Source organism: Heterodontus francisci, chromosome 2 (assembly GCF_036365525.1).
Source record: "Heterodontus francisci isolate sHetFra1 chromosome 2, sHetFra1.hap1, whole genome shotgun sequence".
Lineage (NCBI taxonomy): Eukaryota > Metazoa > Chordata > Chondrichthyes > Heterodontiformes > Heterodontidae > Heterodontus > Heterodontus francisci.
Genome location: NC_090372.1, coordinates 97708873 through 97826969, shown reverse-complemented (window position 1 = coordinate 97826969; position 118097 = coordinate 97708873). Strand labels below are relative to the sequence as shown.

Below are 118097 nucleotides of genomic sequence, written 5' to 3'. Positions count from 1 at the left end.
TCATGAGTGTTAAAATTTTAATCCCCCTTGACCTGCAGCATGACAGGAAGAATGAAGAGAAAGGAAAAGTTGTCCAAATAGGGAGGAGGAGGTGGGGAGAAGGGCTCTTATCAGGAGGCCATATCCGCCCAGGGTCTTCAGGGAGCATTTCACTTATCTCATACTCAAAGAGGAACAGTGTGTGCATCGACTTCATTTCACTATGGAGACTGCTCATTGAAATCTGCCACCTTTTGCAGCAGATCTACAGCCTAAGAGCAGTGCAGGGATGACATTGCCAGTGGCTGTAAAGTGACCATTGCCTTCAACTTCTTTGTGTTGGCATGCTTCCAGGCTGGAGCAGGCGACATCTGCAACATCTCGCAGTTCACCATTCAATGTTGTGTAAGGGTGGTCCCCAGCAGGCTGTGCAAAGAGAGGGAACTATATTGCATTCTCTTTTTCCAGAGAGAAGCAAGTGGAGCAAGCATGTGGCTTCGCCAGGATAGCAGGTTTCCCAATGGTGCAGGGTGCCACTGACTGCAAGCACGTTGCTTCACAGGCAGCACATGTAATTTCAGAGATGTACCACAACCAGACAGGGTTCTGCTCCCTCAATGTCCAGCTGATGTGCGACCACATTCAGAGCATCATGCAGGTCAATGCCCTTTATTCTGGCAGCAGTCATGATACCTTAATTCTTCGCCAGTCCATTGTATTATCAACATTTGAACCACCACAAGAAACCAAAAAGCGGTACCGGGTGACAAGGGCTATCTGCTGCCCACACAGTTCATGACTCTGGTGTGCAACCCATGCAAACATGGGCTGCAATCATATAAAGAGAGCCAAGTTGCCACACAAAGTGTTATCGAGCAGACCATTGGGATGCTTAAGTAACACTTCAGCAGCCTGGATCACTCTGGAGGAGCCCTACAGCACTCTCCAGAGCACATCTCACAATTCAATGTGGTCTACTGCATAATGACAGCCCTTGTCGCCAGCAAGCAGCTGAGGAGGAGGAAGCAGAGGAAGAGGAGGAGGACGAGAAGGGAGGGAGGAGGCAACCAACACATCCCCTTTGCTGCCTGGATTTCCATGATCGGCTCATCCAACTGTGGTTCTAGTGAACAAAACCCTAATTCCCCATTCACCAACCATTTTGCATCTTACCTTCCATCTTTTCCTGACCATTACAAAGTCCTCTTGGCCTCAATGCTGAAGTAAAAGCTGCCACAAAGCAAGCATTCCAAACCAACTTTATCAATCAAACCATCCAATATTCCAAACAAAAGACAATTAATCAATCTTGTGCATTCCCTTAGTGCCCATCTTCCGTGTGCCTTTACCTGTCCTAGTGCTCCTATGCAGTGCTACCCCAGTGTCTGCAGCATGCCGAGAGAAAGACTGCTGATTTTCAGTGGGGGAGAGAGCAGATGGCCTTGCAGGATGACTTCATGCAGCTCTGGGCCTAGAACACCTGGGGTTTGGACTACACCACCTTGGCATGTGTGGCACCAGTCTAGGCTGGCTAGCTGATAAGCAACAGCAAGGACATGGGCAGAGTGGCAGCAGTTGGAGTATGAATGCTGTCATCTTGAGAGAGTGCAGCAGGTTTGTGCTCTACAGAGCTACAGTCACTCTCTTGGAGCTGGGCCTCAGCAATCCTAATAATGTGTTGGAGGAAAGGTTGCTGGACTGCTGTGAGGCCCTGCAAGTCCCTCTGATGACAACATGCTGAGCTTGCATGACTTGAGTCTGAGCTTCCACTGCAGCATTCAGCCATTGGATAACTTCTGTTTGTGTTACAATGGAAGTTGAGCTACTGGCCATCAGACACTGCATCATGGTTGAGTCCACAACTCAATTCTACGCTGAAAATGATGGGCTCCAAGCTCTGTGCAAAGATATGGGCAAGGTTGGTGCTGGAGTCCTCCATGCTCCTAGACAGTAACTGTAGGATTGCCAATGCGCCAAACATTTCTGTGTGCATACCCAACTGTCTTTTTCTGTACACCACCCTATCGAAGTCCTCATCTGAGTCCTCTGCAGCAGAACATATGTGCGCCTTCGTCCTCCGGCGAACTGGCACCTGTGCTATCCCTTCCCCCTGCCCTGGCTGCAGGTCACTTGTGCCCCGTGTCGCACACAAGCACAGATCCCACCTCTAAGCTACCCTCTAAAGTACGCACCGTGTCAATATCTTAGCTGGTGGCTGTGAGCGTGAGAGTGACTGACAGTGTTTCTTCATCATCAGCCTCTTCTTCCTCTTCCACATCTTGCTCCTGCAACAGGTTGCAGTTCTTGGGTATCTGAAAGGAGAAAGGTACAAGGCTAGGGTTGCAGTGAGGGGATATGGACAGCCAAGAATTGCGAGCTTCGACTGTCTACAGCTTGTATATCAGTAGAAATTGTAAGATGAGGGTGAGGTAGAATGTGAGAAGGAGGATTAGGTATGAGAACCAAGAAAGTCTTGTATTTATATAGTGCCTTTCACGTGTCAGGTCACCAAATTTCTTGCAGTGCTACATCCAGGTTTTGGGGTTAGACTTCTGGCATCGATAGAATGTCTATCTGCTCCCACTGCCTTCGCAGTGTCTGTCTGAAGGCCGTCCTGATCCCTTGCGGATTGAGCACCTCTCTCCTTCTGTTCACCTCCTGCACCAAGGCTTCCAGTGCTGTGTCAGAGAACGTTGGAGCACGGTCTCTGCACTGTTGTGCCATTCTGTATCTTTCTCAGGGAAAAATCATTGCTAGATTGACTTCCAACACCTACTAAGATGCTCCTATTATCATGCTAGCAAGTCACCATCTTGCAACCCCTGATTAGAACTAGTTGCATGCTATAATCATTTAAATGAGCAGGCAGCATGGAGCTTGCATTCCACCAGCATCAGAAGGAACAGGCACAGGTTAATCGCGCATTGCATACTCCATGCCGGTTTTTGGGAGCTATCACACTTTGCTCCCAATGCCTATGGTATGCGTTGATACCTCTCATATCTCTTATATTTCTGTTGTCCCCGATGGTTTTGAGCTGCCTCTGCAGCTTACTCCATATGTGACCTGAACAATCCCTTTGCCTGATTTTGTGGGGATTTCTTCTCACCTGATGTGAACTTGAGGTGTTTACCACACCATTTCATTTGTCTCTATAAAACTGTGACTTCTATCATTCTTGCAGCAAAAAATATAATTAGGAAATGCTATTAATGATCAGGGCCTCTGCAAGACTTTGCTTATTATCCTTATAATATAAGATACTTTTAATCAATTTTATTAATTCTCTTTACATGAAACATTAATTTGCAAAATTAAGTCCAATCAAATCAGTTAAGAAAAATAAAGAATTTAACATTTTAAATGCACTTTTCTGCATACCATCAGATTAAGCATTAACTAAAAGGAAATCATTTCATATAAAGCCCCATTTTCTCTTTTTTATAGATATTACAGTAATATTGGTTCACATATATTGAAGGCTGATAAAAAAATCAAATTTTTATTAGTCAATTTTAAATCATCTTATTAGAGCTATCATAATATTTTCTTTTGAGATTAATATTTTCTTCAGTAATATGGAGTTGATAATTTCATTGCCTGTTGATAATTCCATGCCTGACATAGGAACATAGGACAGGAGTAGGCCATTCAGCCCATCGAGACTGCCCCACCATTCAATATGATCATGGATGATCTTCCACTTCAATGCCTTTTTCCCATACTATCCTCATACCCCCTTATGCCATTTGTATTTAGAAATCTGTAAATATCTGCTTTAAACATACTCAATGACTGATCTTCCACAGCCCTGTGAGGTAGAGAATTCAAAAGATTCACGACCCTCTGAGTAAAGAAATTACTCCTCATCTCTGTCCTAAGTGGCTTCTCCCTTATTTTGAAATTGTGTCCCCTGGTTCTAGACTCCCCAAACAGGGGAAACATTTTAGCTGCATCTACCCTGTCTATCCCTTTAAGTATTTTGTAGGTTTCAATGAGATCACCCCAGCTTCCCCAATCTCTCTTCATAGGACAGTCCCACCATCCCAGGAACAAGTCTGGTGACCCTTCTTTGCACTCCCTTTATGGCAATAATATCCTTCCTAAGGTAAGGGGACCAAAACTGATCACAGTACTCCAGGTGCAGTCTAACCAAGGTTCTATACAATTGAAGCAAAACATGAGTTTCTGGTATGATATTATAGCACTACAGTGCCACTTTAGGAACATAGAAGCAGGAGTAGGCCATTCAGACCTTCGAGCCTGCTCTGCCATTCTAGATAATGGCTGATTGTCTACCTCAACACCATATTCCTGCACTATCCCCATATCTTTTGATGTCATTAGCAACTAGAAATCTATCAATCTCAGTCTTGAACTTACTCCATGACTGAGTTTCCACCATCCTCCGGGGCAGAGAACTCCAAAGATTCACCACCCTCTGACGGAAGAAGTTCCAACTCATCTCAGTCCTCAATGGCTTGCCCTTTATTCTGAGATTGTGTCCCCTGGTTCTAGACCCCACAGCCAGGGGAAACATCCTTTCTGCATCTAACCTGTCTATCCCTTTAAGAATTTTGTAAGTTTCTATGAGATTGCCTCTCATTCTTCTAAACTCCAGAGAACACAGGCCCAGTCTCCTCAATCCTTCCTCATAGGACAATCCCACCTTCCCAGGAATCAGTCTGGTGAACCTCCGCTGTACTCCCTCGATGACAAGTATATCCTTCTTCAGGCAAGGGGACCAGAACTGCACACAATATTCCAGGTGCGGCCTCACCAATGCTCTACACAATTGAAGCAGGTCTTCTTTGCTGCTGTACTCAAATCCTCTTGCAATAAAGGCTAACATACCATTTGCCTTCCTAATTGCTTGCTGCACCTACATGCTAGCTTTCAGTGACTTATGAACAAGGACACGTAGGTCTGTTTGGACATCAACACTTTCCAATCTCTCACCATTTAAGAAATACTCTGCACCTCCGTTCCTCCTACCAAAATGTATAACCTCACACTCATCTACATTATTTATTTTTTTTATTTTTATTTAGAGATACAGCACTGAAACAGGCCCTTCGGCCCACCGAGTCTGTGCCGACCAACAACCACCCATTTATAGCAACCCAACAGTAATCCCATATTCCCTATCACCTACCTACACTAAGGGCAATTTAAAACGGCCAATTTACCTATCACCTGCAAGTCTTTGGCTGTGGGAGGAAACCGGAGCACCCGGCAAAAACCCACGCAGACACAGGGAGAACTTGCAAACTCCACACAGGCAGTACCCAGAATCGAACCCGGGTCCCTGGAGCTGTGAGGCTGCGGTGCTAACCACTGCGCCACTGTGCCACCCTATATATATTCTATATTCTATCTGCCATGTTCTTGCCCACTCACTCAGCCTGTACAAATCCCCTTGAAACCTCTTTGCATCCTCCTCACAACTCACATTCCCACCAAGTTTTCTGTCATCCGCAAACTTGGAAATATTACAATTGGTCCCCACATCCAAATCATTGATATAGATTGTGAACAGCTGGGGTCCAAGCACTGATCCTTGTGGTACCCCACTGGTCACACAGTGCCAATCTGAGAATGACCCATTTATTCCGACTATTTTCTGCCTGTTACCCAATCCTCAATCCATGCTAATATAATACCCCCAATCCCATGCACTTTAATTTTGCTTAGTAACCTCCTATGTGGGACTTTATCAAAAGCCTTCTGAAAGTCCAATACACCACATCCACTTGTTCACCCTTATCCACTCTGCTGGTAACATCCTCAAAAAACTCTAACAATGTTGTCAAACATGATTGCCCCTTCATAAATCCATGTTGACTCTGCTCAATCAGACCATTATTTTCTAAGTGCCCAGTAATCACATCCCTTATAACAGATTCTAGCATTTTCCCACTACTGTTGTCAGGGTAACAGGTCTGTATTTCCCCATTTTCTCTCTCCCTCCTTTCTTAAACAGTGGGGTTACATTTGCAACCTTTCAATCTGCAGGAACCATTGCAGAATTTATAGAATTTTGAGAAATAATCACCAATCATCCACTATCTCTGTAGCCATCTCTTTCAGCACTCTAGGGTGAAGATCATCAGATCCAGGGGATTTGTCATTGTTCAATCCCATTAATTTCTCCAATACTACATTTGTACTAATCCTAATTTCTTTCAGTTCCTCATTCTCGCTAGACCCTTGGATCTCAATTATTTCAGGGAGACTTCTTGTATCTTCCTCCGTGAAGACAGACACAAAGTAGTTATTTAACTTCTATGCCATTTCTCTATTTCCCATTATACATTCTCCTGTCTTTGCCTGTGATGAACCTACATTTGTCTGCTAAGTTTTTCCTCTTTACATATCTATAGAAGCTTTGACAATCCGTATTCATATTTCTTGCTAGTTTGCATTCATATTCTATTCTCTCTTCCATTATCAGTTTCTTGGTCCTCCTTTTCTGGATTCTAAAATTCTCCCAATCCTCTGATTTACGACTTTTTTTGACAACTTTATAAGCCTCCCCCTTTGATCTAGTACTATCTTTAACATCCTTTGTTATCCACAGCTGACTCATTTTCCCTATTGGGTTCTTTTGTCTTAAAGGAATGCATGTTTTTTTGAAAACAATGCATTAATTCATTAAATACTAGCCATTGCCTATCTACCGTCAAACCATTTAATGTGTTTTTGCAAAGCACCACGGCCAACTTTCTCCTCATTCCTTCATAATTGCTCTTGTTTACATTTAAGACCATAGTTTTGGATTGAACTACATCTTTTTCAAACTTAATGGAAAATTCTATTGTACTATGGTCACTTTTCCCTAAAGGTTCTTTTACCACCAGATTATTAATTAGCCCTTTCTCATTGCATAATACTGGATCCAAAAATAGCCTGCTCCCTAGTTGGTTCCTCAACATATTGTTCCAGAAAAACATCTCAGACACATTCCAGGAATTCTTCTTCCACAGCATTGGTGCTCATTAGATTTACCCAGTCTACATGTAGATTGAAATCACCCATGATTCCATTGCTCTTTCTACATGCACTTCTAATTTCCTGATGAATACCATGCCCTACATTACCACTACTGTTTGATGGCCTGTATCCACTCCTACCAATAATTGTCACCCCTTGCTGTTTCTTAGCTCCACACAAACAGATTCTACATCCTGTTCTTCCAAATCAAAGATCCTCTCTCACTCATGCACTGATCCTATCCCTTATTATCAGAACTACCCCACCTTCTTTTCCTTTTTGCCTGTCTTTCCTAAATGTCAAATTTCCTTTAATATTCAGTTCCCAGTCTTGGTCACCCTGCAGCCACATCTCCTTAATGGCAATTAAATCATAACCATTTACTTCTACTGGCACCATCGACTCACCGAGCTTGCTAATGCTACGTGCATTCAGATAGAGTTCCTTTAGTTCTGCCTTTTTAACACTATTCTGTATTTTGACCTTGGTTGTTTCTAGCATTTGTTTCTGCTGCTTTCCACTTTCATTCACAGCTTTTCTACTTCCCATAACCAGCTTTGTTTTTCTCCCATTTGAATTCGCAAACCCCTGACAAGCTAGTTTAAACCCTCCCCAACAACACTCGCAAATCTCCCCATGAGGATATTAGTCCCGGTCCTGTTAAGGTGTAACTCGTTCATATTGTACAGGTCCCACCTGTCCCAGAACCGGTCCCAATGCCCCAGAAATCTAATGCCCTCCCTCCTACACCATTTTTCCAGTTGTGTGTTCATTTTCTGAATCTTCCTCTTTCTATAATCACTAGCACATGGTACTGGGAGTAACCCTGAGATTATTGCCTTCGATGTCCTGCTTTTCAATCTCCTTCCTAGCTCCATAAATTTTACTTTCAAAGTCTCATCTCTCTTTCTACCTATGTCATTGGTGCTAATGTGGACCATGACTTCTGACTGTTCACCCTCCCCTGAAGGAATGTTCTGCAGACTTTCGTGACATCCTTGAACCTGGCACCAGGGAGGCAACATACCATCCTGGAGTCACATCCATGGCCACAGAAACACCTGTCTGTTCCCCTAACTATTGAATTGCCTACCACTATTGCCCCTCCACTCTTTATTCCTCTCCACCTGTGCAGCTGAGCTACTTGGAATGCCACAAACTTGGTTCTTGCTACGTTCCTCTGACAAACCATTGCCCTCACCAGTATCCAAAACGGAAAACTGGTTAGTGAGTGAGATAGACTCAGAGTACTCCTGCACTACCTGCCTGGTCTTTCTAGACTGCCTAGTGGTCACCCATTCCCTCTCTGCCTGCACGCTCTTAATCTGTGGTGTGACCACTTTGTTAAATGTACCATCCATGTAGTTTCCAACTCCGCGGATGCATCACAGTGACACCAACCTCCACTCGAGTTCCAAAACGCGGAGCTCAAGCTTTTGTAGCTGGAGACACTTACTGCACATGTGATCGTCTAGGCCATGTGAAGCGTCCACAACTCCCCACATGTCACAGGATGGGCATTCCACGCAGCCGAGCTGCCCTGCCAAGCCTTAAGCTTGCTCTCAAATTATTTACTTTAAACTTTTTATCTCTATTCTCAGTTTACCGGTTGTGATGTTGAAACCCAATTTCGATGAAGTCTAGATTTTCTGCGAGGTTCTCCTAATTTTCCACCAAAGTTGCGGTGTTAGCATTGGAAGAACCCCTGTGGAAATTCCAGGTGTTTGAGTATAAAATTAGTACATTGCAACTAAGCCTTGAAATTTGAATAGTTTGTTTTCCCTACAGAGTTGTGGTATGTGGAATCAACACTGCCTTTATATTGGGATTGAGAGTTATAAAGATAAGTGCATATCACTGAATTGTTACAGCACAGAAGGAAACCATTCAGCCTGTCATGTCTGCGCCGGCTCACTGAAAGAGCAGTTTACCTGGTGCCACTCCCTGGCTTTTTCAGATAACAATCCAATTCCCTCTTGAATGCCTTGATTGAACCTACCTCCACCACACTGTCAGACAGCGCATTCCAGATCCTAACCATTTGCTGTGTGAAGAAGGTTTTCCTCATGCCACTATTGCTTCTTTTGCCAATTACCTTAGACCTGTACCTTCTTGTTCTCAATCCCTCCACCAATGGGAACAGGTTTTTCCCTATCTGGCCTGTCCAGATCCAAATGATTTTGAATACCTCTATCAAATCTCCTCTCAACCTTACCTTACCTTACCTTACCTTCTCTTCTAAGTGGCACAGTGGTGCAGTGGTTAGCACTGCAGCCTCACAGCTCCAGCAACCTGAGTTCAGCTCTGGGTACTTCCTGTGTGGAGTTCTCCCTGTGACTGCGTGGGTTTCTGCTGGGTGCCCTGGTTTTCTCCCACAGCCAAAGACTTACAGGTTGATAGATAAATTGACAATTGTAAATTGCCCCTAGTATAGGTAGGTGGTAGGAGAATGGTGGGCATGTAGTAGGGAATATGGGATTAATGTAGGATTAGTATAAATGGGTGGTTGTTGGTCAGAACAGACTCGGTGGGTCAAAGGGCCTCTTTCAGTGCTGTATCTCTAAATAAAATGAAATAAAAAACAGTTCCAATCTATCCATTTAACTGAAGTTCCTGGTTGGACCCCACTTGGAGTTTCTTTTTCTTTCTTTTGGGCCTCCTTATCTCGAGAGACAATGGATACGCGCCTGGAGGTGGTCAGTGGTTTGTGAAGCAGCGCCTGGAGTGGCTATAAAGGCCAATAAAATGAAATAAAAAACAGTTCCAATCTATCCATTTAACTGAAGTTCCTGGTTGGACCCCACTTGGAGTACTGTGAGCAATTCTGGGCACCACACCTTAGGAAGGATATATTGGCTTTGGAGGGAGTGCAACATAGGTTTACAAGAATGATACCTGGACTACAGGGGTTAAGTTACAAGGAGAGATTACACAAATTAGGCCTGTTTTCGCTAGAATTTAGAAGGTTAAGGGGTGATCTGATTGAAGTCTTCAAGATATTGATTGGAAAAGACAGGCTAGATAAAGATAAACTATTTCCAGTGGTTGGAGATTCAAAAACTAGGGGGCATAGTCTAAAAATTAGGACCAGACCGTTCAGGAGAGATGTTAGGAAGCACTTCTTCACGCAAAGGGTGGTGGGGGTTTGGAACTCTCTCCCACAAACAGCAGTTGAAGCTAGAACAGTTGTTAATTTTAAATCTGAGATAGATAGATTTTTGTTCAGCAAAGATATTAGGGGATATGGATTAAAGGCAGGTGTATAGAGTTAGGCCGTGGATCAGCCATGATCTCATTGAATGGCGGGACAGGCTCGAGGGGCTGAATAGCCTACCCCTGTTCCTATCTTCCTATGTTCCTATGTTCCTCATCCCTGGACACATTCTCATGAACCTTTTCTGCACTCTCTCCAATGCCATCATATCTTTCCTAAAGTGTGGTGCCCAGAACTGGACACAATATCCCAGTTGAGGCCAGACCAGTGTTCTATACAAGTTTAACATAACTTCCTTGCTTTTATACTCTAAGCCCCTATTAATGAAGCCTAGGATGCTCTATTAATTGCTCTCTCAACTGTCCTGCCACCTTCAATGATTTATGCACATATACACCGTGGTCCCTCTGCTCCTGCCCTTTTAGAATTGCATCCTTTATTTTATATTACCTCTCTGCATTGTTTCTACCAAAATGAATCACTTCACATTTCTCTGCATTAAATTTCATCTGCAGCTTGTCCGCCCATTCCACCAACACATATTCTTTTCAAGTTCTACACTATCCTCCTCACAGTTCACAATGTTTTCAAGTTTCGTACCATCTGCAAATTTTGAAAATGTGCCCTGTACACCAAGGTCTAGGTCATTAATATATATCAGGAAAAGCAAGGGTCCCAACACCGACCCTTGGGGAACTCCACTACATCCAAATTCGTATCCATGTAGCTACTGTCCCTTTTATTCCATAATACAATTTTGCTGTTATGTAGGAATGCATTTACTTACAAAGTAGCTGCATGCATCATTCAGTGCATCCTGACTTAGCACTACTGCTTGAGAATACCTGCTAACAGCTATGCGCAATATGACCACATGGAGTGGTACAGACTGACACCTGGCTTGGTGATCTGTATCCCAGAAAGGAGAAAATAATCTTCAGGAGAGGAGAAAATTAGCTAAGAAAATTATTTTCTATTAGGTTGTCCAAAACTTCCACCAGATGGCATAATTGAGGCACTTACACAGTAAAATCAGTGTCCAATTGGATAGAAAATTGGCTGGACAGAAAACAACAAGTAGCAAATGGTTGCTTTTTAGACAGGAGGATGGTAGACAGTGGTGTTCCCCAACGGTCAGTACTGAGAACACTTTTTAATTTGCTATATACAGTGGTGCAATGGTTAGCACCGCAGCCTCACAGCTCCAATGACCCGGGTTCAATTCTGGGTACTGCCTGTGCAGAGTTTGCAAGTTCTCCCTGTGACTGCATGGGTTTCTGCCAGGTGCTCTGGTTTCCTCCCACAGCCAGAGACTTACAGCTTGATAGGTAAATTGGCCATTGTAAATTGCTCCTAGTGTAAGTAGGTGGTAGGAGAATTGTGGGGATGTGGCAGGGAATATGGGATTAATGTAGGATTAGTATAAATGGGTGGTTGATGGTTGGCACAGACTCAGTGAGCCGAAGGGCCTGTTTCAGAGCTGTTTCTCTCTCTATGACTCTATAAATATTCCCAAATAATGTTGAAGGCATGTTACATTAATTGTCATCCTTTGTTACATTTAACAATGAATTCTACTCTCATGAAGCCTTCCAACTATTTGCTCTCAACAAAACAAAATGCTGGTATACATCTCATTGCTGTGAGATATATAAAGTGATGATGTAAATATACTTCACTATCAGTGTTAATATCAAATAAATGGACAAGGGATCCTTTTGTTCTTCATATGATTACATAATATTTACAGGACCGAAACAGGCCTTTCGATCCAACAGGTCTATGCTAATGTTTATGCCCCACATGAGCCTCCTCCATTGCTCTTCATTTAAGCCTATCAGCATAACCTTCTTTTCCTTTACCCCTTACATGTTTTCTCAAGTGTCTCAAAGACACTTCATGTATGGAGGATAAGAAAATTGACCAAAAGTGTGATTCAAAAGTAGAGGGGTTTTCTTCTCTTATGATCTCACATGTGTGACAAGATATGTGCTAGATTTTTTACAGGGTTGATATTTACCAAAATGACAACAACCAATGGGATACTTTTGAAATGTAGTCACTGTTCAAATGTAGGAAAAGCATCAGCCAATTTGTGCACAGCAAGCTTCCATAAACATTAATATGATAGAGGCCAGATATCTATTTTAGTGATGTTGGTTGAGGGATAAATATTGGCTAGATCACAGGGGAGAACTCAAATAAAAACAGAAAATGCTGGAAATACTCAGCAGGTCTAGCAGCATCTGTGGAGAGAGAAACAGAGTTAACATTTCAGTCTGTAACCTTTCATCAGAACTCCCCTACTCTTCTTCATTTAGTATCATGGATTTTTGATGTTCACCTGAGAGACCAGACACGGCCTCGGTGTAACATCTCATCCAAAAGCTGGATGTTAAAGGTAATCTTAATTCTTTATGACTTCATCATTGAAAGATGTATTCATTGCCAGATTCTCTCTTTTACCAGCAACATTGGTCACCTATCTATTGCCCTTTGTGATGATTTGGTTTGACTTACAGATAGCCTTGGAGAGTCAGAAGCCACCAAATTTACTGATAAAGAAGAATAAGTGACTATGGACTGAAATTATTTTTTAAGTTATACATTTGTATAAGCTTTGAGAAAATATGAGGCCCTTGGGTAGACTTGGCAGAGCTATTTACACAAGGGTCCCAATGAGCTAGTCAATTGTTACAGTCTATTCTTCATATTCTTCATTTGGCCTAACCATCAGCCTCAAGAAAACGAACATCATGGGGCAGGACGTTAGAAATGCTCCATCCATCAATATTGGCGACCACGCTCTGGAAGTGGTTCAAGAGTTCACCTACCTAGGCTCAACTATCACCAGTAACCTGTCTCTAGATGCAGAAATCAACAAGCGCATGGGTAAGGCTTCCACTGCTATGTCCAGACTGGCCAAGAGAGTGTGGGAAAATGGCGCACTGACACGGAACACAAAAGTCCGAGTGTATCAGGCCTGTGTCCTCAGTACCTTGCTCTATGGCAGCGAGGCCTGGACAACGTATGCCAGCCAAGAGCGACGTCTCAATTCATTCCATCTTCGCTGCCTCCGGAGAATACTTGGCATCAGGTGGCAGGACCGTATCTCCAACACAGAAGTCCTCGAGGCGGCCAACATCCCCAGCTTGTACACACTACTGAGTCAGCGGCGCTTGAGATGGCTTGGCCAATTGAGCCGCATGGAAGATGGCAGGATCCCCAAAGACAAATTGTACAGCGAGCTCGCCACTGGTATCAGACCCACCGGCCGTCCATGTCTCCGCTATAAAGACGTCTGCAAACGTGACATGAAATCCTGTGACATTGATCACAAGTCGTGGGAGTCAGTTGCCAGCGTTCGCCAGAGCTGGCGGGCAGCCATAAAGACAGGGCTAAAATGTGGCGAGTCGAACAGACTTAGTAGTTGGCAGGAAAAAAGACAGAGGCGCAAGGGGAGAGCCAACTGTGCAACAGCCCCGACAAACAAATTTCTCTGCAGCACCTGTGGAAGAGCCTGTCACTCCAGAATTGGCCTTTATAGCCACTCCAGGCGCTGCTTCACAAACCACTGACCACCTCCAGGCGCGTATCCATTGTCTCTCGAGATAAGGAGGCCCAAAAGAAAAAGAAAGAAAGAACACATTTATTATACAGAACAACACTTAACAAGTGTGAAAGTGTGCAGAATTCACAATATGTTCTCCTTCTACACAAAGTAATAGCCATCTGGACCTCCACTGGAATAGAAACAACAGAAAGTTGTATGTGCATAAGGTACAGGGGTACATAGTTCATTCTCAAAGAAGATTGTCACCTTAACCATGCAGAAATTCTGCATCTGTTTCATAGGTGCAAATCCCTTGATAATGCTTTCCTATTGAAATACGTTTTATGTGCGCTGTTCTAATTTGAACTGTATCACAAAAGTAGCAAGGTAATAACATATTGCGTTACCATGGTGGCTTTCCACTCTGGTTCCCAGATATGAATGAAGAGTATTTAGATGACAAACTTTTTGACATGCTGCCTTAAAAGCTTATCATCGGCCCACCAGTTATGTCAGTACTGCTCTTGATCATTGAACAGAATGTACAACTTAATTATCATACTTCACCTTCATTTGCTGACGAAGGACAGAAATTAAATATGAAGGCCTTTGACAGTCTCTATTTAAAATGGATCAATGCTGCTGGCATGAAAAAAGAATTAGGAAAGCTGCTTACAAGCTGCAACAAATTTAGGTCTGCTATAAATACCTCCTCAGGTTCATTGGTGTCAGTTACCTCATAAATACTGCCCAATATCAACTTATATGATAACATAACCTAGGGGTGTTAGAACAGTACCCTGTTTTGATCTGGAGCAGATATTCATGCTTTTTACAAGTGCCCAATGTGCCTTTCAAATCTTTTAAAAGACAGAATAAAAAAAATTAAGACAAGGGTAAATGAAACTAAAAACAGATGCTTTATTACACAGCAAGTAAACATACGGAGCAAAGGTTATGATCAAATTTACTTATTTCAATCAATACAACTTATCTTTGAATAATAATACAAAAATAATGAACATGTTGTGCTTTCTCAAATAATTGGGTCACTTTGTTTGACTTAAATAGAGGACAAAAATAGCTTGCATTTATATAGAGCCTTTTCACAACTGCAAAATGCCCCAAACAGCTTCAGAGCGAATCCAGAATTGTTTTCAAATGCAGTCTCTGTTTTAGTGCAGGGAAACACAGCAGCCAACTTGTGCACAACAAGATCCCACAACTAGCAATCTGATAAATGATTGGATATTCTGGGAGTACTTTTAAACCACTCTGGGCAGCCACAGAGGCTTGGACTTTAACGGGCAGGGGGGTGGGGAGGGAGGGGGAGCAGGGCTGGCTCTGTTGCGAGGTCATGAAAACAGGAAGAACTGGTTTCCTGAATGTCCTACAGAATTTAACTGCAGAGGTCTTTTAAGTTGAGTTCTCGTCCACAAGCAGCCTGATTGACAGGCTGAGGCCTCTTGGGCTGGAAGCCTGCTTCACAGGTAGGTTGTAGTGGGAGTGAGAGAGATTGTGGGTTGGGGTGGGGGGGGGGGTTCCTGATCATTGGGAGGGGGGGGTGTCCAGATCAGGGGCATCCTCTGGATTGCAAGGGGTGTGGTCTGCAATGCAGGGAGGTTGTCCAATGGCAGGCCAGAGGGTCTCAGTCATTGGGGAGGCTGATGTTCGATGGTGGGCCGATGGCTCTGATTGTGGGGGAAGGCGGTTCAATGGCAGTCAGGAGAGAAAAATTGGTGGTCAGGTGGGGGGAGCTGTTAGTTGTTGAGGCGGGAGTGGTTGGTGGTCGGGGGTGGGGGAAAGCAGACAGATCACAGAATGGGGGAGTTGGTGGTTACTGGTAAACTTGTCGGATTGGAAGGAAACATTCCTTCTGGCCCACAAGCAGTGCTGTAAAGGTACTCACTTCATGGATTCAGCGCCTCTCTTCCTTTAAGCTGCTGAGTTTCCCGAGACCTGAGAATCTTGGCCACTTGTGGTTAAGAATAGAATGACTGTTAAGGCACGCAGCCTCATTATGATATGTCAATGGCCAACCCACTTCCCACAAGTGGATTGATTGTCTGCCCCTCGTCCTGCCTCCGATAAAACTGAAAGTGGGCAAGTTTAAGGCATACCAAAAACAGGAACCACAGCAAATCTCATCTACGTCCCATGTTGCCGACCACAGATCGTGGACCAGGACTTTTAGAGAGCCCAACGATATTTAATTTTGCTACTGGGTTTCTGTTTCAGATTTCTTGCATTTTTAACTCTGACATGACCCCAACTCACCCATTTTTGGGAGTTATATTTCAGCCCATAGTTAAAATTGCCTCTGAAAACTAACTGCCATGCTCCCACATTCACTCCAGCCCTTTTTTTGACAGTCAGGGTACCTACCTGAACCAGAAAAGAGCCTGATTAAGACTTACAAATTAGGGTCCTATGATCTAATTTAGATCCTGATGGCATTTTACACCACCACAATAAAACTTTTGTCAGACCAGGAGGAGCAGGAGTGCTCCTCTGAGCTGTACAGAGAAATCTGAGCCTTTGCCACTCTGGCTCATACCTTTTCCATCCCCAACCTTTTTCAAACTTCCCCCCGTGCCTTATCTTCACTTGCTGGCTGCTGCACCTTTTCATTGGTTTCGGGTGGGCTGCTTGATGCAAACAAGGCCCTTAAATTTAATACCTTAAATTTATGATTCCAAGGAAATTGGATATTGCCCCACCTCCCAAATCTCTGTCCCATGTTATCTTTTATATCCACCTGGGAGGGCAAACAGAGACTCAGTTTAGCATCTTATCTGAAAGAGGATACTAATATAGGGCTGGATTTTATGGAGGAGGAGGGGCTCCCGTCGCTGGGCTGAAAATGTGGGGGGATCCCCGCCTTGACCTTCTTGCGAACCCCCCTGGCACTAAGCACTGTTGTTTCAGAGGCGAAGTCTCCGGCACTGGGATCTCCATCCCTTTAAAGACAAGGATCCTGCCTCCAAGAGCTGCCGGCCAATCAGAGGGCAGCTCAGCAATATCGGCAGCACCACCGGGAGCAGTGGCCACTGCTTGTACTGCAGATGGCTTGGACCCAGGCCCAGTGCTGGAACCCCGGACCTCAGGTAAGTGAGGCGGGGTTGCTGGGGCCAGGTCGGAAGGGCCCGGCGAGGGGGGTTGGGGTTGGGGGTGGGGGGTGGTCGTAAAGTCTAGGGGGAGGGGTGTCAGGAGAGGTGCATTGTTTCCCAGCCGGGGTCCTCCATGGGCCACAGATTTCCCATAGAAGAGGGGCCCCACCACCCAAGCCCGCAGGGAGGGTGCCTCGCTTTACAAGGTGCCCTGCCCACATGGTAGAGGCACCCCTTACCACTGGTTCAATCCCAGCAGTTGGGGGAAGAGACCTTAAGTGGCCATTAATAGGCCACTTAAGGGCCTCAATTGGCTTCTGGGCGGGAAGGTCGTTGTTGGCCTACCCCACCCCTGGGAAAATAGCTTGGCAACAAAGCGGCAAAGGGCTCTCCACGCCCCCGTCACCTGTCGCGATTCTATGGGCCTCCTGCCTCAGGGGGGGGGCCATAAAATCCAGCCCATACTTTCTCCCTGCTGTTCTGGCGACAGTCTAGATTAGGTGCTCAAGTGTTCGCAGTGAGACTTAAACCCACAGCCCACTGACTTAAAGGGAATAGTGCGACCACTGAGCCAAGGCTGTACCCTAACTGACTCCCCACATTCTCCGTTTAAGGCTGCTGACCCTCACAACTTCCTATCTAAAAATCTGACTGACTCGAGTGGAGGGCCTGTGCCAGTCACTTCTGCTGACTGACACCCTGAGATTAGAGACCACCCAACACAATGTTCTTTTTTGATTACTGAGACAGACAAATGAGTTGCATTTTTTTAATAGTCTTTAGAGAAAATTAACAATTTAATTGCTTTTCATTTCACTGCCTTTTTTTAACTTATATGAATATATTTTGCTTTAAAACACAATCCTGAATATGAATTATTTTTGCCCATACTATTTCTGTGGGAAAATGGTTCAAAAATCCTAAAGTCAGCCACAATTAGATCCATCACTAAATTGGTGGTGCACCTTTAAATTATAGGATTTCACATAAAGTTCCTCAGAATTGAAACATGCAGAACAGCATGGAAAACCATTATAATTGTTGCTCTAAAGCCATGGTGCACTCAAGAGCAATTCACTCTCAGTTTGCTTTTGCAGTATAACTTCATGCTATGAGAGTCAACATTAAAATTGAATCAGCAAAAAATTTCATGTTCCTTTAAAAAAAAACTGCTGACATCAGACAAATAATCAGCAAGCTAACTAGAACTGATCTGGCAGATATTAACATCAGATCTTGAATAAAACCACAACATTAAATATATTATGCTTACTTTTAATAAAATTCAATCAGTAAGATTAGATATAGTAATTGTGGGCTGATTTTTTAATGGCTATTATGGTAAAATAAACCTAATAATATTGTAGTTTTGACAGCTTTTAAAAAATGTATGTATTAAATTTCCCTGATTTGTGATGCATGAACACTAAGATAATAGTTCAAAGAAGGTCCTCTCTATTGATTTCACAACCATGAGATTATTCAATTCAATTATCTTCAACTTAATTTACTGACCTATGAAATGCAGATATACCATTCTGCTGAATAAGCCGCAAAAATGTTGATCATTGGTGTTATACTTTTCTAATATATTCCTTATTTTCCTCCTGCCTCAGTGCCATCCTCCATTAGTTTAGAGCTCTTCATGGTATATACTATAGATTTTTTCAGGCCCATCAGTCCCTATCTTTCTTTAAATTAATTGCTGACATACTTTGTAAGAGACAAGAGTATAGATTTACTGATTGTTATTATTTTAACTCTAATTGTAGCCTATTTATCTTAAATATATTACTGCAGGGGCTAAATTAGCATGATCAGAAGAATCTAGGCTAAATGGTTTCCCAGTTGATTTTTTCCCCCTTATAGATGATATGTTCTTCCACAATGAAGTTTCCCATGTTTTAGTCTGGCTAATAACTGGTGGAGCTTTCCCTGAGTTAAGGCAATCAACTTATCATATTATTACAATGAGTTCCTACTTAACATGATGTTTTTACTTGTATTGAAATGACAAGCAATTTGATACAGAGTAGTTGGTAAACTGGTTGAAAGGGCAACAACTGATAAACATAGGAATGCTGAAGGCCATTCAGGGACACTGATAGACAGCGTGAGCAGACTTTTCCCTGTCTACTAAAGGCAGGTTTGGAAGTGTGCACAGTAGGAAATTCCTGGAACATGGCATTAGGTTGGGTTCCTGGTGTGATCCTGTCCACTTCCTGCTTTTTCTGGGGCGGCATTGAAGGTGAATGAGGAATCCCTTTGATCAGTCGGGTAAGTAATTAACAAGTTGTTGAGGTTGCCAAGAAGCCAATTATGAGCTGCTTTAGCCCTAAATCCTGGATTTCCCAGACAGGGCACCTGTTTCCTGACCTGTCAGCAAGTTGCTAAGTTCACCGAGGCGAGTGCACAGTGGGAAGAGCTTCTTCAGTGAAACTGACAAGCTGGGCAGGTTTTGATCAGGTTACACTGAAGGTTCCAGCCATGGCCAGGTGAGAGACTACTGTTCAAAGCACTTCTTCCCTCAGAGAGTACTATCATTGATTGACAGGTGATCACCAACTGCTTGAGAGGCACTTTACCTGTCTAGCACTTCACTCAGCTTCAGCTGCACTTCCCTGCTGCCGACCACAGCATAGTAGCAGTTTATGCAGCTCCATCTTCCACCTTTGCTTAGGGTCAAGAGCAGAGGCCACGCCACCATCAAAGTACTAGTAGCAGCAGGAGCAACAGCAGCAGCAGTGCTCGCTGCCTTCTCCACAGGGCAGATAGAATGGACACCAAGATCCAGCTGGAAGGAGGTGAGACCACCAGAGGCAGAGGATCAGCTGGCTTGACATCTCTGAGCACCAGTACCTGAAGAGGCTACGGCTCTCATAGCAGGCCAGTGCTGACATCTGCAGCCTCCTGGAATAAGGTCTTTCCAGTGGAGCAGATGGCATTGCGAGGGGGCAAAGCAGAGAGGTGTGAGTGCTCATAATGGCTTGTATGCAGTGGATGAAAAGACACCATTTGTGGAGGGTGATTATGAGGCATGGAGTCGAGAGAGAAATAGACTGAGGGGATGAGTGTGAGTTTTGGCTGTTCGATGGGATGTGAAGTGCCTGCAGAGAGAAGTATGAGTGAAGCTGCAAAGTGTGATGTCCTGAGGAGTGCTGTGCAGGAGAATGCTAAGAAAGTCGGAGTGTGGGGATTGGCACCTGAAAGTGTTATGCCACTCACCTCTCATGCCCTCTTGAGGTCCTAGATCCTCCTGGTACATTGTCTCCAGGTTCGAGGGACCACATTTCTGATTTCCTCGGCCACTTCCATCCATGCATGTTTGGTTTGAGAGATTGTCCTCTTGCTCCCATCCTTGGGAGAGCTCACCTCACTGTAGCCCCTCTGATCCCAGTGCAGGACCTTCAGGTAAGAGTCAGAGACCGTGCGAGCAACGTTTCAGGTCTCCTCTCCATTCCTGTGGTTGCTGCAGCCTCAAAAATCCAGATGCTAGTGAGCTATTGCAAACCCCACCATGGTCCATTTAATTAGGAATCCTTCCTTTGACAGGACGGACATGACATCCTACCAGTCCGCCCTAATTGGTCAGGGAACCCAGAGGTGGGATGACAATTGCTTTGCTCTGGTAAAGAGCAACAGTTGGGTGCACTGTTCAGAGAGTCAATTCCAGACCCAAAAATAATCCCCCCGTTCTGTCAGGGACTAAGGTGATAAGATTCAGCCTTGTGGGTCTGTGGACATTGGGTGAGGATAGGATCAAGCATGCTTTTTTGCCCTCTATGACTGACCAATCTGCCAATATTCAATGTCACAGATGAAGAATAGCCTCCCAAATTGATGTTTTTACATCTATGCTCATTTGGTTTGTTACGACCAGCTGAGGAAGGGGTCTAGGGCTCCTCTCTTGAACTTTTCCTGGTTTGCCATAACAGGGTTCAACTTTTGAAGCACAGCGTTTTTAGCTTCCCCGCAGTGAATCCTTGCTCACTGCTCTCTGATTGTAATTGTAAAGGAATCAACCAGACAGATTTAAACAAGAACGGTGTAAGCTTATGAAACTTAAAACTCTAACTCAGTTAAAACTACTAAAAATACGCAACGCAACCATGCTAGCATGCATACACGATAAACACACACAAATAGATACAGAGGAGGAGAAAGAATTAAAGGGGGAAGGTTTGAAGTAGTAGAAGGAATTCAGTTACAGGTTTTGGGTTGGATGTAAAGTCTTTGATTGAAGTTAAGTCTTGCAGTTCTCGTTGGGGCCCAGTGCACACTTTCAAACTTGTTTAGCTGGTACCAGAAGGTTGCAGGGGTCTTCTGTCTTGAGGCTTAAGTTACTTCCTTGGGTTCCTGGAACTTTGTGTGAGAGAGACAGCGAGAGAGAGAGACTTTGCTTCTCTTTTGGTCTTCTAAAGAAGTCTGCCTCAAAACTTTGCTGTGAGCACAATTCAATTAATTCCCAGGTTGGCCAGCAGGTTATTCATGTGAGTAGCTCTTTGTTTGAGACAGCATCACCTGCGAGGTTTGTTGATGCTTCAAAGCTTACCAGACACACTCGGTAGGGGGAGGGGTGGGGGGATTGCGGTGTGGAATGCTGGCTCTTACTCAATGACTCTCAATGCCTTTTGAGCATCACTATTGACAAAATCCATTGATTGGCTAATTTAATCAGGGAGTACTTCCATTGTCTCTCTGTGCAACTGTCTCTCAGAATGCAAATGTGCAGCCATGTTTTCAGTCACTGTTCTGTGGTCTTTTTAAACAGGTTATTTTCAATGTTCAGTAAATGTTCAAATAGTGTTCCATATGACAAAATTAATATGTTTCCATTTGGCAGGTGTGGTTTCTGTCACAAGTTGGATCCCAGGTGACTGATATTGGTGAGCCAGTTCCCCGAGTTTACACTACCTAAACTGGGGCAGAATCATAAGCAGATTGGAAACCAGTGAACAATGACAATAACAACAACAACTTGCATTATTTAACACAATTATATATGGAAATAAAGTTCCAAAGCATTTTAATGAGGCATCATCAGACAAAAATGAACAGGTCCAACCAAAATCAAGAGCTTGATTAGAGAGAGACTTACAGGAGGGGAAGGAGATAGGAAAAGCCTAGATGTTTGAAGACACAGCCACTGATAATGAGGGGGAAGGAAAGGGGATGCTGAGAGACCAGTGCTGAGAAATCCGGTTCTAGCATCACTGGTGCTGGTGCTATGGAAGCCAAAACTCAAAAAATGCCAGCCGCAAAACTTCTGGCCACATCTAGCATGGGCAGCGTGGCATGGCCCGCACGATGCACATGACTGACAGGGTGCTCGCATGGGCATGTCATGCATGCACCGGAAGCATGTAGAGTGGGCAGATTGTGACATCAAACAGCCTCTAATGCTGATGTGGGGCACAATCTGCCATTTTGGACCACATAGGAACACCTTCTCCTAATCACTTCCAGCTGAACATACATTCAGCTGCATAACTGACACTGCCCTCCCCTTCCCAACTCACCTTATTTAAAAGGCTAATCATGCAACCTTCAGATAAGGTGCTTTTCACTTACTTTTGCTGGTGCAGAGTTAGTGGAAGTACTGTGTGTTGTGCCTAATACGCACTTACTCTTAAAGAATCCACGGAATCCAATTGGTGAAAGGTATATCAATATTTTATTCACACACTAAGTCATCAAAGTACAAGCTCTCACTACTTGCACAGTCTACTACCCGCCAAGGCACAAGGTGATCAGTCTCGGACTTGCGGCTGCTCTCCTGTTCTCTGAACCCTTGGCTCAGGGGTATCTTCTCGAATGTTCTTCCCCAGGGTTCTCGTGCCTTTCCCAGTTTCAGTCAGGGGGTAAATCTTGTTTCCAAAACCTTCCCCTCTTACTTACTCATAGGGATCTGGTATAATGATAATTCCTTATTTGGCTCAGTGAGAACCTATTCAACATTTTACAGTTTCCCATTGTCTACTATGAGTCTAATCATATCTGGTGTCCATTATGACTCCTTTATCTGCTATGTGCATGGACAGTGTCTGGGAAAAGACAATATGTCTTTTCTATACTGTCTACAATTCCTCGGCCATTCATATGCTGTGGCCCCTTTCTACCCAGCCCCCCTATGCTTTAACGTGCTGTTCATTGTTGTGTGACTATCCCCTTTGTTTCAACTAAGTTCTTATGTGTTTTTACTAAATGTGTTTTTACTGGGTCTACAGTCCCCCCTTTGATCCTGCAGGGCTATGCCCAAGGGATCAGACTTTCATGTCTCTTAGGTGGTACACTTGTGCAATTACAATTTCATTTTTAAAGCAAAAGCATAAGCAGTGTAATGTTAATGAAAGCACAATTTAAGCATCACTATTACACAATCAATCACTTGTGCAAACATAATACAGTTGCAATTTCTTTTTTGAAGTACATTGATCATTCATTAATTCATTTTAAGTATATACAAATAGGTTATACAATTATCTTCGTGTTGCATAACTAATTGTTTATCTTTTTATAGAGCAAGTTCGAATACTGATTGCCTTCAAGGTAGCTGTCCAACCTGCTTTCATACATCCTCTCACATTGCTTAATTAATTTCTTAAGTTTCCAAATTAAGTATGTCACATATATCACCATGATACCCAAAACCACCATCAGGACATGGGAGATAATTCTAAACCAGGGGTGTATCTGCACATTTGACCCCCAGTTCCATAAATCCTCCCACCAGGTAGAATCGTTTATCTCGTCAATCTCATCTTGTAGCATCTTCGACTGTTGTTCCAGATTGTAGTACACTAAAGCAATGGCTTCTAGCTGCTGTCTCTCTTTTCCGTAGCATGTGGGCAATGGCTGAATAGTATATTCATATTCCCAGGTCCTCCTCAATACTTTCTGTCACAGTTATCGTTTCTGTCTTTCGTTTATGTATGAATACCAACTCCATCTTTCCTACTCTGGTTGGTATTTGTGGGTTGAAACAAAACGTACTGTTGCTCACCGGACAAGTCCGGTTATGTCCATACTGGTATTCCTTCACCGTGGTGGTTAAGCAATATCTCCCCTTTCCCATATAGGCGACATGGGTTAGCTCTGACAATGCTTTCCTAGTTCCACTGCAATTTACAGTGGCATTAAATCCACACTTTGACTCTGCTGTTTTATATATAGGATGAGGACATAGGACACCTGGTTTTCTAGACTACACTCAATGTTGTTCCAACTATCTCTTTCCAATTTCCACAACATAGGGTAATATATCATAGTATTTTACATAATCTTTTCCCCTTATCACCCCTATATTTTCTACTTCATATAATTGCATCCCTAACTTATCTCTCAGAATTACAGGTATTCCCAACACTACTCCAATACTCATAGATCTTGTATTTACACACTCCTGACCTTTCCATACTTTAAGTTTTCTGAGTTGGCATCTGGTAATTTTATCATTTGTGTGACTAGCTAAGTACTCCAACTGGGTGTCATTTATCCAAACTGGCACATGTCCATCAATTTGCCTCAAATTTTCCTTTGTTTGTTCTAACATCCATGAACTGTATTCACTACAAACACTTTCATTATCTGAAATGTCATGGACCTCCTTTATCTTTTCTATTCATCATTAATAGTGTGAGCATGACTTTTCAGTACTCTCACCAGTCCTGTCACTGTGTTCGTCAAATCCTGTCTTACTTTAGCTACACCACTCTGTGCCTTTTGTTCCTTTTTCAAAATATCCTTTACTAGCTAGCTGAGAGTTCTAACCTTCTGGTCCATGTTTTCCAAATCTATAGTATTGACAATTGAAGTTCCCGTATTAAAGACTGTGGCTGTGTCATTCACTAAACTACATTTATGTCTCTTTCCCTTTATTATTTCTTCATCACTGAATTCTTGTCCCAGCAATTGTTGTAGTAATACCTTGGACAACCCTCGGGTCTTCTCAGGGCATCAGTCAGGTCACTGGATATCTGAGATATTCAATATTACCGGTACCAACTCATGCTGTATATTATTATATACAATTTTATTAGTTTTTATTATCGCAAGTCCATTTTCTGGTCCTGCAGTTAAGGCAGGGCCTGGGAGATCAGTCACCTGTGGCTGCTGGGTCGTAACCCTACTCATTGGTAATTCAGATGTGTGGGTAACCATGGGGGTTGGTGCTTGTTGTCCGTATAATCTCACAACCTGGAACAGGAACTGTCCTTTTTTTATTTTCCCAACACAATAGAGCCTATAGCCCCTATCATTGTGTGGTTTCATACATATTGATCGATTTCTACAGTCTTTATCATCGCACTGCCATACAGGGAACTTGGGGCTCCCGGTGGGTCCCTTAAGGTGGTCCCTTTTGGGCATTTGACACATACCCACTGTCCGATAGTAAAGTTTACAAGAAAGACCCACCGCAATTCGTCCCTGAGTCTGGGACTTCCATCCTCCTGTACATGTAATCCACATCCTGTCTGCCTAATCCCGTCCTCCACTGTAGAGGAACCGTCAACAAAAATTTTGATTGCTGGTTTGATTGCTGGCTCCTTCCCTTGTACACCCCCCAATGATTTTGACATAAAAGGTCCCTTGAGGACCTTTGCTGTCAAAAACTGACACTCATGGGATTCGCCCTGGTAGGTTAAATTGTCGACAGACACGTAGTAGTTCTTTTTCAGGAAATTAAATAAACGGGCTGCCTTTAAGGCAAATCCATCATTATGGTTCCTGCAATACCCAACAAGGCCCAAAAATGATCTCAGAACCTTAATATTTTGTGGTAGGGGTAGTTTAAGGATTGTCTGTACTCACATCTGCTCTATCTCATATTTTCCCTGTGTTATTACTATTCCCAAATAGGAAACCTTTTCCTTCATTATCTGTGCCTTTTTAGGCTTAACTTTCACTCCGACCTTCTAGAGGAGTCAAAGGAGTTCCTCCAATGGCTCTAAATGCTCTTCCTTATTCTCCGTTTGGAGCAGTAGGTCATCCACATATTGGATCAAACATTCTGATCGGGAGAAAGGACTTAACCCCTGTGCCAACCACTGGTGGAATATCGACGGACTATTATGAAATCCCTGGGAGAGACACGTCCAGGTGTACTGTTGTCCCTGGGGAGTTGGATGGCGTACAGTGTGTGTGTGAGAGGGTGGGGAGTTGGATGGGGTATAGTGTGTGTGTGAGGGTGGGGTGTTGGATGGGGTACAGTGTGTGAGAGGGTGGAGTTAGATGGTGTACAATGTGTAAGAGAGGGTGGGGAGTTGGATGGTGTACAGTGTGTGTGTCGTAGCATGGGCAGTTGGATGGGGTTCAGTGCGTGTGTGAGAGGGTGGAATTGGAATGTGAACAGTGTGTGTGTGGGACCCTGGGGAGTTGGATGGGCTACAGTATGTGAGTGTGTGTGTGAGGGTGGAGTTGGAATGGGTACAGTGTGTGTGTGGGAGGGTGGGGTGTTGCATGGGGTGCAGTGTGTGTGAGTTTGGGGAGTTGAATGGGGTACAGTGTTTGTGAGTGTGTCAGGCTGGAGTTGGATGGGGTACAGTGTGTGTGTGAGAGGTTAGGGAGTTGAATGGGGTACAGTGTGTGTGTGTGAGGGTGGGGTATTGGATGGGGTACAGTGTATGTGTGAGAGGTTGGGGAGTTGCATGGGATACAGTGTGTGTGTGAGGGTGGGGAGTTGGATGGGGTACAGTTTGTGTGCGAGAGGGTGGGGAGTTGGATGGGGTACAGTGTGTGTGAGGGTGGAGTTGGGTGGGGTATTCTCCAGTCCTCTGGGACCTCACCTGTAGCCAATGAGGATGCAAAGATTTCTGTCAAGGCACCAGCAATTTCTTCCCTTGCCTCCCTCAGTATTCTAGGGTAGATCCCATCAGGCCCTGGGGATGTATCTACCTTAATGCTTTGCAAGACACCCAACACCTCCTCCTTTTTGATAATGAGATGACTGAGACTATCTGCACTCCCTTCCCTAGGCTCATCATCCACCAAGTCCTTCTCTTTGGTGAATACTGATGCAAAGTACTCATTTAACACCTCGCCCAATTCCTCTGGCTCCACGCATAGATTCCCATCTCTGTCCTTGAGTGGGCCAACCCTTTCCCTGGTTACCCTCTTGCTCTTTATATATGTATAAAAAGCCTTGGGATTTTCCTTAATCCTGTTTGCCAATGACTTTTCATGACTCCTTTTTGCCCTCCTAACTCCTTGCTTAAGTTCCTTCCTACAGTCTTTATATTCCTCAAGTGCTTCGTCTGTTCCTAGACTTCCAACCCTTACAAATGCTTCCTTTTTCTTTTTGACTAGGCTCACAATATCCCGTGTTATCTAAGCTTCCCGAAACTTGCCAAACTTGTCTTTCTTCCTCACAGGAACATGCTGGTCCTGGATTCTAATCAGCTGACATTTGAAAGACTCCCACATGTCAGATGTTGATTTACCCTCAAACAGTCGCCCCCAATCTAAATTCTTCAGTTCCTGCCTAATATTGTTATAATTAGCCTTCCCCCAATTTAGCACCTTCACCCGAGGACTACTCTTATCCTTATCCACAAGTACCTTTAAACTTATGGAATTATGGTCACTGCTCCCGAAATGCTCCCCCACTGAAACTTCGACCACCTGGCCGGGCTCATTCCCCAATACCAGGTCCAGAATGGCCCCATCCCTAGTTGGACTATCTACATACTGTTTCAGGAAGCCCTCCTGGATGCTCCTCACAAATTCTGCCCCATCCAAGCCCCTAGCACTAAGTGAGTCCCAGTCAATATTGGGGAAGTTAAAATCACCCACCACTGCAACCCTGTTACCTTTACATCTTTCCAAAATCTGTCTACATATCTACTCCTCTACCTCCCACTGGCTGTTGGGAGGCCTGTAGTAAACCCCCAACATCGTGACTGCACCCTTCCTATTCCTGAGCTCCACCCATATTGCCTTGCTGCATGACCCCTCTGAGGTGTCCTCCCGAAGTACAGCTGTGATATTCTCCTTAACAAGTAATGCAACTCCCCCACCCCTTTTACATCCCCCTCTATCCCGCCTGAAGCTTCTAAAGCCTGGAACATTTAGCTGCCAATCCTGCCCTTCCCTCAACCAAGTCTCTGTAATAGCAACAACATCATATTTCCAAGTTCTAATCCAAGCTCTAAGTTCATCTGCCTTCCCTGTTATACTTCTCGCATTGAAACAAATGCACTTCAGACCATCAGTCCCGCTGTGCTCAGCAACATCTCCCTGCCCGCTCTTCCTCTTCGTCCTACTGGCCTTATTTACTGCGTCCTCCTCATTTATTTCACTAGCTGTCCTACTGCTCTGGTTCCCACCCCCCTGCCACACTAGTTTAAACCCTCCCAAGTGATGCTAGCAAACCTTGCAGCCAGGATATTAGTGCCCCTCCAGTTTAGATGCAACCCGTCCTTCTTGTATTGGTCCCATCTGTCCCTGAAGAGAGCCCAATGGTCCAGATATCTGAAACCCTCCCTTCTACACCAGCTGCTCAGCCACGTGTTTAGCTGCACTATCTTCCTATTTCTAGCCTCACTGGCACGTGGCACAGGGAGTAATACAGAGATTACAACCCTGGAGGTCTTGTTTTTTAGCTTACTACCTAACTCCCTAAACTCCCCCTGCAGGACCTAATCACTCTTCCTGCCTCTGTCGTTGGTACCGATGTCTACCACAACCTCTGGCTGTTCACCCTCCCCTTCAGAATGCCCCCTGTCCGTTCAGAGACATCCTTGACCAGGGAGGCAACATACCATCCTGGAGCCCCCTGGCTCGCACTCTCCCTGCTACCACTGTTCAAAAAGAAGCTGCCGAATCGCTAGGTAAGTATTTTATACTGAAACGTACCTTCCCAGCTGCCCCCTGGCTCGCACTCTCACTGCTACCGCTGTTCAAAAAGAAGCTGCCCAATCGCCAGGTAAGTACTTTATAGTGAAACTTACCTTCCCAGCTGCCCCCTGGCTCGCACTCTCACTGCTACTGCTGTTCAAAAAAGAAAAGGTTGAGGCAGGCCTCTCCCCGCAACATTTTACCCGCCCCCGCGCTGCGATCTGCGGCATCGTGGGGCCGAGAAAATTCAGCCCATAGTCTTTTCATACTCACTTTTTGTAGAGTGTACATTGTCCCACAAAGAACGATTATCCACACAACATTCAGTTGGTATCCTGTTTTCAGAATTTCACCCAAAATATTTGACAAATAGAACCCCACATCCACTCACTCCACAAAACGCAGTGTTTCCGCAGCTAAAGTGCTTTTAAAGACCCATTTTATATTTTTAGTCTCCCAAGCTAAATAACATTTCCCATTTCCACGCATCAGAAATATTATGAAACCAGCTGCACTTGAATATCCATCAGCAATATTAGCATGTGAAGCATCACTAAAAATTGGCAGCTTCATGCTCTTTGGGGCACCTAAGGATGGGAACTCCAGTACACATTTCTCCAGATTTAGTTTTTAAAAATGTTTTATTTGCCCTTAAAACATTCTCAATGTTCAGATGTTTCATCATCGTGCTTAACTCCAACACATCAAAACTAGAAAAATGCTTGGTCTGAGAGCACAACTAGTTTAATTGACCAATCAAGCTTCACAATTGCTCAGTCTCTGCTTTAGATTTATCATCATCTTTTTGTGATGACGTAGCACGATTAACTTGGAATGGGAGTAGCACTCTCTAAATAGGATTGTTGATTTAAAGTTATTCCAGACTTAGTCTGCTTAATATCTAAACCAATATATTTGAAGTCCCCACAAGCCTGACTCACAATCTTAAATTTTGCTCTAATCTTATTCATAACATATTTCTGTAAATCCGCAGTACCACCCCATAAAAAAATCATCAACGTGCATCATGAAGATGCCTGAAAGTTTCCCTTTATGATACCAATAAAACATTGCAGGATCTGCTTTTAGTCGAACACAACCAATTTTCAACAAAACAGATCTCACTGAGAAATATCACACTCTGGAAGCATCATTAAGCCATAGACGCATTTGTTCAGTTTCCATAGTTTTCTGTCTGTATCTGCTGCCTGTTTGGGTGGTTTCAGAAACATTTCTTACTGTAAAGTATCACCCTGCAAAAATGCAGCTTTTATGTCAATGGATCTACACTCCCATATGTGGCCAAAAGAGCTAAAAAGATTTTCAGGATTACTTTTCCAGCTGTGAGAGAGTCCACTCTAACATCGGTATCAGCCAGTTGCTCTTCAAAACCCTTTGCAACTAGCCTTGCTTTAGCTTAATAAATTCCAAGAGGAAGGAAATTTTCAAAACAAACCCATCTATGTGACAAGGCTGGCTGTCCCCTATTTGGTACCTCAGAATAAACTCCAAACTCTCTCCAACTCTCTAATTCCTTAAGTTTTGCTTCTGTTATTAGGTTATCCTCAAGTTTATTGGTGGCCACTAAACCTTCACGGTCATGAGGGCTTCTGCTTCTATTCCGGGACTGCTTTCTAGCCTTCATTTCATTGTGGAATCTGCACAAACTATGGCCTCTATTAGCACTTTGATGTCTTTTGGGACCTCTACTAGAAGATCTCCTTTGCACATTGGAGGCTCTTTCTCCAGTGCGTGATCACTTCATTATGCAAGAGTCACTTCCAGATGCACTATTAAAACTTGCACTGTGCTTTCTTACCCTCCATTCTCCACTCTTTCACCCAATTCTGCAAGTCCATGGACCTTGCTTCTTGGCCATCATCTTGAACATTTAACCAATATTTAAACTTGGCTGTAGATTTTCCTGCATGTCCCACAATTGTTGCAACCCTCCATCTATTAGACCCCTCTGGGATATATGTTACCCAAGTACCTACTTGCAGCAATTGTCCTTTGGATGTGATAGCTCTTTCTTGAGTGTCATGATCCCTCACATTACTATACAACCCTTAATCTACCTCATTCTGTTCCTCAGGACCTTCATCACAAAACACATGAGTATTTGAGGTACAAACTGCATCGTTTCCCTCTATCAACTGTTCATATTCTGAGCTTTTGTAATTAACCCTGATCAATCACGAGGAATGAACCTTAACAATTTGATTTCCATGCTTGATAACTACTGGCTTGCTATCACGACTGATTACCTTACCAGGGCCCTTCCATTCCCTATGTCCCTCTCTTTTATAATACACCAAATCTCCTGAATTAAATTCCATCTCAGCTGGCCTTATACACAGCCTCAGAGCTCTCCGACTTTTCTCAGAGACCTCAGCCTTGATGAAAGACCATCTCCCTGACTGTAAAGGATTCATATGTGCAGAAAAAATGGAAATAATTGTTGTACCTTCTAGAGCAGGAGGGCTGTCGCACAATACAGAAGGCAATTTGGCATTCCATCCATAGACCAATTGATAGAGACTATATCCTCCAAGCATCTAAAGTGAATTCTTCACATGAAGAATTCTGGCCCATGCCAGACCAGTTGTTAACTTGCAATTTGGCTGGTCAGCTAAGACGTTATGCAGCATTTCATCAACTAATATATGATTCCTTTCACTGAGCCCATTGCTGAAAGGACTTTCAGCTGCAGTATTCATAACCATAATGTTCATGTTTTCACACATGTCCCTGAACTTGTCATTGGCAAATTCCCCTCCATTATCAGTCAGAAACTTAGCTGGCACTCCAAGTCCAGTCCCTATCCATTTCTCCATAATGTTGTCTATAATCACCCTTTTGTCCTTGCTATTTATTATTGTAGAAAGGCTAAATATAGTTGGTAGGTCTATAAAATACAGAATGAAAATTTGTCCCATACCTTTAAATCCATGGAATCTGCCTTGTTAAAGTCATGTGCCAATGGAAAGCTGAGAATAGGACGTGATGGTGTACTCTGATACTTTTTACAAATTTCACTCTTTTCACTAATCTCTTCTATTATCCTCTTTAGCAGTGTTTTTAATCTGACAAGAAGGGTGAGCAAATTGTCTGTATAACTTTAAAACAATTTTCTTTTTATCTCTCTGATTCTTAGCACCTGATGCCATTAATACTTCTCTAACACTGACTAGAAACATCAGGTTTTGTTAATGGGATGCAATAATGCCCAAAATGGGTAAACTGCAACTTCACTGACTTTCCAAAAACAATTGCCTTATCATGCTCCCTATTAAGTATCATTTGTGCCTTTTTCATTGAAGGTTTACTCAACAGTAAAGATATCTGACCAGAGACTACATCAGTACTGATAAAGTCGTTTACTCCAGCTATTTTACAGGGAATTACTACTATCTTCAGTGACTTCAATGCGTTGTCATCACCAAACCTAAAGCTGCTAGTCCTTTTATACTCCTTAATCTTGCATCGATCCACACTACTAAGTGAATCCAGATAACATTGTAATTAATCAATTCCACATACTTACGATGTGCAAGCACTATCCAATACAGCACAGTTGAACAAATCTGCAACTAACACATTCATCACAGGACTAAAACCCCTTGTGGCTAGTGCAAGTCATTCAGATTCATCAGTATCTTCCTCTTCTTCCTCAGAATTCTGTGTCGTGTGTTATTTTGAGGACTCTACCCCTTCGCTTGGGGCAGTTCATTGCATAATGATACTTTGAGTCGCATCTGAAGCACCTGTTAACTGTCCCTTGAGCATTCCTGGGATTCATTCACCTATGATTGCAGTTCCATTTCTGCCTTCCACCATAATAGACCTTTCATCCTCATTCCTCCTGTCTTTAACTCTTCCATTGTACTTATGCCTGCTTCCAGTACCTGAACCATTTTGAAATCTAGTAAACTTTGAGTCCTCTATTCTTTGTGTTACCACAGAATTCCCTATTGGTTCTACCAGGGCTGCTGGAAATGACTGTTTCCCCAGGAATTTCTTTAAGGCAGCAGACATTTGATCCGATAGGGAGTCTTTGTCCAAGAACCCCAGTCAGAACCAGGAGCCTGTCCAAATGCATAACCCTAGCACAATCTAGCAATTTAAATGCTATCATTGAATCAGAGATTTCCAAATTGAATTTCCTCAATCTTCTATAGTCCATGATATATTCCTCCATTTAATAACCACCTGTCTTCAGAAATCTATCAAAGTCTGACCAGGTCTTATAAGGATCCAATAGTTCATCTTTCTTGTAAATTTTATCCAAGAATGCTAACAGAAGATCCAACCCTTCATCAGTATCCAACTGATAAGCATCCAGTTCAGAAAACACTTTACTTCTGATTTTACTTTTGGTAGGAAGTGACAATGCCAAGGCCATACCTTGTTTTCTCTTTGGTGTCCACATATCCACTTAATTCTTCCACTGGTCATATGGTTCAGTCTCAGCAAACATTGAAAGGTAATCATACCCAGACAATTTACACTTGCTTTCTGCCATATTTTCCAAAAGAGCCTGTGAGATTTTAGTTATCGATGTAAAAAAAAATCGTGGTTTCCAAGCTTCAGCTTTAGGCAACCATTCTCTGCCACCATGTTCAATTCCAGAAAGCTTGTAATGGAAGGATAATGCTGGAGACTATCTTCACTCAGTTTCACATTTATTGTAGAGAGTAAAACATGTAGCTCCTCACCCAAACCCTCCACCAATCTCAGTAAGTGTCTGCTTATAAATGCTCATCGAAGACCCCAATTAACACCCTCCTGCATATAATCAAGCAATTGATACACAACAGATTAACAAGGTGAACTCTATAAATGTTAGGCATGAATCCTGATTACTGATAGGTGAGGGTTGGGGCTGTTGTGTATTGAGCAGTGTAAAAGGTTGATGGTATGGTGGATAGGAGATATCCTTTGAAGATGCATTCACTGACCTTAACCGCCTGTGTGAGGTCATTGAACTTTTTCTGCTCAGAACCAGACTCCAGGAACTGAACTCCTTGGCCACCAACTCCCATTCCCTTCTCAGAGTGTGCTTTGAGGGCCTTCTATGGCACCTATCTTCGTTACAACCTCTATCACTAAGGCTTTCAGTGCTGCAATAAAAATACTGGGAGCCCTCTCTCTTGCCTGTTGCTCCATTTGCTCTCCTATATCTTCCAATAAACATACCTGAGACTGTTCAAGCAGTCCCTGCAGCATGAGTGCAGTTCCACTTTAAGAGGGAAGGCTGCCTTTAAGAGCTGCAAGTTCGCTGTGTGTCATGCTAGCCACCTATGCATCTGGGTCATCTGCTGAGCTTGCAACCTGTCATCAGCATGTTTTACACTGGGCTGCATGATAATATCATTGAGATGAGTTGGCAGCCTGAAGTCTGCAGGCTGCCAGCCTCAACAGGAACAGTTGCAGAATAATTGTGATCCCTGCACCCAATATTGGGCCCGATCCAATTTTTACCCTGAGGAGGAGCAGTGCATCTCAGACAGCAACGTCTGGATTTCCATGTTTAACTGCACATGCATGGTCACCAGAAGTCTGATCTGCACATAATCCCGGTGAACACTTTTAGCCTCACCATTATTTTCACAGCAAAATACAACCCATTTACTTAGCAGATTCACAGTCACTGGCAGCCCTTGAGTAATTTGACCAAGTGACTGCTCGTCTATGTTTGAGTATAGACAGTGAGTGTTAACAGACTATTGTAGACCATTTGTCCAGAGGTAGGACATTACTGCCCAGCTTGATCTTGTCCTTACCCTGCATCAAGAAATGGAGAGGCGGTGGCGTAGTGGTAATGTCACTAGACTAGTAACCCAGAGCCCCAGCCTAATGCTGTGGGGACATGGGTTCGAATCCACCATGGCAGATGGTGGAATTTGAATTCAATTCATAAAAATCTGGAATTAAAAACTAGTCTAGTGGTGACCATGAATCCATTGTCAACTGTTGTAAAAACCCATCTGGCTCGCTAATGTCCTTTAGGGAAGGAAATTTGCCGTCCTCACCTGGTCTGGCCTACATGTGACTCTAGATCCACATCATTGTGGTTGACTCTTAAATGCCCTCTGAAGTGGCCTAGCAAGCCATTCAGTTCAAGGGCTACTAGGGATGGGCAATAAATGCTGGCCTAGCCAGTGACGCCCACATCCCACGAATGAATAATAAAAAAAAACTCAGAGGAACTGAGAGCTCTAGGCAAGACGGGGTTGTAGGCTGGAGGTGGTTCAGAGATGGAGACGGGCAAGGTCAAACATAAGAATGTTAAGTTTGAGGCAATGTAGGAGTGGATCCAATGTAGCCAGCAAGGATAGGAGCAATAGGTGTTGCCAAAGAACAGCATGTAGTTGAGAAAGAGGAGAGGATCAAGCATAGATCTTTGAGGTATTCCAGAACTAATGGTGTAAGGGAGAAATACCATTGCTGGAGATGCAATGGCTATGATTATAGAATCATAGAATGGTTGCAGCACAGAAGGATGCCATTCGGCTCGTCGTGTCTGCAAGAGCAATCAGCTAGTCCCATTTCCCTGCCTTTTCCCCATATATGTGTGGAACCAAGCAAGGGCAGTCCCACTGAACTGAACATTGGAGGAGAGACTTTGCAGGAAGATAGTGTGCTTGAGTATGCTAAAGGCTGCAGGGAGGTTCAGAAGGGATAGTGCACCACTCTCATTGGCTATTTATTCAGAAGTCTTCTATCTGATAGCTTTTTCACTGTAAGCTTATGAAAAGTTCAGCTGTATCTACGTTGAGATTGTAAAATTAATTTTCGTTACAATTTATAAACAGAGATTAAACAATGTTTTTAAAGGCATCTCCTATTATAAAAAGTTTATGATAAGTTTTAATGCCCTTTCTTTGTACCTTCTGTTTATTTCTACTACAGATTTTCATTTAAACACTCAATCCTGATGATATGGGGATGGGGTGTTTGAGGGGGGAGAAGGAAAAATTAGTTCAAAGGAGTTACTGAGGGAGGGAGCTGAATTAATACATGTTTTCCCAGGTTACTTTAAATGTTTGATCACTTCAATTGTTAATCAGCTTTCTTGCAATCACACTTCTTGGTAATTCCACCAGATCAGACTATCACACTGATTTTTAAAGATGGTAGTTGTGGTGCAGCTTGTTGCTAAACAACTCAAATCTAGAATTTTGTTTACTCTTAAAAGGTATGTATTTGTTTACATTTTTTTGGATGGAAGGATTGAATTGTACGCATTAAAGCAAGGAATGCCAGCATAAGGAAACTGATTTCTTTTTCCATCTTTGTCACCCAGTGGTAGCATCAACGCTTTGGAAAACTAGCATGTTTTAACATGTTTTAATATTGGGCCAGATTTTTCTGTGACCAGTGAACAAAAGGATCAATCATTTGTTAGACTTGCACTTGCGCAAAGACTTTTTATGTGTGTTTGTACACAAAGTTGCTGTCAGCCAAATATCCAAAAGTACAGCAATTTCTACAGGACATCTGGGACCTGTATAAACAGGGCAAGCAATTGGGTATTTCCTTAGCCAATAAGATTGAAGAATTGCTAATGAGCAATGCAGCTTCTGAACCAGGAAGTGTCAGTTAGAAAATTAAATTCAAAGTCATATTAAGTACAGAAAGCAAATAAAGAGTAGGGAAAGTGGATGATGAGAGAAAAAAATACAGTAAGAAAAAGTAAAAACAAAATTATTTAAATAATTTTTACATTTGATGTGGTCCCTAACAGACAGAGAAATCACACTTCCTTTTCATTGATTGTTGTAGGAGCAAAGAACTTCATTCTCAGACTAGCCCTGCTAGTTCACAATTACTTATTTTCCAATAGTAAATATTTAATTCAACAAGTTGTGTGAAACAACATTCTTGGTCTGATTTTGTTGTAATTTGAAATCATTTTTCAGTATCATCTGCATCAATATTTAAATATGTTTTAAATCTTGAACAATCATTAAAAAACTGAAGGAATGAGACTCCACACTTGTGAAAGTTAATTTTGGTTCCAAAGAGGTTGTTTGGCAGTAATTCAGACATACCCTGCTGTTGAAAGGGTATTTATACCAAAATGGACACTTTTTAATGATGAGTTTACTCCATATCCATGAGATAAATACAGTAACTTCACAACATTCACTATGTTTGTATGGGGAACCAAATAGCAAGGTGTCTTTTTCGGGAAGGTTATGGAGAAGCAGTGCATCTCGGACAGCAACTTCTGGATTTCCACATTTAACTGCACATGCATGGTCACCAGAAGTCTGATTTCTGCATAATCACAGTGAACACTTTTAACTTCACTGTTATTTTCACAGCAAAATACATTTACTTAGCAGATTCACAGTCCCTGGCAACTCTTGAGTAATTTGACCAAGTGACTATTTTTCTATGTTTGATTGTAGTCAGTGAATGTTAACAGACTATTGCAGACCATTTGTCCAGAAGTAGGTCATTAGTGCCCCTGCTTGATCCTGTCCTCATCCTGCATTAAGAAATGCCCACTATCCAGTTGTAGTCACTGGATGATACAGTTGTGACTGATTTTCATTCTGTCCTAGTACGGGGTCTCAGAGGTCAATTGAGGGCCACCCCTGCCTCCCAACCCAACGACCCAAGACGCCCCCTCCCCCCAAACGACCACCCTAGCCTCACCAGGGCACAACCAATCCCCCTGGTGAGGCATGCCCAACTTACCCACTCTCTAGGGTCCATGGCGTCAGCTGGGCTGCAGTCCCAGCAGTGGCCACTGCTGATTGGCCGGCAGCTCACTGAGGCGGGACCTCCTCCCTCAAGCGGGTGTAAGTCCCGCCTTGGGCCAATTAAAGCTCGTGGATCCGTAAAATACAGGACGGATCCCCGGGCTAGGCGGAAGCGGGTTCACCACCGACTTTTGTGTCGGTGGCGAATTCCCATCTGCCTAGGGTAAAATCCAGCCCAATATGGCAGAACAAATCCTTACTCTAATTAGTATATGACAAAATCTTATTAATTTTCCACAAACAAGGCAAGACTAATTTTACATTCAAAAAGAGAGAAAAATAAGGTTAAGAAACCCAAGTGTAGACTGATGACAATATTTATTTACCACGTTATTTGTTTTGAAGACATAATAACATTCATAGAAAAATAGTAATTCATAAGTTTTAAATATAGAATTAAACAACAAATAGTTGTTATATTGTCCATCTCTTACTCATTGTGTACATATTTTAGTGCATTCAGAATAGATAAAGTAACTTGGAGATTGTTTCGTTTTAGTATTGTTAGCATTCCATAAAAATTATGTTTGAATATCAATGATCTTTCAAGTTAAGTGCTTTCTTTGAAAGCTAAGGATAATATTTTCTTGCATGCTTCTTGAAAAGTCTGTTGAGTGATGTTTCTTAAAGATTTAGTCTTTGATTTCTCACAAAAAAACCTTCTTAACAGAGACACACCTGGCTTTTTTAAATCTCCTAAACATCTTCCTGAAAACTCAGTGCTTAGTTTTCATTTGTAGCTTCCTTAAGAATGTGGTGGCACTCTGCCAGTTCCAGCAACAGGTAGTGGTCAGTTTTGTAAAAACCTGAACTCCAGACTTTGGTATCAATAATTATAAGATATGTAAAAATAACACATTCGTCATGCAGAGTAAAATTGCTGTAAAAGTCTTTTTCTGTGGAGTATTCTTTTCATCATGTTGGTCTTCCATTCTGCATAATTTGTGGTAATCCATTGCTTCGGTTATCTGGGATGTCCTGTATATGAAAATAATAAAACACAGAGTTAGTTTGGTGTTACTGCACCATTAGAATGCATTATTTTATACATACAAGAATTTAGTGAATAAAAAATATAAATACATGTGATTGGATTTGACTCAGCTGCAAGAGGAACATGAAGGTGCATGTTAGGTAAGTGATATAATGGAGAATCAGGTTGGTAGAGTAGGCAGCGATTGGGTTACAGTACAAAGAGGAAATAAGACAACATCACTAGAGTAGCAGAAGAAATAATGGCAACAAACAAATTCAGGCACTGCAAGACACTAATAGTATTACTGAAGACAAGGAAGTGGAAAATTGTATTGATGATACAGACGTTTATAGTAAGATTTTCTATGGGACAATTTGTGAATGGTAACTTTAAAATAAAGTTAGTGGGGTGGTAATTTGTCTACTAGGAGCTAAGCTTAAAAATACTGAGGAGAGAATAGTTGTATTAGTGCAGACAGTGGAAGCAGTTTCTTTTTGAAGTGGGGAATAACTACTTTGATGCACAATGTTCTGATGAAAGAAAGTGGATTCTTTGTGATTCTCACAGAAAAAGTAGTCATTGTTAATAGATTGCCACAGAATCATTCACAAGGGGTACTATGCCCAGTCGAATGCTGTTGGTATATCAATATAGTAGGATCTGAACAATTTATTATTAAGAACATAAGGAATAGGAGCTGCAGGAGGCCATTTGGCCTTTGAGTCTGCTCTGCCATGCAACAAGATCATGAATGATCTTCTATATCAATTCCTGCAATATCCCCATATCCCTTAATTCCCTTAGTACCCAAAAATCTATCGATCTCTGTCTTGATAATACTCATCCACTGAGCATCAATATCTCTCGGGGTAGAGAATTCCAAAGATTCACAACCCTTTGAGTGAAGAAATTTCTTCTCATCTCAGTCTTAAATGGCCGACTCCTTATTCTGAGACTGTGACCCTGTGTTCTAGATTCCTCAACCAGAGGAAACATTTTCATAGTATCTACCCTATCAAGACCCTTAAGAATTTTATATGTTTCAATTAGATCACCTCTCATTCTTCTAAACCCCAGGGAATATAGGCCTAGGCTATCTCTCCTCAGAGGACAATCCCCTCGTCCCAGAAACCAGTCTAGTGAACCATTGTTCCATTCCCTCCAGGGAAAGTATGTCCTTCCTTAGGTAAGGAGACCAAAACTCAGTACTCCAGGTATTGCCTCACTAATGCCCTGCATAACTGTAGTAAGATTTTATTCTTACACTCCTTTGGAACAAAAGCTAACATACCATTTGTTTTCCTAATTGCTTGCCGCACCTGAATGTTAACTTTCTGTGATTCATGTACAAGGACACCCAGGTGGCTCTGAATGCAAACATTTCCCAGTCTCTCACCATTCAAAAAATATTCTGCTTTATTTTCCTACAAAGGTGGATAACTTCACCCTTTGTCACATTGTATTCCATCTGCCTTGTTCTTACCCACTTATCTGACCTGTCTACATCCCCCTGCAGCCTCTATGTGTCCTCTTCACCGCTTAATTTCCAGACTAATTTTGTATTGTCAGCAAACTTGGATACATTACACTCAGTCCCGTCATTTAAGTCATTAATATAGATTGTAAACAGCTGAGGCCCAATTACTGATCCTTACATTACCTTGCTAGTTAAAGCCTGCCAACCTGAAAATGTCCTGTTGATTCCAACTCTCTTTTTTCTGTCCATTAACTAATACTCAATCCATGCTAATATATCACCTCCAATCCCATGAGTCCTAATTTTGTGCAATAACCTCTTGAGTGGCACCCTATCAAATGCTTTTTGAAAATCCAAACAGACTACATCCACTTGTTCCCCTTATCAATTTTACTAGTTACTTCTTAAAAATACTCTAATTGATTTGTCAAACATGATTTCCCTTTCATAAATCCATGTTAACACTTCTTAATCATATTATGATTTTCTAAATGTCCTGTTACCACATCCCTAATAATAGATTCTATCATTGGTCTACTTCTGAGCTTAGGTTAACTGGCCCATAGGTCCCCATTTTCTCTCTTCCTCCTTTCTTAAAAAGCAGGATTATTTTTGCTACCTTCCAATCCTGGGGAATTGTTCTAGAATCTAAGGAATTCTGGAAGATCAAAACCAATACATCCATTCTCCCTGCTGCTACCTCTTTTAAAACCCTAGCGTGCAGGTTGTCAGGTCCAGGAGATCTGTCGCCACTTAATCCCATTAATTTCTCTAGTACTATTTCTTTACTTACATTGATTTCTTTAAGTTCCTCATTCTCAGTAGACCCTTGATTCCCCAACATTTCCAGAATGTTTTTGTGTCTTCTATCATGAAGGCAGATACAAAGTATTTGTTTAATTCTCTGCCATTTCCTTATTCCCCATTATAATTTCACCTGCCTCTACCTCTAATGGGCCCATGTTTATTTTCACTAATCTCTTCCTATTTACATACCTACTGAAATGCTTACAATCTATTTTTATGTCTTTTGCTAGTGTACTGTCATATTCTCTTTTCTGTTTCCTTATCGATTTCTTGATCATCCTTTGCTGAATTCAAAAACCTTCCTAATCCTCAGGCTTACTGTTTTTGACAACATTATAAGCCTGTTCCTCTGATCTTAACGCTATCTTTAACTCCTCTTATTAGCCACAGTTAAACCACTTTTTTCTGGGGTTTTTGTGCCTTAAGGGAATGTATATTTGTTGCAAATTATGTATTAATTCTTTAAATGCTAGCCATTGCTTGTCTACCATCATATCTTTTAATGTGGTTTCCCAATCCACTTAGCTAACTCACCACTTTGTTTAGGGTTAAGACCCTAGTTTTGGACTTAACTAAAATCACATTCAAACTCAATATAAAATTCTATCACATTATGGTCACTATTTCCTACAGGCCCCTTTACTACATGGTTATTAATTAACCCCTTCTCATTGTTGATCCAAAATAGCCTGTTCCCTAGTTGGTTCTTTGGTACATTGATCTCGAAAACTATCCTGTATAAATTCCATGAACTTGTCGTCCACTATATCACTGCAAATTTGGTCTGCCCAGTCTATATGAAAATTAACATCCCCCATGATTACTGTATTACTCTTATTACATGCACCTCTAATTTCCTGATTTATCTCTGCCCTACACTACAATTACTGTTAGGGGGTCTATAAGCAACTCCTACCTATGTTTTCTGTCCCTTGCTGTTCTTAGCTCCAGCCAAACTGATGTATTTCTTGATTTCTTGAGCTAATATATTTTTTCTCTGCTGGTTATGTCATCTTTTATTATTGCCCCTCTACCATTTCCATTTATTAATGTAGAAGGAATTAAAATTGATTTAAAATAGTTATGAAGGGGAGAGGACCCAATGCCTGTTTTAGGAGGTCACCAGGGTCATCTGAAAATGACTGACCCGTTTTCAAATTGGATGTTTTCAGGCATCCTTGGGCACAGGACATTGATCTTCATACTTGGGCCTCATTGTACCTGTTGTATGCTGGTTAAACTAGCACAACAAGATCAATTTCTACCTTGTAATCCTTTGAATGGATGAATAGGGTAATTAAAATAGGAACAAGAAAGAAAAGCAAACTATACAAAGATTATAAAGAAAAACAAAATTTAACATTTGAGAAGAATTACAGGGACGTGAAATTAATATGAGAGATGCAAAAAATTTTTAAATTAAGCAGAACACCAAAACACGTTTTCAGTATTATAAATAAAAGTAGTTAAGCAGGATGTTCATATTCTAAAAGATAAAAATTGCAATGAAACTGTAAATATAAAACAGAATATATGAAATGAATATTTAGTAGAAGTATTCACCAAAGAAGGCAACACTATCTTATCATCTTACATGCAATTTCTCAGATTTTCAAGAAATAGACAGTCATAGAGTCAAAGAGTTTTACAGCAGAGAAACAGGCCCTTCGGCCCAACGTGCCTGTGCCGACCATCAAGCACCCTTTCAATCTAATCCCATTTTCCCGCACTTGGCCCGTAGCCTTGTATGCTATGGTGTTTCAAGTACTCATCTAAATACTTCTTAAATGTTGTGAGGGTTCCTGCCTCTACCACCCCTGCAGGCAGTGTGTTCCAGATTCCAACCACCCTCTGGGTGAAAAACCTTTTCCTCAACTCCCCTCTAAACCTCCTGCCCCTTACCTTAAATCTATGCCGCCTGGTTATTGACCCCTCCGCTAAAGGAAAAAGTTCCTTCCTATCTATCCTATCAATGTCCCTCATAATTTTGTGTATCTCTATCAGGTCCCCTCTCAGCCTTCTCTGCTCCAAGGAAAACAACCCCAACCTATCCAGTCTCTCTTCATAACTGAAATGCATCCTAGTTAATCTCCTCTGCACCCTCTCCAGTGCAATCACATCCTTCCTATAGTGTGGTGACCAGAACTGTGCACAGTACTCCAGCTGTGGCCTAACCAGCATTTTATACAGCTCTAACATAACCTCCCTGCTCTTATATTCTATGCCTCAGCTAATAAAGGCAAGTATCCCGTATGCCTAATTACTATTTTAAGTACTCCCCTACACTTACTATACTCCTCTAGGGCCTCCATTGTTTTCAGCGCTCTGAATCTGCCATCAGCCTCCTTTTTTTTCCTGATCCAATCCTCTATATCCCTTGACATCCAGGGTTCCCTGGACTTGTTGGTCCTACCCTTCACCTTTACGGGAACATGTTGGACCTGAACCCTCACTATTTCCTTTCTGAATGACTCCCACTGGTCTGATGTAGACTTTCCCACGAGAAGCTGCTCCCAGTCCACTTTGGTCAGATCCTGTTTTATCACATTGAAATCTGCTTTCCCCCAATTCAGTACTTTTATTTCTGTTCCCTCTTTGTCCTTTTCCATAACTACCTTAAATCTTACAGAGTTATGGTCACTATCCCCAAAATACTCCCCCACTGCCACTTCTACCACTTGTCCGGCTTCATTCCCTCGGATTAAGTCTAGTACCGCTCCTCTTCTTGTAGGATTCTCTACGTGCTGGCTCAAGAAGCTCTCCTGAATGCACTTGAAGAATTCTGCCCCCTTTAAGTTTTTTGCACTAATACTATCCCCTCTAATATAGGGGAAGTTGAAATCCCCTACTCTTATTACCCTATTATTTTTACACCTCTCTGAGATTTGCCTACATATCTGCTCCTCTATCTCTCCCTGACTGTTTGGAGGCCTGTAGTACACTCCCAGCCAAGTGATTGCCCCCTTTTTGTTTTTAAGTTCTACCCATATGGCCTCATTAGAGGAACCTTCTACGTGGGTTTCCTCCGGGTGCTCCGGTTTCCTCCCACATGCCAAAGACTTGCAGGTTGTTAGGTAAATTGGCCATTATAAATTGCCCCTAGTATAGGTAGGTGGTAGGGAAATATAGGGAAAGATGGGGATGTGGTAGGAATATGGAATTAGTATAGGATTAGTATAAATGGGTGGTTGATGGTCGGCACAGACTCGGTGGGCCGAAGGGCCTGTTTCAGTGCTGTATCTCTAAATATCATCCCTCCTTACTGCAGTAATTGACTCCTTAATCAACAGCGTAATGCACCTCCCCTTTTACCCCCTTCCCTATCATGTCTGAAGATTCTATACCCTGGGATATTAAGCTGCCAGTCCTGCGCTTCCCTCAACCATGTCTCAGTGGTAGCAATAATATCATAATCCCATCTGTTAATCAATGCCCTCAACAGTGACTCCAGCCGCCACTCGAGCTCCAAAACCCGAAGGTCAAGCTTCTGCAACCGGAGACATTTTCTGCAGACATGTTCACCAAGGTCACATGACACGTCCACAACTTCCCACATTGCACAGGAGGCACATTCCACTTGGCCGAGCTGCCCTGCCATTACTTAACTTTATAATGAAAACTTGCTAGATAAAATAACTTACCAGCTATTTACAATCAGCTTTTATCCCTTGTACCTTTGAGGCTGAGAAAGAAAAAGACCAAACAGCACATTCCACCACCCCCAGCCAATGAAAATACCCACACTCAACTTACAGCCTCACTTCACGCAAACAGCACCAGTATAGCTAGTAAATACTGATAATTTACAGGTAGCTATCCCCAGGCAATAACAGCTGCCGCCCACCGACCAATCAGTGCACAGAATTTCAGTAATGTCACTATTCATTTTTTTTCACTAAGTCCAAACAGAGTGCGCGCAGAAACAGTCAGAGAGCCTGAACACTGCCCCGGCCTTCATGTTAGTGAAGGGCGTCGAGCCCCGCTCTTTCTTTTATAGGTCTTTTATAGCCCTGTTCCTTCCAGGTCCACCACTGCCTGCCCTGCCCCGGCCTTCAGGTTAGTGAAGAGCCTCGAGCCCCGCTCTTTCCTTTATAGGTCTACAGCCCTGTTCCTTCCAGGTCTGCCGCTGCCTGGTAAGTTAAAAGAGTTTATGGCGAACATATTCCTTGGGCCAGATAATATGTGTCCTAGGGTGCTGAAGGAGATTAGAGAGGAAGTCAGTGACTATTGTCCTGATTGTCTCAGCTGTTATTCTGAAGGAATTGATATGGGGCACTAGAAATCCTTCTGATAGTATCATTGGGTGCTGGTAAAATTCCACAGTATCAGAAACAAAAAAATTACCTGTATACTTAAAAAGGTGAGAAATCTGACCCATGCAACTATAGTTCAATAGCGTAACATCAATAATAAGTAAAATAATGAGGTAAGCCAGAGGAATTCCTTCATAACAACAACTTAATAAGTAACAGCCGATGTGACTTTAAAAGGGGAAGATGCTGCCTCGCTTTTTGAGGAAGTTACAGACAAAATAGATGTGAAAATTCCTACAATAGACCAGTCTGTCTGGTCATTCAGAAAGATCTTACAAGACTCAACATAAATCACTCTTACTGAAAGCCACAGGAATTCAGAATAGCACACTGAAATAGATTAGAAATTGATAAAAAGAAAGAAATGCAGCAAATGTGCATGAGCTGCATTAGGAATGTGCTGAATGGAGTCCCACTGGGCTAATTCGTGGGTAACTGTTGTTTCTGACCTACATTAATGACCTTGGTACAGAAACCAAGGCCTCAATATTAACAACCCCCACCACCCATGATGAAAAAAAGGTCGGAGTGGGGAGAGGGTTAAACTCTAAAAACCAGAGAATGTGTCCACAAACCACCATATATGCAACCGTTGCCATTTTTACAATGGCAGGTAGTATCCCGTATGAGTATCCTGTCTTAGAGAGGTGGGATATTTCATTAACATATTTAAGTCAGACTCCAATAATGCAATTGAAGCCTGAAATAAATTTAACTGATGCCGCCGGGTTTCCCCAGGCTTGGAAAACCTGGAAGTGATCAGGAGGTGGGAGCTGCCAGGTCAAGATAGTCCTTTTTACAGCACTTTTAAAGGGCCAGGAGGAGCAGGAGCGCTCTCCCCAGTACCTGAAGGAAACCATCAGCCTCCCTTCCTCACCTCAAGCCCTGACCTGCAGCCTTTCTCGTGATCTGATTGTCAGGAACCTTTCCCAAGAGTCCCAGGCTGCAGCCTCCTGTCACTGTGTTGCACATTGGTTCAAAAAAAGTTTGTCATTTATACAACAGAGTTTAATAAACAATGAGACCAACAGAGGAACTAGAAGTAATAACAAAATCTAGACTCTGGGCAGGGTTTGGGTGCGGGCAGGGGATTTAAGATCTGAAAAGTAGCATCAGGTCATAAATCCAACATGATTCCGCCCATTTCCAGGTTTAACTGGGGTGAGTTGGGAGGCCAGTAGTTAAACCTTGTGGAGCTGTCTGGTAAATAATTTCAATATTTAAAAAGGCAATTAATTGCAGATTTAACGCAGTATACTGGCTGTACCATCCCGCGAATGAGTTTCCCGAGTTACGTGTGAACCCACCAGAGTTAACAAGCTGAGAGCACAATGGGGACTCATTGTTCAATGAAACTGACAGGCTAGAAAGCCTTTAAAGAATGAAATTGTACAGTTACTGCCCTGCCTATATGAAAGACTTGTACTCACAGCACTTGTTCTGAGATAAAAATAGAAAATGCTGGGAATACTCAGCAGGCCTGACAGCAACTGTGGAGAGAGAAACAGATTTCTTGCAGAGAGAACCTTGTTCTGGGAGCCTGGTTTCACTGCTCCACAAGTGATTTCCAACTTTTTGGAAGTAATTTTACCTACCTTGAATTTTACTCCCCTTGATCTGATCTCCCCTGCTGTCAGCCTTCACAGCAGCCTAGGAGCAATTTATACAGATATAGCTTGGAACTCTGATGAGGAACAACAGGAGAAGCTGCATCAAAACCAACAGCACCAGGAGTCACACCAACAGCTACAGCAGCAGCAGGAACAGCAACAACTCCAAAAGCAGTTGCCTTCTTCACAGCCACATGCTGATCACAGGGCGGCACAGTGGTGTAGTGGTTAGCCTCACAGCTCCAGTGACCCAGGTTCAGTTCTGGGTACTGCCTGTGTGGAGTTTGCAAGTTCTCCCTGTGACCGTGTGGGTTTATGCCGGGTGCTCTGGTTTCCTCCCATAGCCAAAGACTTGCAGGTTGATAGGTAAATTGGCCATTGTAAATTGCCGCTAGTGTAGGTAGATGGTGGGGATGTGGTAGGGAATATGGGATTACTGTAGGATTAGTATAAATGGGTGGTTGTTGGTCAGCACAGACTCAATGGGCTGAAGGGCCTGTTTCAGTGCTGTATCTCTCTATGACTCTATGAGGACAGAGGGGATGGACACAGCAATCCAGCTCAAAGGAGGCGATTACCCAGTACAGGGTACACAGACAGAGGATCAGCTTCCTGGATATAACGGAGCAACAGTGCCTCAGGAAACTCAAGATTTTCATGGCAGGTCATTGCTGACATCTGCAGGCTCCTGGAACAAGATCTCCTTCAAAGAGGGCCTGATGGACACGCATTGCAAGTGGCCATCGAGGTCACCACAGCCCTGAATTCCTTTGCCTCTGGCTCCTTCCAGGGATCAGCTGGTGACATCTTCATGATCTTACAATCTGCTGCCCATAAGTGCATCTTCCAGGTGCCCGAAGCTATGTTTTCCAAGGCCACCACTTATGTTTACTTTGATATTGATGAGACCATTCAGACACAGAGGACTGTCAGATTTGCTGCCACATTTGTTGGAATCCCCCAGACTGCACACATGCGACAATCAAGGTACCCTCAGATCAGCCTGGAGAATTTATCAATCAGACGGGATTCCACACCCTCAATGTTCAGCTGATATGTAACCATTGGAAGGTTGTCCTTAGTGCCCGATTAAATGCATGGCCGTGAAAAATGCGACACGGACCATGAAATCTCAGGTCCCCCATGAAATCAGCTATTATGCAAACTTGGTGCATTTTACTCATTGACACAAGGCTGAACTTGCTGATTGCTGGGCATGTTATGAACATCATGCGTTTTACTGATTGGCAGATGAGGGAGGGCTTCCAGTGTAGTTTTGAAAGAAGCAGTCTCAAGTATCAGCAGACAAGAATGCCAGAATCAGCAAATCAAAAACGGCCACAACCATTACTGTAGCGTTTCGAGTGAAAGAATTTGGAAACCAAATTCTGCGACCCGATGGAGGAATACTGTTTTGTACAAGCTGCAATATTTCATTGGCTCACACACCATGGGCAACGGTTCAGTACCACTTAGAGTCTGAAAGCCATCGCAGCGGAAAGACAGCACCAGACACTACACTGTTGGAAAACGAACACACACAAAAAAAATGTCATCTCTTTTTAAGAAGTCGACAGAGAGCTCAGAAAATCGTCAGTTGGTTACAATGGAACTTGTGGATGATTTTGCAAGTGCCAACATACCATTGGAAAAACTAGATCACACAAAGCTGTGGGTGTTCATTCAACATAGTGTGCAAAATGGTGGTGGCTTGCCAAGTGCAAATAAACTACGACAGGACTAGCTACCAAAGGTTTTTGCTACACGTTGTGCGGAGATGAACTCTGTGGAATGCAGAATCCCACACCTTGTAAGGCTAGCACGGTGCTGTCTAATAATTAGAACAAATTCTGTGGACACGAGAGAGCTGTGTCTAAACACGGACAGGTATTCACAGTGCAGAGACAGGGAATGAAGAAAGAGACAATTGCAGTTTGTTCCATGCTCACATTCAACCACTGGCTTCAGTGAGTACAGTGTGACCTGTTTATAGTCAGCTTTTTACAATAGTTTTTGAGCATATAATAAATATCATTTGACACCAGAAACCTTTATTTTGTTTTATTTTAGAAAGTTTGTTGTGACACTGTGAAATTCATGATTCTTAAAATAATGTGACTGTGACATTTGTAAAATTTGTCTGTGAATTGTTCTTCTTTTCTTTGGCCTCCTTGTCTCGAGAAACAATGGGTAAGCACCTAGAGGTGGTCAGTGATTTGTGGAGCAGCACCTGGAGTGGCTATAAAGCCCAATTCTAGAGTGATAGACTCTTCCAAAGGCTCTGCAGATAAAATTGTTGTCAGGCTGTTACACAGTTGGTTCTCTCCTTGCACTGCTGCCTTTTTTCATGCCAATTGCTAAGTCTCTTCGACTCGCCACTCTTTAGCCCCGCCTTTATAGCTGTCCGCCAGCTCTGGCGATCACTGGCAACTGACTCCCACAACTTGTGGTCAATGTCACAGGACTGCATGTCACGTTTGCAGACGTCTTTAAAGCGGAGACATGGACGGCTGGTGGGTCTGATACCAGTGATGAGCTCGCTGTTCAATGCATCCTTGGGGATCCTGCCATCTTCCATGTGGCTCACATGGCCAAGCCATCTCAAGCACCGCTGGCTCAGTAGGATGTATATGCTGGGGATGTTGGCCGTCTCGAGGACTTCTGCATTGGAGATAAGGTCCTGCTACCTGATGCCAATGATTCTCCGGAGGCAGTGAAGATGGAATGAGTTGAGACGTCGCTCTTGGCTGAAATACGTTGTCCAGGCCTCGCTGCCGTACAGCAAGGCACTGAGGACACAGGCTTGAAACACTCGGAGATCTGTGTTCCAGGTCAGTGCGCCATTTTCCCACACCCTCTGGGCCAGTCTGGACAAAGCAGCGGACGCCTTTACCATGTGCTTGTTGATTTCTGCATCGAGAGACAGCTTACTGGTGATAGTTGAACTTAGGTAGGGGAACCCTTGAACCACTTCCAGAGCGTGGACGCAGATATTGATGGATGGAGCATTTCTGACGTCCTGTCCCCAAGATGTTCATTTTCTTGAAGCTGGTGTTTAGGCCAAATTCGTTGTAGGCAGCCGCAATTCTGTCGATGAGTCTCTGCAGACACTCTTCTGTGTGGGATATTAATGCAGCATTGTCAGCAAAGAGGAGTTCCCTGGTGAGGACTTTCCGTACGTTGGTCTTCGCTCTTAGACGGGCAAGGTTGAACAACCTGCCATCTGATTTTGTGTGGAGGAAAATTCCTTCTTCTGAAGACTTGAACGCATGTGAGAGCAGCAGTGAGAAGAAGATCCCAAACAGTGTAGTTGCGAGAACACAGCCCTGTTTCACGCCACTCAGGATAGGAAAGGGGTCTGATGAGGTGTCGCTATGCTGAATTGTGCCTTTCATATTGTCATAGAATGAGGTGATGATACTTAGTAGCTTTGGTGGACATCCGATCTTTTCTAGTAGTCTGAAGAGACCACGTCTGCTGATGAGGGCAAAGGCTTTGGTGAGATTTATGAAAGCAATGTAGAGGGGCATTTGTTGTTCGCGGCATTTCTCCTGTAGCTGGTGAAGGGAGAACAGCATGCCAATGGTGGATCTCTCTGCTCGAAAGCCACACTGTGCCTCAGGGTAGACACGCTCAGTCAGCTTCTGGAGCCTGTTTAAAACGACGCGAGCGAATACTTTTCCCACTATGCTGAGCAGGGAGATGCCACAGTAGTTCTTGCAGTCACCGTGGTCACCCTTGTTCTTATAGAGGGTGATGATATTGGCATTGCGCATGTCCTGTGGTACTGCTCCCTTATCCCAGCACAGGAAAAGCAGTTCATGGAGTGCTGAGAGTATAGCAGGCTTGGCACTCTTGATTATTTCAGGGGTAATGCCGTCCTTTCGAGGGGCTTTTCCACTGGCTAGAGAATCAATGGCATCACTGAGTTCTGATTTTGTTGGCTGTTCATCCAGCTCATCCATGACTGGCAGGACTGCGCTGCATTGAGGGCGGTCTCAGTGACAACATTTTCCCTGGAGTACAGTTCTAGGTAGTGCTCCACCCAGCGGTCCATTTGCTTGTGTTGGTCAGTGATCGTTTCTCCTGATTTAGACTTGAGGGGGGCAATCTTCTTGATGGTTGGCCCAAAATCTTTCTTAATGCCATTATACATTCCTCTAATGTTTCCGGTGTGGGAGACCAGCTGAATCCGACTGCATAGGTGTTGCCAGTAGTCATTTGCACAGCGCCTGGCTGTTCTTTGTGCAGTGCTTCTGGCTACTTTAAGTGCTACGGATGTTAACTCGCTGGGGGCGTTCTTGTAGTTCAACAGTGCAGTGCGCTTAGCGGCTATGACAGGTTCCAGCTCTTCAAAGTGAGATTGAAACCAGTCTGCATTCTGCTTCTCACTTTTGCCAAAGGTGGTCATTGCTGAGTCATAGATGGCGTCTCTGATGTGGGCCCACTTCGTCTCTGCATCCCCTGCAAGAGTGTTTTGAAGGGCTTTTTCAAGTGAATTTAGAAACTTATGTAACAGCTGTGGATAAGAAATTTTGTTAGTGTTGATGCGCGGGCGGCCCTTCTGCTTGGAGTGATGTAGCTTCTTTGGTTTGAGTCTAACTTTGCTGCACACCAGGGAATGGTCGGTGTCGCAGTCCGCACTGTGGAAGCTGCGTGTGATTTGGACACTGTTAAGCCTTGTAACGATGAGGTCCAGCTGGTGCCATCGACGTGATCTTGCGTGTCTCCATGAAACCTGTTGACAGGGTTTAGTATGAAAGAACGAGTTGGTGATGCAGAGGTTGTGATAGGTACACAACTCCAGCAGTCTCTGTCCGTTCTCATTCATCCTTCCAATGCCATAGTGCCCAAGGCAGGAGGGCCATGAGTCATGGTCAGCCCCAACCCTGGCTTTAAAGTCCCCCAGCAGGAACAAATGTTCAGTATTGGGAATGCTACTAATGATATTATGGAGTTCCACGTAGAACTGGTCTTTCACTTCAGGTGGGGAGCACAGTGCTGGAGTATAGATGCTGAGTAAATGTACTGGACCGGAAGCAGTGAGCAGTCGGATGGACAGTATGCATTCCGAGCCATTTGAAGGTGGCTCTATCATGCTGAGCAAAGAGTTTCTGATGGCAAAGCCCATTCCATGCTGTTATGGTTCTTCAGGATCCCTACCCTGCCAGTAGAAGGTGTAATCTTGCTCTCTTAGAGATCCGCTCGCAAGGAGGCGTGACTCCTGAAGTGCTGCAATGTCCACATTGAGTCTACTGAGCTCGTTGTTAATGATGGCGGTCTTCGGAGAGTCGTTGATTTGTGTAAGGTCTTCCGACAGGTCAGGATACATAGTTCTAACGTTTCAGCTTGCAAAACGAAGGGCTGGTACCTTCTTTCCTTTTTTTGTCGTGCTGTTTGATGCGGTGTTACAGTCCACTTGTCAGGCAATGACCCTGAGTTCCAAGCACCCATTGAAGCAGGTGGACTGTGGCGGGACAGAACCTTTCAGACCAGGGGCTGCCCGGTTTGAGGAGGGCGGTAGCTGTCCAGTGAGATGCGATGACCTCTCCCACCGACAAAGGCAACCCATGGCGCCCAATCTCTACGCCAATTGAGCTGAACTTTTAACCCATACTGCTGCCTTCTGTGTTGTTTTGGTCGCTGTGAGGCAACTATGAAGTGACCTCTCCATGGCGCATGCCTGGACGGAATGTATGGAGGTTGTGAGTTGCCCAAGCGTCGAAACCCCCCTCTCGGCCTTCCTAGTGAGGTCCAAAGGAGTGCAGAGCACGATGATTGGCACCGGTATGGCTGCAGGAACTGCCAGAAACATGCCAAAAGTGACACATGACCACCTTAGGGGTTCCTCTCCGGATTTTCTGTTAGGGTTTACTCCCTTAGCCTTGATCTCTCCCGAGACACCCACAAGGTAGTGGGGTTGTTAGTTCCTATCCCTGAGCAGGGGCCCTAACAAGTAAACTGTGCAAATTCATGGAGGGAGAGGAAGAGGGGAAGGAGTGCGAGGAGGGAGGGGGCGAGGGGAAGGGGGGGCAGGGGGGAAAGGGGAGTGGGGGGTGCGAGGGGGGAGGGGGTGCAGGGAAAGGGGTTTGGGGGGAAGGGGGTGCGGAGGGGTGCAAGGGGGGAAGGGGGTGCTGGGGGAAGGGGGAGCGGAGGGCAGGGAGTGCAAGGGGGAAGGGGTGCGGTGGGGAAGGGGGTTCAAGGGGGGAAGGAGATGGGGCATCAGTGATATGGTCGGCCGTGATGTGGAGCTTCTTCTCTCAGGATCCGATCAAGGATTTTCCATACGAGACCAGCGGGGCGGGGCGGGGGGGTGTGCCAAGGCCTTGAAGGGCCTTTGGCATGCCTTCATCATCACCCCAGTCCGGTCACTGCAGCTCCGGTTCCGACGTGATCCTGTAGCGGCTCTGACATTAAACGAGCAGCAGAAGTTAGAGCTCTCTGCGCACATCCCCTTTGTTAGGCCGGCCATCTTCGAGTATATGTCAATTATAAGAGCCGTGTTGTAAATGTGCAGCTCGTCGACGATGCCCTTATTGCCGCCACTGAACACCACCATCAGCTCCATCAGAAACCATCAGAAACTAGCAGCCATGGTTCAGATTACACTGGGAGTGGAGCGGCAACTGGCGGACCTGCGAGGAAGCTGATCCGGAGCGGCTCCTGTAATTCAATTGCTGTGAATTGTTAGGGCCTGAATTATAATGTAAACATAAAATGGCATAAACCCCTGCTTAAATCATTTTTTCTGAGTCATGAACATGATGTAGACATGTAAGTGACAAAGTCCGCTTTGTCATTGAGTTGGTCCTATTTGTTGAAAGGTAGATCCAACAAGGGTTTGTTATATCTGCTCAGTATCAGTAATGATGGTTTTTATATCATGGATATTTTGGAGTGGCTTATTGTGAAAAGCCACCCTCTTCTCTTCAACCGTTTCCAAAATGTAACTACTGTGACTAGTGCTTTTCTTAAATCACAATTCAAAATAGCAATAAGCCACTACACAAATAGAATCATGACAAATTACTATTATTAACTGTGTATACACATTTACAGTCTCATGGTTGAATTTATAGGCTATTGGGAAAAGGCCGTTTATCCCTCTCATGTTAAACTCTTCAGTACCTAGCTCTCCCACTTCAGCAGTGGCGCAGTGATTAGCACCGCAGCCTCACAGCTCCAGGAACCCGGGTTCGATTCCGGGTACTGCCTGTGTGGAGTTTGCAAGTTCTCCCTGTGTCTGCGTGGGTTTTCTCCGGGTGCTCCGGTTTCCTCCCACAAGCCAAAAGACTTGCAGGTTGATAGGTAAATTGGCCATTATAAATTGTCACTAGTATAGGTAGGTGGTAGGGAAATATAGGGACAGGTGGGGATGTTTGGTAGGAATATGGGATTAGTGTCGGATTAGTATAAATGGGTGGTTGATGTTCGGCACAGACTCGGTGGGCCGAAGGGCCTGTTTCAGTGCTGTATCTCTAATCTAATCTAAAGCAGCGAGCTGCATTTTGATTTTTTCTTGAATGATTTTTGTCTCTACCATCTGACCCAGCAGCTTATTCCAATTAAAACGGCTAATAAAATTCTAATATATGGGGGATAATAACAGAGGTTATGCTAATAGCTTGTACGCACCTGAACACAAGTTCTTCCCCAATATTTGCTTTAAGTGCCCTTTTTGTTCACTTAACATTTATATCCTTTGGTTCTTCTTACCTGTTTTACTGAAGAGTTATGTTCTGGGTTTACCTAATCAAAATCACTTAATCTTTTATGAACTTCAGAAAGGTGCACCCTCCCTCCCAAAACCCACTAGCCCCCCCCACCCCAGCCATCCCCACACAGCACTTTGCTTCTAGACTACAGAACTGGAATTTTTCTCACCTACCCCTTGTATATTTGGGGTAAGTCTTGTTACTCCTCTTTACACAGATATACAATGTGTGAGTGTTTTTTTGTAGCATGCAATAATGAAGTAGCTGTTGCAGGAAGAAGCTGGGACCTCAGAGGAGGCTGAGCATTCTGAGGATTCACTGTCACATGAATTGTGCGCACACTCCATCAGCACAGATACAGACACCATAGTGAGTACTGCAGTAGAGATAGCTAGGTTGTCACATCATATGTGAGCAGGAGCAAGTGCTGAAGACATGGTCAGCAGTACATAGTCCCTGTTGGAGGGCACGTGACACTCCAAGCTCAGTTCAGCTAGAAATAGGTGCTGAGTCTCGAAGGCCATTCATGAAAAGAAAACTTGTGAAGCAGTAACAGGAGATGTCTGGTTCTGTCATCATTTCCCAAGGCAGTGTGCACTCTTGGAGAGAGATTGGAGGAGTCCATCTATAGCATAAGTGCCATGATGTCTCAGGCATTTGTGCTGATGTCCACCTCAATGGAACCAGTGCCCTATGGCAGAGCCCTCAGGGGCTCTGAAAGCCCGAAGGCACCTGCCACAGGCATCTCACCTGACAGAGCAGGGAACAAGAAGCCTGTTTCTAGCTCTGCTGAAGCCACAGGGGTTACACCACGGAGGAGTGATAGGAAGTGGATGAGAAAGATCTATTAGTTGCACTAGGGGATTCACTTGGGTGTGCATAGCAATTTTTATGTTGTTATATTTATGTTTATTTCAATGACTGAAACACTTTATTTAAACTCCTCATTCTCCTGGCATCTACTTTGTTGCATTTCCCCATTTACCCTGGACAGTAGCCTTCAGGTGAATGGTATGACCAGGTTGGAAGATGAGGAAAGGGACTGAATTTAACAGTTGAATTTTGGACTGTGGGGAGGATTCGTTTTGGGGGTGAAAAAAGGTTTATGATTGCACTATCGTACAGCCTGATGCACTCAGGTTCACCAAAGTGTGCCTGTATGAAGCCAAATCTAGTGCTCTTCCTCTTCCTTGGAGGATGCTGATCAGTCAGCATCTTCCTCTTCCTGCAGCTCCACTCTTCTCTACAGCACTATGTTTTGAAGGGGGCAGCAGACCACAACCATTCTGGACACCCTTGCTGGTATATAGTGAAGGGCACCCCCAGGTCTGTCGATGCATCTGAATCGTATCTTCAGAAACCTAATGGCTTGCTCAATAATCACCCTTGTGGTCAGTGGCTGTTGTTGTGCCTCTCCTCTGTATTAGGGGTAGGGATCCTCACTGGAGTCATCAGCCAGGTGCTCAGAGGGTAGCCCTTATCTCCAAGGAGCCACACGCTCACTCTATGTGGAGGAGCGAAAACCTGTGGTAGATGTCACTGTTGCAGAATGAATGAATCGTGGCAGCTTCCAGGATATCTTGCACAGACATGCATGATAACTAGGGCCCTACCAAATTCATGGTCAAGTTTTACAAATTTCACAGTCACAGCATTTTAAGAATTGTGACTTTGACGATTTCACATACTTAAATCATAAATTACACAGTATCACAATAAACTATGAAAATTATCTATTTGAAACAAAAAAAAGATAAAGGAGGTTTCTGGTTTCAAATGGTATTTATTATATGCTCAAAAACTATTTTAAAAAGCTGACTATAAACAGGTCACACTCTAATTACTGAAGCCAGTGGTTGAATGTGAGCATGGAGCAACCTGTAACTGTTTCTTTCTTCATTCCCTGTCTCTGCACTGTGAACACCTGTCCGTGTTTAGACACAGCTCTCTCGTGTCCACAGAATTTGTTGGAATTATCAGACAGCGCTGTGCTAGCCTTACAAGGTGTGGAATTCTGCATCCCACGGAGTTCATCTCCTCACAATGTGTAGCAAAATCCTTTAGTAGGTAGTCCTGTTGAAGTTTATTTACACTTGGCAAGCCACCACCATTTTGCACATTACATTGAATGAATACCTGCAGCTTTGGGTGATCTAGTTTTTCCAATGGTATGTTGGCGCTTGCAAAATCATCCACAAGTTCCATTGTAACCAACTGACGATTTTCTGAGCTCTCTGTTGACTTCTTAAAAAGCGATAAAATCGTTGCTCTTTTTTGCATGTTCATTTTCTAGCAGTGGGGTGCCAGATGCTCTCTTTCTGCTGCAATGGCTTTCAGACTCTAAGTGGCGCTGAACCGTTGCCCGCCGTCTGTGAACCAATGAAATATTTCAGCTTGTACAAAATAGCATTCCACCATCGGCATGCAGAATTTGGCTTCCAAATTCTTTTACTGGAAGCGCTGCAGTAATGGTTGTGGCCGATTTTGATTTGCTCATCTAGCATTCTCATTTGTCTGTTAATACTTGAGACCACGGCCAGAAGTTCACATCACCCTAGCCATCTGGATGGTGGCGGGGGGGGGGGGGGGGTAACGGAGCTGGAGGCTCCGGGTGGCCTTCCCGACCCACTCTCACCTCTGCCTCACTTTAGAGGGGGGGGTGGGGGCCATTTACCGGCCACTTAAGGGCCTTCGCCCACCTTCGCGGGGATTTTATCCATGGCAAGCAGGCGTCCTGGGGACGCGAAAGGCCGTCCAGTGAAACCTGGTGGCTTCTTAGAGCACTGGTGGGTTGCCCTGACAATCAGGCACAGGGTTCCCGATTGAGGGCCGCCCCCGCTTCCCAACCACCCCCGGGACCCAAGATTCCCCCCCACCCCCTTCCCCCCAAACGACCACCCTTGCGTCGCCGGGGCCCAACCGATTACCCCGGCGAGGCAACCCAAACTTACCTGCAGTCCTGGCTCCATGTCCTCGGCTGGGCTGCAGTCCCAGCAGTGACCACCGCTCCCGCAGCTCAAAGCAGTGGGACCTCCTCCCTCAAGCGGGTGGAAGTCCTGCCTTGGAACATTTAAAGCCTGGGGACCCGTAAAATGCAGGACAGATCCCCGGGCTAGGCGAAGCAGGTTCACCATCGACTTTTACGTCTGTGCCCGACGTAAAATCCAGCCCCACTTCTCTCAAAACTGTACTGCAAGCCCTCTTTCATCTACCAATCAGTGAGTTGAGCCTTGTGTCAATCAGTAAAATGGGCGACTTTCACAAAATAGCTGATTTCACAGAGGGCATGAGATTTCGTGAATTTGATAGGGTGTTAATTATAATTCTTGTTGTGTTTCATTTATGTATTTATTTTTGTCACTTTTTATATAATTGTAAAACCCACTGGAACCCACTTAAGGACTAGTATGAGCACGATCTTGATAATAATAGCACAGATTTGGTTCTTAGTTTATCTTATATTTCTGTCTGTTTGGCAATAAATATGATCTGCAGCAATAAAGTACAGTGAGGGCGGCACAATGGTGCAGTGGTTAGCACCGCAACCTCACAGCTCCAGCGACCCAGGTTCGATTCTGGGTACTGCCTGTGTGGAGTTTGCAAGTTGTCCCTGTGACTGCGTGGGTTTTCGCTGGGTGCTCCGGTTTCCTCCCACAGCCAAAGACTTGCAGGTTGATAGGTAAATTGGCCATTATAAATTGCCCCCAGTATAGGTAGGTGGTAGGGGAATTGAGGGAAGGTGGGGATGTGGTAGGAATATGGGATTAATGTAGGATTAGTATAAATGGGTGGTTGATGGTCGGCACAGACTCGGTGGGCTGAAGGGCCTGTTTCAGTGCTGTATCTCTAAATAAATATAGCTAAAATAAGTTCCCTTATTCAATACCATTTCCCTGCCACATGACTTTTGCAGTGCTTCTCTGACACACAGATAGGAGACAAGCAACAAAAAACTACAGAGGCTGGAAATCTGAAATAAAAACAGAAAATGCTAGAAACTCTTTACAGGGCAGGCAGCATTTACAGAGCAAATTTATGCAGAAGCGTTAATGTTTCAGGTTTAACCTGAACTTTCTCTCTCTCTCCAAAGGCCGGCTAAGTGCTTCCTGTATTTTCCAATATTATTTTGCAGCTAAGTAAATCTGTCTGCTGAGCTCAATTCTTTTCTGATAGATTTTGGATCTGCGAAATGGAGAAATTCAGGTGCCAATAACAGAGATCATCAGTATAAGTAAACAAGCCATGCTATTTTGAAAGGACCTGTGCTATAAAAGTTGTACTCTCATCACTTTACTCTCTTCATAATGGATGATACTTTGAAACCTCTCTTTAACAAAACTGGATTAATTTAATTCTTGTTTGTAATAAGGCACAAAAGATGGCATATGTGGTCCACTGCAACTTTAAAATCAATTTGAGAACAATAAATCCAATTTGATGTAAATCTGCAGAATATATGTTTAGCCCACTGGTTTTTACATTAAGCACATTCCCTGGCTTTGTATAATTAAAATCCTCTGTTAATAAAATTATTGCTACAAAGTAGCTTTTCATGGGTATTGATCACGTTTTTAATCAGCTGAACACGTATTTTGTGAATGATTATGGCCAGAATTTTACGCCCCCCCCAAAGAGCGGGATGGTGGCTGGGGGAGAGGTGGGGGATGCATAAAATGGAGTGGAAGGCTCGGGGCGCCCTTCCTGACCCGCTCCCGGCGAGAAATGGCCTGCCACTTAAGGGCCTTCACCAGCCGCCATGGGGATTTTACCCTTGGCAAGTTGGGCGGCCCTGGCCTGAGAAAAACGGCTTGACAAAAGTAGGCGGCTCTCTGACAGCCTGGATGGGTGGGGCCCTCCTGGTCAGGCCTCCTGTGCCCGACGGAGGGCCACTCCCGATGTCCCAACCACCCCCAACGTCCAGCATGCCCCTCCCCACCCCCATCCCCCCAATCGAACACCCTTGCCTCACGATGCCCGACCGATCACCCCCAGCGAGGTCCCTAAAACTTACTTTTTCCCAGAGCCGTCTTTCTACTCCTTCCTAAAGCTGGGCTGCAGTCCCAGCAGTGGCCACCGTTCCCGGTGGCGCTGCTGGGCCTAAGAGCTGCCGGCCCACTGATTGGCTGGCAGCTCCATTAGGCGGGACTTCCTAGCTCAATGAGGTGGAAGTCGCTCCTGAGACCTATTAAAGGCCTGGAGATTGTAAAATCTGGACTGGATCTGCATTCAGTTTTCAGCCCCCATCCGACGAGGGTATAATTCAGTCCTATGTCACTGAAGCTTTTCAAGGCCCATTTCCGAATTTTAAAGTCGACAACACCCTATGAAGGAATGGTGGCAGAGAAAATCAGAGCAATTGGAAACAGCAAGTACAGAAGGTAGAAATAGATGACGTTAATGTACAAATAAAAGACTTCAGCATGTAGAAGGGATAAAGGAAGTATATGAGTAAAATCTAATTGACCAGTTATAAACAACAAAAAGGCTGAGTTGACACAATGGGGAGGCTAGCTCAGATGAAAAAAATCATGAGATAAGGAGTAATGTTAAATATATGAACAAGAAAGCAGTAAAGTGCATGCGTGCAATGCTCAGATTTTGGCTAATAAAGAAGCAATTATGTCATAAGAAGATACAGATTTAATAGCAATAAGTGAAACTGGCTGCTAACTGGGCAGGAGTGGATAAAAAAACATTGCGCCAGACTTTGCTCTCAGCAGCAAATGAACAGCACCAGCTGTTCTATATACTTGTACTTGCCCATGGACTTTCTAGGGGACTTTGCACTGGAATTTACTAATTAGACAGCCAAAAAAATAGCACCCGCTACAAAGCATCTGGGACCTGTGTAAACAGGACAGCAACTGTGTATCTCCTTAACCAATCAGATTGAAGAATTGTTAATGAACAACGCAGAATCTGAACCAAGGAGTGTCAATTAGAATATCGAATTCAATGTCAGAGCAGGTGCAGAAAGCGAAATAATGAGACAGAAAGAAAGATTGGATTAAGAGAGAGATAAATGAGACAGAAAGAAATTTCTTTTAAAATTACTTAAATTTTTAATTTATTTTTTAAATCTCCAACTATAATTAAAATCTGAAAGAATGAGACTCCACATTTGTAAAAGTTAATTTTCAGTACCAGAGAGGCTGCTTGGCAGTAATTAAGACTTGCCACGCCATTAAAAAGGTACTTACATTGGAATGAACAAGCCCTAGCTTTCTCTGGCCAGTTTCATTCTTATCACAGAGGTAAGTACAGCAACTTCATATATTTGAACAGCGAGTCTGTCGCCGAGATACCATTTAGCTTTTGGAGAGGCAGGGCATCCTGGACAATAACTTCCGGGTTTCCCCATTTGCACATGTGGTCGGCAGAATTTGCTGTCCAATTTCCATGAAAATAACCATGAGCACTGTTAGCCTCACCATTATTTCCATCACAAAATTTGTCATTGTCTTCGGTCTCCATCACAAACTCCACTTCCTAGCCACTGATTCCATCCCTCTCCCTGGCAGCAGTCAAAGGCTGAGCCAGACTGTTTGCAACCTTGGTGTCATATTTGACCCCAGAATGAGTTTCCGACAACATATTCATGCCATCACTAAGATCGCCTATTTCCACCTCCATAACATTGCCCAACTACGCTCCGTCTCAGCTCATTTACTGAAACCCTCTTCCATGCCTTTATTACCTCTTGACTTGACTATTCTAATACAGTCCTGAATGACCTCCTACATTCTACTCACCATAACCTCAACATCATCCAAAACTCTGCTGCCTGTGTCCTAACTCACACCAAGTCCCATTCACCCATCACCTCTATGCTCGCTGACCTTCATTGGCTCCCAGTTAAACAACATATCGATTTTAAAATTCTCGGCCTTGTTCTCAAATTCCTCATGGCCTCATCCCTCTCTATCTCTGTAATCTCCTCCAGCCATACAAACCTCCAGAATATCTGCACTCCTTCAATTTTCGCCTCTTGAGCATCCCTGATTTTAATTGCTCCATGACTGGTGGCTGTGTCTTCAGTTGCCTAGGCTCTAAGCTCTGGAATTCCCTCCCTAAACCTCTCCACCTTGCTTTCCTCCTTTAAGATGCTCCTTTAAACCTACCTCTTTGACTAAGCCTTTGGTTATCTGTCATAATATCGCCTTATATGGCTTGATGTCAAATTTCATTTGATTACGCTCCTGTGAAGTGTCTTGGAATGTTTTATTACATTAAAAGTTCTATATAAAAGAAGTTGTTGCTGTAGGATGCTTGGGGCAGGAGGTAAATGAGAGTAAAGGGAGTGGAATTACTGAAATATGCACATGGGTCTTTCCACAAGCATTATGTTTATATACTGATAACGGGGGTAATGTTGCTAGGTCCTGTTTGAGTAACACAGTAGATCAGGTAGCTGATGATTTAAATATGGGTGAGGACTTTGAGTATAGGAACAGCAAGATAATAAGGGTCAAGTAGAAAGGGTTAGGATTGGAATAGGGAAAATTTTAGAAAGGTTAATGATCGAGCTGAGGTGAGGTTTCTCTGTGGCGGGAATGGCAGCGGCTTGGCTGCCTGCCGACTGGAGGCGGGCAGCCAATTTGAATGATTAATTTCCCAATTAAGAGCAATTTTCCTGGGCCACTTGCATTTTGTCAGTGACAGAACGGCAGCCCCGCCATATGGGGAGGTCACCAGCTGCATGGAGGCGGCATCCCAGCAGCATCCCAGGAGAGCCATCAGAGCCAGAGATTGCATGGAGCAAGGAAGGGGGCTGCCGGAAGTAAACAACACTCCCATGGCCCCAATTTGCCACTGGGGGATGTTTCTCCTCTCTGTTCTCCGGGCCCTGCTTGCTTGGCACACGTAAGAATTTATTTAATGCTCACCCTTCCAAAGATGCCTCAAAATAGACGCGTCCTCATGTTCTCCTTGCTTCCTCAGCAGCAGCCACATCTCTCACTCCCTCTGATTGTGCTGGCAGTATTGAAGACCCACCCGCCATCCTTAATTGACCACCTCCCCCACCTGTCGGCTCTTACTTGCCCGCTTCTGGTAATATCGCGATGGATGTGCTGCCTCCCACAGGAGCATGCCAGCCACTCGAAAACCACCCAACAATGGGACCTCCACTTGGGAGTGGGAAACAGGAGCCAGGTTCCCTGTCCAATTAAGGGCAGTGGATGGGCTCTTGAAGCTGGAGGGCCAAGCACAGCCCTTCCAGCTTCAGAGGAGCACCCAGCTGCAGTAAAAGGTAACAAGAAGGTGCCCTCTCAACCAATTTCTAAAAAAAAAAATTAAAATAGAGAAAGCTGGTGGGGCTGCGAAGCCTGCGCACTGGCCGGTTTCAGGATTTTTGGGCCTCGTCCTCTGTTCCCAACCTTGGCGGGGCCCGAAAATCCTGCCCATTATAACAAATAAAAGGATAGAATGAGAATAGTTAGTTAAGTTAAGGGAGGACAGAATGTTGGGATTTGATTCACTAGGATGTTGCCTGGTAACAGGTAAAGGCAAAGAAAGACTTGAAAGATTGGGATAGTTTCCATTAGGAAGTACATTTTGGATGATTGGATAGATTTGTTTAAAATTATGAAGGGCTAGATAAAAGCGAGCTATTTCCAGCGATTGTGGGGTGTCGAGTGAGAGGACAAAGATGTAAGAGTAAACGTAAAAGATTTCGGACAGAGAGCAGGAGAAACATTTTTACACAGGGGCTTGAGGTGATGGAATATATTGTTGGAGATCGTGGGCAGAATTTTCAAGTCTTAGTCCCTGACAAAATATTTGAACCTGAAGCAGGTCAGGATCCCCATTGCTGCTGGACCAGGCTGTTTAAAATGAGCCATGGCATCAGCATCCCGCTTCCAGATCTCCTAGCTAGTCAGAGAGTGAAGCTGTGGAATTCTCTACCACAGAAAGCAGCTGAGGCCAAATCATTAGATATATTCAGGAACGAGTCAGATATAGTTCTTAGGGCTAATGGGATCAAGGGATATGGGAAGAAAACCGGAACAGGTTACTGAGTTTCGATGATCAGCCATGATCGTATTGAATAACAGAGCAGGCTCGAAGGGCCGAATGGGCTACTCCTGCTCCTATTTTTCTATGGTTCTATGTGTCAGGGTCTCGGAAAGGCTGAGGCAGGGTCCCTCCCGTCTTTTTAGCCTTGTGCTGGGAGCCCCGCCAGTACCACAAAATCCAGCCCTAGGTATGTCTCCCTTGAATATGGAATGTTAAGGGGTGATCTATTTGAGGTGTTTAAGATGATTAATTGAGTTGATATGGTACATAGAAAGAAATTAGTTCCTCGTCAGGGTGTCCAGAACGTCCAGAACAAGGGGACATAAATTTAAAATCAGAGTAAGTCTATTCACGAGCAATGTTGGGAAGCACAGTGGCGCAGTGGTTAGCACCGCAGCCTCACAGCTCCGGCGACCAGGGTTCAATTCTGGGTACTGCCTGTGTGGAGTTTGCAAGTTCTCCCTGTGTCTGCGTGGGTTTCCTCCGGGTGCTCCGGTTTCCTCCCACATGCCAAAGACTTGCAGGTTGATAGGTAAATTGGCCATTAGAAATTGCCCCTAGTATAGGTAGGCGGTAGGGAAAATATAGGAACAGGTGGGGATGTGGTAGGAATATGGGATTAGTGTAGGATTAGTATAAGTGGGTGGTTGATGGTCGGCACAGACTCAGTGGGCCGAAGGGCCTGTTTCAGTGCTGTATCTCTAAACTAAACTAAACACTTCATCATACAAAGCGTAATGGAAATCTAGAACTCTTTCCCTAAAAGAGCTGGTGCGGTCAATTGAAAATTTCAAAACTGATATTGATAGATTTTTGTTAAGCAAGGGTATTAAAGGTTACTGAATCAAGGCAGATCGTTGGAGTTAAGATTCAGATCAGCTATGATCTAATTATGTGGTGGAACAGGCTGAAGGGGCTGAATGGCCTTTTCCTGTTCGTATATTTTTAATTCCTCAATTCTAGCTTAAATTTCATAGCAATTGTAACAGCTACATAGCTACAATAGGAAAAGCTTCAGTAAAGTGATTTTCAGTAATATAGATAGGTCATATCCATATTGAACCCTTTTTGTGGTAGCATTAAAAACGCATGATGAATGCAGCAGGAGTACAGACACAGAATTATGACCTACATTAATCATCAATGCTACACAACATTTCAATTATCCCAAACACAAAATACAGATAACTAATGCTCATCCTCCAATGGAACCTTAGATGAATGCTTTTTTACAGAATGTCTATTTATGCTTTTACACAGGAAAATCTGTTAAGTAGTCAGAACAGATCAGTTGAATGCTTTAAAATCTGACTGAACTACAAACCACAAACTTTGCACTCACGCTCCCTGTTTGTAAAAATCCATATTAAATACGCAAATCAATTGTGAAAACGACCATGGGTAGTACCTTTTACATGTCTAAAATGCATATTAGGATTTGTTTCAATAGGCAGCTCACCATCACATTCTCAAGGCAGTTAGAGATGGGTGATAAGTGCTGGCCTTGCAAGTTATGCTCACATCCCACAAATGAATACAAAAATGTCAGTACTACTATCACTCCAGTCCAAGCCCATTAACTGATTTGATACGCTTCAAACTAAGAAGCCACTAAAAATCAAAATCACGTCAAAGGTGATGGACCGCCCTAACCTCCCTCCATTGACATTTAAGTAAAATTATATAGAAACCCCCTACAATAATCAAAAGCTTCCCTTCAATATTGCTACTTCAATCACTTTTTCCAATTAATTCTTGTCTAACACTATTTCATTTAGATCCAGTAAGCTGCATCAGGATGAGGCTTCTAGTTTTGACCAGTTGTCTCTCACTCTTGCTTTTTAACCTAAATCTGCTTCAATACATTTTTTTGAGAATTTCACTTTTTCCCATGAACCCTTGAGCTCATGAATGTTAATGCTCAAAAATGGAACACTTTTCTACTTTTAGCATTCAGTGTCAACACTAAGTGGTCAGATGTTGAATTAAACTCCCTGCACTTTCTGAGATGCCTTAAACCCTACCCCAGAAGAATTGTCTTAACACAACACAGTGCTATTACCATTACAGTCCGGATCCACGATCGATTACCATCTATTGCACCAGTGTAATTTTTTCCATCGCCACACCAGTCATCCTGTAAGTAAGATTTGCAATTTAGTGCCAATTTACACTGAATTACGAGCAGAATGTGCTCTTGACAACAATGAGCATGAATTTTGTTAAGTCTGTCCAAACCCATTTCATATAAAATCTTTACATTATTGCCAGCAGAGAGAATTCTATTTCATCATTCTGGATGAGTTGAAACCCAAGTACTAGAAGTTAGAGAGCAGTCTGCTAACTCACTGTAACAAACTCCCTTTATGTACATTTTTAATGTTCACTTGGTTTAGCTCATTTTCCAGCCTTGATCTTCCTTTACCATCTGCACATTTGTCACAAATGGAAAAATATGGTTTTACATTCCGATTTCATAACAACATAAGAACATAAGAAACAGATGTAGGAGTAGACCATTCAGTTTTTTGAGCCTGCTCTGCCATTCAACAAGATCATCAATCTCTGTATTGCGTATACTCAATATCTGGCCATCCACAGCTCTCTGGGGTCGAGAATTCCAAAGATTCACAGCCCTTTCAGTAAAAAAAATTCTCCTAATCTCAGTCCTAAATGGCTAACCCCTTATTCTGAGACTTACACCTAGTTCTAGACTCAACCAGGAGAAACAACCTCCCAGTCTTTACCCTATCAAAATCAAGCCCCTTAAGAATTGTATATATTTCAATGAGATCACCTTTCGTTCTTCTAAGTTCTAGGGAACATAGACCTAGTCTACTCAATCTCTCCTCATAGAACAATCCCCTCATCCCCAGGAATCAATCACGTGAATCTTTGTTGCACTCCCTCTAAGGCAGGTATATCCTTCCTTAGGTAAGCAGACCAAAACTGTTTACAGTACTGTAGATGCAATCTCATCAAGGTCCTATATAATTGTAGTAAGGATTCTTTACTCTTATACCCTAATCCCTTGGTAACATACCATTTACTTTCCTAATTCCTTGTTGTACCTGCATGTTAACTTTCTGTGATTCGTGTATAAGGACACTCAGGTCCCTCTGAATGCAAACATTTCCCAATTTCTCACCATTAAAAAATATTTTGCTTTTCGATTTTGAAAATACAAACACACCACATCCTTCCTCACCCCCCTGCTCATTACAACCACCAAAATTCTATCAGATTTTCTCAAACTCGATTTCCCTTTCTGTGTTAACTCTGTCTAATCGATTTTATAGGTGCCCTGTTACCAAGTCCCTAATACCAGATTCTATCATTTTTCCTACTCCTGATGTCAGGCTAACTGGCCTATAGTTCCCTATTTGCTCTCTCCCTCCTTTCCAAAATAGCAATATTACGTTTGCTACCTTTCAATCCATGGGGACGGCCCTAGAATCTAGGGAATTCTGGAAGATCAAAACCAATGCATCCACTATTTCTGTAGCTATCTTTTTTAAAGACCTAGGATCCATGACATCAGATTCAATTCATCTGTTCACCTTTAGTCCCGTTAATTTCTCGAGAACTATTATTAACACTAATTTTCTTAAGTTTTTCATACTAGCCAGACATGGACTCGATGGGCCAAATGACCTTCTTCAATGCTATAAATGACTCTTTGACTCCATGACCCTTAGCTCCCCCACCCCCCACCATTTCCAGAATCTTCAAGACAGATACAAAGACTGAGATTTTAACCCATTCAATACCCACCCACTTGCTAGGAGTTATAATTAGGCTCAAAGTATTTGTTTAATGTGTCTGCCATTTCCTTATTCTCCATTATAATTACCTGTTTCTGCCTCTAAGGGGCCCACATTTACTTACACTAATCTCTTTCTTTTTACATATATATAGCTTTTACAATCTGTTTTTATGTCTCTTGTTAGTTTGCTCTCATATTCTCTTTTCTCTTACTTTATCAATTTTGTGGTTATTCTTTGCTGAATTCTTAAATCCTCTCAATCCTCAGGCTTATGACTCATTTTTGGCAACATTATAAGCCTCCTCATTTAATCTAATATTTTTTTAAATGCTCTTGTTAGCCGTGGTTGGACCACATTTTCTGTGAGGTTTTTATTCCTTAAGGGAATGTATGCACATTATGAATTAATTCTTTAAGTGTTTGCCATTTCTTGTCTCCCATCATATCTTTTAACATTTTAACATATCTTTTAATGTTGTTTCCCAATCTACCTTAGCCAACTCGCCCCTCATACCCAAGTAGTTTGCTTTGTTCAGATTTAAGACCCTAGTTTTGGCATTAACTAAATCACTTTCAAACTCAATATAAAATTATAGCTTATTATGATCACGCTTCCCTAGATTCCCCTTTACTACAAAGTTATTAATTAATTCTTTCTAATTGCACAATATTAGATCTAACATGGCCTGTTCCCTAGTTGGTTCCTTAATATACTGATCTAGAAAATTGCCTGTATATATTCCATGAACATGTTCTCCACACTATTACTGCAAATTTGGTTTGCCCAGTCTGTATGAAGATTAAAATCCCCCATGATTATTGCATTACCCTTGTTATATGCATGTCTAATTTTGTGATTTATATTCTGCCTGACACTAAAACTGTTAGAAGCTTATAAACTAATCCCACCTAAGTTTTCTGCCCATTGTTGTTTCTTAGCTCCACGCAAACAGATTCTACATTTCGATTTTGCAAGCTAAGATCCTTTCTTGCTGCTGTCTTTATCCTGTACTTTATTATCAGGGCTACCCCTTCCTTTTCCATTTTGACTATCTCTTCTAAAAATCAAGTATCTTGGAATATTTATTTCCCAACCTTGGTCACTCTGCAACCATGTCTCCGTAATGGCTATTAGATCACACCCATTAATTTCTAACTTTGCTTTTAATTCATTTAATTTGTTGCAAATGCTTCTGACATTCAGGTATAGTGCCCTTAGCTTTAACTTTTTTCTATTTTCCCTAATGCCATCTTATTCACAAATGCCCTATTACCTTTGTTAAGCTCTCTGTCCCTTCTTGACACACGCTTTTTTTTTAAACCTATATTGCTACCCTGTTCTACAGCCTTAGCATTTCTCTTATTGCTTTTGAATTTATGCTTTCCTGAATCCAGAGCAATCCAGAGATTATTACCTGTGAGATTCTGCATTTTAATTTTATCCTAGCTCCTCAAGCTCTTGATGCAGAACCACATTCCTAGTTCTATCTATATTGTTGGTTCCTATGTGGACCACAACAACTGGGTCTTCAAGTTCTTCTCCAGCCGTGTGGAGATTTCCTTAACTTTGGCACCTGGCAGGCAACACATTCTTCAAAATTCCTGGTCATGTGTGCACAGAACAGTATCTATCCCAGAGCCATTTTTATTACAGCTCATTCCTTGGACTCTAGAAATGTAGAATTCTTTTTATCCCCAAATCAATTAAGAAGAACGTCAGAGCCCTTTATATTACTAACATGTCCTGACTCTGGAACAGGAGTTGGGAGTTGGGTAGCCTATTCTTGCCTTCAATTTAAGATGCAAAGACCACTTGGCAGCTCAAAGTCGACTTCAATACATTCATTTTCAGCCTCAAATTTTAATATGATTTTGGCTCTGTCCTCAACTAGAAACTGCTTGATAAATGTCTTCTTGTACCAAGTTCAAGACAATTGATGCAATTATGTTCAGAGGGAACTATTGGCTTAAAATGCAATGAATCAGTGTTGTAATTTACCAGCCGAGTAGACATTTGTGGGCTTCTTTTGTAGATACTATATCTTACACTGGAACATTATGATTGTTGTTCTCACAAGCATTCAAATAATTTAACCATGGTCTTCTTATATTCTATGCTGTCACTTCTTACCAAGCAACTATTTCTGCTGACCTTCTCAGTCCTCAAATAGCAATGAGTTACTACCTCCAATCAGTACTGGATTCTTGATCAATAAAAATAAATCAGTCATTACCTTGATTTAATCTCTGGAGTTCTTTGACATCCTGACAAACCTAGGTGACTGATCAGGTTTCCCATGATCAAAGTGGGAGTTTTAATCTTCATCTTCTACACTTGATGATGGAAATGCCTTTGCCATGTACATTCCATTGGCTCCATTCTTCTACAGGGTACGTTTTTATTGTATCAGCTCAAAATCATGGCCCATCCTAGTCACATGGAGCAGATTTTTAACTTGTTGCCCATGTGTTAATCTGCCATTGGGAATCAGCCACTTGTTATAAAAACTGCCAGATTTTCATTTCCATCAATCAGTTCCGCACTCGGCAGAAGTTGAAAATCCATCCCACTGTCTCTTTTATCAAGAGGCGAACTGCATTGCTGCATCCTAAATCCTCAACTAATCCTAACTTTCTACCACTACTAACTCTATTCTTGAAGTCTGGTGCTTTTGAGACGAACTGCACTATCTTTAGGTAATAATCCTCCACAGTTTATGGATTAGTCCTTTGTTCTAATTCTGATCTTTTAATTTGTACCAAATTTGAGAATGCCATCTCAAAGCCATTATCATTGTAGCAATCATGTCATTGGTTTGGGATAGCATTCAATACGCTGAAAATAAATGGAAAACTGCCCCAGTTAAAACATGGCACAAAGGAACTTCATGTGAATGTGTTAAACATTCATACCTACACACACACACACTGTCATTTCAAGGGACATACCACAAAATATACTAATTTTTTGTTCTCATTTTCTCAACTTATTTTGATTTTAATAATAACTAGCAAAACATAAAATAATTAATTTTACAGCCAAAACAGTCTTCCAAAACAAAAAGCAGAGTGTGCTGGACAAATTGTCCAGGCTGTTGGGATTTACTCAGCCAATTGGAGTTCCACTTTCTCCCAAACTGATGTTTTTCCTTTTTTGAGTCTAACTTCTCCTAATTTCCCCACACTCACCCTTACTTCTGTCATAACTTGGATACTAGAAATATCATGAAAATATCTCTGTTGTTAAAGTAATTCCTATATTAAGAGTCCAGTGCCATTTTGAGACAAAGCACTAAGTAGCACTTGAAGCACTAAATTTGGAAAAAAAGTTCCTTAAAATAAATGCCTTAAACAAAGATTTGGGAACAGGAAAACAAAATAATTAAAGATTTCTTAAGCTTGCAGAACAGAGCTGTAAGTACTCACCGGCTGCAATTAAAGACCAAAACTACAGAGTGACCACTTTATAAAAACATATTTTTGGCCAGTTTATTCTTGTGAGAAATGTTTGCTTTTATATCCAGTTGAAGTATCTGCATATATGAGGAGCAAATTATGAGCATTGAAAAGCAATTAGTGTATTATACCACTGATGGAATAAAACAAATGCTCTTAGAAGGTCGAAAGTGGAAAGTTAGGAAGAAATAACAATGTGGCAAGCTATCTTGTTTCTGAAAGAATGCCCTTATATGGCATCTAAGTGGGAAGTCTTAAATTAGAGCTAAAGCACAACTAAACTGACTCCTTCAATTCAGTTTCTGGGTTACTGTGAAACATCCTGTTTGGAAGTCATAGGAGGATCCTCTGGGAATTGGCAATGTTTGCAATTTGAAAATAATTTATACTTTTGTCACAACAACATGGACATGGATTCCTTGCTCATCACTTGCCTTAGCAATTTTTAAATACAGTTTTAAGTCCCTGCAAAAATAAATATTTCCTGGCATCTAACACAACCATTAGCCTATCGATGTTATAGCATGGCTTCTATTCCTGCCATCTCTATCCATTTCAAATAGCCTATCCAATCTACTGAATCCAATCCCTTTATCATTTCAAATCTTCAATATTGTTCTCTCTAAACCGGTATTTCTCCAAAATAAAAGCCTGGAGTCTATCCTCATGGCTAAAATCTCTGATTTAGTATAATCCAGTCACCCTCCTCTGCACCTTCTCTAGAGCTTTGAAATCCTGCAGGGATCAAAACTGGGATATTCTAAGTACAGACATACCAAAGCCTTACATAGTCCTCCTATAATTCACCTAGTTTTGTTCTTGATGGCCATAATAATATAACCAACAACCAATACTTTCCTTATAGGCACTGCAAGCTGCTTGTGTACTCATAACAAGTGATCAACCATTACAATCTGTTAACTGCAGTGTTCTGTTTCTGATCGTGCTCCAGTTTATTTAAAAACAAAACAAATTTCTTCAAGAGTAAACTGTCTCTATTTTATCAGAATTGATATACTTGGAGACATCGGGATGAAACAGATTGACAAATCTCTATGCATTAGTTTCTGCGCCCTGACTCTTGCCTTGCTTGCGTCCTGTCTCCTGTCATTTCCAAACACAACATCCGGACATTAAATAGACCTATAGTTAATGGCAAACCTCCTTTAATCTTTCCTTTTATGCCAACAGCACCCTATTCCTCTCAATCGCTCTTTTCAACAGATCTATTAAGATGAAGGCTGAACACATTTGGATGTTGTTACACTGCCCCAGCTTGCCAAAATTGCACATTTCAACCCTTATTGGCAGCGCACGCTCACGCACCTCAACTGTTGTGAAAACCGCTAACTACCAACTAAACAAAACCAAGCATCCCCATGTCACTAGATTCCCCAAGAAAATTTTGGGAGCAATCAAACCACTGTCCTTCTGTAGGTTAGCTCTGCTTTCATAGTGCTTGTCTGTCAAGCAGTTCCACAGATCTAAATGTATCATTACTTAAAGGCACCCAGAGAGAACAGCAACAGAGAGGGTAACAGACATTTTGGCTGGGATTTAACAGGACCCGACCGGAAAGGGAAGGTGGAAGTGGAAACGGGTGGCAAAGGCCCTCCCGCTCCGACTCCAATTCCTATGGTAATTTTGCACTGACCAGCTAATTAACAGTTGGCATCCAGGGTGACCGGCCACTCAGCGCCCGAAGGCAAGCTGTCAGTTGGAGGCCGCGTTATCACCTAACTTGGAAGGAATTCATGGCACTGTGTTTAAAAGGCTGCCAGCACCCAAGTCTTGATGCGGACGCCTGTTCTTGCAGCTGTCATTGCCAGAAAACGCTGTCAAACTCAGGCCTGCCAGCACCCAGCTGCTAGAGACCCTCCAGCACCGAGCTGCGAGAGACCCTCCAGCACCCAGCTGCTAGAAACCCTCCAGCACTCAGCTGCTAGAAACCCTCCAGCACTCAGCTGCTAGAAACCCCCTCAGCATCTTCCGAAAGCACAGGAGACATGTGCTTGTAGGCATGGCAGGAGTTAGATCCCAAGTAACCCCATATTTCAGTGATGACTCCCTGCTTGTTCGTCTCCAGGTTACTTGAACAAGGCGGATGGTCCTCTTCCCCAGGAGGAGACCTCTCTGCCTAACCAAGCAAGTCTGTCTGGACGGTCATAGAGGAGGTCAGCAGCTGTGGGGCATCCAGAGAACCTGGCTGCAGTGCCGCAAATACATCAACGACCTTCTCCACTCTGCAAGGGTGAGAACCCCACTCAGTGCCTTTTGGGGGGCAGCAAATGGATAAGCGTGAGGGCACAGATGGTTGGGAAGGAGAGCCCACCATGTTAGTAGCAATGGGTGGAGGCTGCAGCATCTCCTTTGTAAGGAATGCAGCTCTGTCTAGAGGAGTGAGCCTCGAACTGCCAACCCTCACCGGGTGGCTCAAGAGAGTTCTACTGGCACATGCATGCCATTGGTCCCTGCCACAGCACCAAGCATGCAAGGCAATTAGGCATTGTGTCTGCTCTAGTGCGGCAACTAACATTTTTCTTTGGTCTTCCCACGGGAGAAGAGGGCCCAGAACGCTAAGGAGAGGATCCGGACTAGTGGCGGACTCCCAGTGATCACCATCCTGGCGTCCAGCATGGATCTGGCCTCTCACACTCCACTGAGTGTCAGTGGCCTCGGCTGTCACAGCCTCCAACAGCTGGTCAGGCGCGTGTGCACTGCTCTCACCAGGTTGTGCCCCCAATTCTTCTCGTGAATGCATACCCAAAGAGGTTAAATATCTGCGCTTGTGGAGGGTGTGGGGGAATGTGGTGATGTTGCACCCTCTGAGGTCCCCCCCACCTCCTCAGAGGTTGCTTGCAACTCATATTAATGAGGAGGAGGCTCTCGAGCTGGCAGGTTCTCATGGCAGCCACTAAATCATGGACAGTGAGGTCAGAGTGCATTCACAAAAAGGTGAGTCACCTTATCAGAGGTCACAAGGGAAGCCTCAGGCGAGCATGGGGAAATGGTGTTCATGTGTCTTCCAATGTACAGATATCAATATCAAGTTGCCGTGATGACAGAGGAGGCTCCTGCACGTGTGCAGCAGCTCCCCAGCACACCAGGGCCCTCCAGACCTCAGGCAGTCAGAGGACAGCCGCCAAGGACATCCCACGCCACAGGGTGACAAGGTCAGCAGCCTGCCTCCACCGCATCTGGCAGCGAAATGGGAGCACTGCATAGGAGCACTCATAAAATAATTTGAAAAATCATTCGATGCACTTGGGCCTCACAGGTGAATGGACAGTTAAAGACTCTCTGCTTGTGTCAGATGATTTTTGTAATATATGTTGGATTTGGCTGATGTAAGTTTCCATCCATTATTGGTGACCCTCTGTCAGTGCACGAGTGGCATGGGTCAACCCCAAGGGCTGGCTGGAGGTGACCAGGGCTTGTGTGTTCATCCTTTGCATATTGTTGAAGCAAAAGTTACTATTGGCTGAGAGGCTTTGGACTAAGTGCAGAGGTAAGTGTCAGTAGTTTGGGTGGAATATGGTTCTTTATTGAAATGGTTGACACCTGTGGTAGGGGTCAGGCGAAATGAGTGAGTATAAGAGCCTCCCTTTTGCCTATGTCATTGTGTCCTCCATACCGCCCCTTATGTTGCTCAGAATGCTGCAGCTGGTCATCAGATTTCTCATCTTCCTCCTCTTCTGAAGACTCCTCGCACTCCACTAAATCCTCATCAGCCAAGGCCTCTCCTCTCTGCAGTGCCAGGTTGTGTAAAGTGCAACAAATCACCACTATCCAGGAGACTCTTGCTGGGGCATAGTGAAGTGCCCCACTGGAACGATCCAGGCACCTGAATCTCATCTTGAGGAGACCGATGGTCTGCTCAATGATGGCGCAGGTCGCCGCATGGCTCACATTGTCACGTTCCTCAGCCTCCGTCATAGGGTTCCACACTGGTGTCAGCAGCCATCTTTTCAGTGGGTAACCCTTGTTGGCATGTATCCATCCTTGAAGGCATGCAGGGGGTGTGAAAAGCTGTGGAACCTGTGAGTGCCAGTGAATGTAAGCATCGTGGCTTCTCCCAGGGTAGCATATACACACCTGCAAAATCCATTGATGGTGGTCACAGATGAATTACATGTTCAGAGAATGAAATCCTTTCTGGTTAATGAAGGCCACTGGCTGGCCTGCGGGAGCCTTGCTGGTCACATGCATGCGGTCTTTCACCTGGGGGAACCCTGCCATGGCAGCTCTCTGAGCCTGACTGTTTGCATCAATTCGGTAATGAATGTACTGGCTGGCCCTCCTGAAGACGGCATCGGTGACCATCTTGATGCAGTGATGTGTGACTCATTGTGAGGTGCCACACATGTCTCCAGTGGGTCCTGAGAATGAACGTGTTGCATAGGAATTCAGGGCCACAGTGACTTTGACGGCCACTGGCATCGGATGACCACCAATGCAATCAGAGCTCACCTCCTCTGCCATCATGGCATACAGCGGTCATAGCCTCTCATGAAAGACGCAGTCCATGGTGACACTGCCTCTCTGAAATCTGGAGGTATCTCATTCTCTGTCTGTAAACCCTTGCTGCAGGGTATCTTTGTCTCCAAGCTGCCACCTGCTCGCAGACCCCTCTGCAGCCTTTTGCCACTTGCCCATCAGGAGGCCGCCCCTGCAGCTGTCCAGGAGGTCTCTGCTGTCCTAATGCATGAGCCCGGATCTCCCCTCCTCTGAGGTTCTCCTCCTTACTGGAGGACCCTCGACTAGAATGCATGATGATCATGGCATTTGAGTACTGGCACTCTGACTTGCACCTGGTGCTGCTCCAACTCACCCACTGCTCTGGCCCCTCTCTAGTGAGGCCCCTGCCAGAACCACAATCTCATCAAGGAGACCACAACCCCAAATCAACGGCTCCCCAAGTCCTTTGCACAGAATAACATGAAAAGCCTCACTGCACAGTTGCCAAGTGCAGCAACGGCAGCATCTGCTGCTTTGTTTCTGCCCTTTAAAAGCTGCCAAGGCTCCGATGCCCCATGTCCCCAGTGCACTTAATGCTAAAGCTGGACAGGCCCATTAAATCACAATCAATTGCTTTCATAACTTAACTAACTGCCTCTCAATTGCTTATTATTAAAACATAAATGAAGTCGCCACATGTCTTGCCGTCTACCAATTGTAGAATGCAGCTGAGGGGAGATGACATCAGGGCTCCATACGATGGCATCCCAGGTAATTTTACACCCCCACCCTCCACCGCCTCCATTGCCGTCTGCTTCTGGATTGTTAGATCCCAGCCCTTATTTTGTTACATTGAGCAAGTGGCCCTTCGGCTTCCAGGTCGCTGGAAACCCAATAACAGAACTATATTCTGATAAACAGAGTTGCAGTCTGACTGATATATGACAACCTGTCTAACCGTAACAGGTTGATTCTTCCTTGCTCAATTAAGGATGGAGGACAAATAGCGGTCTAGCGAGTAACACCCATACTCTTACCCACCGCTGCAACTTTAACACAATTCAGTATTGTGTGACTCTAAAAATTAAGAGTATCAATTCGCTACATGTCTGTGGCCGACTCGCCACAGATGGCGAGTGGCAAGCTTATTGGACAACACTGCTATAAGCTACTCCCAGCAAGATTTTCTGACCCTTGTTGTTCCAAATCTTCACCCATACTGATTCTACTTCCTGATCTTCTGAGCCAAGTTTCTTTCTTACTACTGTCCTTATGTCATCTTTTACGATCAGGGCAACTCCTCCTCCTTTTCTATTCTGCCTGTCTTTTCAAAATATGGTGCACCCTGGAATATTTATTACCTAACTTTGGTCACCTTGTAACCATGGGCTGAATTTTTATCAGTGGCGAGCTTCAAAAACGGCGCAGCGCATGCGCGAGATGTGCACCGCTAAGCCGCCGTGATATTTAGCGCAGTAGATCATTTACATGGAGGGGGCGGAACACCCATCCCCGATGACGTGGGGGGGGCGGGGACATCGTCTTCGGCAATGGCGTCCGGCACCACCGCACAGGCACCAGCACTATTATTAAAGGGTTTCATGTCCTTACAAGTAATTTCAATTTTTAAAGAGAAATGGATCTTACAGTTACATTTAAAAATTTAATAAAAGATCGAAGGCGCTCTCCCACTCACCCAATGACCAAGCAATTTGTTTACTGCCCTCCCCCCTCAAAAAACTTTTCTTCCCATCCCAAACCTTCCCCCCGAACTTTTTAACTTTGCTCTTCAACCCCTTCGCAGCATCCCCTCAGCCAATAGTAAGAGTTTTCCCCTCTCCCCGCCCTCCTAATCTGAAAACTTCACTCCTCCCCCCTCCCCACCAGTGCTCCGCCTCAGATCTCTGAACAGAGATCCGAAGGCATGGAACCTCCAGCAATTGGCCGGGGAATATCGGCGTGAAACGGCCATCATGAAAAGGTGAATAATTAAACAGTGATTAACAGTTATTTAAATTCAGTTTCCGTTGCCGAGTGGCGGGGGAACTGCCACAAGGCCTCTCTGCCACGGGTAAAATGGGGTGGGCCTCTGCCGGAAGTATTTTACGGGCCCCCCCCGCCACAACCCCCGACGAGGGGGAGGGGCTGGTAAAATCCTGCCCTATGTCTCTGAAACGGTGATTATATGAACCCCATATATCTCTATTTGTGTCGCTGGTTCGTCTATCTTGTTACAAATGTTTTGTGCATTCAGAAAAAGAGCCTTTTTTTTACCAGTATTCTTTGCATGGATCTATTTTGTTGGTACACTATTACCAATAAACTCCCTTTCCCTTCCTGTCCCACTCTGCTTGTCTTTACCCAAATTGTTACACTGCTCTATTGTCTCGACTTTTCTCTTTAGATTTCTAAATCTCCCTTCACCTGACCTCTCCCCTCCCTCTTTTAGTTTGTAGTCCTATCCAGAGCCCTAGTTATATGATTTGCCAGGATGCTTATCCAAGCCCAGTTTAAGTGGAGGCCATCCCAACAGAACAGCTCCCAGTACTAGTGTCAGTGCCCAATGATTCAACACACCATACATTTAATTCTCTAATCTGCTTGACCCTATGCCAATTGGTGCATGGCTCAGGTAACAATCCAGAGATTATTACCTTTGAGGTTCTGCATTTTAATTTGGACCCTAACTCCTCAAACTCTCTCAGCAGAGCATCATTTCTCATCTATTTATGTCTTGGTTCCTACATGGACCACAACAACTGGATTCTCCCCCTCCCACTCCAAGTGCTGTCCACTAACTCCACATGTTACAGTGGGGATGTCTGCGGATGGCTGCACTGCACAGTACCATTCGCAACTCCTCAGATACTGAAGCAGTCCGTGTCCACATGAAGCAAGGCCTGGACTGTATCCAGGCTTGGCCTGATAAGTGACAGCAGTCGCATCACTCAAGTGCCAGGCAATGACCATCTCCAACATGAAAGAATCTAACTATCTCCCCTTGACATTCAACAGCATTTCCATCGCTGAATTCCCCACCATCAACATCCCGGGTATTAGCATTGACCAAAAACTCAACTGGATTAGCCATATAAATACTGTGGGTACAAGAGCAGGTCAGAGGCTGGGAATTCTGCGGCAAGTAACACAGCTTCTGACACCTCAAAGTCTGTCCACCACCTACAACAAACAAGTCAGGAGTGTGATAGAATACTCTCCACTTGCCTGAATGAGTACAGCTGCAACAACAATCAAAAAGCTTGACGCCATCCAGGACAAAGTAGCCCGCTTGATTGGCACCCCATCCACCATCATAAACATTCACTCCCTCCACCATCAGCGCATCGTGGCAGCAGTGTGTACCATCTAAAAGATGCACTGCAGCAACTCACCACGCCTCCTTCGACAGTACCTTCCAAATTCACAACCTCTACCACCTAGAAGGACAAGGGCAACAGATGCATGGGAACACCACCACCTGCAAGTTCCCCTCCAAGTCACACACCATCCTGACTTGGAACTATATCGCCGTTCCTTCATTGTCGCAGGGTCAAAAACCTGGAACTTCCTTCCTAACAGCACTGTCGGTGTACCTACACCACAAGTACTGCAGCGGTTCAAGAAGGCAGCTCACCACCACCTTCTCAAAGGCAATTAGAGATGGGCAACAAATGCTGGCCTAGCCAGAGACACTAACAACCCTGAAAGAATAAAAAAAAGTTACGGCACACTATCTGCCCTACCATGTCTGTCTAAACTGATTTAATTATTTGATTAGTTAATTAGTTAAAAATTTAGTAAAGGAATAGCGAGTTACAGTTTCCTACATTAGAGACAAAGACAAAACACTGACCAGTTACTGGAGGTAAAACTAAAAGAATAAAAAGAAGCACCGCCTTCCCACTCTGCACTCGGTTTATGAAGCACTCAGTTCCCTGATTGCACTGTGCGGTAGCAAATACTGTCTACTTATATACAGAACTTATGACTCACACCCAAATTATAACTGTTAAGTCTGCTTCCTGCTACAGTAATTAACACATATTCAGGCAACTATTTTCTGCTTGACAGTTAACTGTAACTGGCAGGCAAGCTGGATTTTGCCCTGTGCTTCAGGATCCCAACATTAGGACCAAATGGGGATCCTGAGCCGCACTTACCGGCAGTGCGACCGGCGGTGCAATCTTCCCAGAGAGCGCCTCCTAATTGGCCACCTCTACACTCGCTGTCGTATTAAGGATAGTGGGCGAGCTCCCAATGCTGCAGGCCCAATCAGAGGTGAGCTTTGTTGAAAAAAGACTGGGGACCGTGAGTGGAGGCACCAACACAAAAGGGCTGCACCAAAGACTCCCCAAGCTGGTAGGACATCGGGATGGAAGAGAAACCCCTCCGCAGGTCCTCCATTGAGCTGGAGGCCTCAGCATGTGGCAGCAAGCTGCTCTGCCAGTGGGAAAGTTCCAGCAACACCTCAAAATTTCCCCTAACTGCAGCCTTAATGACCCTAATTGGTTGCCCGCCTCACTGGACCAGGCAACTGATCCTGTTACCAACTCGACCTTGGAAATATTCCCCAGAGGCAGGAATGCTCCCTCTTATTTTCCTGGCAACCCCTGCCTCCAACACTGTCTCCCCTGCAGTTTCTGTAAATGAAGTATCTTTACTAGCTTGCAGTTTATTTTACAGCTTTAAAGTTAGAAGTCAAATTTTAAATGTTAAACTAAATTTTAACTTGAGAAATGCTTACCAGCGAAATCCCACTTACACCAAATTCCCGACTTTAGCACACTATTTACAAAGCCCTCAGTTCCCTAGTCACTCTATGCTCCTCTTGCTGCCATGTAAGTTCAGACTGCTGCGATCATGGCTGCGGATACCAGTGTTCAAAAGGGCTTGCAGGTATTGCAGCAGTCCAGAAATCTGTTCTCCAACACATTACTGAATTGCTGCGGAGCTGCCCCAAGGGAGTGGTAGTAGCTCATGAAGCACGAACCTGCTGTCCTCTCTCAGGATGACAGCATTCATCCTCCCATCACTGTTGCTCCACCAGTGCCCTTGTTGTTGCCCCTCAGCCAGCCAGCCCAGACTGCTGCCACCCAAGCAGTCCTAAGTTGGGCCTTCCAGGCTTAGAGCTGCCCGAGGTCATCCTCCAAGGCCATTTGCAGTCTCTTCCACTGAAAGCCAGCAGCCTTCCACCAGCCATGCTATAGCCACTGGGGTAGCTCTGCGTAGGGGTACGAGGACAGGCAAAAAGGCATACAGAAGACAGGCACTAAGGGAATACTCCAGAGTGATTAATTGGCTTTTATGTGCAATAATGCATTCTCTGATTTATAAATTTAGTTTGGAATTATTATTTTGTGTTGGATTTTTAATTTTGCATTGTGGTCAACCAGAAACTGCAATGGTAACTGAGGGAAGGTAAGGTGTGGGACTGTTGATGAATGAGGAATTGGCATTGTGTAAGCTGGTACTGCAGTCAGATGTGTTGTTCACAGACAACCTGGTCAGAAAGGGCTCTCTCGGTTATCTCCTCCCTTCTTGTTCCTCCTCTTGCTCCTCCTCCTCCTCCTCTGGCTTTTCAGCTGCTCACTTTATAGCTGGTCAGAAAGGGCTGTGTCCTCATGATGGCGAGATTATGTAGCAAGCAGCAGACTGCTATGAATCTACACACCCACTCAGCTAAGTAAATCAGGATTCCTCCAATGCGGTCCAGGCAGTGCAAGTATCATTTCAGCATGCTAAAGGATCCACTCTATCACATTTGGTTGGCAGCATGGCGGTTGTTGTATCCATGCTGCTCAAGTGTGCGTGGGTTGCGCACTGGAGCCATCGGCCATATGGTCAGTTGATTGCTGTTGTCTCCCAGTAGCTAATCTTTGGTTTCTTGTGGTGGCTCAAATACATGTGACACAGTGGACTGCTGTAGAATGAAGGCATCATGACTGCTGCCACAACACCGGGCATTAACTTCCATGATTCGCTGCGTATGGTTGCACTCCAACCGGCTGACAGAGTGCAAGTTCCTGAGCTTGTGGACATCTTATAGTTTACATGTGGCACCCACAAAACCACATGCATGCAGTAAGTGGCTTCCTGTTCCAGAGAGAAGCCTGCAATCCTTGTGAAGCTACATGATTGTTCTGCCTGCTGTTGCCTGGCAAGAAGGAATGAAATGTATTCGGCTCTCTTGGAATACAGAGCCTCAGTGACCTCCCTTACACAACAATGAATAGCAAACTGTGAGAGGCTGCAAATATCTCCAGCTCCAGCCAGAAAGGAGCCATAGGATAAACATTCATCCTTGGTGGGAGTTATGGCTGCAGCAGGTGGCAGATTTCAGTAACAACATCCTTAGTGAAGTGGAGACATCTGACACACTGTTCCACGCTGAGGTTCAGGTGGGAGCATTGCTTCCTGAACACCCTGGTTGGATATGGCCTCTGCTGAGAGACCTTCTCCCCTTCCTGCTCCTCCCTCTTCCAACAGCTTTTCCTGCTCTGTGTGCCCTCTGCTCATTGTGCCTGTAAGAATATTTTCTGATTAGATTTTCTAAGCTGTGGGCTTCTAACTGCACAATAATTCTTGCTATAATTTTCTAATAGACAAACTTACAAGCTATAAATTACAATCTGCTTCAACTGTTTACTTCTTGCAGAGAATGGCATGTGTTCTGTTCAGTTTACTTTTGGAAACTGGTGCTTTCTTTTCTGCACGATAAAAGGATAACAAATTCCATAGTATAGTGAAGGGGAATGAATTTTATTCAATTTTACTGTGAGTGTTTCATTTGGTTTGTTGGTGTATTTGTCTCATGTGTTTCTCCTTGCTGTTGTGTATATGCCTATGCCTGTGTCCACTTCTAATTGAAGGAGTAGCACTGATAAATGATTACATCGTCCACTGACCTGCTCCAAAGGATACAGAAAGCCCATTTCCTGTCAGTGTAAACAGTTTTGAGGCAGCAGTGCTAGGGATCTCCTTTGCAAGAATTGGATGCGAGCTCATTCCTTTTGGAGTTGGCAGCTGCCATCTTGTGGTATCTGTCAGCTCAGACTGCCACTCATATGAATACCAAGCAGCTGCTATTGGACTATTTCATACATACCAATGCTTGAGGGCACTTCCTCATCATGCCTAATGATTAGTTGGAGTATAGAACAGTGGGCATCTATGAGGTCCACCAAAGCTACTAAGTATTACCTAATTCCATGACAATATGAAAGGCACAATTCAGCATAGCGGCACCTCATCAGACCCCTTTCCTATCCTGAGTGGCGTGAAACAGGGCTGTGTTCTTGCACCTACACTGTTTGGGATCTTCTTCTCCCTGCTGCTCTCACATGCGTTCAAGTCTTCAGAAGAAGGAATTTTCCTCCACACAAGATCAGATGGCAGGTAGTTCAACCTTGCCCATCTTACAGCCAAAGTACGGAAAGTCCTCATCAGGGAACTCCTCTTTGCTGGCGATGCTGCATTAACATCTCACACTGAAGAGTGTCTGCAGAGACTCATCAACAGGACTGCGGCTGCCTGCAACAAATCTGGTCTAACCATCAGCTTCAAGAAAACGAACATCATGGGACAGGACGTCAGAAATGCTCCATCCATCAACATGGGCGACCACGCTTTGGAAGTGGTTCAAGAGTTCACCTACCTAGGCTCAACTATCACCAGTAACCTGTCTCTCGATGCAGAAATCAACAAGCACATGGGAAAGGCATCTGCTGCTATGTCCAGACTGGACAAGAGAGCGTGGGAAAATGGCGCACTGACACAGAACACAAACGTCCGAGTGTTTCAAGCCTGTGTCCTCAGTACCTTGCTCAACGGCAGCGAGGCCTGGACAACGTATGTCAGCCAAGAGCGACGTCTCAACGCATTCCATCTTCGCTGTCTACGGAGAATCCTTGGCATCAGGTGGCAGGACCGTATCTCCAATGCAGAAGTCCTCGAGGCGGGCAACATCCCCAGCATATACACCCTACTGCACCAGCAGCGCTTGAGATGGCTTGGCCAATTGAGCCACATGGAAGATGGCAGGATCCCCAAGGACGCATTGGACAGCGAGCTCATCACTGGTATCAGACCCACCGGCCATCCCATGTCTCCGCTTTAAAGATGTCTGCAAACGCGACATGAAGTCCTGCGACATTGACCACAAGACGTGGGAGTCAGTTGCCAGTGATCGCCAGAGATGGCGGACAGCTATAAAGGCGGGGCTAAAGAGCTGCGAGTCAAAGAGGCTTAGCAGTTGGCAGGAAAAGAGATAGAAGTGTAAGGAGAGAGCCAACTGTGTAACAGCCCCGACAACCAATTTTATCTGCGGAGCCTGTGGAAGAGTCTGTCAGTCTAGAATAGGCCTTTATAGCCACTCCAGGCACTGCTCCACAAACCACTGACCACCTCTAGGCGCTTACCCATTGTCTCTCGAGACAAGGAGGGCAAAGAAGAAGAAGAAGAAGAACAGTGGGCATCTATGAGGTCTTGAAATCCAACCCTCATGGTTGCTTATAACTGTACAAGAGAGTTAAAGCTAACTATGACAGCTTCTTAGAGATTGGACCGAAACCTCCATACAGCAGTAAGGCATTCATGAGAGGTGTTCATGCTGAGCATATGATCTTTTTAACTAAGGCTTCAATGCAGATGGTCAATGGCAGTCAGCAGTGCAGGTAACTGGTGCTCCATGACATCATTAATGTGGGAGGTGGTGACATCACCAACGTGAGAGGCGGCATTGCATATCCAAGTTTTAGGATCTTCCATATTACACAGATCTCCTTTCACTGTCTTCAAAGCAGGCCCAATAAGATCTGTTATCCCATAGTAGCTGAGGAGGGACACTCAGTATGCCCATCTTCATAACCACTGCTACACGTCATCACCAGTGCTCATTGCCATCACTCTATCATGTGCTCCTCCTTAGTATTTCTGCCTACTTACCATGAGGTCTGTGTTGGTGATTGATTCAAATGTAGATGGAGATGCAAAGTCTCTCATGAGTGTTCCTCTTCTAGTTCAACTTGAGTGCAACTGGATTGTTCTTGCTCTATGAAGAAAGTAAAATGCTTTATAAATAAATAAGCACACGTGTTGTTATGTTGTATGGTACGCTTAGATATAACCAATGTGCATGGACATGTCACAGACTATCTGAATATTATGAGACATACCATAATTTGTATGCTGCCTCTAAGCTCCACAGATCCCATGCATTTCATGTTCTCCCTACTGAATAACTTGACAGTAGCTTCCTCATATAGGGTCAGGTTGTTATGGTCTGAAGTTCATAACCTGTTGCAGTGACTGCCCTCCTATTATATGTTGGGTTTGCCTTTAAACATAAGAATAATGAGGGTTGGGGCATGGTGACTCGGCCCCTGCACTATATACTCTCTTTAATGTCACATATAATGTAATTTGTATAATCCTGTAATTTGTAGCTCTTATAATTACTTGCTGATGTGACATAATTTGTTGTAGCAGGGCATCTAATGGTATCTGCTGTTAAACTTTCCCTGGCACATCTACGTTTATAAATTTTTTTATGGCAGGTTGCTGAAAGTGCGAACAGGGAGGAAACAGGACATCTGGGACCTGAGTGAACAGGACAAGCAACTGTGTATTTTCTTAACTAATCAGAGTGAAGGATTGCAAAATTAACAACGTAAGGACTATGAAGGAAGTATAAATTAAAGTAGTTGAATTTAATGTCAAATTATGTTTAGAAAGAAAATTAATGAGGGAAAGTTCTTTGAGAGAGTTACATGTGCTGTGAATAAAGGGGAACCAGTGGAGGTATTGTACTTAGATTTTCAGAAGGCAGTTGATAAGGTGCCACATCAAAGGTTATTGCAGAAAATAAAAGCTCATGGTGTAGTGGGTAACATATTGGCATGGATAGAAGATTGGCTAGCTAACAGCAAACAGACGGTAGGCATAAATGGGTCATTTTCTGGTTGGCAAGATGTAACGAGTGGTGTGCCACAGGGATCTGTGCTGGGACCTCAACTTTTTACAATTTATATAAATGACTTAGATGAAGGCACCAAAGGTATGGTTGCTAAATTTGCTGATGACACAAAGATAGGTAGGAAAGTAACTTGTGAAGAGAACAAAGGGATATAGATAGGTTAAGTGAGTGGGCAAAGACCTGGCAAATGGAGTATAATGTGGGAAAGTGGGAAAGTGTCCACTTTGGCAGGAAGAATAAAAAAGAAGCATATTACCTAAATGGTGAGAGATTGCAGAGCTCTGAGATGCAGAGGGATCTGGGTGTCCTAGTGCATGAATCGCAGAAGGTTAGGATGCAGGTAGAGCACGTAATTAGGAAAGCTAATAGAATGTTATCGTTTATCATGAGGGGAATTGAATACAAAAGTAGGGAGGTTTTGGTTCAGCTATTTAGGGCATTGGTGAGACCACATCTGGAGTACTGTATACAGTACTGGTCTCCTTATTTAAGGAAGGATGTAAATGCGTTGGAGGCAGTACAGAGAAGGTTTACTAGACTAATACCTGGAATGGGCGGGCTGTCTTACGAGGAAAGATTGGACAGGCTCAGCTTGAATCCGCTGGAATTTCGAAGAGTAAGAGGCGACTTAATTGAAAAATATACGATCCTGAGGGGTCTTGACAAGTGGATGTGGAAAGGATGTTTCCCCTTGTAGGAGAATCTAGAACTAGGGGTCACTGTTTAAAAATAAGGGGTCACCCATTTAAAAAAGAGATGAGGATAAATTTGTTCTCTCAGAGGGTCATGAGTCTTTGGAATTCTCTTTCTCAAAATGCAGTGGAAGCAGAGTCTTTGAATATGTTTAAGGCAGAGGTAGATAGATTCTTGACAAGCAAGGGGATGGAAGGTTATCGGGGGTAGGTGGAAATGTGGAGTAATCAGTTCAGCCATGAACTTATTGAATGGCAGAGCAGGTTCGAAGGGCCAAGTGACCTACTCCTGCTCCTAATTCATATGTTCATATGAAAGAAAATTTGGATTATGAGAGATGGAAAAAAAGAGACAGAAAATTAAAAAAATCTCCAACAGCAATTAAAACCTGGAGGAATAAGACTCCACACTTGTAATTGTTAATTTTCAGTGCCAGAGAGGTTGATTGACAGTAATTAAGGTTCATCACATTGCTGGAAACATTCTTCGACTGGAATGGAGAAGACTTAACTTTCTGTGGTGAGTTTAGTTCATACCTACTGTGCAAACACAGCAACTTCACAGCATTCAATGCATTTCAATGGTGAGGCAGAGAATGACTTGCCACTATCATGAAGGTAATCGTGAAGCAGAGCAACTTGGATGACAGGTTTTTGATATTTGAGTTTAACTGCACATCTGCCTCTCGTTTGAAGTTGCTGTGCCATTTGCGCCTAAATAACAATGAACGCCAATAGCCTCACTGTTATTTTGACAGGAAAGTCTGGGCCAATATTTCTCTGTCACTGCAACTCTTATTGCATTTATTTGCGTTTAAGGAGGCGAGATCCCCATCCCCTTAAGCATTGAATTGAGATGGGGTCTCGCCTCTAAGAGCTGCCGGCCAGTCAGAGGACTGGCAGCTCCACCAGGAGCAGTGGCCACTGCAAGTACTGCAGAGGCCTTGGACTCAGGCCCAGCACTGGGGCCCCGGACCTGAGGTACGTGAGGCGGGTGCACCAGAGCCGGTCCGGAAGGCCCTGGAGAGGGGTTTGGGGGTGTGTGTATTCGGTCCAGGAGGAAGTGAGGTCTCGGGAAGTACAATGTTTCCCAGGGGGAGGGGGTCCTCCGTGGGCAACGAATTGCCCACAAAGGAGGGACCGCCCCACCAAGCCCACAGGAAGGGCACTTCGTTTTCCAGGCTCCTAGGCGGTAGAGGCCAACCCCCCCAACCCCCCACCCTCCCGCTGGTAAGATCCCATCAGCAGCAGCAAAAGGCCCTTAATTGGCCGTCAATAGGCCACTTAAGGGCCTCAATTGGCCTCTGGGCGGAAGGCTGACATCGGCCTATCCTGCCCCGGGAAGATCGGGTCCGGCAATACCGACGTCAGTTTCCGTGGTGGCTGCTGCCACTCTGATGCCCCCTGCTACGGAACCCAATGTCGGGCTGGGAACAAAATCCAGCCCTTTGTGTTTTTCCACTAGTTGAGACAAAGTTCACAACCTCTCATGTTTACTTTGTTGCTCTCCTTCCCCACCAAAAATATCTTCACAATTTCCCATTGCAAAGTTGAAGGCAGATTGCACAGCATCATTAAATCAATATTTCCTTTGTTAAAGCTAAGTCATACTCTGGTACAATTGTTCGGAATTTAGTTGTAATGCTTTCCACAGCTGGATAAACAAACTATCAATATTTATACTATGTATTTAATTTATTAGCTGCCTACAAAGCCTTAAAGTAATTATTTTAGGTGCGGCATCTTTCGTTCTTTCTACGAACAATCACTTTCAGGACTCAGATATATCAAAACCGTGCATTCCTGTGATTTCGTTGGTGATTAGTTCATCTGATCTAAAACAGTCACTGTGATCGTCTAACGGTTGGTACAATCCCAACATATCTACATCTTTATCCACTTCCAACAAAAATAGAACATTTGTTTAGAATTTAAACAAAAAATTAAGCTGATATGAAAGTTGATCATAAAATTGCTTCAATCTTGACATATTAGTTCATACAAGTTTCTCCAGATTTTCCTCCTCAATTCAAGTCACCTGATGATGGGAATCAATCTTTTTGGCCTTCTCCACCTCCAGAGTTTGATTGTTTTGGCTGAGATTGGGTTAGAACTGGGCAGGGACAGCAAAGTGTGGCCTGACCAAAGCATGTGTCCAACTTGCACATAAAATGAAAGGAAATTGGACACGGAACATGATGACAGCCCTGTGACTCAGATGGTCTGCATCATGTTCAGTATGATGGTTAGATTATTAACTGATTGTGCAGTTCTTCGGATAATACAAAAGAAGACAAGCAACGTACCATGCCATGCAGTGGTGGGATTAGGAGTCTCACCTGCGATTCCTCACATGGTGAATTACCAATCTCACCCGGACTGTCAGTAGGAGGTACTGAACAAAGTGTGGTGATTCTGTACAAGGAAAGAGGAGACAATCAGGGGCAAACCAAATTGCACCAGTCTAATAAAATTCTAGTTTTAATTTAAATTGAGAAACGTAGATCTGTAGTGGAGAACACCACAAGGTTGCAATTAGAGTGGGAGAGACACCATGAATTAAAACAAAGTAATGGTTAGGTGAAACCAAGCCTATGGCCACAAAATTCTATAGGACTTGTAAAAGGCACGGGGATCATGATGCACCATTAACCCACACCCATTGCTTCCGATGCAGTAGAACACAATTTGTGCTGCCTGCTCACTTACATGATTGCAGAGTGCAGCCAGTGCCAAGCACACTATTGAGTGGCTGCATATCAGTGCAGGTAATGCAAAATGGTGAGAATCTAGCACGAGTTCAAGCTAGCTTGCACTACTTAAAACCAGCCTGCACCTCTTACATCATATTTTGACTCGAGCAGATGCTCGATGTCATTCCAACTGTGAATTTGCCCTGAGAAAGAGACAAGAATGGCACAACATGGCAGAGCGCGTGCTCCAAGGTTTTCCAACGCAGCACTGGAGGCCTTGATACAGCCAAAGGACAGGAGGAGAGAGATCCTCTATCCACAGGGGACTAGCTGCCCCTCCAGACAGATACTGTGAAGGCAGTGGGAGCAGATAGCTGCACAGTCAATGCCAGCAGTGTAGCCCCAAGGACCTGGGTGCAGTGTTGCATGAAATTCAGTGGCCTGACATGAGAGGTCAAGGTCAGTGAATGCACATTCAAATGCCATATCCTTACAACTGAACCACTAGCCTCATATAATGCACCACCCCCTCCCCAATCACTCACCTACCAACAATCTCTAATCAACCACAAATCATGCCTCACATTCATAGCCTCACCTCACCCTCACTTAGCACTGCTACAGCCTTACAACCACATCTCATTGCTTGCGCGCATTGCCAGCTATTCAACCATGACAGGCACATCACCCAGACACACCTTCCTTCTCATGTCCCACTTCCCCCTCATCCTACAATCTCTTCATATTTACAAGCTACAAATGGTGTAAGCATGCACCTCTTGCTTTCCCCCTTTCCCTCACCACAACCCTACCCTTGTGCCTTTTCCCTTTCCCATATCCAAGTATTGCTGCCTGGGCAGGCAGTGGTGCAGGAGCAAAGTGTGGAAGAGGAAGAAAAGGCTTATGAAGAAGAAACACTGTCACTTGCGCTAACAATCACAGTCACCAGCTCAGGTACTGACACTGTGCATACTTTACAGGCTAGTTTTGAAGGTTCTGCATGTACTGAGACACTGGACATGAGTGGACTGCAGCCAGGCGGAGGTAAAGAATCACAGAATCGTTACAACACAGAAGGAGGCCATTTGGCCATCATGTCCTTGTTGGCTCTCTGAAAGAGCAACTCCCTCAGTTCCATTCCCCTGCCTTCTCCCCATAACCTGTATTCTTCCTTTTCATATAACTGTCTAATTCCCTTTTGAATGCTTCAATTGAACCTCCCTCCACCATATTCTCAGGCAGCGCATTCCAGACCTTAACCACTCGCTGAATGAAAGTTTTTCCTCATGTCACTATTGCTTCTCTTACCAAATACTGTAAATCTGTGCCCTCTCGTTCTCGATCCTTTCACGAGTGGGAATAGTTTCTCTCTCTCTCTACTCTGTCCAGACCCCTTATGATTTTGATAGCGCAGGTGCCAGCTCACTGGAAGACGAGGTCACAGATGAGTTTTACTGCAGAAGACTCAGATGAGAACTTTGATGGGGTAGCACACAGCAATCCAGCAATTTGTCCTCCAACAGATTACTAAAATTGCTGAGATGTTGCCCCAGGCGAGTGGCAGTGTCTCCGTGAAGCATGCACTTTCTGTTGCCTCTCAGCCAGCCAGCCCAGACTGCTGTCGTCCATGCCAAGGTGATACAGTCCAAAGCCAGGCCTTCTAGGGCCAGAGCTGCTTGAGGTTGACCTGCAAGGCCATCTGCAATCTCCCCCACTGAAAGTTAGCAGTCTTCCACCAGCCATGCTGCAGCCACTGGGATAATACCGTATAGAAGCGCTAGGACAAGCAAAGGCATTTGGAAGACAGGCACCAAGAGAATGTACAAGGGTGATTCGTTGACTTTGTATGGAATATTGGATGGCTTCTTTGATAAAGTTGGTTTGGAATGTTTATTTTGTTGTGGCTTTTATTTCAGCAATGTAGTTAAGTGGATGTTGTGATGGTCTAGGAAGGGAAGGGAAGGTGTGAGATGAATGATGAATGGGGAATTGGAGTTGTGTACACTGGAACCACAATCAGAGCACTTGTCACAGATAGCTGGCCTGGAAAGGAAAATTGTGTTGATTCTTCCTCCTCTTCCTTTTCCTCCTCAGCTGTTCGCTGTATACTGAGTTGCAAGGACTGTGCCCTCATGATGGCAAGGTTTTTCAGGATGCAGCAGACCATGACGAATTGTGAGACACATTCTGAAGAGTACTGAAGGGCTCCTCCCGAGTGATCGAGGCAGCGGAAGCATTGTTTTAGCACCCCACTAGTCTGCTGAATGACATTTTGTGTGGCAGTATGGCTCCCATGATATGAATGCAGCCTATACATACATGGGTTGCTCTCTGGAGTCATGGGCTAAGTGGTTAATTGATGGCCCTTGTCATGCAGTAGTCACCTTCTGGTTTCTAGTGTGTCTCGAATGCTGATGGAACAACAGAGTGGTGCAAAATAAACCACCATGACTGCTGCCAGGATACCGGGCATTAACCTGCATGATGCATGAAATATGGTCACACACCAGCTGGACATTGAGGCAATGGAACCCTTTGCAGTTGGAGTACATCTCTGAAATTGCATGCAGTGTCCTCAAAGTGACATGCATGCAGTTACTGGCCCCATGCAGCATGGGGATGCCTGCAGTCTTGGTGAAGCCATGTGCTCATGCTGTCTGATTCTTCCTGCAAAGACAGAATGCAATATATTCCAATATCTTTCCATACAGAGAATCAGGGACCTCCCTTATACAGTAGTGAATGGTGAACTGAGAGATGTTGCAGATGTCACCTGCTCCAGCCTGGAAGGATGCAATACAAAGGAGTTAAAGGCCATGGTCACTTCTACAGCCACTGGTTGTGCTGCCCCCACACTGCTCTGAGGCTGGCAGATTTCAGTGAGCACCTCCTTGGTGAAGAGGTGACAGTGTCCACAGTGTTCCTCGCTGAAGTTGAGATAAGAGAAGTGCTCCCTGATGACCCTAAGTAGATATGGCCTCCTGCTGAAAGCCCTTCTTGTCCCACCCACTCCTTCTCCTTTTTTGAGTAGTTTGTTCTCCTCTGTGTTGACCCTCCTCATTCCCTATCATGCTGCATACAGTCCAAGGGGGATGGCAATTACAGCAACCATAATTGGGAGCAACTGTTGTGAGCAGAACCCTTGAAGTGAGAACCACAGCCTTCACTATGTGCCACACCACTCTCTGTAGACTTGACCAAATTTGAATAACAATACAAACCACCAAACACTGCTACTAACTCAGTAACTGCCAGCAGAAATCAATCAGCAACTAACCTGGAAGTGGTTAATGATCCCTTTAATTACTATTGCGGTAGGTCCTTCCTGCTGCTGAATGCATGTTCAGCTGTGCAGGGTTAAGAAAGGATGTTAGCTGGAGCGTTGAGGTTGAAAATGACTCTGCTAGAGGCAAATCAGTGTTAAATGCTGACTGACATCACAATCTGCCTACTCTGCATATTTCAGTCACATGCTCGTCACGCCTGCGCTAATGACCTGCCCAAAATGGCATCCGGGGCAGACTGCACCAGAAGTGCACACAGGTGGCACGGATGCCATTTTGGGCCTGAAACAGCACAGATAGGCTGGAAAGTACCACACAATTGAATTTTGCAGCCTATAAATTTAAGAGGAAAGGACAGCTCTGGGAGGCTAGGAATAGCACAGTTTTGAAATTCTGTTAATGGATAAGTTTGAGTAGAGGGTAGGAATGAATCATAATGGTGAAGAAAGTGGCACAAGCTTATAAATTAGTTTTCCACTCAGTAGAGGAATAAATCTGAAGGGAACCCAAAAAACTGAGGGAGAAAAAGGAAACTTAAAAATGGGAATGACAGGGAATAAAAATGGTTCATACATATAATGTTATTTGATTTGATTTAAAAGAAAGGGCAGGAAGTGGGATTAAGTGACTGGTACTAGCACAACGAGTCAAATGGTCTTATAAGCTGTAAAATTCTATGACTCTACAACTGGCTTCCTGTAATGTTACTGATTTCCGAAATAAGCAATATGCACAGTTGGATTCAATTGATTTTTCTGGCGATACCTTCTACACACACTTGCTGGATTCAAAGATCAGCCAGCTTATACAATTACAATAGTCACACAAAGTGGACTGTGCAAAATATCCTACATTTCCTACAAACACAATTGAACCAAAATATAAGAGCAAAATACTATAGATACGGGAACTCTGAAATGAGAACAGGAAGTGCTGGGAATAGTCAGCAGGTCTGGCAGCATCCGTGGAGAGTGAAATGGAGTTAACATTTCAGGTCTGTGACCTTTCATCAGAACTGGCAAAGATTAGAAATGTAACAATCTTTGAGCAAGTGAAAGGAGAGGGGTGGCGGGGGGGAGAACAAAAGGAAAGGTCTTTGATAGGACGGAGGGCAGGAGAGATTAAATGACAGAGATGCCATGGAATAAAAGACAAATGGAGTGCTAAATAGTCGTATTGAAAGACAAATCATTTGTCCAGAGAGAGTGTTAATGGCAGAAATAATGAACAAATCTATCCGAAAGCAAAAACATGAAAAACATGTTTAAGACTAGCACATGGATAAAAATAAATAAAGTAAATATATATATATATATATATAAATAAATAAATAAAAAATAATTGGGCTCATGGTGTGAAATTGTAGAACTCAATATTGAGTCCAGAAGGCTGTAGAGTGCCTAATTGGAAGATGAGGTGCTGTTCCTCAAGTTTGCGTTGAGCTTCAGTGGAACACTCTCTCTAGACAAATGCTTTATTTTTTACTACAATTATTTAGCACTCCATTTGCCTTTTATTCCATGGCATCTCTGTCAGTCAATCTCTCCCGCCCTCTGTCCTATGAAAGACCTTCCTTTTTGTTCTTCTTCCCCCCCACCGCCCTTCATTTGCCCAAATACTGTTACATTTCTAACCTTTGCCAGTTCTGATGAAAACTCACAGACCTTAAACGTTAACTCTATTTCTCTCTCCACAGATGCTGCCAGACCTGCTGAGTATTTCCAGCACTTCCCGTTCTGAACCAAAATGTCTAGGGATCTAAGCATTCCAAAGTCAAATCTAAGTTTCTAATTTATGAACCTACCAGCTTAGCACAGTGCTGAGAAAGCAAAAATAAAGTTTATAAAATCCATGTACATCAAATATTCTCAGTTGCAAATCTTACATACTTTGTCTGTCATTTCGTGGGAGTGATGCAATGAGTGGTCTCTTTCCAGGAACATCCTCTGCTGCTCGTTGCTGGCCAGGCGACAGGTGAGCCAGGCAGAGAGAGTGCAGCCCACGATGCCCAGGCATGCCATTGACATGGAAGCGACATGTATGGGGAAAGTGAATGCTGTCCTTTTTGCTACTGCTCGCAGAAACTGAAAATTTAATATTCCTCCGATCAGTCCACAGATACAACAGGCAGAAAATAATATCATCTGGCAGGAGACAGGAAGGATTAAAATCAGTCTCCACATCAGCAAACTAGAAATAAAATTAGGTGAAATAGATATTCTACTATTTGACATAATAAAGAAGTATTTAAAGCAAGTTGATAACTGAAGCAAAATGATTCTATTTTAATAGTACAACTGTTTGTTTTCTTGCCCACAATTGGCTTTTGATTTTAATAACATTCACTGCTACAGAGGAGTCCCTCCCAATAAACTCTATCAGAAACTACCCAATGGGTCAAATGCCAGGCCAAACTGAAGCATCATTCTTGTCAGCAGGTCATCTTCAATGTCTATGAATCAGAATGTCTTCTGATTCAAGGAATATTTATGACGAAATACACTAAATAAACCACTGTCCATAATAATGAGATCATGTAATACATTTCCCAGAATGAAACTTCAACATAACTCTATTTGAATAGATTTTTTATCATAATGTCTCACCAGTGAAGATAAAATTATATTAGTTTATATCGATCTTCCATTTTTACATGGACAGGGGGAACTTATCCCTGTGGATACAGTTTCGTTATTTCTCATATACTCATTATTTTTATTTTAAATTCAGTATGTTTCAGTGCCGTTTTTATTTCATTAAAAATCCATTTGTTTTATATGAATCTACCGAGAGACCATATCAGTTATGCCAGATAAACAAGCTCAGTTTCTAATAAAGTTTAATCATTAAATGTTCCTTCACCACTCAGAATTTAACATTCTGTTACATCATTCAAAGAATGTGTCCCTAGCTTTCACAAGCAACTACTTTGAAAAATCAATATATCGAATACCAGGTATTTGCACTACATTTATTTTTCAAAAAAGCACAACTATTATCTCTTTATATATCAGGAATATGACACTGTGGCTGACATCATTTAGGTAAAATAATATTGTTTGGCTCCTATATAGCTATCTAGGAATGACATTGTTATTCATTTTTAATTCAGTATCAAAAACCTGTGCTTATGTAATTGGTATTTACCTAAAATCTTGAAATATTACAAATTCACTTGCTAGATGGCTGGTATGGGCTGCAAATGATGCTTTGTCGTAGCATCAAGCAAGCATAAACATGAATCAGAATGCGGCGGAAAAACTGGAATATCTGGTTTGCCTTCTATTCACTTTTTAGTGAAACAAGTTATGATGTCAAAGCAGAAATTTTGTTTTATTGCGAAATCTAAATTCCATATCAAAGATGAAACTAGTCATTTTCTACAATTACACAATGCAAAGGCATTTTCTCACAGAATAATTCTACGTGTGGAAAGGGAGTGAAGAAAAAAATGGACATTTATTAGTCACTTTGTATTTAGTATGGAAAAAAATTTAACAGTGATGACGGCAAATAATGATGTGATGGCTGTTGACATTTGTAATGCTGGTGCTGAATGTTTGAAAACTAAAATCACTCACAATGCGACCAGATTTCTTTTTGGCACATACAATTCCACATATTCCACAGATTAAAAACTGGAAAGAGGAAAAGGCATATTAGATTTTTATAAACTTCATACCAATATCTTTTGTACTGCTGCCATTAATACAACTTCAAAATGTAAATATAGCATTCTTAATCTAATATCTCATTGTATTCCACACTGTAATTGTGAGAATACATCGTAGTATTAATCCCTACTGAATACCTTACAATTTACCACGGCTGCATTCATCGTTCTTTAAGTTTTGTTTTAATATAAGGATTATTTCACTAAAATAGAGTATACATGCCTGATATAAGCCGCAAGTGAAAAAGATCTTTCGCACAATATATAATCTATTATAATTTCAATAATCTACGATTACTGCAGTAAATTATATGTGAACATATTCAATAAGGATTAATTACTGCTATGTATTCTCACAAATCACAAAATGGAATGCATATCTGGTTAAAAGAATCTAACAAGTGTAGTAAAGGGTAAAGTGTTTTCAACAAGATTTTCTGGGTATAACTGTTGTTTGTATAACAAGTCTGTAGTTGATAAAGTCATAACTATTCACCTCTGGCATGTCTCATCTGTCAGGTGATTGATTTAGGGCACAGTTTCCAAGGGTGCAAAAGGGACATTATTGGGTTGAATTTTCCCAGCCCAGTGGTGGTGGGCTTGGAGGTGGAGAGGGCAGTAAAATGGGGAGGGGGGGGACCAACATCGGGATGTCACCCCCATGCATTCCTGCCCCTGGAGAAATTTCCCAGGATGGTCTGGGAAATGGGTCGGCTGTCCACTGCATGGAGGTGGGCAGCTAATTTTCAGACTTAAGGCCCCAATCAGGGACGACTTTGTGACACCACCGGCATTTTGTCAGTGCAGAGCAACTTCCCCCTGCAGGCAGCTCCATGGAGGCAACCTCCTTATGGCAGGCTGGGAGGGGCCATCGGAGCTGGAGACTCCATGCTGCAAAAAGACGACCACCGGTAGGAAAAGCCTCACCTGTGGCCCAAACACTTCTGCCGGAGGGGTTTCCCTTTGATCTGAGGGGCCTATGGCTCTGAATTTCTCATTTCAACTTACGTCTCCAAGGCATCCTCCACTTTGAGGTGCCCTCACGGTCCCTGACCTGCCTCAGCCTTAATAGGATGGTGAGTGCAGAGGTGGCCAATTCAGAGGCTGCCTCCGGGAAGGTTGTTCCGCCAACCTTGCTCCCGGCAAATGCGACCCCCAATTTGTGCCAACATGGCAGGGTCCCGAAACTCTATAACTCTGAAATCGGTTCAGTCTGGAGTGCGGGGCTGCCAGAGGCCATTGGGAAAGCTGTGTCACCTTGAATTTTAACACATGCAAGATGCCAGGTTTAAAAAGTGGCAGGCGACTTTGCTGGAACCAGGTATTGCTCGCTGCCAATAGTTACCAATCCTAGCGTGGCAGCATGGTCTAACTGCAGTCCTTCATAGCAGCCAATGACTGTGGATCTTATCAGTCAGGTACTGAGAATAAACACGACAAGCCCGTTAAACCTTTATGTTTCAAAACTGTCCTTCCCCTTCCCCAGTGATAATTTAACAGGACGCTACAGCCCGGACGAAACACATTGGAGAATGTGACTTTCACCAGACCCTTCCCAATGGAAAACTCAGCCCCACAAAAAATATTGTTTGGTAGCAATTGAAACAAAATTGGTTCAAAAATAATTTACCATAATTTACCATGAAATAATTGACATTCTGTTCAATAGATATAAATGAGTAAAACATCACAGACCAAATAACATGCTATTCTGTGTAGTACAGAAAAGAGAATAACACAATGATAGTGAAAGCTCACTGGCTGTTTGAATCCCAATCTTCTTGTCTATTCAACGAAGATGTCAAGCCTGGGGCTCTGTTGAGCATAGAGAGGAAAATCATCACATCTCCAGCCCACTGCAACCCGGCTTAGAGCAGTAAAGGTGTTGTTTCTGTTTTGATCGAAAAATCCATGTCAAATTGGTTCGGGGTTAACAAAATACAACTGAAATGTTCGGATCTAAGCGGTTTCTGACTTTTTCCAGACGTTTTAAACTTTAAAAAAATAAAGTGGTCATTCATGTCAATCTAATTAGTCTCGGGGCAAAAGTTCACAAGATGCCAATTTTATCTCCACACAGCCGCTTTCAAACTAAACACATAATCCGAGATGTTCCCAGCAATTATCACGGTTCTTCTGGTTCGGTGCAAGAGGATGAGCTGACTGCCAGGGCTGTTTCAGGTTGGATTCAGGTGCTGTTCCAGGCAGGACCTACATTTGTTGTTATTTCTTTGTAATATTAATCAAACACTGAAAATAAAATCCTTATGTTACTGTGCACCAATTTCTCCTCATGCTGGAGTGTCGCCCCGTTTAAAATTTGAATTACACACGGTGCACGAGACTTGTAGCATCCACTTTTTAAATTGTACAATGTCTTGTACTTTTGCATAACAAAATGAATGCAAAACCCCAAATTATTTGAATTTAATCCGTGAAATGTAAGGTAAACACAAACGCGGTTAGACTATTTCCCTTTCCAAATTCATATTTGTTGTATTTTGATTTTTATATGCAGCAGTTAGAACAGAACAAACCCCAAGAGGGCTTTAGATGTTCCCCTGGTCTACCTGACTACCCTTGATGAAAGCTCGTGGACCGTACAAATACCGAGACAAAACGCAAATGCAAGAAATCCAAGAGAAACAGTTTGCAACGTACACAAACCCCGCTCCACACCGGTGAAGAGTCCCCGAGCTGGAGTTGAAGAGTCCGGCTCCTGCCGATGCTGACTGCGCCCAAAGCCACGCTGGTAATGCCGAAGCCTATTTCCATGGCAGAGAGCACGAAGAGACTGGCAATGATCTGACTCCTGGTGCACATGGTGCCCCCACCAGCATTCTCTCGAGAAATACCAACCAACACGCCTGACACACGACTGAATATTTAAAAAAATCTTTTTAAAATGATATATTTTTTAAAGGCTCCATTGATTTCTGGCAACCCTCCTCGTCTGATGGAAAGAAAGCACGTACAACCAGATTGAAGTAATATCATCCCCTTATTGCAAAGTGCAAGGAGTCTTATTACTGTTAAGGCTGTCTAATGCTTTATTTGCTGTGCACGGACAAATCAGATGTCACCTTTCTCCCAGGGATAACGTGCGCCGCTGGTGTTTCGCTTTGTATCTGTGACCTCACAGCTACTTAAACACAGCCAGGTTTTCGCTGGGGACAGCCAGTAAAATAACAATCGCAGCCGCTGCTCCCTTCCCTCAACAACTTTCACCCAAACCAGCTCACAAGCTGAGACTTTAGCATCACATAACGCGACCTGACAGTCTCATTGATTGGATCGATGCGACGTTTATGAGTAGCAATCGCAGGACTCTGCTAAAACATTAACATAAGAAATAGGAGATGGAGCAGGCCATTCGGCCCCTCCAGCCTGCTTCGTCGTTCAACAAGATTATGGCTGATCTGATTGTGGCCTTAACTCCACTTTCCTGCCAACCCCCCATAACCCTTAACTCCCTTGTAGATCAAAAATCTGTCTAACTCAGCCTTGAATATGTTCAATAACCCAGCCTCCACTGCTTTTTGGGGAAATTATTCAGTTACTCAAGTTATTCAAACCAACTGAACACATTTCTCATATTAAACCTTTTTGGGATTGAACCAGAGTGTTTGTAATCTCCAATTCTACCCGCATTGAACTTCTGACTTCATGCTGTCCCTATCATAAAGGGACAATAAAGCTTCAATAATAACACCCATCTTGCACCCCCACCTCAACCCAGTCGCTGTTGAAACTCTCATCCATGTCTTTGTTACCTCCAGACTCCACTATTTCAATTCTCGCCTGGTCGACCTCCTAAACTCCACTCTTGTAAAATTCAGCTCATACTCCAAAACTCTGCTGTCCATATCCGAACCGTCACCACTGCTCACTCATCGGGCTGAATTTTACCAGACCTCCAAAGCCGGGGGTCGTGCCGGGGTGGCCCGGAAAATTCTTCCGGGAGAGATCCGCCATGACCCCGAGGCTGGGAAGGATCTGCCGCATTTTACCATTTAAAATGAATTAAAATAAATGCTAAATAACTCACCTTGACCCGATGGCTGTCCCACGCCAATATTCCAGCCAGTTGGCAGAACTCCCGCGCCGTTGGATCTCCAAATGGAGAGGCTGACACTGGTGGAGAGGGGGGAGGAGTGAAATTTTCAGGGTTGGGGTGGCAAGTGTAAAAAACTATTTCCATTGGCTGAGGGGATGGTGGGAAGCGGTTGAAGGGCAAAGGTGACTAAGTTTGGGGGGGGGGGGGGAAATTTCGGCTTGAGAATAAAGCTTTTTTTGATAGGAAAGGCCCAAAAATAAAGTATGTAGTCATGGGGGTGTGGGTAGGTGGGTGGGGGGGATTGGGAGAGGGGCTGTGAAAGAAATGTATCTTTAAAAAAAATTCAGATGAAGGGCTTGCAGCCCCTCTACATCATTGAGGGTGGCCGTTCCGCCCCCTCCATTTAAATGAGCCCCCGCGCAAAGTATCGCGGGGGTTCAGCAGCGCACAAGTCACGTGTGTGCCGAGCCTTCTTTCAAACTCATCACCGAGAACAGCGGCTGAATCTTCTCCGTCTTTAATGACCTACATTGGCTCCTGTTTCCCCAAAAAATGTAAAATTTTTATCCTGATGTTTAAATTCCTTTGTATTCTTGTCCGCCCCTCCTCCAACCCTAGAACCCTTCCACCCCAACTCTAGCCTCTTGTTTTCTTGCTTTCTCTCATCACTGATGGTCTTACCTTCAGCCATTAAAACAGCACACTCTGGAATTTCCTTCCTAAACCTCTCTGCTTCTCAGTCTCTTTCCTTAAAGCTCATTTTAAACCTCTTAAAACCCAGTTCTTTGACAACATTTTTGGTCTCTTCTCCCAATGGGCATTCATTTTTGTCTGATTGCACCTCCGAGATGTGTCTTTATTTATATTAAAAATCCCATATAAATGCAATAAGAACAGAAAATGCTTTAAATACTCAACAGGTCAGACAGCATCTGTGGAGTGAGAAACAGTGTTAATGTATCTGGTCGATGACCTTTCATCATTTTCTATTTTTATTTCAGATTTCCAGCATCTGCAGTATTTTGCTTTTGCATTACCATATAAATGCAAATGGTTTTAATAGGACATTATTAACTTGCCAATAACAATCTTCTGGCCACCACAGGAATTTATTCCTTCAGCCTTGAACATAGTGAAGTCATGAACAATCTGTCATCTGACATTCATATCATTCTTCTCATCTGTGCCTTCATCAGCTTAGCCTCAATCCTGTCTTTTTCGGCTCTGGGCAAGATGTCATTGCTGGGGATCTTGTGCAGCAATTTAATGTTTAGAATAACATAGAAGCATCTCACATAGAAATTATCTCGTTATTTACATGTACTTAAAATAACATTGTCCACATTTCAGAGCAATAGATCATGACATTACCATGACCACAAATAGAATTTGATTTTAGTTTGCAGTCTAACACTATTTTGACTCAATAGTCTTTTTCTAAGTCTGCTGAAGGCAGCATTAATCTTTCTTACAGTCTATCACTGAATACTGTGATGCTCATTTAAATAAACTTTACAACAGGTTTCAGTGTTATGTATATATTCTGCATTGATGAAGGTGAAGAAGTGCACAAGCAGCATAATGAATATTTTACTCCCTTAATCTTAGTCTCAGACTGGAGACTCTATATATTGAATTTTTCCTCTTCATGACAGAAACTGATGTATACCCCTTTGCCTTTAGTGGTTCTACTGAGCATTATCCCAATGAAGATTGGGATGAAGAACAAAGTTTCATCATGCCTCAAAGATTTCAGTACATTTTTGTAAATCTGACTCAGAATCAGAGACAAATGTAATTTAAAGATGGACTTTAGATAGTTGCATTTTTTATATGGGACAAATACCATAGTAATCTGTCTAGTGACATCTGCATCTTATGGGTGGAATTTAGCCTACCTAGTTTCCTTCAATATTATTATTTCGAGTTGTCTAAGGTATTTGCATAAGAAGCAACTTCACATCTTTGAAATTATATAGTATGCATAGAGGAGGCACCTTTGCACTATGTTACATGGCCAGACATTCTGGTCAAAGAAGACTCAAAAAAAGAAAAAGAAAAAGAAATTGAAGAAACTTTTAGTTTCTACTTTTTAAATGGCAATGAACTTGTCTGAGATTTCTTGAAGTTACAGGCTCCCTTTCTGCCAGAATCTGGTCCTGGCAAGCTAGCATGACTGCATCCTATGGGTGAACTTCACACTGGGGGCATGTGAGATGAGACTGGTGGGATTTCTGATGGATGATGTCATTCTACCAGTTCCACTTCTTCCAATGACCACTGCATGGGGTGGGGCTTTGGGGGAGGGTCAATGGAAGAAGAGCCCAGCCCCACTTCTGGTGAAATCTCATAACATCAAAAATTTCCAGCTCACAACTTTGTTTATGCTTTTGTGCAGTAAATCTCGCCCAGGAATTTCAGGATCTTAATCTTTGATAGCTGAATCATCAATGAAATTTCATATCATGGACAAACAGTTCACCAAATCACAAAGAGAGTGATAGTCACACTTTATTTCTGTGCAAGATATGATTACTATTTTGACGGCCTGACTTTTGAGAAATAATCTACTGTTCTTCTTTGAAGCATACCTTCACTTAAAATGACAGGACTATATCTGAATAGCAGCCATGGTATCTTTTCTTCCACGTTTGACAGTTTAATTTTACTTTGTGGCAATGAGGAAGGATTTCTGTGGAAAATCTTTGTCATGTAACATATCAAAGATCTAGCTTAAAAATTCTGCTTGGAACCTTATGGTTGCTCTTTTTTATGGAGCAGTTTAAGTGTAAGTCAGATATTATGGTTTTGTTTCACTTTTGTACGAGTCTGCTTGAGGGGAGACAGAATCTACCCTAACATCTTCAACCATTAAAGCAGCAATCAACAAATCAAATTGAAGATTATCTAGACAAAACAATAAAGTGCAAGTCACAAAAGTTATGCTCAATTATATTGTTGTATATTTTACAAGTAGATGTACAACTGCGGAGATCTGGCAGTATGCTCTGCAGAAAATGTTCATTTTTGACACACCATTTTAAGCATTTTTATATATCAAATGAAGTATCAAAAATGGACATTTTCTTGTGGAGCATGCTTCATATTTAAGGAAATCCCGCAGAAATATTGATCTTTGGCATATTAATTGGCACTTTATAGCACTAATCAGCAGAATTTATTGTATCATTCTGTAGGCAAGATAATAGAAACCACTGAACTGAAGAAAGAACTGCAACAGTGACTCTTGTATGTTGAGGTAATTATCACATTAATTCAAATTGTATCTTCCTAGAGTAATAAAATCTTTTGGTAAAATTTCTGAATGAATCCTTGAACAATTGCCTCATCAGCCATTTTGTGAAACAAATTAGAGATCAGAACAAATTCACATTGTTCTTTCTCAAAGTAACTATTTTCTGTTCATTTATCTACCAAATCAGTTCAGACAGGAAATAATGCATGAAAATCTTTTTATTACAACTGCCACAGTGCCTTACTCATAAGATGGCTGCCCACATCACCTTGCGTCAATTGTTTTCCTATGCTATTTCCTTGATTCTCTACAGAAAAGAGGTGACCCAATTCAATGTTTATAAACATAAGACTTTTTTTTTACATTTGTTCATGGAATGTGGGCGTTTCTGGCTAGGCCAGCGTTTATTGCCCATCCCTAATTACCCTTGAGAAGGTGGTGGTGAGCTGCCATCTTGAACCATAGGAACAGGAGTAGTCCATTCATCCCATTGAGCCTGCCCTGCCATTCAATATGATCACGACTGATCATCCACTCAATGCCTTTTTCCCACATTATCCCTTTATGTCATTTGCATTTAGAAATCTGTCAATCTCTGCTTTAAACATACTCAATGACTGGACTTCCACAGTCCTCTGGGGTAGAGAATTTCAAAGATTCAAAACCCTCTGAGTAAAGAAATTTCTCCTCATCTCTGTCCCAGGTGGCTTCCCCCTTATTTTGAAATTGTGTCCCCTGTTTCTGGACTTCCCAACCAGTGGAAACATCTTAGCTGCATCTACCGCTGCAATCTTTGAGGTGTAGGTACACCAACAGTGCTGTTAGGAAGGGAGTTCCAGGATTTTGACCCAACATTTTAGACCAATAGTTTAGATTAATGGTGCTGTTCTGAGGTCTTCACAATATTATTTATTAGATTTAATAATCTTTTACATTCAGCTGCGCTGTACACAAAGAGTTTGACACATGTCAGCAGAGGTTTGAAATTACTGGGCCCACTTTGTGATTTCTACAAAAAGCCGCTCATATCACTGATGACCTATTCTGCATCTAACTGAAAATGGTGACAAAGGTGGCGCACTTTCTTCTCACCATGACTGATGCATGGAGCACAAAGCCATTTAATGGTGTTCAGTGCAGTCTGGACTGTTAGGACCTCAGTGTAGATCGTGCTACAGCTGCTGCTTTATATTGTGTGAGTCTTTGCAGAAGCCGCAAATGCTGTGTAGTTCCCAATTTGGCTTGAGCTATAAAGGGCTGAACACCCCCAAGCCCTTTTGAAGCCTCCTCACGCTTTCCCCCTGGCATAGCTTTGAAATAACTGAAGACTCTCACTTCCCTCTTAATTAGGTGCTTTGCAAGTGGCAAGGCCATGGCATGGGTATGAAGCTCCTGTGACAAATTCAATAGCTCTTGTAGCACATCATAGAACAGAACAAGGTCAGGAACTCAGAGCTTGAAGGACAAGCAGCTTAGACCCTCATAATTCTTTCTCTCACATTGATTCCCATGACTTTCTTCCAACAACAGTGTTGAAATGGTGGAAGAGTGATTCATAGGAAAGTCACATAACTTGTACTGTACTGAAATTTCTCATCACCCATGGTGCAAGTCCAGGTTACAGTTACTGTGTTAAATTTGCATCTCATAAATGTTTATTTTAGTTCACACTGACAGCAGACTGACAGCAGAGGCTGTGGATGCTTTCCATAATGGTCTTAAAATGTTTAATATTAGTAACTGCAACTGCCAGCTCAAGATGATGGTTCAAGCAGTGCCATGAGAAAAGAAGTCACTTCTAATTCACAAAGACAACACTCCAGTCCTGTCTTCCTCCCTAGCATCACAGTTGCCTCATCACTGATGAATGATGCCCAATTTTCTTCTAGATAGTGCTCATGGAAAACAGCTGACTTCAGGCAGATTGAGACTCTGATTCAGTGGCTTCAGCAGTTTATGCCTCAAGCTCATTGAGTTCCAGGAATGTAAAAATAGAATTTCCCCTCTCCCATTTCAGCCTTTATGTGTAGTAGTGGCACTGCCTCCTTAAGTGGAATTGCTGATTCATCCATCAGAATTGACAGCTTTGATGAAGATTTCACAAGTTTGTCAGTGATTTTCTTTACCACTTCAGCTTAAATGTAATTTACAATAGATTTTGCATCATTTTATGTATGCAGGATGATTCCCAGGTTAACATTATTCAGCCATTGCAGCTCCATTTACTTCTTATAGTCAATGATTGGGCAGCTGTGGACACATCCTTTTACAATTTGTAAGCAATCCTGAAAACTGTCACAGTGACTACATCTGTGGCTCCTGTCTATTTCCTTTACCCTGTTCGATATCATCTTTGCTCTCCTTTTTACCTCAATTTCACATGTCACACAGTGTGCACTTGAATCCGGGTGTTTCTGGATTTTCATCTGAAACAATGTGTCCGCAGCTGCCCAATCATGTCTACAAGGTAGAATGTTTGTGGTTTCCATGCCGACTTGCGATAGTTGCATTGCATTGTTAGTGTGTCACTGCATTGTATGCAGATAACTTGGCAGTTGTCAGTTGTATCATTGATTTCCAACGACTCTGGTACATATTTTTGAGTATTCGGACTGGTGGGATATTTGCAGTAGCGCTGGTGTCAATCTTGACCCTAAGTGTATGTTTGCCAGCTTTCTTTGAGCACGTGATATTAATAGTGGTGAAAGCTTCCAGTCTTTGACTTCATCAGCATGATGTGTCAGGTTCACAATGTGAAACGCCTGTTCGTCTTCTGGCTGAGAATTACTCCTTGTTGAGTCTTGTTTCAGATCTGTTTTGCTGTGGACTTCATGTATCGGCTTGCATTTATGCAGGTCTCTGGTGCTCTCCTTGCTGCTATTGCCCTGTTTTCTGTTTGTTTGTGACCTACCATGACTTCTGGCGCAGGGGCGGCACAGTGGCGCAGTGGTTAGCACCGCAACCTCACAGCTCCAGCGACCCGGGTTCAATTCTGGGTACTGCCTGTGTGGAGTTTGCAAGTTCTCCCTGTGTCTGCGTGGGTTTCCTCCGGGTGCTCCGGTTTCCTCCCACATGCCAAAGACTTGCAGGTTGATAGGTAAATTGGCCATTATAAATTGCCCCTAGTATAGGTAGGTAGGGAAATATAGGGACAGGTGGGGATGTGGTAGGAATATGGAATTAGTGTAGGATTAGTATAAACGGCTGGTTGATGGTCGGCACAGACTCGGTGGGCTGATGGGCCTGTTTCAGTGCTGTATCTCTAAAACTAAAACTAAAACTAAAAACTAAACTAAAAACTGGCCGCATCTTTGGATCCAGATTTCTTGCATAGGCGGGCCAGTGCCCTTTTGCAACGCATGCCTTGCACAGATCTTGAAATGCAGGACAACTTCACGTTGAGTAGGGCAGACCACACTTAGCACACAGCTTACTTACTCTTTTGACCTGGTTATCATGCTGATATTGTTGGCTGCATCTAGTCTTTTCAGATGCTGTTGTCCAGCTACAATGTCTTCATATTTCCTGCCATCTTCCAGCAGTGCATCAATGCTGTGACCTTTCACTTCCCCCAAGAGGTCTTTCTGAAATGCTTCAATAGGTGTTGATACAATCACCAGCTACATTATTCAGTCCAACAACGCAGTTTCTGCGAAGTCGCATTTGTTGCCCTTACTATAGCATCGACTGATGAACTGGTCTATTGATTCCTGTAGCTGTTGCAATTCCAGGTGGTGAATTCAAAAATTCACTCTGAATCAGAGTTGATCTTCCAGCACTTTCCATATCTTTGCAGGATATTTCTGGTCTTCTTCAGATAAGCCAGAGATATTGATTCTGTGTAATCCCTCATTTCCAATTTCAAGTAATATTTTCACAGCCTGCTTTTCTGGTTCTACAATTACTTGGTCTGTGAAGCATAACTGCATTCTTTGTTTGAACAGTTGGAACTCGGATAGGATATCTAAGGCCTTCCAGTTCATGCTGGGAAATTTGGTATCCATGGGCTGGATTTTACCAAGCCCACGATGTCAGGCTCCGTGGGGGAGGTGGGTGGTAGGGGGGTGGAGGGATGCGGGGGCTGGAATATGGGTCCGACAGCGGCCCGCAAGGAAGGCCAATGCCGGGAGGGCCCAACCCAATCATCCCGGCAGCGGCAAGGCTCCGTGGTGGCCCCCTGTCGCTGGGCGATGGGAACAGCATTTCAATACACGATGGGCCAAAGGGCTTGTTTCTGTGCTGTATAACTCTATGACGCTATGACCGCGACTCTATAATATTTAAATGAATAACATGAGTAAGTTTAAATAAACTTACTTGAAATCTTCCCGGCCTGCTGCAACCTTTGGTTCAGTGGCCGGCACTCTAATGGTAGTGTAAAGGGCAGTGAGGAGCAAGAGTTCCTAGAGCGCATTCAGAAAAATTTTCTACAACAGTGTGTTTCTAGTCCAATGGGAAAGGAGGCACTGCTAGACCTGGTTCTTGGGAATGAGGTGGGCCAAATGGATCGAGTATCAGTAGGAGAGCATTTAGGAGATAGTGATCATTGTATCATAAGGTTTAGGCTGACAAGGAAAAGGACAAAGAACAATCCAGGATAAGAATAATTAACTGGGAGAAGGCCAATTTCAATGGGGTAAGAATGGAGCTGGGGTGAATAAATTGGAGTCAAAAGCTGACAGGAAAACTGGTAGATGAACAATGGGCTGCCTTCAAAGAAGAGATAGGTTGAGCACAGTCAAGGTATGTTCCCACTAAGGGGAAAAGTAGGGAAAACAAATCCAGAGCTCCCTGGATGACAAAAGAGGTAGAGATTAAGAAAAAGTGTGTTTATGTTAGATGCCAGGTAGAAAATACTATTGAGAACCAGGCTGAATATAGAAGGTCCAGAAGGGAAGTGAAAAAGCAAATGAGAGTAGCAAAGAGAGAGCATGAAAAGAGACTGGCAGCTAACATTAAAGGAAATCCCAAAGTTTTCTATAGGCATATAAATAGTAAAAGGATGTTAAAAGGAGAAGTGGGACCGATTAGGTACCAGAAAGGGGATTTATACATGGAGGCAGAGGGTATAGCTAAGGTATTAAATGAATACTTTGCATCTGTCTTTACCAAGGAAGAAAATGCAACCCAGGCAATGTTGAAAGTGGAGGTAAGTCAGACACTAGAGGGATTTAAAATTGATAAAGAAGCATTAGATATGCCGTCTGTACTTAAAGTGGATAAAGCACCAGGACCAGATGAGATGCATCCAGGGATACTGAGGGAAATGAGGGTGGAAATCGCAGATGCAATGGCCAGAATTTTTCAGTCTTCCTTAGACTCGGGGGTGTTGCCAGAGGACTTGAGAATTGCAAATGTTACATCCTTGTTCAAAAAAGGGTGTACAGATAAGCCCAACAACTACAGGCCAGTCAGTTTAACTTTGGTGGTGAGAAAACTTCTAGAAAAAATAATTCGGGACAAAATCAATAGTCACATGGGACAATGCAAGTTAATTAAGGAAAGCTAGCATGAATTTCCTAAGGGAAAATCATGTTTAACTAACTTGCTGGAATTTTTTGAGGAGGTAACAGAGAGGGTTGATGTGAGCAATGCAGTTGATGTGGTGTACATGGACTTTCAAAAGGCGTTTGATACAGTGCCACACAACAGACTTGTGAGCAAACATGTAGCTCGTGGAATAAAAGGGATGGTCGCAACATGCATACAGAATTAGTTGAGTGACAGGAAACAAAGAGTATTGGCTAATTGATGTTTTTCAGGCTGGAGGAAGGTTGGTAGTGGAGTTCCCCAGGGATCAGTGTTGGGACCCTAGCTTTTCCTGATATATATAAATGACCTCGACCTTGGTGTACAGGGCACAATTTCAAAGTCTGTAGATGATATGAAACTTGGAAGCATTGTGAACTGTGAGGAGGATAGTGTAGAACTTCAAGAGGACATAGACAAGTTGGTGGAATGGGCAGACAGGTGGCAAATGAAGTTCAAAGCAGAGAAATGTGAAGTGATTCCTTTTGGTAGAAAGAACATGGACAGACAATATAAAATAAAGGGTACAATTCTAAAGGGGGTGCAGGAGTAGAGGGACCTAGGTGTATATGTGCATAAGTCATTGAAGGTGGCGGGACAGGTTGAGAGAGATTAATAAAGCATACAGTATCCTGGGCTTTATTAATAGGGCCATTGAGTACAAGAGCAAGGAAATTAATGTTGAACTTGTATAAGACACTAGTGCAGCCTCAGCTGGGGTATTGCAGCTAGTTTTGGGCGCCGTACTTTAGGAAACACGAGAGAGTACAGAAAAGATTCATGAGAATGGTTCCAGTGATGAGGAATTTCAGTTATGAAGATAGATTGGAGAGGTTAGGACTGTTTTCCTTGGAGAAGAGAAGGCTAAGTGGTGATTGGATGGAGGTATTCAAAATTGTGGGGGGTCTGGATAGAATAGATAGAGAGAAACTGTTCTCACTCATGAAAGAATTGAGAATGAAAGGTCACAGATTTAAAGTATTTGATAAGAGAAGCAAAAGAATGGAACTGAAGGAATTGCTCTGACAGAGAGCCGGTGATGTCCACATTTAATGAAAGAATAAAAAGTAAATACTCCTACAAGAAACTGCCCGATGGTGTGACGTCCTCTCCAAAAACCTTTCAAGCTACAGTAGATAATATTTTGCAAGGAGTGCACATTGCTTGTGTAATCAGGATGATCATTGCTGCAACAGAGGAAGAGAATCTTCAAGTGTTGGATGAAGTGTTAAAAAGGGTTAATGACAACAATGTGAAATTGAAAAAGAGGAACTGTGCTTTCATGCAATCTGAGGTAGTTTACCTTAGCCTGAAAATCGATGATAAAGGACTATAGCCAGTGAGAGAGAAGATAGAGGCTATAGTCAATGCCCCAAAGCTCAAAGTCTGAGCTTAGAGCTTTTCTAGGCATGTTCCAATGCTACTCACAACTTCTGCCTGAGCTTCCAATGGTTTTAGCTGCACAACATGAGTTGTTGATGAAAGATGTGAAATGGGAATGGTGTAGAGCACAAGCTGCTTATTGATGCATGTAACAGAAGCTTGACCAGCAATGCATTACTCATTCATTATGACACAAATCGTGACCCGAAGCTTGCGTGTGACAGTTGAAACCATGGAGTTGGAGCAGTGATCAGTCATGTCATGAATGATGGTCAAGAGAAGCCCATAACATTTGCATTGTGTACCCTGACCAAGAAGGAACGCAACTACATGTGGATAAAAAAGGAAGCGCTTGGAATCATCTTCAGACTCAAAACGTTTCACCAGTTTTTGTTGGGTAGAAACTTTACGCTAGTTATAGATCATATACCCCGCATAGATATTCTGGGTTGAAAGTCTGCACTACCAACAATGGCAGCATTAAGGATGCAGCTTCTCTCTTGCAATACGACGCAACATTGAATATCGTAGTTCAAAGGAGAATTTGCCGCATGAAGAGTCAAAAGTCGGCCGTGAAGGTGCAATCTTCACAATCGGAGTTGTGGATGGGGACTTTCCAATCACAGCAACTGAAATTGCAGCTGAAACTCAGAAAGACCTAGTTTTAGACAGAGTCTACGAGCAGATTTTGAATGGTTGGACAGAATTTGACTGGTGTGCAGATGAGGAACTGAAATTGTTCCACAACTGGCATAACGAGTTGTCATGTGAACAGGAATGCATTAAGTGAGGTCAAAGAATGTTACTACCTAATCCTTTAAGAGTCAAGATTCTGGCAGAACATCATACTGAACACACACATAGGGCTGAATTTTACCAGCCCCTCAATGTCGGGGTTTGTGGTGGGCGGGGGGGCCCATAAAATTCTGCCGGGAGAGGCCCGCCTTCATCCCTAAGGTCGAGATGGTCCCGCCGCCGCATATTACCAGCGGCGGCGGGACCTCGGTGTGTCCCTCACCGCTCGGTGGCAGAACCCCAATTAGAATATGTAAAGTGCTACTTACCAGTGCAGATTATGCATCCCGCTGCTTCTCACTCCACATTTCCACATTTTATGTTGAATGGGCGGTCGTCACGTGCCGTCCCATTCACGAACATAAAAGCTAACAGGACATCAGAAGCAGGAGTATGTGACAATGAAGGCAAGTCCAGATATTCAGAGGTCTCAACTCTGCATACTGGAAGGGAGGTGGGAGAGAGGATGGGATTACAGGGGCCACATCTGCAGACGTGTAGGGAGCCTCTGTGATTCTGCCCTCCATAAAGGTTGTCAGCTCTGTGCCATTGACTGCCTTGGTCATGAAGGAGCAATGGCACGCGAGTCACCCTGTATGTGGGGAGAGTGCCAGAAACGGTAGGCGTGTGAAACTTATATATCTGGTCGACTAACAGATGCAGCTTATACAATCTTAATGTGATCATGTGGTAACACTCTTACTGGAAGCTAAGACGGGCAATGCCATGCCATACCACATAGCTGCTGCATGAAAGCCCCTGATGTACCACTCAACATCAATCTCTGCCCTGTCAGGAACCTTCGAAGAATTGAAGGAATCGAATTTAATTGCAACTTGAAGATAGGGATGGTTCACCCTATATTCATTGAAGAGCTTCTTGAGAGGATTCATATGCACCATAGGCAAAACCAACAGGCAGTTGCAGCTCACATAGAGGCCCCCGGTCATGAGCAGCAGCACCCAAGGAGTGCTCGCCACTACAGATTGCCGCGCATCAACAGGTCCCGCATGACATACCTGCAGATGTCAGAGGGCCAGTGTCAGAGGTGACTGCGGATGTCGAGAGAGGCAATGACACATCTCTGTGCCCTGCTGAAGTTAGAGCAGCCCGGGGCTATGGGGGATATCCTATGTGCCAATGGCCCTCAAAGTGAAAGCAGCTCTCAATTTTTATGCCTTTGCACCATTTCAGGGGCCCACCGGAGACCTTTGTGGATCACACAGTCAGCAGTGCGCTGCTGCATCAGGGAAGTCACTGATGCCCTGTTCCAGAGGGCTGGTGACTATTTCCGCTTCATGACGGACCCTGAAAGCCAGGCCCAGAGGACCACCGGTTTCGACTCCCTTGCGGGATTCCCACAGGTGCAAGGGGTCAAAGATTGCACCCATGTGGCCAGGTGACCAGCTGAATACGTAAACCGTAAGGGCTTCCATTCAATCAATGTCCAGCACGTATGTGATCACCGGAAACGATACATGCAAATCTGTGCCCGCTTTCCAGGCAGCTGCCATGATGCCTTCATCCTGCACCAATCCCAGCTGCCATTGCTGTTCACTGATCTGGTTCAGATGGAGGCATGGCTTCTTAGAGACAAGGGATACCCCTTGCATACATGGCTCCTGCTCCTGACACCAGTGAGACACCCCACCACTGCTGCAGAAGAGAGATACAATGCCAGCCACGGAGCTACAAGAGACACCATTGAGCAGGCGATCAGCATGCTGAAAATGCGATTCCGTTGCCTGGATAGATCGGGTGGTGCCCTGCAGTATGAGCCGGAAAGGGTAGCTCGCATCATTGCTGTTTGCTGTGCTCTGCACAACTACACACTCAATAGCGGGGAGGTCTTGCAGGATGAGGAGAGACATGAGCAGGCCTCATCCTCATGAAAGGCACATGGGAGGACAGAGAACATCCAGGCGCTGCATGCAGGGTGAGCAGCGAGCTAGGGATGCATGTCAGTGCCTCATTGATCGAAGGTTCTTCACGCCATAGGAACCACCATGGGCTCTGCACGCCACACAGTACCCTCGTTCACCTGTTGTGCAGCAGTCTGCATCTGCAACATCTTTGCATCCACCATTACTGGCAGCAGCAGACTGAGCCATTGTCCATATTACTGCATTCGTGGAGACACACATGAGTGATACTGGCATGGCAATGATGTTATTCCATATATTGGCAGTTCTGAAAGGCCAATAATGTAATGGGAGGAACCACGATTGGTATATGCTGGCACACTTCATTCACACAGTAAAAGCAACGCACAAGTTAGTGAAGAAGATTTTGATTTCGGCCTTTCTATACTGGTGTGTCACCCATGCAGACCCATTTGTGTCATGGTGCTTTTTGGAAATGCTTGTGGATGCTCCTACACGGTTTCACTTCTGCGCTAGCAGCCTGACTGTAGGAAGGTTGCTGATGTGATTGCTCTTTCGCTGTGGATAACTTTGGCGGTTGTACCCTGTGCGCATGTGACCTAGAGGGCCCTTGCTGGCTGGGGAAGTGATCGTTTATCCTCTTCCAGCAGTGGACCCTTTGATGCCGGATGGCCCCACGGCTACTCACCTCCTCTACCATCTCCAGCAAGGCTGCCTTGGTCAGATGGGAGGGCCACTTCTTACCATCGCTGGGGAAAAGGACCTCCCGCTTTGCCGGCACAGCCTGGAGGAGAGTGACCAGGGAGGCTTCGCTGAATTGTGGGTTCACTCTAGAGCACCCCTCTGCCTTCCTCGGTTTTTAGTGTGGAAAGGTCACTCCACAGTGTGACTGCTCTAACTTCTGGCTACAAGGTTTTTCTTGCACATGTTAGAAAACCAACGCAGGACTAGTGAGAAAATCTGTGCTGTTGTCATGTTTTTTTTTATTACACATCAACACATGTTTAAGTACACTTTGCTTCTGCAGCAGCTGAATATAATTATTGATGTCATATCTCTAGTTGGCAATGCAGATAGAAGATGAACATATTTTCCTGGTTCTTTACAAAGATTGTTTCATTGTAATTACATGTCTTTTCACATAACAGCAGAGAAATGATACAGATTCCAAATGCATATTAGTCTGTGGCTTTTCACAGTCAGATGATTAGAAGCCCATTGTATGTAGATATTCTTCAATTATGGTTTTATTTCTGTTGTGTATTTGCCTTTTATGGTACATTTAAGTCTCACGTTCTGGTATGCGCAAAATTAAGATTATTCACCCAGATGCAGCAAACCTACAAGAAGGAATGTTCCAGAGTGGAAGAAGAGGATTGCAACTTCACAGGACACTGGCACACAGCAGGATAAGTATGTGGCAGCAAAGCAGAAAGTGCTGGGGAAACTCAGCAAAGCAGGCAGCATCTGTGACGAAAGAAACAGAGTCAACTTTCAGGTCTGTGAACTTGGCCAGCAGCAAGGAGAGGGGAGTGGCCCTCAGTGGACCCCATCTTCCCGATGCTTGGTCCCTTGTTCAGGAGCTAAGTGCCTTTGAAGGAGGGAACACCCCCCTGCAGCCGAGCTGTGCTTCCCGTGTAGTGAGAGGCTGCCCGCTGCTCGGATAATTGCCGCTGCTGTGGGAAGAGACCCTTAATTAGGGGTTAATTACCCAGTTAAGGGCATCAATTGGTGGTGGGGCGGGAAAGGCCATTCATATGCTTTCCCACACCGGACTAAATTTCAGCGGAGGCAGGATACTGGCGGGGTCCACCCCCACCACCATCCCACCTCATTTTATTCTCCCTACCTCCAAACCCACCATGGGACAGAGCATAAAATCCCACCCAAGTTCTTCTGTAAGTTCTGAACTGAAACCAAGCAGTTCAAAACCTGACTCTACACCAAAACCTGTGAGAAGATCAGGAATACTTCAAAAAACAGTTGTCACACTTAATTTATAGATAGCATTTATAGAAAAAGAGTCAGTTGTTATTTTGCCATGTATGCATATTCGCAAGATTTGTTTTTGAAGTTGTATAGTTAGTGTACCTCTAAATACTTTATTCATTATTTTTAAAGGGGAAAGCAGTGTAATGTATTCCTATGTTATGAGCATGCCCAGTGTGTGATGATGTCATGTGATCTGGCCATCTTGGTGTCTGTCTTGCAGTACAGGTTCCTCACAATATATAACATAATTTAAAGATTGACTTCAGCTGGTTGCATTTTATAAAGGCTATCGAGGGACACCTGCATCTCTATGGGGGGAATCTAGACTATCTGGCTTTCCTCAGTATCTTTATTCCCAGTATTCTAAGTTATTTACATAAGAAGCAACTTCACATCTTGAAATTATAAAATATACACAGCAGAGGAATTTAACAGTGTCACCTTTCCACTATGTTACATGACCGGACATTCTGATCAAAGAAGACTCAAAAAAACATTGAAGAAATTTCTACTTTCTGAATTGCAATGAATTTGTCTGAGATTTCTCGAAGTTACAGGCTCCCTTTCTGCCAGAATCTGGTCCTGGCAAACTATCATGCCTGCATCCTATGGGTGAACTTCACACTGGGGTCAAGTGAGATGATGCTGGTGGGATTTTTGATGGATGATGTCATCCTATCAGTTTCACTTCTTCCAGTGACCCCTGCTTGAGGTGGGGCTTTGGGGGAGGGTCAATGGAAGAAGAGCCCAGCCCCACTTCTGGTGAAATCTCATAACATCAAAAATTTGAATTTAATATCTAACTGAGTTACACCCCAAACCACTTAATGTTTGTATTTTCTGCAATTTTCTTTGACCGGTTTTTGATTCAGTTCTCTGGGATCAGGTCTTGCCCACACAACTGGCCATGCACCAGATCAAAATTGTAAGATTCTGCTAATTGCGCTGGCTTGGGAAAGCTCTTCACATTGAGCTCATTTTCCTAGGCGTGCAGGTAATAATAGACACATTTTACAAGCTTTTTCTATCCAAAAATATTTAATCTACTAAGATGTTAAATTGTGTGCACTGATAAAACCATTAAATGAATCAGTTTAATTTTTTAAAGTTATTTTCAGTGATTTTAAATCAGATTACTCACAGTTGGAGTACGTACTAAAATTAATTCCTATTAACAAAATTTATTTTTGGTGATAAACCCATTTTAAGCGATATCAATAAAACTGTACTAGGTTACCTCTCCTAAGTACATTAAGGAATACGCTACTTGTTCTGATGAAGGGTCCCTGACCTGAAATGTTATCTCTGCTTCTCTCTCCACAGATGCTGCCAGACCTGCTGAGTATTTCCAGCATTTCTTGTTTTTTATTTCAGATTTTCAGCATCTATAGTATTTTGCTTTTATTTTAAGGACTACTTGCTAAAGGAAATAAAATAAAGAAACAATTATGTTCCATTATGCAATCTGATTGTGCCGATTCATTGGAGATTGTACGTTTGTGACTATGCAAGTGAATTTGATCAGAAATCGGAACTGAAAACTAATTGGTGCAATTTTGAGAGGTTTTGGGCTCAATTTCTTGATTGCTCCCAAAGCAGAAATTCTACTTCCTTGAGTACTGTGTCTCATTCTGGTCACCAAGACACATGAGAGACATTCAAGTTTTGGAGCTAGTTCAGAGTCGAGTCACTAGCCTAATTCCTAGCCTCAGAAGACTGAGTCATAAGCAAAGATTGGAGTGACTTGTGCTTTTCAGCCTTGAATGCAGGCTAGGTATTAAAGTACAATCTTATAAATATATGAAAGACAATAAATGGTGTGAGAAAAGTAAATCCTTAAAATTACTTCAAATTAACCCATCACAGTAGGACAAGGAGGTCCAGGTTCAAATTACTGAAAGGTAATTTTAGAATGTTCTTCATCAAGAGAACAATTAATAGATGGATAGGAATTCTGGGAAGGGCAATGAAATCAAAAACAGTGGAATCATCTAAGAAACTGCTGGATGCTTTTGAAAAGTCACTGTATTACAGTGAACAGGAAACTGCTGTCATGTTTAGGCTGCCATAGGGCTGCACTAAGCATCATAAACTGTGCTCTAGACCCCAGACATGCACAACGTCATGTGAAATTTACTACTAATAATAGAACAAAATACTTTCATGTTTAATGGAAGGTAAATTTAAGGATTAAAATTGTCTGAAGCACCTTGGATTAGGAGAAGAAGTGTGCTCATATGGAGATAACGGAATAACAAGAACAACTGATTTAAAAGTTTTAACATCACATTTGTTATTGAGGTTTGTGACTTCCTAATAGCATTTCCTGGAACCATTAAGAATACAGTTCTAGTCTTGTCAAGATTCCATTTGTTAAGTGTTCCATCTGTTTGTGAGCTCAGACCACGAGTCATGCAGGTCTCTGCCTGTTTTTTTGGCAGTAGTCACGATGCTTTCATCCTGCCCCAGTTCTCAACACACTCTCTATTTCACTCAGACCATCGAGTGGCAGGTTGGCTGCTGAGAGTCAAGGGATATCCTCTCAGCAACTGGCTCATGCTTCCTGTCGGGGACCTGGGCACAAATGTGGAGTACCAATATAATGAGAGCCATGCAATAACAAAGGTTCTGACTGAACAAACCATCGATGTGGTGAAACCACAATTCCCCGGAGGCAATCAGCAGGGAAAGTAGATAGTGGTAGTGAAAATGTGCTCTGGGTGATACACAGAACATGTGGGAACTGGGGGAATGCAAAACCTTCCCAGACATGTGATTCTCCTCTCCCCTCCAGTACTATCAGACATATGCCCTCCCCTCATTACTGACAGACACCAGGAATCTACCCTAAATCCCACCATTGTTTCCAAAAATTAGGATCAGCCTCCACAGCTCCACCTAAACCCCAGGTTCTTCCTCAACAGTGATCAGAGACAAAAGTTTCCCATCCGTGCTGGCAACCAGTAACAGCCTCACTGCTGCTCTGCCAAATATCTGGACCCCCAATGCTGATTTACCAAAAACCAGGACCCATTCTTCAGTGCTACTAAAGTCCATACGATGATGCAAACATACGAATTAGGAGCAGGAGTAGGCCACTTGGTCACTGGAGACTGCTCCGCCATTCATTAAGATCATGACTGATTTGATTGTAACCTCAACTTCACATTCCCGCCAACCCCCAATAACCTTTTACCCGCTTGCTTATCAAGAATCTATCTAACTTTGCCTTAAAAATATTTAAAGACTCGCTTCCACTATCTTTTGTGGAAGAGGGTTCCAAAGACTCACAACCCTCTGAGAGAAAAAATTTCTTCTCATCTCTGTCTTAAATGGCTGACCCTTTATTTTTAAATAGTGACCCCTAGTTTTAGATTCTCCCACAAGGGGAAACATCCTTTCCACATCCACCCTGTCAAAACTCCTCAGTATCTTATATGTTTCCATCAAGTCACCTCTTAATCTTCTAAACTCCAGTGGATAGCCTAGCCTTTTCAACCTTTCCTCATAAGACAAACTGCCCATTCCAGGTAATAGTCTAGTAAACCTTCCCTGAAATAAAAACAAGAAAAGCTGGAAATACTCAGCAGATCTGGCAACACCTGTGGAAAGAGAAGCAGAGTTAACATTTCAGGTCAGTGTCCCGACATCAGAACTGGCAAAGGTTAGAAATGTAATAGATTTTAAGCAAATAAAGTGGGGGTGGGGCAAGAGATAACAAAAGGCAAGGTATTGATAGGACTGGGTCACAGAGAACCTTCTCTGAACTGCTTCCAACGCATTTACATCCTTCCTTAAATAAGGAGACCAATACTGTACACAGTACTCCT

General features: G+C 43.5%; 1 protein-coding gene across 2 annotated transcripts; it reads right to left on the bottom strand.

The window, feature by feature from the left end:
* Window positions 1–38376: 38376 nt before the first annotated feature.
* On the bottom strand, window positions 38377–98195 carry LOC137379720 (transmembrane protein 196-like). 2 transcript variants are annotated; one of them, XM_068051002.1, is made up of 5 exons: window positions 98034–98195; window positions 95281–95337; window positions 93589–93843; window positions 75405–75410; window positions 38377–38439 (listed from the first exon to the last, which is right to left on the bottom strand). In XM_068051002.1, the coding sequence occupies exons 1-5, from the start codon at window positions 98193–98195 to the stop codon at window positions 38377–38379; spliced, it is 543 nt and encodes a 180-aa protein (XP_067907103.1). The 2 variants fall into 2 exon arrangements, with proteins under 2 accessions (XP_067907103.1, XP_067907092.1); XM_068050991.1 differs by lacking the exons at window positions 38377–38439; window positions 75405–75410 and adding exons at window positions 56679–56728; window positions 65440–65514.
* Window positions 98196–118097: the final 19902 nt, after the last annotated feature.

Excerpts from the sequence above, each read along its gene's own strand:
- LOC137379720 (XM_068050991.1), bottom strand. The coding sequence starts at position 98,195 with ATGTGCACCAGGAGTCAGATCATTGCCAGTCTCTTCGTGCTCTCTGCC. Across the intron at positions 95,338-98,033 it reads CGGTGTGGAGCGGGGTTTGT|TTTTTAATCTGTGGAATATG; the intron begins GTACGTTGCAAA and ends TCCTCTTTCCAG. Across the intron at positions 56,729-65,439 it reads CGTGGATCCGGACTGTAATG|ACGGCGGGCAACGGTTCAGC; the intron begins GTAATAGCACTG and ends ATTGGTTCACAG.